The following is a 134,586-nucleotide window of genomic DNA, read 5'->3' on the forward strand; positions in this document are numbered from 1 at the left end:
TTATATGAAAAGTAAATTGTAAAACAAAGTCAAACTTGATTTTGTAATTCATTTTTTTTTTATTTCGTAAATCTATGCAATTTCTCAAATTTTATTCGAATTTGAATTCAGTATGTCATTTCCACTGGCACCGAATTTGAACCGAAATATTGAGACCATGTACGAATCAAATGAAACCGACCACAACAGAATAGGAACTGAATAAAAAAGAAACGATTCAGTTCAGTTTCAAAGTTATGAAAATTATTCAGTTTTTTAATTTCAGTTTATACATTTTGTATCTTGAATAAACCAGAACTAGAACCGAACCAATTGACACCGACCAATCCCCATCACTCGAGATATGGGAGAGAAGGAAAGACTTGCCATAATTTACTTGGGTAGAAAGCAAGACTAAAAAAGAACACAACATCAGACAGAGCAAATGAAAACAGCATATACAAGCTCACTACTCGACACTTGCCTACGAAAATCCAAAACCAAGTCACAAAGATATCAAAACCTTGGGAGTAACTGGAGTAGTTCAATTACTCTTAACCCTAACCCGAAGCCTAACTTGAACAGCTTGAGTTACAAAGTATATTTCATGTAATGTTAGACAATTGGGACAGACGTTCAAGGCATAATATGTAAACGTATGGTACAAATGACCAGGACATGATCCAACTCTACTTGAAATCTATGTTCTGATCTGCTACTTGCTAGTTGATAATGAGCTCTTAGATATTTTCCCGGTGGGACAAATCGTTGGTGGAATGTTACACATGCCTGAAAAGCTTCCAAGACAAATCCACTCAAGTTAAAATAAGGGTACGATGAATAACCAGTAAAATTAGTACCAGAAACTAGGGCAGTCACTCCAACTTCAGCAAAACCTTCCAGTATCGTAAACAGGATGGGTTCAAATGTATTGCTCGGAGAACCCATCTCTTCGGACTCTGATAGGACTCCACATTTGATGCAGAATCAGAACCATCTTTCAGTTGCCTTGCAAGCAAATACATTTGAAAATACAATTCTGCTGGTCTCATCTCTGCAGAAAAAAACAAAAAGAATCAGATAAGGCCAATAAACTAAAAACTGTGGGAGTGAAAAAGAGATCCTGACCATGTCCCATATTCTGTATTTTACATCATGTCCAGTTGAGTTCAACCCAAAACAGCAACAATCAAACAAACTCAACACTTCAACAAACACCCTCAATTTGATGATTAAATAGGTTTGGCCATAGCTAATTTTTAGGTTATGGGATTTCCATAGGGAAAATTAATTTAGTACAGATCAAATGGAAGTTGATGTCTCCATAATCCATCGAACTATATATTATATGTGCGTAAGTAAGATGAAATGAAACCTGGTGGCCAAGAAAACCATTCAAGACGGATGTTTTTCTCCCATTTTGCTTTGGAGCCAAGGCTTGCTTCTGCTTGAGCCAACACTGCAGATACAATAGGGAGAGGAATGACAGAGCACCCTTGAGCTTTTCTGAGACTGCTTGCTGCAACCGATAAGAACTGGAAACCGTACCCTTGCCTGGCAAGCTCCATACAAATGGCCCCTGTTGAAGCCGAACTCGAGTTTAGTAACAAAGGGGGAGAAAAAAGCTATTTGAGAAAGCAAATCATCTTTTTGTTACGAGATTCTCAAGGCAGGTGCCAACCCTGATATGTAAGTACCAAAAGAAAAAACAGCAATTAAGATCCGTAAGTGAAAAAAAAAAGTTGGAGAATATGAAAAGAATGGAATTATATAGTTTTTGTATTTGGGTACTTTCCACCTATCTGTAAACACATAGAAGAGTACATCTCTAAAATGGTGCTAAAAGTTGACGAGTACACCGGACAAAATTTACTGAAATGTTTCTATTTCCACAGATCAAAACAAGATTGTAAAGGAATATCATAATTACAATATTTTTGCAGAACAATGTCATAGTATTGCCATCATATAAATAGTTCACATTTCAGTCAGCACAAAGACGTTTTGAACAAAAAAATGAGAACCTACCAACAGACGATTGTCTTCCCCCCAAAAGATAAGTCAATATTATAAAAAGCGCAAGTGAGTGCAGATCCAACAGACTTGCATGTTAGTGCAGTTCTACCAAAACTTTATCTCCCACCTGGCATGTCAGGTGGGCCCCAAATTTTATTGGAGGCTCCACCTTCCCCAACTAATGTATCAAATTTTGAGTCCAACCTGGCTTTGCCCAGTTGCAAAATAAAGCAAAGAAAGATGGCAAAAAAAACACAATTCTTTTAAAAGTTCTAACCATTGAAAATACAAAGGAAAATGTGCAATATAGTGTGGGCCATATAATTAAATTGCGACCTCAAATTTGACATTTGACCAATATATATCCTCTTCCCATTCAACAGTCCAGATTTGTACAGTTGGCATTTCACATGGCAGAAATGGGGTGCAAGAACTGCAGTCCCCATCTATTCCGCTAGACTTATATCCCTTTTGTCTTTTAATAACAATATGATAATAATATAAAAATAAAAAATGCACCCTAGTTTACTTCATTTAGCAAGAATATCACCAATATAAAAATAAAAAATGCAACCTATTTAAGTGAAATATGTGCCAGATCTAAGTTTCTGATTTCTTTCTTTTTTATTTAAACCAACATTCTATATTTTTTAATTTCTTTTTAGTAAAAGCAAATTAAAAAAATATAGATTCTAATTAAACATAAGCAAGGAGTTTATTATTCAAAAAGTACATAGAAAATAAAATATAAAGCATCACCAATAACAGAAAATCCATGATTAGATACATACCATGACAAAGATGGACACAACTGTCTGCTCTTGCCAATGAACAAGCACGTGCAAAAGCCTCTTGAGCAGAAAGATAATCATGATCCCGTATGGAAATTTGACCTCTTACTAACTCAAAGATGGCCATCCACAGATTTGAGGTACTCTCGCTCTCTTTGAAGCACTCTTCGAAGTTCAAGTCTATGGCATTCGAATCAATCTGGAGTTTGTATCTAGATACTAGAAATTTAAGGCATACCCAACCAATTTGATAATCAGTCTTGAGCTGCAAGCATTTCGTATACTCATCCTGCAGTCTCGATAAATCCTCTTGAACTGCATAGGCACGGCACAGTAGCAGATGTGCAAAAAAGAGAATTCCATCAGGAAGCACAAGCCTTGATGCATTTGTAGCATGGTTGATGCATCCAAAGTGGTCCCCAGCTTGGAAACTGATCTCAGAAGCACAAAGGAGAAGTTGGAACTTTTGATATTGATGAGAGACATCTTTCTTTGAGTATACTTCATCCAAGAGAGCAGCTGACAGTAGCCGTTCAAGTGTACCACAAAGATGCTGAGGAAATCTCTCCTCACGAGCCTTCTGTAGAGCATTAAGTAGAAGCAAGAACCGTGCGTTATGGTTCCATGGTTCTTGATGTAACCATCTGCCCACCATAAAGGGTAAGAAAAGGGATTAGTTTTTTAACTGAAGAAGTGCAAGCAGACTAGCTTAGAACACAAACTGGAATCTTAGTTTTCGGCAGATTTTATAACCTAAATATTGGCTTTCCATAACAAATCTCACGAATATAGAAAATTGTCAAGGGTAAAAACTTGACAAAAATTGAAAGCACAAAGATTAGCTTATTGTTATTACACAAACACCTAGCATCATGAAATTATTATTTTTTTTAAATGAAGGAAGAACAAATATACATCATTTTCATTATTTATGCATAATTATGTGAAATTAAAGCAACAAGTACTGTTCAAGTTTTAATCAAATATCACAAGTAATTTTTCTAAGACACTTAATGAAGTAAGCTATAATACTTCTGCATTTGTTTGGTTGCCTGTCCTTCATGCATGAACTGGTCTTTACACGTAGGGAAGGAGAACTTTTGGTTGGTCGTACCACAGGCATAGCATGCAATTGCAGCAGCACCTAGAATCTTGTATGCCGAGTTTGAAGCCTCCACACTTGTGCGACCAGGAGGGTCTATGACGACACATCTAGTAACTGTATGCGTATCTTTCCATTTTTTACTGGATACCAAAAGATGACCAAGTTCATTCCTACAAGCAGAAAAATACAATTAGAAAAACAAAGGAATATATGATATATCCACTAAAGTAAACAAGAATATACCAAAGATAAATTACCAATTTTACATCCACCATTTGGAAGTAGGGATGTCCCATCATTGGGTCCATCAGCCAGTAACAAACAGATGACTGGTTTAATAACTATAGATGAACATACAAAAGCCTAAAAAGTAGCACAGAGTTGGCCTCCACAACGCATTCCCATTTCATAATGAATAGAATTTTGTAAAGGATGGAATTTCTGAGTAATTCTCAGCCTCTTTTTAAGGTCTTTGGATAGAGTCTTGATTAATATAACTCTTCATCCTACTTTGGATAGAGCTTTAGTCATGTGGGACAATTATTCCAACTAATTAGATAAGATAGAGTTTTACTAATGTGGGACACCTATTCCTACTTTGGATAGAGTTCCCTATGTTTGTTTTACTTTCTTCTTTCCTATTTCAGTTTCTACATAAACAACGTAAGGCCTAGAGCTGATGTAGTCCTAGGTAGGAGAAGTCCCACTAGGAACCAGGGGAATAGGGTTACCTAACAAGGCTGGCCGAATGGGACAGATTAGGCTAAATTAGGGCAGAATTAGGGTTAGGATTAGGGTTTCGAGTTAGGGTTTTATTGGGGAATAATGTGCAGGTTTTTAGGAGTCTATTGGTGTAGGTTTGGATTGAATTGGAAGAAGTTGGAAATCTAGGGTTTTGGGTTAGAGGCCTTGTAAAAATGGAGTGTTTTCAGGATCTAGGGTTTAGGAGTGGATTTTGGGAAAGAGACTTATAGGGTTTTAATATGCAGGTTTAGGAGGCCTTAATGACATAAAAGGGTTAGGGTTTGGAGGGGTTTTAAAATTCTGCAGTTGGGCAGAATCGGGTTGCAGGTTTAATAGAGAATTCGGTTTGATGGGAGAAATGACTGTAGATCAGGTCTATGTAGAAGAAGATTAAAGTAAAACAGGTTCAACTCACTGTAATGGCAGCAGCTTGAATGATTTGAAAGGACCTCCTGATCTTCACAATGCAAGGAGTCGCAGGAGTCCACCTACCCTTCACCACCTTGAGATCCACAAGGATGTAAGAGCTAGCGGAGGAGAAGAGGCAACAGCACAATGGCAGCAAACACAGCTTGAAAGCAGGAAGTTTTGATTGCAGAAAACAGTGGGGGGGCCTGCCCACGATAGTTGTATTTATAGTAATAAAAAGGGGCCAAAAGGCCTTACAGATATTCAGATCTGGATTAGGAATCCCAAATCTGAGTCCTACTTACAATCCTAGTCATAAAACAAGTCCACCCTCTTAAAATCGTGGAGGGGGAAGGTTAAAACAAAGTTTAAATAAAATTAAAAGAAGATGCTCCAAGAGCCAATAGGAAAGAGTCACTTAAATTGAACCACTGGTTGGACCGGTTCAATCTAAGAGCTCAAAAAAAACTAAGTATAGAAAAAAAAAAGAACCGGCTCCAACACAAAACAGCCAAGTCAAGGCTTCTTCTTTCTAATGCTTGGACCTGCATCAAGAGCGCCCCCCCCCCCCACCCACAGTTTTTACTAGTTGAATAAAGTTGGTCACTGTTTTCAACTCGTAAACCAGAAAATTGTTCCGTTGTTTAGAACTGACTTTTGCTCCTGCTGTTCTTAATCTACTTATTTCTGTATGTTGTTCTGAGTTCAGTCCATATTCTGTTATTGGTTCTTGGTTCTAGAACAGTCCAAATCCAACTAGGATTCTTCTATAACTTTGAATCTGACCGTTGGATTGGTTCCAGATTCTGTTATTCAGTTCAATTAATAGAGTAGAGTATTCCTTTAAATTCTGAAGTGCATTTGAAATTCTGTTCTATTAATAGAGTAGAGTATTCCTTTAAATTCTGAAGTGCATCTGAAATTCTGATCTTTGTTTACTGTTCATTCTTTAATTGAAGTCATTATCAAATCACTGCAATTCTTGTAATGCAAAGTCGACCTCGAACCAGGGGAAACCAGTGGGAGATCGATTGCAGTAGGATCAATACAATAAAAAGAACAAAATTAAATAACTAAAACTCTTTTATTGCTATTTTCTGTTTACATGTGAAAGAAGAAGAAAGGGACATAGAAGGGGGAATAGGATCAGCTATCTCAGCCCATCATCCTCTCACCCAGGGGTTCTCACCCACGGTATCTCACTGTTGCAGCATTTCACAGCTTCATCAATAGTTCTTTTCTCTTTAATCTGTCTCTTTTTCTGTTCAGCCATATACATGTATTTATAATAAAAACAACCCAGTCCTAATCTAAGTAAGAAACTAATTAATAAAACCTATAAAACAGAAACTAGACTCTAACTAATTTTCCTAACAGAACTAGGATTCCCAATTAGGATTACAACTCAAATAGGAAACTAAATAATTATCTAGTAATAAAAATAACACCAAAAATCAACTCCCCTAAGCCAGCAGTTCATATCAGCTCCCAAATCACTGTTCACATGAACAGTGTCGCTTTCGCTTGAACAGTAACTTTTTTTTGGGGGGTCTTTTTCATGCTTCGATCTACATCAACTAAATAATGCAAGACTAGAACCAGAATAGGTATAATCCCAGGTAGGGTCAAATAGAAAACCCTCCAATAAACAAGAAATCATATGAGGGAACCAAGAGAACAATGGAAACCCAAATGAGGGAACAATTTCCTTGGTTGAAATACCAAATAAAAACCCACAAATTTGTAACCTATTGAAGTAGCAATGATCTTGATGTGGTAATCTTCCAGAAATCGATGTGACAATCAGTTGAAAGAAATCCTAGCAGCTTGCAGCACTCTTGAAATCGATTTGTACAAAATTATGGTTTGGATTCAAGAACCAATGGAAGGGGATGGGGGAAGGTTGGGGTTGGCTATCTAAGCCTGGGCATCTCACCTTCCTATCTCAGGATTTTCACAAAGGCTTAAGCCAATATTTCATTAATCAAATTCGTGTACAATGCTTGCCTCCCTTACAAACTTGTATAGAAAACTCAAAAATAGACTTAGGCACTAAAAAGAAAAGGCCTAACTCAATCTTTAACTAATAAGGTATCCTAAATTGACTAGGAAAGTGAAATAATAAAGAAAATAGACTCAAAATAGGACTCTAACTAAACTAACGAAGTAAATCCCGTTTTCCTACTTTCTACCCATATTTTTGGCTCATTAAATTTGCCAATTACAAAATAAACCCATGGGATCAAAGTCCCAACACATATACAACCCAACCCAAGTTTTATTTCCACTAAAATAAGCCCTCCAAGTGACTTATCTACATCATCTTGTTTTAAATCAAGTTTCTGGACCTAATCCCGTTTTCCTACTTTCTACCCATATTTTTGGCTCATTAAATTTGCCAATTACAAAATAAACCCATGGGATCAAAGTCCCAACACATATACAACCCAACCCAAGTTTTATTTCCACTAAAATAAGCCCTCCAAGTGACTTATCTACATCATCTTGTTTTAAATCAAGTTTCTGGACCTAATCCCGTTTTCCTACTTTCTACCCATATTTTTGGCTCATTAAATTTGCCAATTACAAAATAAACCCATGGGATCAAAGTCCCAACACATATACAACCCAACCCAAGTTTTATTTCCACTAAAATAAGCCCTCCAAGTGACTTATCTACATCATCTTGTTTTAAATCAAGTTTCTGGACCTAATCCCTTAGGCTTCTAGAAACCCATCAGATACTTCTTGTCATAGGTAACAAAAGTAACAATAGGGGTAGACAATGAAACAATTTAGACCATAAGATGACATAGAAGACTGAATTCACAGAAAAACTTCAAATTAAGTTCTTATAAGCACAGGTTTGATACAAAAAAGTGAAGCAACCAGGATAACTGGCAGCAGGCAGTTTGAGTACATAATAACAACCAAACTGAAATTTGTACATTAAATTATATTGTTCCGGTTGGAAAATAAATTTACCTTATTAAACTGCTGTTAGGGTACATATGAAGAACTTTTTTGAGGTGATTGACTCTACTCTGATTATCCAGGTTCAGTTCTGATCCATGTTTGACCTACAAAACCCATAGTTGAAATAATATCCTCACACTCAATATTCCACGAATCCAACTTAAACCCACATAGGCACGAAATGATTTGGCATGAGAAGCATACTAGTTTGCTTAAGGCAATTAAAGAGTGCATTCCAGTAATCTCCTCATGAGATGTAACAAAACGTCGTGTAATTGAAACAGTTGACTCCAGTCTGCCACTATGGTCTAGAGCATGAATTGCAGAGACAATAAAACTGATTTTTGAACTCTGCAATAGTTCCCTTGGCATTTTCAGGATGCTTGTTACTGCAGATTCTATCCCCGAGATGTGGTAGAGCAATTTAAAGATCAAACTAATGGAGGTAGCACCAGCTGTACTTTCCATAGTAGAAACACTTGCAGCTAAGCTTCTCGCCATAGAAAGGGCCAGGTCATTCTTGCCAAGTTTCCATAAAGAGATGGCATACACCTGCAAGCCCCGGCTATCAAGCAAACCTAGAACATTGACAGAATACATAATGAGCATCAGCAAAATGAGGTACAGAGTGGTTTAGGAATTGTCCCATTTACTTAATCCCTCCATGTAATTAAACTAAAAAAGAGACCTTTTATGAGTGTGTGCATGCACATGCCTGCTTGCATAAATATATATATATTCACCAAACATAATGCAAACAAGCATGAAATATTATGGTTTGCAATCCACACCTTCTTTCTTCAGAAGCTCACATTCTTGAGCAGCGTCAAGAGCATTCCCTGCCTACACCAAACAGAAACAGTTCAATTGAATAAAGAATGCCCCAAAAACATGGATGTGATTAAATTTAACAAATTTGAGATTTTATAATCACTCTAATTGGAATCAAGAAGATCTAAGTTCATTGATCCCCTACGGACATCCAGAAACAGATAATGATAATGTTGAGCAAATTTGTTTACCAAAAACAGTGACCTAGCCAGATTAATGGAAATATCACAGAAGAGGGAGTCTGGTCCCATTCTGGTAGAAGTACTGATGGTTAATCGAGCTAGCCTATAAGCAGCAACAGCAGACTGATAATCCGACCTCGCCTCACAAACCAGCCCATTTAGATTATGTGACTCAGGACAGTGAGGTGCATGTTGCACAGCCTGGCAGATGGCTCCAAAAACCTGTAACAGCAATTACCTGCAGGTTTCAATCATACTTTCGGAGCAACCACAAATATCCCTTCAATTCAAAATTTGTTTCACAAGAGAAGATGGAAAAAAAGTTTAGCTTCTAATGAAAGAAAGAGGAAATTTGGCCCCAGATGTCCTAACTTCAGCACAAATTATATGAAAATAGACATACTAGGGGAGATGACAGGTGGCCTGAAAGAGCAGCAAGCTTTCCAAGACCAATCTGGAACTCTGCAAGCTGTTACAGAACACATTTGTAAGTACAACTCCACCAAAAATTCAAGAATATGTTGCATTCATTTGGAAATAGTTCCTGTGCCAATAAAACGTGTGTTTGTGTTTGTGTGTGTGTGTGTACATTTGTGTGTGTCAGAGAGAGAGAGAGAGAGAGATCTAATCATATCAATAACAGGCAACTCAGATTGTTTTTTCTTCCCATATTCCCCTCCCCCAAATCCGTTGTTAATTGATGAGTAGTTTTGTTTTCTCTTGAGGTACAGTCAACTACAATGAAACCAAGCATTTATGAACAACTGTTGTTATGAGACAGCAAGACCAATAGAACTCCTCCAGTGTGTAACTAAGAAACATCAACCCACTCCTAATCTACCAAATGATCAAGCTAACTCAAAGATCTAGGAGTGCAAACATACTTGAATACAGCAAATTTATGCATATCCACATTGGTCCAAATTATGTCACCAACAGTTACCCAATATTCGAGTAAATATTCGCAGCATACCACAAGACTGAATTCATAATTTCAAATACCTGAATATTCTATATCCAATAAGAAATTTATTAAAAATACCATACATGTTTCAAGGATTAAGTCTCAGAGCACCTATTTACACCAGCACTTAAAAATCCATAAACAAATACTGCAAATTATATAATTTCTACAAGTCAATCATATAAATACCTGAAAATTTGTTCTTTTTTGGTGCATTGATTTAGTTCAACACTCGCTCCAGTAATCTTATCTAAATGTAAAATGAACCCTCAACAGATGATAAAAGGGTAAACTAGTCATATTAAAGTGTATCCCCAATTCCCATATAATAGATACAGAAATACACATATACGATAGGATCAGGTGTATGTATATCAGTATATCAGTACTTGAGTGATTAATGATTGCATACTGAATAAAAGGAGAGATCCCAAGCGTATCTGACACTCTCATGTGGAAACTGGATACGAAAGCTGGTCAGTTGGCACTTGAAATCCCTACAAAGATCATAGTTGTCTATAGTTGACCATCCTACACCACTGAGTTATTATAAACTTACACCAACATTAAAAACTCCAGTAAAATGATTCATATATTGATGAAAATTAGAACACCTCCAAGATTAAAGCTTGGAGAGTCAAGATTGAAGCTTCAACATCAAGAGAGGGAGCTGCATTGCATCTCAAGAACATCAAGTTTCAACATCATCTAATCTATTTCACATTCCAAGTTTCTAACAATTATTAACAAACCGTCAAACCATCACCATGTATGATTATGAATATGATGCCTAATGTGTAAATGGTTTATGGTTTGAAGTTTTTTAATCCCTAGTGCTTAATTAAGTTGTTTTACACCTCTACTTTAATTATGTGTTCTAAATATTATGTGGAATAGCCTAGGGTAGAGCTCACCTACGTCGTAGACTACCAACCTAGGGTCCGAAGTCAAAGTACCATTTTGGGTCTGAATTTGTAAAAACGAATGTTTTCATTGTGTTTAGAAGGCCTAAAATAGGGTGGATGTCAAGTTTCAGGACCTATCTTGGCCATATGGACACCGAAACCCACCCCGAATCAAGACAGGAAAAAATACACCAACTTGCCGAGATCTCGGTTTCGTGGCCTGGAGAAACCAGGGGCAAAACCGAGACCTAAAACCTTGGGTGAGAGAGAGACCGTACGCCAACAGCAACTCAAACCACTCTTTCAATCCATTCAATTCCATTTATTCTATTCTGATTTCTTGACCGTATTACAGCAATATAACGAAAAACTCCCCCACGTAATAATAGAAACCCAACCAAAATGGAAACTAAATAATGTAGGGAATCATATCTAATATAGGAACTACCAACAATCTAGCCACCAAAATAAAATAAAAGATTGCATCCTATGTAAACTACCAACCCCCTTTAGATCAGAAAACCAGGTTGGGTCGGTTGTGTCTTGGCTTAAGCCTCCAAAAGAAGTCATTCCAATCCAGCCAAGGCAGAGCAACTGCATCATAGGATTGGTGAAAATCCAAACAGTGGACATCCCTAACTGGGAGGGAAAATAAAGAGGCCAACTATAGGACCAAAAACTGCTAGTGACTTTCAGACTGCCTGTCCTAAGCCTGGAAAGGAGGGTCGATGCATCAATCTGGCAGCCAGCATTGAAAAGTCTTTAAGAAATGAATTGTGAAAATCAATTGTCTCAACCTCATGCTAAGGGTTAATAAAGTGTAATGATGGAACACGACTGACATGTTCAACCCCAAGTGATTGGAAACTTGACACATGGATTGTTGACTAGAGTATAACAGAACAACAGATAAAATATAAGCATCAAGATAACATTCATGATACATGACTCCTTTCACTAAATATGTAATTCCCACATAATGAAAATAAGCAACGTAACAATAAATAAAAATAATAAGCAGAGCACACAGAAAGATATTTCATTATTAAGGTGACTAGTTAAAGCATAGAAAACTTACAGGCAATATCTGAACAGCCCGTAGACAGCTTTCATAAGCCTCATCTGGTGTGTAACCCCTAAAACATATTTCCAAATGGTTTTCAATGTATAAAAGTTTCCACTCCACGAAGCTTAATGAAACTATATATTTATTTGCAACATTGAAAGAAGCATTTACCCAGCATGAATATCCACAGACATGCCTGCCCATGGTAATGCAAGTGAGGGATCTATGCTTCTAGCACGATCAAATGCCTGTTTCGCCAGTTGTTTCTCACCCTCATTTCTGTAAATCTGTCACAAACACCAAGTCAGATACCTAGAGTTCAGGAAATGTCATATCTGCAATTACTATCAAAACTTCGTTGATATTTTCAAGGCTCTGAAGACAAGTAATTAAATAATCAGTTTCTTAAAAGGGAGCGTCTGAATGACAACTCTATAGGTGTATTTAGAACTTGACACCTTCTTTTAATTAACCTTTTTTTTTATTCCCAAAAGTTCTTTAAGCTAAGGGTATAAAAGGGTTTTTGAAAACTAATTTGAAAATGACAAATCATGATGTCATTATCAAAAGGTGTCATTGTCATGCACATTTTTCAAGTATACATGTGAAATAACAATTTTTACCCTCGTTGGAAAATTTATAGGTTATACTAAAAGGGCAAAAAAGTAAGGTTACAAATTATTTGACATCTTGAGGGGTGTCAATAACAAAACCCCTTCTTAAAATAAGTTAAGAGTTTACAAGTTGACTTCCTCATCAACTCAAAATTTTATTGTCCAGCTGCAATTCCACAAATATTTATGTCTTAGGTTTGGACACAAGGGCTCTTAAGCTTCCACCTAAACCTAGTAAACATAATAATGTCTTCTATATTCAATCGATTGAAGAAAAAAAAAGTCCTCTACATGTAAGGGTAATTAAGTCATTTTACAATGTGGTTGAAGAGGAGAATGTATTGAAAAATATACAGGTGACTAATTAGCAAAATTTTCAACAACTTCTTTTGTATCTGTTGATGACTTACAAACCAACAAAATTATCAGTCACTGCACTTATGAGGCTACAGTTTTAGTTCCTAGGAGCAGAATAAACAATGATTAAAGTTCATTATATAAGGTCACTGTATAGACAATAAACTCTTGAGAACAGAGAAGATGAGTAAAGATTATTCCAGACAGTACTTTTCCAAGGTATGCCCATGCAACAGCAAGAGATACATCCAACTGCAATCCCCGGACAAGAGCATGTTGTTTTAATGCATTGTTGTTGGATAAACAACCTAGAGCCACCCAGAAATCATTGTTGTCTCCTTCAAGTAGTAAACCACCAAGGCACATCTTCTCAGATAACTGCCTGGTGAATCAAAACAGTCAATTAAGGTAAGTTATGCCTGGAAATATGAAATAATCTACTGAAAATGGTGTGCACTGTGAAGCAAGATTTCATTTTACCAAGCATCTGGTTCAGGTTTAATCCTCTCCTCCAAAGAACAAATGAGATCAAGAGAGATTGCAATGTCAGTATAGATGTTAGCTTGCCATGGAGCCAAGTGCAAAGACCGCTGATAGGAATGACTCGCAGATATTGCAGCTGAAAGACACTTCCTTTTCCAAGAAAGGATGGAATTTCTGAAAGCCTCCTCATCAGTTTCAAAGTTCAATCCTTCTTCCATCCATGGGAAACATTTTGCATATGTAATCTGGCATGGAGAAAACACACCTTATTTCAAATGAAAGTTCTTCCAAAAAATAGCATTACTTAAACACTAAGATATTATATGGCACATTCCAGTAAATTAACAGGCACCGAAACCACTTTTTAGTGGCAATATATGTGATGAATAAAAGCAACAAGCAAGTCGCTGTATCATAGGAGTACTCCTGAAATGAGATCAAGGGATGGGAGGATCGCAAGAAAAAGGGCCATGCAAGTACTGAACAACATTCCACAAAAATGTGAGAATGATTGGAGGACAGATATGGAAACCACCTTCGATGACTATACCTGAATATCACCATGCAATTTCCAGGAAGAGGCATTATTTCCAGCCAAGGATGTACTTGTTTTCACAATCTCAGATGCTTCCTACAATCAAGGAAGTTTCAAAATTTACAAATTCATTGGTTTTTATTAATGGAATTCATAGAGAAAGGTGTATTTACAGCAACTACACTTAAAGGCTAACCTCCAATAATGCAGTTCCCCAACCAAATGCACCAGAATGAACACATTCCTTAGACAAACCAAGCAGCCCGGAAGCGAGCCCATAGAGTGCAGCAACATCATGAGGTGATATTTCTAAAGCCTGTCGAAACTGCTCAATTCCCTAGAGATGGAGAGAAATTTAGTTCAGAAAAGAAAAATGCAACTATAATGTAGCTTGATAACTCTTCAGTTTCCATGTAGCCCTCCCTAACTGAAGAATTTAGTCCATACAAAAAACAAAAGTTCATTCCATCTGCTCTACAGCTGGCTGACAGCTAGTAATAGTAAATAGTAATACACCCCAAAACAAACCAAAAAACAAGTCGACATTCAAGTCCCTAAATCAAAAAAGAACAATGATGAAAATAATCTTACTTTTCTGAAGGAGCCAAGCATCAATAAAATGTTTCCACCCTCAACCAATGCGAAGAATCTTGAGTCCTCCAATTCAATGGCTCGCCCATATGACTGCTCAGGAAACATTGTAAGCAACAATTACCCCTCCAGTGAGTCAGTTCATGATGGATTACAGTAATTAAAAAATTCTCCATCAATGAATCAATCAATTAGGAAGTTTCTTGGTGCTAAAACAAATTTAACAATTTTTAACTCCAAGTCCTCGATAATTATTTTGGATTCTATGTCAGGTTTTATCAGGTTTCGATAACTAAACCACCACACCTACAACCTCTGGAAGACTGTCCTATCTCTGAGTTTCATATCAAACTCAGGAGATAATACTGTCTCTCCCAATAACAAGAAACATGTCAAATACAGCTGGATCAGCTCAGTTGGTGTCTGAATATTGTGAACATATTGTCCCTATAACACCTACGCAAGAGGAATCTCAAATGCATTTCGCCACATGAATACTGAAATCTCAAAAAATGGTTGACAATCAACTCTGGACAAATTGATATAACAGCTGAAGAGTCCAAAACATTGTGAACCATTCGACCGAGGTCGACCATCGAACTTGACAAGTGATCATACCAGAGGGTATGCTTATCCATAGTTCCAACAGCCACAAGGCCCATATAATTCCATCATAAGAGTCAAATAAGGTGAAATTTGCCGACAAGGTTTCCTTGACAGACCTTGTAAAGCACATTTTCCTACATGATGATGAGGAAGATGAACTTACCTTTATAGCAGCTGTAAACATGCCCAGTCGCTGATATGCTAGGCCCAAAGCCTGGAATGGATGAAAAGCCAATGAAAATATGCCCATCAAACCAAAAGGAAACAACAGTATAAAAATGGAACAAAAAATTCCCCAATAAACACGCTACTTACTTCCCACAAATCTGCACAAGTGGGGTAGCCTCGTATGGCATGTTGAAGGCTCTGTACTGCTTCAGACCATTTCTTTTGATGCACCTGGGAGTTATCGGTGAATTACACAACAACTAAAGTGAATTTCCAATTTGTTATAACGGGAAGGGAAAATAATCTCAAGAATAAGAAATGGTCAATGTTTACAGAAGTATAATTTAGAAAGGGAGAAAAAAAAAGGTTATATAAGAAGAGGCAAAGATAAGAAACCTGCAGGTAACCTAATCTCCGGAAAGCCCAAAAAGCTCGGGGCGACTTCTCCGAAGCTTCTCGGCAGACAACAATCTCCAAGCTCTCTTTTCCTTCGTCATCCAACAAATCACATAGAGCCTCCTGTACGAGAAAATATGCAGTCAATATTCAAGAGCGATGGGAAAGAAAAACCGCACCCCCATTGAATTCAATCCGTAAAGGTACAAACCCCTGCTTCAAAATCATCAGGATTGAGAGTCACAGCTCTCTGGTAGCATTTTGAAGCTCTTTGGGAATCGACAGACACTCGGCTGTAGTAATGCCCTAAGAAGCGAAATGCAGCGCCATTGTTAGGGTTTAACTTGGCGGAGATAACAAAATGCTCCACTGCTTTTTCCTTAAATTCCTTCGACTCTTCCACCTTCTTCCATAAGAAAAGCCCCTGTGACAATAAACAAAGAAAATCGAAAACCAATCATTGAAAGAGAAAAGAGAAAGTACTTTTGAAATCAGAGCCATTGTTCATGACTAGAAAACCTTCCAATTCTATAAAAACGAAGTAGTGGAAAGCGTACGAGCTCGTAATGGTGAGAAGGGTTGTTCGGGTCGCAATCTACAGCCTCTTGCAGTTGTCTCAGGCGAGCATCGTCTTCCTGGAAAGAGAAAAGTGAGACCGAGAAATGAAATGAGAGAAGGAATAATGGTAGGAGTCGAAGAGAACGAAATTGAGATAAGAGTAATAAGGTGGGAAATAAGAATTCGAAAAATATGAGTTGAAGGAGTTGGAGATCGTAAGGGACCGTGTCTGTCATCTCGACTGATAAACCCCAAGAGTCCCAGACCGAAGACCGTTGCTGCGCGCTTTATTTAGACCAACGCCCAAGTCATGGAGGGAAACTGGGGACTGGGGAGTTCCAATAAGGCAATTCCTCTACACCCGCATAGATTTGGAAGAAAGAATGGAACTCCGGTCCCAAGTGCCAATTCCCAAATCCCAACTGATGCATTCTTCATTCAATAGCTTCCAGTGATTCCAATCATTCGATTCCCGTTACTTTCTTGCTCAAAAGCGAATTCCCTCGGGTCTCATATTATTTTTGGCTGTTTACAATCGGTTGCACTTTTAGTACCCAAAACAAAAAATAGAGGGTGTTCACCGGCGGGGATGGGAGAGGGCGGGGAGGACCTTTATCCCCTCAAGTAGAATAGATTGTCAAGTACACCAAAAAGGTACATCTGATGGTCCACATGAACTTGGGGGAGTGTTTTAAACAAAAGTACTTAAGTTGTATTGTCTATTGTATTTTTTGGTGTATTTGAGGTGTACTGTATTTGAGGTGCAACAAAATTTAAGACGAGAATGGTCTGGGGAGAGTATTTTGAAACATACAAAACCCTAGGATGGTTGGTGAATCGTCCTCTATGGGTGGAGGAAAACTTTGTACAAAAAAAAAAAATTAGTTGCAATTTGTCATTTCAAAGGTAGAACCTTTTTTTAGAGGGATAAATATATACTAGGTTGTTTCTACCATAAATGCGTTAGCCTTTCCCATAAAAATTAAAAAAAAAATGCAGGAGCCTTGTGCATTGGGTACGATCTTTTTTTTTCTTTGTTTCTACCATGAAAATTAAAAAATGCATACACTAGGGTATTGCATCACATAACCTAGAGAGGTAAAAAAAAAAAAGGTAAAGTACACGTACCCCCCTGTAATGCACCCAATATTCCTCGTACCCCCTAATGCACCCAATATTCCTCGTACCACTCCTCAATATTCCACGTACCACCCCTACTTTACCCCCTAATGTCATTTAAGTCCACACCAAGTATTAAATGCTAAAAAATAACCAAACTACCCTTTCTTCTATCCTTTCTAAAATTTGAAAAGACCTAATTGTCCTGACCTATTTGCTAAATTTTGAAAAGACTAAAATGCCCTCATCTTCCCCAAATCATGAATCTTCTTTTACATACCCACCACCCCACCATCACCACTTTGTACATCATCTTCTTGAGTGTGTGTGACAGAGAGACAGAGAGCAATGGCTGAAAGGAACAACAGCAGCAGGCACGGTCAAGGTCAAGGAAGGGAGAGGAGGTATTCTTCCCTCTTCTCCGTCTTCAAAGTGTTCAAGGCAGGTAAGGGGAGGAGGTCAGGGGACGGAGAATCCGAAGATATGTGAGACGAATCAGTAAATATGAGAAGGGTACGTCACAGCGACGAAGACAAAGATTGTTGGGTTGCTGAATCTGACATTGACAGGAAGGCCTCCACCTTCATTGCCAGATTCTACGAGTCTCGTGTTTCCGAATCCGGAATCCAAACTATTGCCCTATGAATTATGATCAGTTAATTATGTACATCTATGACACCATTGTAGATCGATTATTAAGATGGCATACACAGAGGAAACCAACTCTGTTTGAATATTAAAATCTCTACTTTTTGAAACGCTGAAAGCCTAAAATAATTCTAAACTGTATCCTTATGATCTTTTCTAGAGAAATCACAGCGAGGAGGTGAAATCATTTTTTTATTTCTCTCCTGTTCTTTTTCTAGGGCTTTCAATTTCTTCCACAAGCTCCTCTTGGACCTTAGGTTTCCGATCAATTATTCTATTTTTTCCCCAAGAATATTTGGAGGAGTTCTATGGCTTCCAGGTTTTGCTTGAGATTTAGATCTCATTTTTATAGCACTCTCTCGCAATTCTTTGTCCACCACGGCTACCCCTTTATCGCCTTTCCCGAATCTCTATTAATTACTTCTCCTTCTCCTAATCTCCCTTTATTCCTGTCGAATTTCCCTTCTCAAGTGCTGGAATCCGGTATCTATTGACCTTCAGTCCCCAACCAGTTCGTAAATGAACCGTTGACATCGGTGCCAGAGCTCGTCAACTTCATAACTGCCGCCTCTGGACTTACGCTCTGACCTTCAGTTGGTGGTGTAAAAGTAGAAGAAAGGGTAGTTTGGTCATTTTTTAGTATTTAATACTTAGTGTTAGAGACTGCAACAGGGTCAGGTTGGGCCGGGCTTTATAGAACCCTAGCCCAACCCTAAGTCCCCTTAGTTGGGCCCAAGCCCGACCGCACTCGACTCAGGGCCAGAAAAATCCAACCCTGACCCGCCCTTAGGGTCGGGTCGGGCCGACCCTAATTGGCCCTGATCATGGGGAGGGGAAAAGAAATGCATGGGTTGGAATTGACTGGTAAGAACTTATTAATTTTATATAAAATAACAATATAATAAATTATATTATAACACTTATTGTCTTCATATATAGTATATTATATAAAACGATGTGGGTGAAATTTAAAGTTCATAATGTATAATTTATATCAATATATATTTTATAGTATAATTTAAATCAGGATCGGGCCGGGCCAGGCCAAGCTTAGATCGAGGCCTCATCCCTAACCCGACCCGACACGACCCTAACTCAGGGCCAGAAGTTTCCAACCCTGACCCGCCCTCAGGGCCAAATATCTCAGCCCAAACCCTATTCGGGCTCAAGGTGGGCCAGGGCGGGTTCGGGCCGACAAGGCCAAACTTGCACCCCTACTTGGTGTGGACTTAAATGGCATTAGGGGGGTAAAGTAGGGGTGGTATGTGAAATATTGAGGGGTGGTACGTGGAATATTTGGTGCATTAGGGGGGTACGAGGAATATTGGGTGCATTACAGGGGTACGTGTACTTTACCCAAAAAATTTTTGGTATGACTAGAGAGGGAAAGTTTATTTCAATGGAAAGGGAAGGTAAAATAGAGGGTTCACAACATTAATGATGAGAGAGGACATATAAAAATCTCTTATGCTAAGTCAATGGGAATACAAGAGGGGACATCGGACGGTTCATATACAAGAGACCCACATGTCAACAAGAAGAATGTAAGAGGACGCATGATACCAGCAATATATTAATCATCTTCTTAAAATTATAAAAGCAGCAAAAAAGGTACAAAATAAAGAAAAAGAGGAGAAAATATAAAAATATATATATATATATATATATATATATATTTATTTTTTTTGAAAACAATTTTATGTCAATGAGAGAGATCGACACATGGGAGTGCTCGAATAGGACACATTCTCGACCCCCCCCTCTTTTTTTTTTAAATCACATACTTTTGGAGGGGAAAAATTTATATTGAGATTTAAAAGAGGAATCTTCTTTATTTTTTCTTGGCAAACAAGTAACTATAAAAGTAATGGGAAAACGATCCTCATGCAAATGACGTGGGGCTGCTTTCCATGCTTTTCGGTTTTCTGACTATGTGGATCTACACTGACACTCTTTCTCCTCTCCAACTATGTAGAAATTGTAGATCCCCTACTGACGAATCATTTCACGTGCCATGGAGATTCCCCTATACAAGTGGCATGGCAAACCATCCCCAAAAGGACCATATTCTATTTCTTTTCTTTTTTTTCATTCAACAAACTACTCTCTCTCTCTCTCTCTCTCTCTCATTCTCAAAATATATATTTTGAAAGATGGTTCTCTAAGCAAATGGCATAAAGGAGCACACCAATGAGGTGTGACAGAATGATTTCATACATAAGAGGGTAGTGGGGTCATTTCATTTGAGCAAGAGACAAATAGAGAAAGAAGATGTTAGCGTACCCTCCTCGACCAACCCAGATAACCATTTTCCATATATATTTTTTAGGGATTGAATTCTATGTCCGACTATGTAACGTATGCTAATGACTCCCTGTGTCTATCTTCTCCCTCCCTCATATATCATTTCAATATAAGAGGGAGGAGAGAGAGATACATAGAGAAGGCGCTAGCATATGCTATGCAGCCTGACATCATTCTTTTTCCTATTTTTAAATGCAAGTATGTACTTTTTGAACATAGATGTTTTTGGGTATAATATACTACAAGATAATTTACTTTGAAATGTCTAAAGACAATGTGAACCTAGATTTGATTATGGAGTTAATAATTGGGTTGTAGCTTTTAAAACTTTTTTTTCTTTTTTTTCTGGGGTAAGAAGCTTTTAAAAATGCACTAGCCGAAAAAATCTAACTATATTAGGTCGGAAATCGGATTCCCCTGCTTTTTGGTATGGTTTGGACTCTGGACATAGAATTGCTTGGAATAACAAAAAACTATCCAATTCAATCCAAAGAGGTACATATTTTTAAAGAACTATAATCATTTTGAAGTTATGTCTACAAAATAGTTCAATGTTAAGTCAAGAGGGAGATGAACTTAAACCAGTCCATTTTTTATTTTGAAAACTATGAAGATTTCTTTGTTGGTGGAGGTGGAGGTGGAGGCTGGGGTAAGATTAGGCTGTTTAGGTCTATGATCAATAATCATATTCTTAATAACTCTCATTCGTATCTAAACCTACTAGGATGCATCCTCCAATCGATAGAAATTGGTGTCTACATTGTTGTTTTTATTAAGTCTTCTATCATCAGCTCATTCTTCAATTGGTGCACGGTTATAGCCCTGGTCTCTTGTCATTGTTTGGGAGCCTATGCTTTCAAGTTCTATTTCAGATGGTGGTTCTTTTCACGCTTCCCTCATAGTAGTCACCCAAAATTATTTAGCCTTACTAGGTGGTCCTTGCTAATTCACTTGAGATTCCATATGCCCATTTTAGCGAATGCTTTTCAAGAAGCATTGAAACTAATCGTGTGGGTGATTTTGGTTTATTAGTAAGAATCCTTTTTTTTGGGGGGTAAATTATTAGTAAGAATCTTAGGTCTTTATTGGATAATGGGTAACTTTGACTTTTGGGATTTGTTCAATATATATATATATATATATATTTTTTGGTATAAAAGATATTTATTCAAAAAAGAAGCGGTTACAAGCCAAGGAATCCTTATCAATGAGACAAAAGAGCCAAAAGGAGTGGAGCTGAGCCAAGATGTCTTACACCACTCAGACAGGCCCCTCCTAGCCAAGGTGTCTGCTATGTGATTTGCAGCTCTTGGGATGTGGGAGAAAACATCACTAATAGGAGCACAGATTATTCTAATATCGTCAATGATTGGAGAGATCACTTGATTTATATTAATAGAGCCAATTCTTTATTTGTTATTTTATGTGCCGCATCATTCGTGAGTGCAATTGTTAAATCTGCACCGAGGCCCTTCCCTCATGTAATGAGTATTACTGGTAACTTGAACAGTTCATACCATTTTGAGTTCAAACAGGCCTGTCTGGGAAGTCTGCTGGATACCCAATTGATTAGTTTGATCATTTGCGTACCAGAAAAGTCCTGGGGCAGGGTGGATCCGGTTTATATTGGCATATGGCAGCAAGGGGGCTAACCCAATAATCCGTGTCTAACGATTCATGACGGAGACGAAGATCAGGGGTTGATGTTGCTGATGACGATGAGTCGATGACGATGACGACCCTGGCAATGAGTGGAAGGTTCACAATGTCCGTACAGAAATCGCCGCCTGCAAATGGACAAACTCCAGAAGCCCTAGCCCCAATCTATAAAAAATGCATCGCCTTCACGACGCCGCAAAACTACGCGGAGAGGTTATCTCACCTCCTGCAGCTCAGTGGTGCGGAGCCGATATGGTCTCCGACGGTTGTCGTCGAGCCCACCCCACGAACCAGAGCTTCCATCAGAAACTTTCTTCTCTCTTCACCGAGTCAAGGCGACAACGACGCATCCAGTCTCCAGGATTTCTCCGCTATCGCATTCACGTCCAGGACAGGAATCTTGGCGTTTGCAGAATCCTTAACTGAACTCGAAAATCCCCCATTAGCCCCAACCGACCGAGGCTTTACAGTCTCTGCTCTCGGGAAAGATGCCGAGCTTCTAACGGAAGGATTTCTCGCGATGCTCTGTGAGGACCCGAAGAGGAGAATTAGGGTTTTAGTACCACCGAAGGCAACACCGGCATCCATGGTTGAATCTCTTGGGACCGGACATGGACGGAGGATATTGTGCCCGGTTCCTCTTGTGGTTGGAATCAACGAACCGCCGGTGATCCCTGATTTTCTTCGAGCTCTATCTTCGAGGGACTGGATTCCGGTAAGGGTCTCGGCGTACGAAACGAGATGGGCTGGACCGAAGTCCGCGGAGGTTCTCTTGAGAAGGAAAGAGCGTCTGGATGCCATAGTGTTTACAAGTACGGGAGAAGTGGAGGGGATGTTGAAGAGTTGCAGAGACTTAGGGTTTGATGATTGGGGGACGGTAAGAAAAAGATGGCCGGGATTGGTTGTGGCAGCGCACGGGCCGGTTACTGCTTTAGGGGCAGAAAGATTGGGCGTCGGCGTTGATGTAGTGAGTTCGAGGTTTGATAGCTTTGAAGGAATTGTCGAAGCTCTTGCTCTGAAGTGGGGAGCTGAGTCAGCTCCGGTTCATGATTCTTAAAAGAGAATGTAACTAACTATAAATTGATTCATTAGGGCAACTGAAACTAGGAAAAGCTTTAGCAGTATTTCTTTTTCAGCTTTTCTTTTATTTTACCCGGCCCTCATACCCTCACAGACTACGAACACTTCAGAAATTCAAATGTTATAACCTTCGAAAGAAAGCTTGATAGTGCGAAACCCTCCTCTTCCAAATCTTTAATTAACTTAAGAAAAAAATGATATAGAAGTTCAAGGATTATTATCCTCTGTCAAGTGTTAATATCTCAACCTAGTGCTGCGACACTGCCACATTTTAAGGAATTGAAAAAGATAATTTTTCAAAGTTCAAAAGGATATAATCCGCAAAGGTTCTTGAGTTGCATTTAGCAGAAACTCTACAAACTGTAATTAAATAATCTTAAAATCTTTTGGCCTCCTCCAACACGTTGAAGACCCACTCTTACTAGTGTCAAGTCTAAACTCTACACTCAATGGAGGGGGTCATGATGAATTGAGGGATCCCTTATTTGAGTGAAAGAGCCAACATAAGTTGCTCCTTCTGAATGAATCGCGATGGAATCAATGTAAGATGGGTTATAGGATTGGCTGTATCTTTGCCAACATAAGTTATGAGATGAGGGCCAATTAGATGCTATGAGAAAGAGGGGGAGATCAGGCATTCATTGCCTTAGATACTACCAAAAAGAGAGGTGCCTAGTTAAGGTTGTGTTTGGTATGTGTTCTTGAAATGCATTCTATACCAAGAACACAGTTTAGATCATAAATGATGCTGTTTGGTACATTCCACACACTCTCTCTCTCTCTCTCTCCCCCCCATATATTCAGACCTCAAAGAGGTTGTTATTCATCTTCTTTTGTGGATAGCCTTGCTGGCTAATGTGTCATGACAACTTGACAACCTGAGCTACCAATAAATTTTTTTTCTTTTCTAAATGATCTTTTTTTTGGTAATCACATAAACCACACACAAATCTCAAAAGGTTAACCAACTTTTGGGACTGCAGAATGGTGGATATACACAATATACATCATACTCACACACCCAATGTGGGACTAAACCCATGCACCCAGTGCACATAACACAACGGTTTTTTTTTTTTTTTAGTTAATCACACAAAGCAAACGTCAATCCCAAGAGATTAATCAATGAAAGTGTCTAAATGATCTTTCTCTTATCATAAAAGAAAAATGTAAGTGTTGGAATGATGCCTCTATGGTTCTACATGTGTATTTATAACTCAACACCTTTTTTAGCTAACCCTTATTTTATTTTCAAAAGTTCTTTAAAATGAGGGTATAAAATGGTTTTTTAAAAAAAAATTGAAATTACATATCACTGTTGTCATATCAAAAGGTGTCATTATTGTGCATATCTTTTTAGTGTAAAATGAAACAACACTATTTACCTCAATTGAAATACAAATTGTGTTATATTAAAAGTACAAAAAAAGTAAGGTCACAAATTATTTGACAAATATTAAGAAAATCCCTTCAATCATGAGTTAAGGACTGCTACCTCATCTGTAAAAACGATGGACAAGGTAGCAACAACCAAAGAGAGATAACGTACAACGGATCCAGATCTCCTACGGCCCAGCTGCCCGTAGCAGCTTGTGCGATGTGATAGGACCACGCGTGCAATGACCGCCTTACCCCTGCTCGGGCAAGGCGCTGGGCAGAGGGTAAAGCTGTCATTGCGCGTGCGGCCTAGTCTGCGTCGCACAGGCTGCTACAGGCAGCTGGACCATAGACGATCTGCATTGACGACAAAAACACTTGAAAAAAGAAGAAGCACATCTCACAAGAAAACAGAGCCCACCACCCCTTTCACAAGAATCACGTCAATACAGAATCGTTTTGAGCCATACATACCTGATGGCCCCAAGTTCACATAGACACACCATGCAATTGGAATGAATGAACTATAAATAAGTCATCACTCAGAGAAGCCACAGCCCACAGGGACGTAAGGGGGTTGCCCATATATATTGGAAAGTCAATGAAGGATTTCTTCAGGTGTTCTTCTTGTGCCTTGCAATAGTTTTCTGCCATTTCACAAAGGTTTGAATGATTCAGAAGGATAGCTTCCTGCGCTTCTGCCTGCAAAGTTGAGATTTTAGATCAATTACTCCTTAGCTTAAAGAATGACAAAACTATGAATAACCAATACATTTTTATCAATTACTATATATGGATTTATGTATCCACATCAGTAGTGACCAATACCGATATAACACTCATACACATCGGCCGATACAGTCAAAAAATTGTTTTTTTTTTTTTTTAATTCGAATCAGCCGCCAATTCGTATCAGTATCGGCGATACCGTGAAATAAATAAAACCCTATAATTTACCCTTTAATACGATAACCAAGATAACGTAAATAATACAGAGACAGAGTCCAGAGGGGAAAGTTTCCAATTGTAGAAACTCTTCCAGTAAATAGAGAAACTAACGATCTTTGGCTTGACGTTGGGGGATTACAGGCTTCATTGCCGCCGTAGTAACAAGAACCTTCATGTTCATGGTCAGATGGGAGGGAATTTCCTTTTTCTTGGTAGAGCCGTTTCATCTCCTCATAAGCCCATTCGAGACCAGGGCAATAATAGAGAGGTGGATTGAATCTACAGTCGTCGATGTCTTGTGGCAAGAACGCTCCATTCTCAATCAAGAATTTGATGGCTGCCTTGCTTCGATTCTTAGCGGCATTGTGTAGAGGCGTCCACCCACATGCCCCTTTGGTTCTTGCATCGATGTTTGCTCCGCGTTCCAGCAACTCGTCCATGACTTGAAGGTGGTCACCTTGTGCAGCAAGGTGAAGAGGGGTCAGACCTCCTGAGTTGCTTCCCCATGCGCGCACGTTGACATCCATGCCTTCGTCGAGGAGTCGCTTCACCAACTTCAGATCACCTTTTCGAGCTCCGATGTGAAGCAGAGTCCACCCTCGGTCGTCCCTTTCAGTGGAAGACATTAACGAACAACTGGAAGGTTTTCCTTTTGGCATAATTTTTTGTTCGGCTAATGTAATTAAATGTTACCAACGGTAACCTCAAACAATCGACAATGGATTTCAACCAGATCAACCAACAGATATATAGAGAGAGAGAACAAGACCCTAATCCTAGTCGAGATATACAGACAGAACAACATTACAAGACCCTAATCCAAGTGTGATAAGGATTTTAGAGGTTCAACTAGCGGTTACATGGTTGTGCTCATAGCTTCTATTGTGCTTGCCACTTGGCAGTAGCGGTTACGTTGGGGGAAGATATGATTAATGATTGAAGGTCAAAATGTCAAATAGGTTCTAAAATAATTATATTAATGTATCTAGGAAGCTTTGTTGGATACCAACTCTATTGTTTGGAATTACATAGCTTTTATGGGGTTACTTTTTAAGCCCCTCTGACTTTGACTTGTTTGAAGCTGACCGTCCCACTGATTGTTCCGTTATCCACATTGATGGCGCATGATGTTATGTGTGCGAAGGGGATCACTCTAATGTATGGGCGCTAGTTAGATATGGTCAATCGAGAAGGATATGATGAATTTGGATCCTCTACTGTCGAGCTGCCTGACATGGGGTTGCACGCAATGTCCGCCTTACCCTCACTCGGGCAAGGCGTTTGGGCAGGGGTAAGGCAAACATTGCGCACAGCCTCGTGTCAGGGCAGCACGGTCCTATCGGGCATAGAGGATTTGGATCTGGATATGATGGGGCTCCTCTGTAGCACGACAGGCCATGTAACGCACATCCGATGGCCCACAATGTACGGGCACATAGCCCAACGCCCCACCCATGTGTTGGGCTATACGTGCCCTTGCACTGTGGGCTATCGGATTTGCTCTACACGCCTTGTCGCGCTACAGAGGATCCATATCACAGCCTAGTATGGGATAGGCTAAAGAGCTTGATTTAACATGTTCCATCAGCTCTGGAGCTTTTGGTGTATCGATTAAATAGCTAACATTTGGTATCAAAATCGAGCACAACGTCACGAGTTCACATCACGGAAAGGGTTATCTAGGAGAGGGTTACTTGGAGTATAGTGAAAATCGTCAAGAAATGGCTATTTACCGTCAGGCAAAAACCCTAGAGCAGAGTAGAACTGCTTAGAAAGGACTACCTACCGCTAAAGTGAAAACTACCTAGAGAAAAATTAAAAGGACATGATTTAATGCGTTCCATAATCTCTAGCGCTTTTGGCATATTGGTCAAATACCTAACACATGGTCCTCTTCTTCTTGTGGCAAGGAAGGGGCGTATTCATTTGAAATTTGGTGGGCTCTTTTATCTACCAAGTGCAAGTCCTGCTATTGTCTCCCTCCTCCATGGAGCCCGAGGCTCTCTGTGATGCTCTTGCTTGGTCATCGCCTTGACCTTCGTCAGCTTCTTATTTTCTTTAATTTCCTTGCAGTGGTGTTGGCAATCCAGAGCTCTTGCTTTGGGTTAGGGGTGTAAAAAAAAACCTGATCAGCCTGAACCCAAACAAGGCCAGGTCCAGCCTGAGGTTAACATAGGGTCGGGCTAGGTTTGCCATTTCCATGGCCTTGGTAGAGCAGGGCCTGACCTAGGTTGAGGCCTCAGAGCCCAACCCAGCCCAACCCTATATATATATAGTGAAGCAGTTTTCTGTATGGGAGTGTGGCCTACACAAACACTCCCATGTGTCTATCTCTCTCTTCCTTAAAACAAGGGGGCAGAGATGTCTTTTCACATGAGGAGGAGAGAGATAGACTCATGGGAGTGCTGGCGTAGGCCACACTCCCGGACAGAGAACTTTTACCCATATATATATTACAAACTTTTATTGGGCCCTCAATATTTTTACCCAATTATAATATTATATTCATTACCAAAAAAAAATATAATATTATATTACAAGGCTCATCAATTATATGTTACAATACCCAGCCCATCTATTATATATTACAATGCTCAACCCATCTAATGTAGATCATGTCTTACTGTGCATGAGAATTAATATTTATCATATATCCGTATGGCAGAATAGATGGCTTATGACATTAATTTGGAAATATAACAGACTTTTGTTATAATAGGATCTACTTTAGCCCATGAAGTGTTCAAGCTTAACCCTAGGCCTGAATGGGCTTTGTGAGACCCAGCTCTAGCCTGGCCATGTACTCCGCTAACCTGTAAACACCTAGAGAAAACCAATGCCATGACTGGTAGAACGTTTCATCAAACATTTGTGTGGCACCTACTGCTAACCTAAGTTTTTAATTTCAGTAAATTTTTTTAGAACACCACAAGCATTTAATGACTTACCAGTCCCAATCTCCAAGTCGTCCTTTTTCTCACTATATAAAACCATCCTATTGATTCATGAAGCTGTGCAAAAGAGATGGATCAAAAGCTTGAAATAAGAGGCAAAGTATGTGTGACAGGGGCTTCCGGGTATCTGGCTTCTTGGCTTGTCAAGCGACTCCTCTTGTCTGGCTATCATGTTATCGGAACCGTCAGAAACCCTGGTTCTCTCTCTCTCTCTCTCTCTCTCTCTCTCTCTCTTACTCTTATTACATTTGAATTAGAAGATTTAGAATCATACACATTCTTAATGAGTGAGGCAAATTATTCATATCCCTCCTCCACTGTCCTAAGAATCAAAATTGGATCGGCGGAATTGGCCATTCTGGACGATTGATTCTTACTGGATTTTAGGGTTCAGGTTGATTCTGACCGATTCCTGACCAACTATGATTGAATTAGAATCAAAATTGGCTGATATATACCGATCACATTACTTTCATAAAGGGGAAGTTGTTCCCCACGAGGTTACATCACCCAAATATTTATCATTAACTAGGCCATTGGAGTCCAAATTTCATGGATAGGTAGAGCTCGAAAAGTTATAGTAGGAATGTTCCTGCTACAAGGCTAGCAGCCAAGGAAATAGAATAATTCACTTCCCCTTTGGTTTCATAAATACCCTCCTAGGTTTTAGTATTTTCTAAAATACCCTTTAAGATATCGTTTCCTTGGCTACCAACCTTGTAGCAGGAACATTACTGCTATTAGTGTAGCAACGAAATTTCGTCCAAATGTCAAAGTCCTCGTTCAAATATCAAGTTTCAGTCCAAACTAAGATCTGACATGTGTCAAAATAATACTTTAAAAAGCTGGTACTACGAAAAAGATACATGGACGAGCACATAGGTGCATACAGAGTACATGATTGAATTAGGTTTCGAATTCTACCACAAAAAAAATATTCGAATACAAATTTTGACAGAAGACTTTATCAGACCATGCTCTATCTATCCAATGATTAGAATCATTATATCATCCTTTGGTGTGGGCAAACTGAAGAAGGTGAACTACATAGGAATTTCTTCCTAGGTTTTGTAAAAGCCATTTTTACAATTTGAAAGAAAGAAAAAAAACAGATAAGGAGAAAACACTGACGCATTTTTATTTTATGTTTGGTTTTGTTATATTTTGGGCAGGAAATGAAAAGTTGGCATTTCTGTGGGAATTGGAAGGAGCAAAACAGAGACTGGAATTGGTGAAAGCGGATCTGATGGAGGAAGGAAGCTTTGATGATGCCATCATGGGATGTGATGGTGTCTTCCACACTGCTTCTCCTGTTTCGACACCTACTTCTGATCCCAAGGCAGGCTTCCACAGGAGAAAAAAAAATTTCTCTGCAGTGCAGGTCTGGGAGCTTCACACGTGAAAGATGTGACATCCAATGGTGCCGAGCTCAAGATGAAAGAAAAGACAAAAAAAAAAAAAAAAAAAAAAACTGTCTTGCATCGAGCTTACACCATTGGATGAAGCTTCTTCCACGTGTTAAGCTCTCAGGGCTACATTGCAATGCACCGCCAGATGCCTGCACTGCGGAAGATTTTAATCTATTTCCTCATTGCTTCTCCATTTGTTTCAAGCAGAAATATTGCATACTTGCATCTTCCCCCTGTCTCCTAAAAATGTCTAGGGAAAAAAAACTTAGTCCTGGAGTGTGCACATTGCTACCAAACGCAAGGGGGGCAAAATGATCGCCCTGCCCCCGTGAAAGACAGAAATGTCACCCCTGTTTATGCTTTCGCTCACACTCTCGTTGACCTCGGTGCGGACACTGGGGCCACACTCCTAGATAGAGAATGTGTTCCAAAAAATATATTTAGAATCGTCTTGCTCCCGTGCGAGCTCTTATTTATGCTTTTTTCTGGCACAAATATGTCAAACCAGGAGAGTCGATACTTTGACCTCCTTGGGCATGCTTTCCAGCTGGAAAGCCACCAACCAACCAAGCAGTTGTTTACAAATATTTTTCAATTGAAACTAAAGAAAGGTCAGAGTTTAAAAGAAATTTTACATAAATATTTTTCTGTTGAAATTAATGGATGTTCAAAGTTTAAAACTGTGTTTGGTATGCATTCACTTGGTTTATAATGGAAATTTGATTTTTCTCTATTTTTTTCACTTCAGAATACGTTCTAAACCTAAAATCTATTCCAAACATACATACCAAGCACAGCCTAAAAGAAATTTCTTTTACTTGTTTGGCCATCCTTGAAAGTACCCTTTTTTAATTCTTTAGTGAATTAGTCCCCTTTAGCTTACCACCCAGCATGGATATCTGAATGGTTTACTTATTGTCTTCTCTGTAGGCTGAAATCTTGGACCCAGCAATTAAGGGCACCTTAAACGTGTTAAGTTCATGTAAGAAGAGTCCCAGCCTTAAGAGAGTTGTTCTGACATCGTCTTCAGCAGCTTTAAGAGCAAGAGATGATTTTGACTCTACAATTCCATTGGATGAATCATCTTGGAGCTCTGTTGAACTGTGCGAAAGCCTTCAGGTAATAAAATGAAAACTGTTTGAACCACACTAATTTATCTTTACAAATATGCCAAGAAAAGACTTCTAGTCTACTTTACTCGCTAAAGTTCTTGATTCAATTTGAATTTTTATCCTCTTAAGTCTTAAGTGCCCATACTTGACCATGAGATTGAGAAGATGAACTTTAAACGTGCATCGGGCAAAACGGTCAGATGCACAAGTGAGGTGCACTGCCCTCACCCACCATCCTAGGGTTCACAAACCCTTCCTAGGGTTTTACTATGTTCTTAAAATACCCTCCTGATACCCTTTCTTGCCTTCTCCCGCTCCATAGTGAATGAGATCCCATTCACCCTGAGTGGAAGAAAACTCGGTCCTTTTATTTTTTAAACATTTGATTTTCTTTTCATCTTCCATTATCTTTTAAACAACTAATATGTTTTCCCTTTTATATAAGCTTTGGTATGCATTATCAAAAACACTAGCTGAGAAGGCAGCGTGGGAGTTTGCCAAGGAGAACAAGATCGATCTAGTTACTGTCCTTCCCTCCTTCGTCATTGGACCCTGTCTACCATTCGACTTATGTTCTACTGCCATTGATGTCATTAATTTGTTAAAAGGTATCCTCTTGACTTAAGTTGTTTTTGGTATGTATTATCGGCATAGATTCTGGGTCTAGAATTGTATTTTGAAATTTTTTTTAAAAAAAAAATAGAGAAAAATCATTTTTTAAAAAACATTTTAAATCCAATTTCAATCTGTATCGGCATGAGTCGGGTTGACTTGAGAAAAATTTGTAAAAAGCCCGTTCCGGATCAGCTGAAATCGGGATCTGTCCGAATTGGCCGACCCCATCACGATTTCTCGAACCTGGCCAGATCAGATCATTGATGGATTTGACAGTTACTATCATGGATCGTGATTTTCTACGGTGTCCTGTCTGTAGTGGCCTGTGCGGTCCAGACAGAACGCCGCACACAATGTCCTCCTTACCCCTGCTCGAGCGCCTTGCCCGAGCAGAGATAAGGCGGACATTGCGCGTGGCGCTCTGTCTGGGTTGCACAGGCCGCTATGGGCAGGACGCCATAGAAGATCTGTATTGTACTATTAACATGGATTATGGGCTCATATCCATGAAATTTTTCCCCTTAACTGGTTCAGTTAACTTAACTAGCTGCATATCCATTGCTGATGCATGCGTAGGTGATTCTGTGACATTCTCGTGGCATGGAAGGATGGGTTATGTTCATATCGATGATGTAGCACTCACCCACATCCATGTTTATGAAGACAAAACTGCTACTGGAAGATACCTCTGTTGCTCCACGGTATTGGAAAACATTGAGCTGGCATCCTTGCTATCAAACCGATACCCATCACTTCCTATTCCAAAAAGGTTGGTTTGGTTCAGATAGTATGTATTTAATTTTGGATTAAATTTCTATTCTTCCACAGTACGTAAAGTGAGATTGGGCTGAGAAAGGGTATTTTGGGTTTTCCATGACAAGGGCGCGATTGAGATTTCCACCTTTACATTAGGGTAAGGCAGTAATTTTCAGACGCCCAAGGCGCTTTGTGTGTCTACTGTCTAGGCATGGAATTCACGCAAGGTGCACGACCCGATAGCTTTCTTTTCCCCTTAACAAATTTAGGGAGGGATTTATCTCACCTCAAACAGAGAGTAAAGCAAATGTTCCTTTTGAATAATAATTAAAGGGAGAATGTTTTCTGTGTCGCACGAAGTGCTCAAGCACATGGGCCAGCCACTGAAGGGGCAAGGTGGTCATTGTGCCCACCCCCATGTGCCTGGGCACAGCCTGTGCTGCGTCACAGAGAACAGCGCCCCTATATTAAATGTTTACGCTTAATCATAGTTCCTTTTTCGATTTGTTTTGACAATGTTGTTAATGCATGGAGTTTCAGGTTTAAGCCCACTCCGCAGTCTAGAGCCTATTATGAATTGAACACATCTAAGGTTAAGAGCTTGGGCTTCAATTTCAAAAGCATTGAAGAGATGTTTGATGATTGTATTGCGTCGCTCAAGGAACAAGGCCATATATAATCTCATTTTATAATCTCTGGAGGAGGCTTCTCTTATATATCTAAGTTACAATATACTAGTACTACCCTTATGATGAGATCTTTGCTTTCAGTTATTTTTATTTTATTTTCTTTAAGTATCAATTACTAATGTATGGGCGCACTCTAGAAAATAAATGTCACTTTTCTTAATCTTTTGCCAAGCTAAGTTTGTATCAAGGTTTGAAAGCAGATACAGTACACTACAGGATCAGTCACCATCGATTTCGATATGAATTGTCCATTATAGCCTGATACTAGACCTATACGGTCTTCGATACTCCCATAGGCCACCAGGGGTTGATGTCCCAACTCAAGGAAGCGGGGGCCAAGTGGTGGTGGTGGTGGTGGGGGTGGGGGAGAAGGGGGATGCAACCTCTCCTTGGACTTGGGCAAGCGTTCTATTACACTGGTACGTAGCTCCTACCACGCCAAGAGGCACTTCACGTTTCCATCTTCAATAAAACTTCTACCATGAAAAAAGGAAAGGAAATATTGTGAGGGGGACCCCCTATGCCTAGGTACACTTGGGTGAAATGATCGTCCTACCCGATAAAAGATGAAAATACCCCCATCTGATGCTTCTGTACACGTTCTCCTTGGTCCCTATGTATATGTAAGAGCCACGCTCCCCCACAAAGAAGTCTTCCTTAAAAAGAAAAAAAGAAATTTCTAAGATTTTCTTATCAATTTGCCTATTAATATAAAGGTTATCAGATATTCATGCATAGCACGTGAAGAACTACTAGTAGTTCTCCACAGAACAGAGTCCCATGCACGGGGAATATCCAAGTTGGCCTACCTAATACAGAGAAGGTTAGAATTTAAAAATATAGGCCCATCTTTGTGCTTATCCCCATCCAACTAGTCCAGCGTGGAGCCGTGGACTACTCACGAATATCTAATCAGAAGAGGTGCCCAACATTTGCCGGCTTCCCCATCTCCTACGCTGCCTCCATCTATTATATTCAATATATTCATGTATATATTGAAGTTTTTTTTGGTAAAAGGATTTATTGAAATTGAAGACTAGGATCTCCTTCTACAGTGGTTTATGCATCTTGAGTCTTAATAAATTCTCCAACACGGAGTCTTTGCACCTAAAAAAAAAAAAAAGCAAGGGAATTCAAGCGAATTTAGGGGAATTTAGCTTGGCCTTGCACCAATATCAATATGGTGTGAATATTGGTGCAAGAGTATCAATTAGGGGGATTTTTTATTTTGTAGTCGAGGGATGGTTATTTTAGGGGATTGTGTCTGAGCGCAGATTGCATACAACAAGCCTGGCAGCATTCTGTTTCTTTCAAAAAAAAAATTAAAAGTAAATTATACACTTGGTTACTTTTACCGAATAAAAAAATATAATAAATTTTAGATAAAGTTTTTCTCCACTCATAGAGGACAGTTCACTCACCATCTTAGGGTTCAGAAACCCTAATAGCAAGTGAGGAACGAGATTTAAGATAACTGGAGGCTTTTATTTAAAATTGATTAAACAAAAATCAGGGAGACTGACTGGAGGCTTTTATTTGAAATTTAATGTTTTCCGAGCAGAGGAGTTTCGGCGAAACAAATCAGAAATAGAAGTGAGTCAGCGGATATGCATGTGAAATTGAAACCTGCATCAATGGATGTACTCCATGAAGAGCAGATGAGGTTTCTATCATTGACTTCCTTTGTGGCTGGTGGCTGGTGGCTGGTGAGGAGCGAGATTTAAGATGTGATCTCAAACCCGTGAAAAACTTAAATTGGACAAGAAGATTGCCAGTGTTGCCTTTTAAATGCTACCTTTCAATTTCTTCCTAAGGTTTCCATCGACGCTTTGGATGCCATACCTTGCACGCTTTAGTTTTTAGATATCAATATCTGTAAGCTTAGAATTGATGTCAATTAAGCCCTTAATTTCTTCATAGCTAGCTAGTATTGTAGTCCGTCCCTGATACTAGTATATAATGGTGATATCGATATTAGAGAAGGTAAAATGGTAAAATATATATATATATATATATATATATATATTAAGGAGCAAAATAGTCCAATCCGACCTAATACATCCTATCCATATCAACTATTAATATTGGTGTCGACATTGGTCGAGACCAATACGGGTACTGATAATAATACCTAAGACCTTAGAATTTATACTTGCGTCGCTGCAGAAGGGAATTCAGACTAGTTCTTAATTAGCGCCTTAGTTTCAATTCCGTTCCTACTCTATGTTTCGATTCTCTGGTTTAAGAAATATATGGTACATTCTCTGTTTGGAAGCATGGCCTATGCCACAGCTCTCTTGTGAGTTGTGTCTATCACTCTTTATTTTTCTTATAAAATGACATATCTACCCTCTTTTGAAGGACAAAGAGAGAAAGAGACCCAGGGAAAGCTAACATAGGCCACGCTTTCGGACAAATTAGAACTTCATCCCATAACTCCCAGAGAGAGAAGCTCATCCCTTAACTTTTTAATCGTCAATAATCCAATCCATAATTTTTTAACCCTTTCATCCTAAAGGCGGGGTTTGATCCCAAAACCTTACTAGAACCACCTGAGGCCTTTTTATGCCCTTATATAATTACTTCCTCTTATCCATCATAGCATTCACCAAACTTAAAAGCCCACCTATACAGCCGTGCCAAATTACTAATCAACATAACATTAGTGAAGATTAAACAAATTAAGCAAGATCATATTTTGTAAACCCCAAGGGGTAATTCAATACTCAAGATCAACACCTCACTATAATTAAGGGATGTGAATTGTAAACCAAAAATTGTTACCTGAATTTGAATCGAACTATTTAAATTTTAAATAGGAACTGATAAATGGTTTTGATGTACATAAAAAATACCCCTAGCAGATGATCGACACGTGATAGAAGATTAATCAAACTCTCAACCGTCAAAGGATTTAAAGTTCTCTCATCACACTTCTGTTATTGAGAGAACGACCCATTAAAAGGAAATAGACAAATCTTAAGGTAAAGGGCTAGATAAAAAATCTAGATGACTGAAAAATGTTCTCTATGTATTCCAACACAAATGATTATATGTTGCTCGGGTCTGACTTAGACATTGGAAAGTCCCCCTCGGAGTCTGCTCCAGGTCTCTTCAATGTCCTTTACCATTTTGTAGGATGTCCACATCATTAGGTCAAATTTCATCTGCAACAGTTTTAAACATTTTGGTCTTGATTTCAAAGTGTTCAACAGTTTAATCAACTGTGTGATTTAGTTATGAACCGATAAATCATCGGTTTTGAACCGAATAAAACCGATTAGGAACCTCTATGATATTGAATCGTCAAACATACTGACCAATTATGTGTCATTTTCTCTACTCAAATTTTCTTTGCTTTTCTTGGTTTCCAAACATTATCTTAATTAAAATTATTTTTTATTTCTCAAATCACAATTTACGCTTAAATGGCACGGATCAAATTTTTTTTTTATGGAAAAAAGAAATATTATAAAAGAAACTGAACAACATTACAATATGTGAGGTTTGATATAGTTCTTATAATCAAACCAAGTAAAAGGGATACTAGTAAAGTTGGAAGTAACTTCCGCTAATTCTAAGAAAGATCCGAGAAGATTCCAAGGAATTTTAAAATAGTTTGTAGGAATAAAATGCCATGGTTCAAGTTCAACAGCATTAGATTTCTCTAATAGTCATGATGAAGATTTTCATTTTCACGAATTTTTTTTATCTTCAATGAACGAAAGACAGAAATAACTAGTGTCTGGGCTAACTATCGTGTTACACTCAGGTACTCAACCACATATGAAAGTGCTAACACAAAGTTGCATGCACAAGCCAAAGCTTTTATCCAATGTGAAAAACTGTTCTTTGTAAGGGAGTGTACTCTTTGCGCCCAGATATATATAGGGGTGGAATGACCATCTCGCCCCTTTGTTGATATAATGTCGTCATACTGCCATTGGCCTCCATACACGTGTAGGGGCCTCACTCCCCATCGAGAACTTTTACCCATACAATAAACGGGTGAGGATTACGTATTACGTACTTATAGTTAGGCGGATGTTCTTTGCTTGGAATGCACAGGGGCGCAAGTTGCACACAGACGCCTAGCACTGGGTGAGGAATCCATTTTTGTCAATCAGGGGTGGGTCAATCATTTCACCCACCCCCATGTGTTTGGGCGCATCCCGCAACCCCACTACAGACAACATTTTCCCTATATATATATATATATATATATATGATATTCATCACTCAGGAGACCATCACCTTGCGGATTCAATTATTACACGATTTTTTCTTACGTTAAAGGTACCAAATAAACTCAAACCAACACCTTTCCTTGTTCTCCAAACTTTTAGAACCCTACCCTTATGGGTACTGTCAACAACCATGAACCAATCTTGGTAAGTGGAACACCCCAAATAAGAGATCGAATCTTTAGTTGACAGAACCAACAACCATAAAAATACTTTACTAGACTTTCCGTGACTTCTCAGTCATCTCATCATCTCTAGTTCTCTACACTATGCTTTATCATTTTTCGCATTTCCTTGCATAGAAGCAAAAGCAAGGTGGTTGTGTGTCCGAATGAGCAAATTTAGGGGGTGTCACTTTATCCCTTCCCTACATGGTAAATATCAAGGATGTCAATTTCCAACCTAAATCGATTGGACCGTTTGGGAAAATCGGATTGAATCAAACTTTTATTGGTTTAAGCTTTCGTGAATTTGATAAAAAAAAAAAATCGAATCAAATCATACTTAAATCGAAAATGAACCATAATTGTCAAAGAATTGTTAAAAAAAAACCAATATAAACCTAAAAACATTAAAAATAAATATGAAAACCACGACCGCTCTAGTAGCGACCCAATAATGGATCAATAAGAACCCATAATCCAACCTTATAAAAGACCGAATTGAACCAAAAGGACCAAACCAAAATTTTGGGATAAAAGTCAAGTCTTATCATCTTTGAGTGTTTGTTACCTTTTTTTCTTGGGACCTACTTTGTTGACTTATAGTAAAAGAGGAACACTTTCTAAAGTTGTTGGAGTAGCATTTCTTTCTTTGTTTCACAACTGAATTGAAGTTATCATTCAGCTGGTGGGGTTGGAATCATATCCAGCTGAGAGTTCTACACCTTTTCTCATGACTGTCTTAAATGCCTCAGCTTTTTTTAAGCTTCCTCGTTAATTTTTTGTTGTACCGGCTTTGGCCTTTTATAATCAAATCTATCAGCAAATGCTCCGCCTTTCCCTTTTTCATTAACTCCTCATAAATGGGATATGGTTATGAAACTTGGAATCGGGATCAAGATCGATTCCAATTCAGATAGTTGGATCGATTAGGAATTGGCCGGAATCAACCATAATTGCCCTTATCCTAGATTTCATTTATGGAATATGGATTGGATCTATTTGAAATGGTGAGAATTAGGGTTGGCCTCAATCAATTCAACTAATCTGATTCTGATTTTTTTTTGTTAGCAAGATCGGATCATCACCATCTTGTGTGTAGAGTTTAATAACGCTAAATCAATATTCAGATCAGTCTTAGCCGATTTTGTATCAAAATGGGTCAAGGTTAGAGAGAAATAGACCGGAATCAACTTTCTTAGAAGGATCGAGTGAGTTGAATCGGATAGGCCAGAATCGTTTCGATCCTGCTGATCCGATCGTGAATCTTGAAATGCAAGCTGCGTCAGCCGTCATTTAAAAAAACAATTGAGTTGAAATTACGGAACTAACCCAGGGGCATTCCAGCAAAATCATAAATCCCAAAACTAGAGTTTAAATGCCGGCCATGACGGCCGGCAAAGAGTTGTGCAGTTGCATACTTGCATAGTTGCATGCATGAGCTTCACAAATTTACAAACAGAATCTGATAAGAAAGACGAAGTCCGTGTTTTAATATGGGTGCACAGCGCGTTCCAGAGGATTGGGAATTGAAAATCCAATCAGAAACGTCATACTTCGCTTTCGAGATTTATGATTCTGTAGGTCCCCCATTGAATGATGGGAAAATTACATGACTAGTCCTTTTAGGTTTTCATTTATAAATCTGTCTACTATATGTTTGAGTTAACAAAAATAGACAAAAATAAGTTAAGGTTTACAAAATTGGATAAAATAGTACCTCTCCCTCACAAAATTACCTTTTTAAACATTTTTACCTCTGCCATTGTCTTCTCGTCCAGGCATCTTTCGTTCCCTACAACCCACCCCTGTCCCTCCCACCGTCATTCTCTGCTATCCAAACCCGCCCCTCCCTTCCCTTCCCTGTGATTACCCAGGATGCCTGAGCGAGAAGGCAATGAAAGGGGTAAAAATGTCTAAAAAAGTAAGTGAGGGAGGGAGATACACTATTTTGTCCAGTTTTATAAACCTTAACTTGATTTTGTCTATTGTTGTTAACTCAAACATACAGTGGACAGTTTTGTAAATGAAAACCCAAAAGTAACTAATCATGTAATTTTCCCTTGAATGATTGATTCAAGTGATGGAATCATTGCAGTCTTAAACAAATTTAAGTGCTCTAGCATGCACTGGATCATCGGTATTAACAAAACAGAAAACATTTTGGCGTCTTAGCCATCATCCATGTTTCCCAATTCCCGTGTCCTTTGCTGCCCAGTGATGTTTATCTCATTTTCATGACCTTTGATGACGAATCATTGGGAGATTCAAGGGTTGTGATATTCTAGTATGGGATTTCTTATTTACAAATTCTCAAGGTATCAAATAATTTGTAACTTTGTTCTCTTTTGATATAATACATTGTTATTTTCCAAATAAAGTAATAGTGTCATTTCACATTTGTATTTAAAAAAAATATGCATGTAATGATATATCACTTTTGATGATAACACAATGATATGTCACTTTTAATTTATTTTTAAAAACCATTTTATGCTCTCAATCTAAAAACCCTTTGAGAATAAGATAATAAGCAATTAAAAGAAGATGTAAAGTAGTAAATAAACCTATAGATAAGACATTCAGACGCTCCTGATAGTATTTTGTAAGAGTTAACAATGAACAGGTAGGTCAAAATTCAAATGAAATAACAGCATACACGGAGATTTAAATATCAAAAATTACTTTTTGGGAAAAGGTTCTTTACAAGGCTGTCTATCTCTCTCTCTCTCATTCCATTCACATTTTTTTTTTCTAGTCACTTTGGACCCAATACAGCTTGATCCCCATCTGTGTCGTATCAATAACAATGGTGAGCAATACTAGTTTTAATACCATGCACTAAAATCCTGATTCTAGTGTACCTTATTTGGTGTGTTCCTCCATGCCGGTTGCTCAAACTACCCTCTCATTTGCGCATTATTTTTTTAACCAAAAAACCTTTATACAAATTTTTGGACTAGCATGGTTAATTTTACCATATAAAAATGTAATTTGACGATTCTAACTATTAGATATGTAGGAAATGGTTTTGTTTGACCGTGTGTAAAATCTAAGACCCCAAATCCAATTATTTACCCTTAATTGTTGTTGGAAAATTTTCATTCAAATCATACATGATAATACATGCAACAAGGGGAATATATTATTTATTTGAACCATAGACAAACTGAGTTTGATGATGCAATTTCAAGCACCATAAAACAGCATCATGTACCTTCAAGACCATGAGGAACCTTCAAGAATCAGTGGATTGAGTCATGCCAAATGGTCATTCTCCTCAGGGGTGTAGATGCCCCATGACGCAAATCGGGTTTTTGCGAATCAGTCTTTAAGATAAAATTACAATTATCTTTTTAAGACTAAACCGGTAGTATTGCACTCACTTATTGGGCCACTTCTCAACTGAACATAAATAATAAAAGAAAAGCTAAAAGAATAATAAATATGAGATTTTCTCCACAAGTGTTTGAGAAATGTACTAAACCACCAAGGGAAACACCACAAAGGATTTCTCCACAAGTTAGCCCGCCTTTCTATACATACGAGAGAAAGAAACACTACAAAGGGATTTCTCCAAAATTCATACAAAAAACACTGCATTTTCAATATGACATGTCTGTTGACCATTCAAATGTACCTTCCAATAGACATAGAAAAACAAATATGAGATTACCTCCAAAAGTTTCTTAGAAATAGGCGAAACCTTCTATCTATGTATATGAGATGAAGAAACATTACCAAGGGATTTCTCCAAAAGTCATACAAAAAACACTGTCATTTCTATCAGACATGTTTGTAGACCATTCACATATGATTTCCAATAGACATACCTATTGGTCACTTTAGGTGCCTAATAGGAAAAAATACAACCCTCTAATAAATCTTTGGGGCACTATTCTCCAGGCCGCAGCGCAACCTGCGCCAGGCACATGGGGTGGGTGCAATGACCACCCTTCCCCCTGCACAGGCTGTCCATGTGCCTGGGCGCAAGCTGCACTGGGCGCAGGCTGCACTGCAGCACAGAGAACATTCTCCCTAAAGCTTTTTATAAACTAAGATAAAAGACTCTTTGAGCCTAAGACGTATATTGTGTCTCTTCACATGAATTATTACATATTTATTTTAAAGAGAGAAAAAATGAAACCCCCCACCCCCACCCCCAATGTAAGAGGGCATAGAGTGTCCTACTTGCTCAGGAGTCCTTTCCCATAAATTAAATAATGACTTGAATTATCTATTGTAAAAATTCCAACTGTTACATTGGTATACCATCGTGTATGCCTATGCAACCCCACATTCTTAGGATGCATTTTAGGTCAATAAATTGTAATAATTTATACTAAACGCTGCCGTAGTCTTCCATCCATGGTCTTACACAGAACACCATTTATTTAACCTATAGTTGTCATTTAATATTCTCAACTTCACCATATAATGGGTTATATGGACACCCAATTTCTTGAAAATATCTACTCTACGTCGTGATTAAAGAGAATGAACTATAAAACTTTACTTTGAAAGCAATTGGAATCGTACAATGGACTTTTAGAAATCAAGGTTGTGTTTGGTATGCTTTTTTGAAATACATTAACGACCTAGAATGTACACCAAATCCAACATTTTTCAAAAATACACATTATATATATATTTTTTTCGTAAACCCATCATACTTTATTTTGCCACTTGAAAAAATCACTCAAACCTAAAGGAACATAAGAGTCTACCTTGCTACAAAATTTCAGCCCATCCCACTCAGCATTGTAGGTATCAATATTGTTAGAGTTTGATATTGATATGACATCGATATATGTTGCCAATACGACTAAAAAGTGTGTTTTTTTTTTCTTCTAAAAAATACAAACTGACTCTATTAATATATATTGATATGGTATCAATATCAAGATTAATAGTAGCGAGCTAAGATAGCTAAGTTATCTTGGGATCTTTATCCTCTCAATTTGCCTGCCCGTACTTGATGTCAAGTACATCTAACAGAGGGGGCAGAAATGACTATCCTACCCCCATTGGAGGTGAGGTCCACCTCCCTCTATTAGATGTACTTGACGTCAAATACGGGCAGACAAATTAAGAGTAATGTAACTGACTTTTATATTTGCTTAGTGTTGTATAGATTTTCTTCTCATTAAAAAAAGAAAAGATCGATTGAGACCTATATGGGTATCGATACTGTCCATTAAAACTATGGTTTTAGTGCATGGTATCGGAACAGGTATCGACAACACACAAAATTGATACAGTATCGGCTTTGATCGGTTGTATCAGACAAAATTACTCTTGAAATGTCTTAAAAAATGAGTTTTTTGACCATCTTAACCCTTGTCCATACCATGCTATCGATATGGTATCAGCACGGTATCGATATCGATGACTAGTAAAATCGATACATATCACCCGATACGATACCAATACTTAGAACCATGATTAAAACCATGGTCCCATTTTGTTTAGGGCAAGAAGAGGTGAGCACGTCCAATTCAGATCAACCCTTAACCCTTAACCCTTCACCCTTAACCCTTAACCCTTAACCCTTAACCCTTAACCCTCAACCCTTAACCCTCAACCCTCAACTGAAAACAGAAAAAGAAAGAAAAAAAAAATCTTACCACCTGCGTCCCGCCTCCGAGAGAGTATTTATAATTTTAAAATGTGAGTATTGGGTGAAGACTAATAGACGACTATCTTCCATCGATGATCGAGAGTGGATCATTATGGTCTAATAGGTTTGATATTTACGCAATAAAACAGAAACAGGAGCTGAGGAGCTGCAAGTCCTTTCGTTCTCTTTTGTTTTTTTCTTTCTAGAAAAATAAGTTTTTAAGTTTTTAATATACTCGTGAGCGAGCGCTCCTCAACTCTCCCTTCTGGCTTTTCTGTTTGATGAGAGATTGAGATCCCTTCCGCTATTTTCTCTTTCTTTGCTTTCTTCTTCCTCACTGGAATGTCTAACGAGTAGATCTGTTTTTTCGATGACACGGCTCACGAGAGGTGTTTTTTGAGGGGTACTGATTCTCTCTTTCCTGCGACATTGCGTCGATTGTAGCTCTGGTATGTACCTATTCTTTCCATTTTTTTCTTAACCTTTTTCGCTTCTAATGGTTTGTTTATGTTTGATCTCTTTTACGAGTCGGTTCTGTTTTCACCTTCAATGACTTGAGTCGATTCTGTTATTTCTTACTTCGACTACTCGTCTTCTCCTTTGAATGCAAAATGGTTTCCGAACGATTCTCTTTTACCTCCAGACGAGTTGTTACCAGTTTTGCAGGTGATACTTGTACTTGATTTCGGCTGCTATTTTCATATTGTGTTTGCAAATCTTCTGTCATTTTTCACTCATTGTCTGTTTCCCCCAAATTTTGTGGCTATTTATTTCCTGAAGTAGTTCTATTTTGAGGGCTGAAATTCTAATCCGTTACTGCTCTAGTATCTGGGTATTAGTCGTGTTCAGGGAGTGGATTCTACGGTGATGAGACCGATTACTTGGTGGAGCTATTCAATCAGTTACACTGTTGTTTGTATTGTTTACTTTTTAGCTTGATTTTTCCAATGACAGCTTCCCCTCGAATTGAAAGTGTTCCATTTTATTTGTGATTGAAGTCCTAGTTTCTCCTGAAGTGCTGTAATTTTCTCTCTCAAGTCAAGCAATTGAAGGTGACTGATTAAATTTATTTTTTCCTCCTGTTTCCTTCTAAAATGTAGGGACTAGATTCATCAGTTTTATTTGCTTATAATTTTCGTATTGCATTTTTGCGAGATCTGATTAAAGTGGTTAAAGTAGCTGAAACAGGAAAAAGCAGCGGAGGGGAGGAGATTGTAAGAAGCGGCTCTTACAGTTCCTTTCAAGTCTTTGATCCCAATGACTGTTGATACACCTCCTATTATGTCCCAAAGTGTCAGAATGAGTGGATCTTCCTTGAGCTCTGGCAATGGCAATGGAACCCCTCTGCATAACGCTGTTGCCTTCTACAATGGTGATGAATATGACAGTGATGGTTCCAATTTCGCTCCTCCGTAAGTTTCCATGCCTCAAACTATTCCAAGATGATATGATGGGTTTGTGTTATATAATAGAATGTTGTTGGTGCCACTTTTTTCAATATCAGTTAACTCTCGTCCAAGAATAATTTTCTTTCTTAATTTTTCAAGTAAGAATGAGAAGAACTATTTTTCTGTTCACCTGTTGTAAGCATATGTTAAAATGATTGCTTGAACGAAACTATGAAGGAATAAAGTGATTTGGCCAATAGGCAGAAGCATTTTATTTCCACAAACACTTACTGCCTTGATTTCAATTCCAATCGAACTACGTAACTTCAATTAATGCTTCCATCCATGCTATGTTGGTTTATTATGAGTGAGACATGGTATTTTTCACTTCTTTAGTTCTCTCCATTTATGCATTCTTTAACTAAGTGTTGGCTACCTAAACTCATAAAGGGTTTGAGTGCTTTTCCATGTAAACAAACAGTCTGAGATTGTCATTGATCCTTGTTTCTTGCAGTTCCCCAGTAACCTTGTCAACGGGTATTCCAACAGATTTAGTTGGAGCTATACCATTGATTAATAGATTCCAGGTAAGAAAAAACTGGCTAGTTAGTTTTGTTTCTTTTATTCTAGCCTAGGACATATATATGAAATCTAAATAGAGCGTTAAGGTTATGCATCTGCCTTTTGGTTTATATAGATTCTTGTTCAAACAACCTTCTTCCAGCATTGTTGTTTGTGGTATGAAGAGACTTATAATCGTTGAAAGGGTGGTATGGCTGATTTAGAGTGTTTTCTGTATGATTGTTGGAGTTTTGGCTACTCGAGTCTTTGTTGTCATAAATTTTATGCACTGTCAGGCATGTTTATTGATCAATGTGGTTTTTCTTTTCCTTTTGTACTAGGTAGAGGGATTTTTGAGGTCCATGCAGAAACAGATCCAGTCTGGTGGAAAACGTGGATTCTTTTCCAAAAGAACTGTGGGACTTCAAGTTCGTGAAAAATTTACATTTGAAGATATGCTATGCTTTCAGAAGGTAGTACTGTTACAGTCTGTTCTTAATAAATTTTGTCTTGCTTTAAAGCATCAAGTTGTTTGGAGGGGAAGACAAACAAAAACAAGAATAGTTTAATGGTCAACAAATTCCTTGTACTCATCTTCTGTTTTCCAAGCTTTTGTAACTTTGATATTTTTCTTACATGTAAGATATTTCACTCATTGCATGCAAATCATTTTATTATTTGACCAAACTCATGTGGCAGCATGCTGAACTTTTGACAGGACCCCATTCCAACTTCATTGCTCAAAATTAACAGTGACTTTGTAAGCCGGGCAATAAAATTGTTCCAGATAATTCTGAAGTATATGGGTATTGATTCATCAGATAGAACAACTCCTGTGAGCCTAGAAGAACAGATCGAGCTTGTTGCTAAACTGTACAAGCATACTTTGAAGCGATCTGAACTTCGTGATGAACTCTTTACACAGATATCAAAGCAAACACGGAATAACCCAGACTGGTATGGATCTTTTCCTGTCAAAGTGATATCACATAGTTTATTTGCCCCTATAAAATGCCCATGCATGCAATATCAGAGTCTGGTTCTTAATGTATCTACGGTTGTTTCTGAACCCACAGGCAATCCTTGATTAGAGCGTGGGAACTGATGTATCTATGTGCATCCTCCATGCCACCTAGCAAGGACATTGGGGCATATTTATCGGAGTATGTTCATCAAGTAGCTCATGGAGTGAATACTGATTCTCAAGTTCAAGTCCTTGCACTGAATACATTAAATGCTTTGAAGCGTTCTGGTAAGGCTGGGCCTAGGCATACAATACCTGGTCGTGAGGAGATTGAAGCTCTTTTGACCAGTAGAAAACTTACAACCATAGTGTTTTTCTTGGATGAGACTTTTGAAGAAATTACATATGACATGGCAACAACCGTTGCTGATGCTGTTGAGGTACTTTAAAATGCCCCCCCTTCTCTTTATGTTGATCTTTTCCCTTTACTTACCTTCTTACATACCATTCTTGCACCGTTCTCTATTTTGTTATTGATCCTTCTATTGGCTAAAATCTTTGTTAAAGGTGTCAAACGGGATGGTTCCTTACCGGCTCCGGTCCCAAGAGGGCCAATCTCAGAACTGTCTCGTTTACTTAACGGTCCCAAAACTAGGATCCGCTCCCGTTTAATAATGGAATGGTCTGGTTCCGGTTCTTTAATGGTTCTAAGCATTCAAAGTCTCAACTGTCAAATATGTACAATTCCTAAGTATACATATAGATTTCCCAAGCATACAAATAATTGAATATATATTCTAAGCATAAAATAATCAAGTACCAATTCTTAAGTATACACGTACTCAACCAAGCCCAAAATTTACAATTACAAATCACCAACACCAAATCAAATTCAAATATGTTATAACTATTAAGTATTAATTATCCCTAAATAAATAATTTAGACATGTTAAAAGGGTCCTAGAAGTTCTGGTTCTAGCTGGTTCATTATTGGGATTTCGGTTCAGGATCCGTTGGGCAACCTGTCACAGAACTGTCCCGTCCCATTTAGCAAGCGGTCCCAAAACCAACTCCTAGAACCATCCCATTTAGTAATGGGATGGGTCGGTTCCGGGTTTTAGTGGGATGGTTCTGGGACGGTTCCCGGTTCCGGCCCCAAATTGACACCCTTAATCATTGTGCTGAGTATTGTACAATGATTTTTTGCCATCAGTTTTTGGGATGAATAATTTAAATGGTGTTGCAAAGAGAAAGGTGAGTACGGCTGGTCATCAGCCTGATCCAAACAAGGAAAGTAAAAATGAAATGAAGCGTAAATTAGACAAGTCTCCCTAAGGAATTGATTACGGGCCAAATACAGACCCTCAGCAGTCAGCTATGAGCTAACTCATTCGTGATGTTGTTACAACTCCAAGAGAAGTGAGATGTTCCTATCAGCGACCAAGGCCCTAACCTGCTGCATGGATGACCTAGCTCCCACAGGCCACTGCTGCAGAGATGTGATCCACCATATTAGTTTTGTTGAATCTCCTTTGACCTCCACATGCTGAACATACCAAGAAGAGGGCATATTAAGTCGAAGTAGTACTACTACAAGCTCTGCAAACACCAAGTCAGCTAAACCGTTTGGTGCTGAAAAAACATGAATAACTTTCACCCTCGATATATTGAAAAGCTTCTCCAGTTTTCTGCCATCTTTAGCTGTCCTTTGGCTGGTCCATTTATTGAATAATATAGAGAAATTATTCTAGTGAATAATTATGCGGGCCTTGGTGCAATGGTAAAGTTTGCTCCATTGTGACCAAGTGGTCAAGGGTTCGTGTCTGGAAACAGCCTATCTGCAAAAGCAGGGGTAAGGCTGTGTACATTATGACCCTCCCCAGACCCCGCAGTGGCGGGAGCCTTGTGCATTGGGTACGCCCTTTTTTTTTTTTTATTCTGGCGAATATTCACTATGTTTATATGTTCTTTTATGTTTCATAAGGAGCTTTTACATATTTATCTTTTCAATGGAAGATGACTTGTTTCCTATTTGCACCTTCTGTTGCTCAATCCCGGTGATGTTGATTTATGATGCTTGTGCTTCAGGAACTTGCAGGGGTCATTAAACTTTCTGCGTATTCTAGTTTCAGCTTGTTTGAATGCCGTAAAGTTGTCAATGGTTCCAAGTCACCTGATCCGGGAAATGGTAATCTTGTTGAAGCCAAATTTCAAATTTTTTATGCTGGCATTAATTCACTGTTAGAAATGTGGAGATTAGGAAATGTAGTAAATTTTTAATAATTAGAAGACCATAGACAAGAAGAATGAGGAAATTTGAAATTCTGTAATATTAAACTCTAGAACTGTTAAAATAGGCATAATTACTTAAAAAGAATAGGGAGAAAATTTATGCATAACAAGAGATGAGTCACTTGCTTATGCATTGGTATGCTTGTGGGAAGATGAGATTAATTATCATAAAATAAAATGTCATAAAAAGACAAGATGTTGCTTTACCTTATAATGATGATATACAGATATAGTGCTGGTAATAATTATGACTGGTGGACATTACTGGGGATTGCAATGGTTGGTTTGCAGATTAGGGGTTGATTTAGCAATTTGGACAAGAAAACTATGTCCCTTTCACTTTGCCTGTTGCCCCTCCCCTTTGGTCACCTGTAAATCTGGTAGGTATCATTGGGGATAGTTTACGTGGTGGTTTGGATTTGGTTTCACACTTTGTTTACTTTATTTTATGGGGAAGAGATAGTTGCCTGGTCGTGTAGCCCCTGACTAGCACGGGGCCAATGAGAGCGTGTGCAGGGGCATCAACATGGATGGGATTTTTGATTTTACAGGAGGCAGGATGGTAATTTCGAGCGCTCCTGTGTCTGGCCGCAGAATCCACGTTACCAGGCAGCGTTCTTTTTCCCTTATTTTATATAGGTTTTACAATACGATTTTAGGTGAATTGATCCATTGCCCTTCCTGAGTTGTGCACAGACACAACCATATACACAAAGATCGTATGGCTATTGTGTGGATGTTGCCTTGCATTTCTATAACTTTCTTTTGAATTTTTGGATGATCCCCATACATTACTATATGACTATCCATCCACATGACTCTTACTTTTGATGTTTAGTTTGTTTTTTAAAATTTATTATGTATCTCATTAGTAGTATTTGAAATTAATCTCATAAAAAGAAAGAATACCATAAAAAAATTAACTTATGATCGCATCACTCTATATTTATCCTGAAGTTATATATTTTTTTATTTTTGTTCAATATTTTATTGATTAAAATTACTAAAATGTTTTTTTATGTTGTACTAAAGAAATGATATAGTTTACACATACATATCTCTAAGTTTTCTATAGTACTTATTTTCAAAAAAAAAAAAAGGGTATAGGATTCTGCCTTTTTGGCAGCAACAGTGCCAGAAGTCATTCCAGCACCAAGACTGTTTTCTGCATCTTGGTTTATTGATAAGTGCTGAAATGGATTAGATAATTTTTCCCACATTATTATCTAGTCATAGATTAGTTTTAAGCTCAATCTGACTTCACCTTTTAATATGATGCTTTCAAAATTGTTTGAAAAAATTGAATCTGTTTGAAGAATTTGGACAGTTGGAGAAACGATGAGAATAGCTAATGATGGAATAATTCCTCTACCTGGAATGAATTACTATTGGTGCTAGAAATCCTCTCCTCTTTTCATCTTTTCGAAAGTAATCTTTTACCACAAAGGATTTGAGTATAGTTACCGAAATTTTTTCATTTGACACTTGAAAGTGTTGGTATTAACATAATTCTTAGTGCAAACAAGACCTGATATTTGTGAAATTATGGGTGTTCCTTCATATTAACCCCATTAAAAGTAGTAGCATACCTTTTTGAAAATTGCTGAAATTATAAACCCTGCTTGAGTCTACCCATGTAGGTTGTATGTACTGTGATTATACGCTAATATGATATTTTTTTTGTGTTACCTAGAGGAATACATTGGATTGGATGATAATAAATATATTGGAGATTTGTTGGCGGAATTCAAGGCAGCCAAGGACCGTAGCAAAGGGGAAATTTTGCACTGCAAACTTTGTTTCAAAAAGAAGTTATTTCGGGAGTCAGATGAAGCTGTAATAGACACAATGTTTGTGCAATTGTCCTATGTGCAGGTATATAATCTTTAGTTTGAGGCAATGCTTTAAAATGTGGATCAGATTACGTGGTTGAAACTGTTTAAGTTGCATTGAACCAGGTTGGTTTGATCCAATACTAGGAGCTACAACCAATCCTGGTTTAGTGGAGGCCATGTCATTTATTATTTCTTTATTTTTGTGTTTACATTCATTCATTTGTTTATGACACCATATGGCATCGATAGGTTTGTTTGATCCAATACTAGGAGCCAGTGTACATGTTTTAATGAATTTACCTTTCCCCTTTACCTGCTCAATCTCATTTTGGAACATTGGTTTTGGGCAGTGTTAACTGCTTTTATAATGACTTGAATTCCTTCAACCGAAATTTGATCATAATTTTATGTTTCAGGCGTGGTACTGATTACCAATTTTTGTTTCAGTTGCAACATGACTATATCTTGGGGAATTATCCTGTTGGACGAGATGATGCTGCACAGCTTTCTGCACTGCAAATCTTAGTTGAAATAGGATGGGTTGGCAGTCCAGAGTCTTGCACGTTAGTGGTCATATCACCTTAACTTTTTGCGTATTTCCTTTAGTTGTTATTATGTTGATTTTAATTGTCTTGTTGGGGAATTTAAAAAAAAAGAAAAGAAAAGAGAAAAGGTAAGAGAGACAAGTGCCTGGTGAATTCTTCCTTCTAAAATTTCTGTTTTCTTTCAGTGACTGGACATCACTTCTTGAAAGGTTCTTACCTAGACAAATTGCAATTACGCGAGCTAGGCGAGACTGGGAGCTAGACATTCTATCTCGTTATCATTCCATGGTAAGAGGCTCAAGGAATAAATTTTCTAGAAGTTGTACATCAAGGAAAATTAATTGTATATCCTTCAACAGTTAGTTTGAAATTATGAGTTTGGTTTTAATTTTCTGAAATTATCTTGCAAGCCTTTTAGAAAGACACCTACAACTTTGATGCAAAGTTTATTTATGTAAACCTTTCTTTTTTCATTCTTTCCATGCAGAGCCTTGACGAATATTTTTCTTGTCCATTATAATTAGCTCGGTTTGATAACATCTTTAGTATTGGATTAGATTTCAGTCTAGTAGAACATTTTGCTATTTATTTTTTTTGCATATTAATTATACAATGCCTGACTGACAGTTTGATTCATGAGCATGCTGTTCTTTCTTTTTCCTTGTTTATTTTCAGGGTTAAAGTAATGTCAAAGACCTAATGTTATGATTAGTTTGCCATTCTTTGCTTTAAATTTTCTTCTATTGTAGGAACATTTGTCAAAGGATGATGCGAGACAGCAATTTCTTCGGATTGTGAGGACACTTCCTTATGGAAACTCAGTTTTCTTTAGTGTTCGGAAGATTGATGATCCCATAGGGCTTTTGCCTGGTCGGATTATCTTGGGCATCAACAAGCGAGGGGTTAGAAATTTATAATTCTTAAATTGTTCTTTATATATATTTATTTAATATCTTAATTAGAAATATAGCAAATACAGAATATGAGTTTGATTATTTACTCTTTCAGGTTCATTTTTTCCGTCCAGTTCCAAAAGAATATCTACATTCTGCTGAGTTACGAGACATTATGCAGTTTGGTAGCAGCAATACTGCTGTATTTTTTAAGATGAGAGTAGCGGGTATTCTTCACATATTTCAGTTTGAAACTAAGCAGGTTCAATTCATTTTTCTTTATTTCTTGTTTTTATTCTGATTGGGTTTGTTTTATGATTTTTTAGCTGTGCATTTTCTTTTTTGAAAATGTCTGTGGTACTACAGTATGGTTTTTGTCAAAACTTAGCAATTCCTCAATCTTTTGTAGGGGGAGGAAATTTGTGTTGCCTTGCAAACACATATAAATGATGTAATGTTGCGTAGATACTCCAAAGCTCGGTCAGCTGCTAGTGCTTCCACCAATGGAGAACTGTCACAGAACCTTAAGCCACCTAGTTTGGATATTTATGAGAGACGTATCCAGGAGTTGTCTAAAGCCATTGAGGAATCTCAAAAAAATGCTGAGCATGTGAGAAATCTGATCATAAACTATAGTCTCTTTGAGTATTTTGAGAGCTTGATGGCCTCGGTTGTGTGCTGATGTATTTCTATTCAAATAAATAAATAATAACTGTGTTGATATTTTATTATCCTTCCAAACTGTTCTCTGAAATCTAGCATGATGGTGTAAGGACGTTGACCGTTGTTCAACCCTTAATCTTTAATGGAGTTTGTTTCTTTGCATCTTACTGTATCAAATTTTTAGATGATTGATTAGGAGGCCTGAAATGTTGGGTGCCATTGGTGCTCCCCTATTAGTTTTTGCTTTGCTTGAAGAAGCATGAAAAAGGTCATTAATATAGTGAAACAGAAGAAGTGATATATATGGCATTATGTATTTGTGTGTGACATAATATGGTAATATAGTCTACAACTCTTGTATGGTAAAATATCTTTGATTTCACTTAGGGTGAAAGTCAAAACCTTTCACTTTCCTTACAAGTTTATTAATCTACTAGGGTATGAATCCTTTGCGCCACCTGAATGGTACAACTATTACTATAATTTGCACTTTACATCTCATCAAAAGCATTTGTTACTTCTTCTCATGGACTTTATGTAGATTAATCAATTAGGTATTGTTTTGTAGTTAATGGAAGAATTACGTGGAGAACAAAAGAAAGAAACTGAAATCCAGGATGAGTTGGAGTTTGTAAAGCAGTCACTGAGATCTGAGAAGCAAATTGTAGCTGAAGTTACATCTGAGTGTGACAGACTCAGGTCACTATGTGAAGAAAAGGAAAATGCCCTTCAGGTGATTAATTGTGGTCTAATTTTCTTGGATGTGACTCAATATTCTATTTGGAAATGTTTTTCTCTGGTGTATATTTTATTTTATTTTTTGCTATTTTTTCAGGTCGCACTATTAGAGAAGAGAAGTCTGGAAGCTAGATCGTCAAAGCTTGGAAATCTAGGGGGTTCCTCTTCAGAGAATAGTGCTAAAAAGGATTTAATTGGATCTAGTAGCCAGGTAAATGGTTGAATCTGTTAAGAGTTGTACCGTGGGTGTGTGTTATATTTGTAGCTAACCACGATAGGGGATTGTTCCTATCATGGCATGTTTTTAGTTTTATTTATCTGTTATTCTTGTTTTCCTAGTTAGACTCTAGTTAGACTGTTTCTACCGCAAGGACTAAGGAGGCTTCTAGTCATTGCCTTGGCCATTGTAATTGCTGATAATGCCGATAAATCAATTAAATGGGTTTATTTTATAAGAAATAGACTTTGGATTGGGTTATGTATGTGTTGAGCCTTTTATCCCATGGGTTTTCATTGCAATGAACCATTTTAATGAGCCTAAAATATGGGTAAAGGCTAGGCATACGGTATTAGTTAGTTAAGTGACTTTAGTTCTTTATTTTAATTGTTATTAAGTGTTTAGTTAGGTTGGATTGGGATTCTATAAGTTTAGTCCTGTTTTGAGTTAGTTTCTTTCATTATTTTAGTTTCCTAGTCAAATTAGGTTACTTTATTAATTAAGGATTGGGTTATGCCTTTCCTTTTTGATATTTGAGTCTTTTTTTGAGTCATCTATATAATTTGTAATGGGGACCAGCATTGTACACTAATTTTGATTTATGAATAGCTTTTGCTGCTCTTCATTTCCATTAAGATCTCTTGTGTTTGATCAAGAAACCCCTTATGGCCTTATGTATGATCAAGGAAAATGATTGGTGTTTGATCCAATTGATACCTTGCAGTGAGAAGCTGATGCAGGTTCATCATAGATATTGGTTTATTTCTTTAGAAATAGGCTTAGGGTTGGGTTATATACATGTTGGGCCTTTGTTCTCAAGAGTTTTCTATGTATTAGGCCACTTTAATCAGCCTAAACTAGGGGTACATAGGTTGCATACGGGATTAGCCCAATACTTAGTTTATTTTTATGTTTTCTAATTGAACCGGTTCAAATTGGTTGAATCCAATTGGTTCAATTTAAGTGATCATGTGACTTGGTTAAGTGGTCATGTGATGTAAGTTGGGCTGGATTAGGACTCTATAAGTCCAGCCATGTTTTGAGTCTATTTCCTTTAGTATTTTAGTTTCGTAGTCAATTTAAATTACCTAATAGGTTAGAGATAGGATTAGGCCATTCCTTTTTAGTGTCTAAGTCTATTTTTGAGTCTTCTATATAAGTTTGTATGGGAGGCCAGCATTGGACACGAATTTGATTAATGAAAAAAGCTTTTGCTTGTTGGCTGCCATTGTTGCTGCTCTTGTGCTCCTTGTGAGTGTGCATCTTTGTGGTTCTATCAAGGTGGAAAGGGACTGGTGGAATCCGGTTGGCGCTTTCCGCCGTGACGGCTGGGAGAATCTTCTTCAAATTCGAAGGTGGTTTTATCCTTCACAACTGTCGAAGCTTGCTGCCAGTGGAATCTCCAGTAAGTTTGATGCCAAAATTCTTCTTCTAATCCTCTAATCCTTTTCCCTAATTGATCTCCTTTATTTTTTGTTTGAATCCCATAAACCCTAACTCCATTAAAGCCCAAAACCTGCAACTCAATGCTGTTCAGAATTGCAGAATTTCAAAACTCATCCAAACCCTAACTTTTTTATACCATATTGACCCCCTAGACCTGCCCATTAATACCCTATAAACCCCTTTCCCAATATCCAACCCAAACCCTAGGAATTGACCTAAATCCTAATGCTGTCCATTCGAACCAGCAGCCCCTTTTGTTATTTGATCCGGTTGTTTGGCTCCTAGTAGGTCTCCTACCTATCTAGGACTACATTAATTGGTATCAAAGCTATGGCGGAGGGAAGCTCCAACCAAGCCTCGAAAGACTCACCTCCATTCGTTTTTAAGACCCGAGTTCGTCTACCCAATGGGAGCACAACCATATTAATTGTTGATGAGAGGCGACGTAACAACATTATTTCACAATCCGTGGTGGATATGTTGTCCCAATCAGGAGAGATTTGCATCATGCCTACAGGTAAAGTCTGTGTTGAATTTGGGTGTTCTTCATACCATGATGGTGTTTGGTGTCAGCCGGTACCACGTTCAAAGAGTTTTATTGCAGTAGGTGGTGATTGGTTGGACGAGCGATAAGGTTGGATTGAACCTGAAAACAACTCGTGTGTCCTACCTGATCGACACCTTCTATACCATTTATATACTCTAAAAGGGTTACAACCAAAGGTGACCACATAGACTGTACAGCCACAGGGACTGCCGTACATGTCAACTCAAACGCAAGTGGCATCGACTGCGTTTGAAGTTTCACCAATGGCAGATGCACCAACAGAAGATCCTACTGAAGTGATCTATGTTGAAGAAACCAATATAGATAAGGTTGAACCAATAGAAGATGAAAAGCTGATTGAGAGCATTCCAAAGGAAAACAATGACCTTCAAGATGCTGCTCTTGAAGAGGTGGAGCTTGTGTCTCATGCATTAGATGAGAAGGTTGTTAACACTGAAGGCTCTACGGACGAGACATTGACAGTTGCTGCTGATTCACACATAGTTGTCACGGCGTCACGGCGATCCAAGTCGGTGGAGGGGTGTCACGTCGATATATCGACATGTTGCCCGCCATGGCGGTGCCATGGCAAGCATGTCGACCATGTTTTATTTTTTATTTTCTCTATTTTTAATGTCATTTAGTATGCTATAATATATGTCCTATAACATCAAAAATCAACATGAAAGTGTACTACTAATATACTATGGTTTAATTCATGAAAGTGTAATATCCATTAGTGTATATGAAAGTATGAAAATATAGATTAGCCTATCAAATAATTGAAAGCAATAGTAAAAATCAAATGATAGGCTATGTCCCTGTCTCTGTGACTGTACAAGCAAAGAAGAAAAAAAAAAAAAAAAAAAAAAAACCGAGAGGACTATGGTTACAGCACTGACTGGAATAAATCCCTCCCCCCCTCTGTCTCTCGACTATGTCCCTGTCTCTGTGACTGTACAAGCAAAGAAGAAGAAAAAAAAAAAAACCGAGAGGAGTCGAGGACTACTAACTGAAATAAATCCCCCCGCCTCTGTCTCTTGACTCTCTCCCTGTCTCTGTGTGTGTAAATGTGGCTGTGCAAGGCAAGAGAAAAAAAAAAAAAAAAAGAAAAAAAAAAAAAGGATACTACTGGCTGTAATCACTACCAGAGGCTGGGAGGAGAAGAACTGAAGAAAAAGAAGAGGTCTGCCTGGGAGGAGGAAGCAAGGCAAGAGAAAAAAAAAAAGAAGAAGTGATACTACTGGTTGTAATCACTACTGGAGGCTCAGAGGAGAAGAATTGAAGAAGAAGTTAAGAAGAAGAAGAAGAGGTCTGCCTGGGAGGAGGAAGAAGATCCAAATTAAAAAAAAAATAAAAATTTACTTACTTGGAGAGTTGGAGTCCTGGAGATTGCCGGAGTTCGAACTTCGAACTTGTTCGAAGGCTGCCGAGACTCGAGAGTTGCAGGAAGCGAGGAAGTTACCGTTGTCGGAGTCGCGATCCCTCTCCTCTCGATTTCCCCTTTTGCGATTTCTATTTCCCCCCTTTAGGTATAAGTTATTATGTTTAATATTTTTAAGTTTTATGATAATGTGTATTGCAGGTGTAACTTGAAAAGTTACACCTCCGATACACATTAACGAAAAAGCATCTAAGTTATTAAATCGTTTTTAAAAAAATATATATATATAAACCTGACTTTTATACATTAAATGTTCAAATATCGGTCGACATACCCATATATCGTGGTATGGCGTCCATGGCGACGCCATGGAAGCCATATCGCTCGATATTTATACATATCTCATGGCGGACCTCGATATGCCCTTTCCCCTAGCGCCAGGACGCCATGATAACTATGGATTCACAGGCAGAACACATAGAGTTTGTTATGCCACCATGGTTCTTCGAAGAGAAAGGTCCACGCATTGAAGACTTTATCCCCAATGTTCTTGCCTCATCGGAATTTTGTTTGGCGATGGTCAAAGCTGCTGATCACATGTTGATTCCCCATCATCACTGCAAAATTTGAGGACGAATTTTTTCAAGTTGGGGAGAGTTGATGCAGGTTCATCATAGATATTGGCTTATTTCTTTAGAAATAGGCCTAGGGTTGGGTTATATACATGTTGGGCCTTTGTTCCCAAGGGTTTTCTATGTATTAGGCCACTTTAATCAGCCTAAACTAGGGGTACATAGGTTGCATACGAGATTAGCCCAATACTTAGTTTATTTTTATGTTTTCTAATTGAACCGGTTCAAATTGGTTGCATCCAATTGGTTCAATTTAAGTGATCATGTGACTTGGTTAAGTGGTCATGTGATGTAAGTTGGGCTGGATTAGGACTCTATAAGTCCAGCCATGTTTTGAGTCTATTTCCTTTAGTATTTTAGTTTTCTAGTCAATTTAAATTACTTAATTGGTTAGGGATAGGATTAGGCCATTCCTTTTTAGTGTCTAAGTCTATTTTTGAGTCTTCTATATAAGTTTGTAAGGGAGGCCAGCATTGTACACGAATTTGATTAATGAAAAAAGCTTTTGCTTGTTGACTACCATTGTTGCTGCTCCTTGTGAGTGTGCATCATTGTGGTTCTATCAAGGTGGAAAGGGACTGGTGGAATCCGGTTGACTTCTTACGCCGTGACGGCTGGGAGGATCTTCTTCAAATTCGAAGGTGGCTTTATCCTTCACAATTGTCGAAGCTTGCTGCCAGTGGAATCTCCAGTAAGTTTGACGCCAAAATTCTTCTTCTAATCCTCTAATCCTTTTCCCCAATTGATCCCCTTTATTTTTGGTTTGAATCCCATAAACCCTAACTCCATTAAAGCCCAAAACCTGCAACTCAATTCTGTCCAGAATTGCAGAATTTCAAAACTCATCCAAACCCTAACTTTTTAAAACCATATTGACCCCTTAGACCTGCCCATTAATACCCTATAAACCCCTTTCCCAATATCCAACCCAAACCCTAGGAATTGACCTAAATCCTAGTGCTGTCCATTCGAACCAGCAGCCCCTTTTGTTATTTGATCCGGTTGTATGGCTCCTAGTAGGTTTCCTACCTATCTAGGACTACATTAGAAGCTCAGGTGGATTATCCTTCTCTTCATGTTCTTTTGCTTCCATTGTTCTACCGGATTTATTGTTCTTTTTCATTCACTGCCATTTACGAGTAAGTTAATCTGGAAATTCCTGCAATTAGAATCCCCGTGTTAAAAGATTACAATGCTACATGTTTTTTGAGATTAAGTAATACAACTGTTAGAATCTTGCAACTTTTGACCTAATGTTTGTTGAACCTAATTCTTGAACTCGATTTTAATTTCAGCATATTCTGACCTACTGATTTCGAATTATTAGAGTTTTCCCATTCTTCCTTTTTTCTCCATTGAAGTTCTGATTCATGCTTGAATCGATTCTGGATTTCTGCATTCTGTTTTATTCTTATTACCTAAGATTAATAAAGAGTTGAATGTTTGATCTTAACCTAATTTCTGTTTGTTGAAATTACCTGGTTAATAACTATTTTACCCCTGATCTAGGTTATTGTTTTAGTTGTTAATTCTGGTTTTGTTTCATACCTATTTCAGAATCTGTTAACTCATATTTCAGACCTGATTTGGTATAAATCGATTTCTCCTATTGCTGTTTTGAAGTTCCATTTTCTGATGTAAATATCCTTAGTCCTATTTAGAAAGGGCGTACCCTTAGTCCTATTTGCTATCCTGAATTATTCTTTGATTTAAGATCTTGTTTTGGCTACTGTTTGAGTCTTTCAAATTCAGAACTACATAGCTGATCTATATATACACGATGGAGGGGGTCTGTCAATCTACCAACTGTTATTCTCTGTGGCAGTCTCTTCTCTCTTCTATCTGATTGTGATTGCTGGTTTTTAGTTTCTGCTGTTATTACAGAATTAATTAGAGGTTATACTAGTTTGGCAGTTCTGTTAAATACTTTGTTTCTTGATCTTTCTTAGTTAGCTATGGGATGTTTGGTTTCTAATTGTTTTGTTGGTTATATCCAGGCCGGGAGTAAGGTCCAAGAAGAGTTAAAAGCACGAAAGGATGAGCTGCATACAGCTGAAGAAACTATAAAAAGGCTTGCTAATGAGAAGCTATCATTGGAACAGAAGATTCAAAGGTTTGAAAAGAAGAAGTCTGATGAGGTACAAGAATTGTTTGTGCCCCCATTGTTTGTCCATTTAACTTATTCCAACTAACTTGCATGAGCATTTGTGGAACACAGTACTGATCCTCTTTGGCTATGAAAGTGCAGATGGAAATTCTTGAGAGAAAGTTTGAACAACAACGCAAGGCCTTTAAGATGCAGGCTTCAGAACTTGAAAAGAAGCTGGAAGGGGTTACACAAGATTTGGCTGTTGCTGAGTCCACCCTTACAGCTAAAAATACAGAATTGTATACATTGCAAAATAATTTGAAGGAATTAGAGGAATTAAGAGGAATGAAGGAGGTAACAATTTTAAAGTGTTATGTTCATAACTCATCTCATGAATATGTGTCAAGTAACTGAATTGTAGCATTTTTACTTAGTATTAACTTTTTATGTTTAGTGAATTTCCACTTCGTCTTGGTTAAATAAATTATGAAACTGTTGTGTCTAAATTTTACTACTCATTTCAGGATATTGATAGAAGGAATGAGCAGACTGCTGCTATTTTAAAGAAGCAAGGAGCTCAATTGGTAGAGTTAGAAGCTCTTTATAAGGAAGAACAAGTCTTAAGGAAGCGATATTTTAATATCATAGAAGGTTGATATTTAGTATCTACTCTTAGATATACCAATAGGAGCTAACACTTCTTCTTGCTTAGCAAAATATATTTTGTTAAATCATAGGAAATATATATATTTTTGGCTTTCACGTTTAAACACATGTATTTTTTTAAAAGTAACACTAGATATTTGCTTCTTTCTTACTTTGCAGATATGAAAGGTAAAATCAGAGTGTACTGTAGGTTACGTCCTCTTAGTGAAAAAGAGATTGTTGAGAAAGAAAGCAACGTTGTTACAAGCCCTGATGAGTTCACCATAGAGCATATTTGGAAAGATGATAAGATGAAGCAACATCTTTATGATCGTGTCTTTGATGCAACTGCTTCCCAAGAAGACATTTTTGAAGATACGAAGGTATGTGCAAAAGAATTTGAAATCTAGTAGCCAGGCTGTCAATGAGTCTGATCTTTATTAAGATTTGATTGTGAAAATCAATTAAGCTTTGATCCATTTCAATTGACAGTCGCATCAAAATTTGATTGCCCTGTTTTGATCCAAGTTGATTGATATCACATATCCTTATGAAAATCTAAATTAACATTACATATATAATATTAAAATTTGTTAAGTTTTTAATTTTTGTGACTTGTTTCTTTATCAGGTTGGTTGGAGATTACTTTTTAATCAGTTTTGCTTTTGCTTTTGTCAAAGAATTATATTATCGTATGTACAACTCAACTGTGCTTTATCCCAACTAAATGGGGTCGGCTACAATGATCCTTTTTGTCTAATCAGCTCTATTCAAATCCATGCAAGATTCAAGTCCTAAGCAATACATCTTTCCTCATCACTTCTCCTATGGTTATCTTAGATCTATTTCTAGCTCTTTTAGCATCTTCAATTTGAAATAAATAATTTCTCCATACCGGAGCATTCAAAAGCATTTGATGCACATGCCCATGCCACCTTAGATGAGTTTCTCACAATTTATCATGAATAGGGATAACTCCTAGGTTTGCTCTAAGTTGTGCATTCTTTATTTCTTCTCTTCTAGTTTTACCATTCATCCACCGCAACATCCTCATTTCAGCCCCATTAAGTTTGTTTAATTGTTTTTTCTTTATTGCCCAATGTTAAGCTCCATACGTAATTGCTGGTCATATAATTGTTCCATAAAATTTTTCTTTGATCCAATTATATTATCTTTTGTATTTTTCTATAAAAAGTAGGCCAATTGTAAGATATTACATAATTGGATGGATTGAAGCAGATACTCAAAACATTTATAGAATTCAAATTTGGATTGCTATGTAAATGATTTGTCGAGTTACAGATCAGAACAGATTGGCTCATTTACTTATTGGATGAGTGGTGATCCAACTTAAATCTTATCCATTTACAGATCTATTTGGTAGCTATTCACATAATTATATCTAACTTTGTTATTGCAATGCAGTATCTTGTGCAGTCAGCAGTAGATGGTTATAATGTCTGCATATTCGCTTATGGGCAAACTGGTTCAGGAAAGACATTTACAATATATGGTTCTGAGAGCAATCCAGGTCTAACCCCTAGAGCTACTGCTGAACTTTTTAAAATTTTGAAGCATGACAGCAACAAATTCTCTTTCTCATTAAAGGTAAGTCAGTGTCAGACATTGAAATATAAACTACATTTGGATGATTCAATGTTTCCCAAGAGGTCCTTTGAGCTGTTAGTTGTATTAATTGTGACTTCTAAGGTTAAGTAAACTACCTTCATCTGGCTACAGCTCTTATATGTAGATTCTTTTAATTAATCAGTTTGAATTTTAACTTTGTTTAAACGACTAAAGTTTTATTCATTGTAAAATTGACTTGAAATAAAACAAAGTTCAAGTTTATTGTCATTTAACATATTTTCTAATGACACCCCTCAATGGATAAAATAATTTATAACTTTATTTTTTTTTCCCTTTTAATATAACATACAATTCTTTTCCAATGAGGAAAAATATTGTCATTTCACACGTATACTCGAAAAATATGCCTGACGATGACACCTTTGATAATGACATAATGATATGTCACTTTCAAATTATTTTTGAAAACCCTTTTATACTCTTAACTTAAAGAACTTTTGGGAATAATACAATGGACAATTAAAAGGTGTCAAGTTCTAAATACACCTATATAGGTGTCATTCAGACACTCCCATATATATATATATATATATATATATATATAGTAGGGATTAAATAGTTTTGTTTTCTGGATACTAGGGATTAAATATATTTTGTTGAGTTTTTTTCTAGAACTCTTTACCCTTTTACAATGCTAGGTTATATCGTTGATACTTAATCTTATATTAACCTTGTTGATTAAATGACATAGGCTTATATGGTGGAATTATATCAAGACACTCTCGTGGATCTTCTATTGCCAAAGAATGCAAAGCGTATGAAATTAGATATCAAGAAAGATTCTAAGGTGATTGATTACCGTTAGGATAAATTTATACTTTTTCATTCCTATTAAGATAAATATGAAAATTGATTCCATGCTTGGTAAGAATGAGGTTTGATAGCTTTTACTCAATTTTTAGTCCAACTTTTAGGAGATATTTTTTTTATTTGGGTAAATTACACGTGAGGTGTCCAATCTTTGTAAAAAAGTCATTTGGGATGCCATTTGGATTAATCCTACTGTGAAATGATTAAATTTTCAGATTTACCCCGTTCAAACTCCCCTAACCCATCTTCACCTCCAATTTCATACGTGACCCCAACCACCACAATCCCTGCCATCACTACCGCCTCACCGCTGCAGCCCCACCCCACCTTCGTAGCCACTTCATCCCACCCACCATGCTCCGTGTCCCCGCCCAACCCCATCTCTTCCTTGTGCGACCCTCTCCACTCCACCCACCATGCTCCCTGCCCCCGCCCTGCCCCATCTCTTCCTCACCACTGCTTCCCGCCCCATCCTCTTCCCTGTGGAGCTTTTGTATTGTTGACCCTCTGTATTGTATTGGAAAAAGAATATCAAAATGGGGAAAAAAAGTTACAGGAGTTACTCTTGCTATTCATTCTAAGGCATTGTACTTTGGTTGTTTTCATTTTCCCAATTAATTGATTCACAGCATGTAAAAATTACAGCAGTAATTGATACCCATTAAATGTTATGAATCAAACTGTATTCCCTTGTATCCTCTGAACTCTTTCATAAAAAAAGGCAGGACATTACCATGATTTGTACAACAATTTCATTCCCATTTTTCCCTTTCAATTTCTTTTCCTATTTTATGCATGAAATTGGTTGGACATTCCAGGTATGGGTGAAATGCAAATATGAGTTGATGATTATTGAAAACCTCTTTATTCTTTCCAAAACTTTGCTTCACACTAAGTTATTGTGTCTAAAAGTTTATTGAATCCAAGCAGGGACTTGAATCTGCATATTTTCCATCATTACAATGGTGTATTTGTATCCACTATGAATGCTTTAGATGATCCTCTTTGAGCTACAAGATTGACGATGGTGATAAGGACCAAATCCCAGCATTTTTCACTTCAATAACTCGGCATCTGCATAATGGTTCTAGTGTAGAACACAACACCAAGGGTGACATGAAGACCAAGTCATTTCAAGTTGAACCATAAAAAATAGGCCGAGAGGACACTTTGAGTTGTTATACGTTTATGTATAATACTAAACTGAATGAGAGGACAAAGACTAGATGATGTTTGAGAAGAATAAAATTCTTGCTGAACAGAACTTCAGCTTCGTGTCTTGCACTGTAGCAACTACGAGAGAGAGAGAGTGAAAGAATAAAAAAAGAAATAAAAAATATTTGCATGTTATAAGAGGAATGAAATTAAAAAGCGGAATGGAAGAAGTGCCTTTGTGTTTTTGTGGGGATCACTAACTCTCTTTTTTATTCTTATAATTTTCTAAAAAATTTGAAAAAGAGGATAACACTAACTTCCCATTCAGTCAAATTTTGGACACATGTCGATATGCCAGCGTACATTAATTGAGAGTCCACTTCACATAAGTGGAGATTCACGAGTCTCCGGATGGGGATGGGGTTGCAGGGGGTGAGGCTGTTGACGATGACAGTGGTGGTTGGGGTCAGGATTGGTTGGAAGTGGAGGTGGAGTTAAGAGTTGAGACTTGAGAGGGGTAAATTTGGAAATTTAATCATTTAAGAGAAGGATTAATCCAAAAGGCACCTCAAACATTACTTTTTACAGATTGGGCACCCAAAATGATTTTTTTTATAAAGTTTGGGCACCTCTAGTGTAATTTGCCCTTTTTATTTTTATATTTTTGACCATTCTCTTGATCATTTTATATTTTTTTGATTGATGAATTTTATTCTCTTCTTAGGGAATGGTATCTGTTGAGAATGTAACTGTCATACCAATTTCAACCTTTGAGGATTTGAGAAACATCATTTTAAGAGGTTCAGAGCAGCGACATACTTCTGGGACACAAATGAATGAGGAAAGTTCAAGATCTCACTTGATACTTTCAATTGTTATTGAGAGCACTAACCTTCAAACTCAGTCTTTTGCCAGAGGAAAGGTATATATGCACACAATCAAGCTTACTAGTTCTTTCATTGGAGTTCAAAGAAGCATGGGTACACTATTGTCTTGTGCAATGCCTTATTTGCATGGACTCAGTTCTCTCATAGGTTTTTCAGTCTTAATTCTTTTAAACTAATTGCCATAAAATGTTTGTTTGCAGTTGAGTTTTGTGGATCTAGCAGGTTCAGAGAGAGTTAAAAAATCAGGTTCTTCGGGGAGCCAACTAAAAGAAGCCCAGAGTATCAACAAATCACTTTCAGCTCTTGGGGATGTGATAAGTGCTTTATCTTCTGACAGTCAACATATACCATATAGGAACCACAAGTTGACAATGCTCATGAGTGATTCACTTGGTGGAAATGCCAAGACTCTAATGTTTGTTAATGTCTCCCCAGCAGAATCAAACTTGGATGAGAGTTATAACTCTTTGACGTATGTTTTTCCTTCAACTTGAAAGGATTTATGTGTCTGTTTTTTTCCTCTTTATTTAGTATTGGTCTTTTATGAAATATCCAAATTCTTGGGACAAGGTTTTGTGTGCTTTTACAATGGAAGTATTTCTATTTTTACTAAAGTTGTTTCTCATGTTGATTCAGGTATGCTTCAAGAGTTCGGTCAATTGTGAATGATCCTAGCAAAAATGTTTCATCTAAAGAAGTTGCACGTTTAAAGAAGTTGGTTACTTACTGGAAGGAGCAAGCAGGGAAGAAGATCGATGATGAAGAACTCGAAGAAATCCAAGAAGAGCGGCTAGTAAAAGAGAGGACTGATGGGCGACATTCTACTTGAGCATATGATATATTGATATTTTCAAATGGCTTGATAGTTTTTAAGGAGGGAACACATGGTTGCCAACGTTTCTGGAGGATTCTCTAGTCGCAGTGGAGCTCGTTATCCCGCCTGCTGTTCTCAATTTGTAAGTATGTAGCCTGTTTAAGATCTTAAAGCGGTATGAATATCAAGGCCTTGCTCTGAACGCTTTGTTGGGGGCTCAAGGATCATATTGCAACAAAAAAATCAACTCGATATTGTATAGTAGGAAGAGGGTTTATATTCTGCTGCCTCTTGTAAATTATTGCCTTCATGTAAACCCTACAGCTCTGAATGTGAATTTACCATTCTTTTCTCGGTGGGGTTTTTTTCCCGGTTCTTTTATCTTAAATGATTGAAGTGTCAGGCTTTTCCCCTTACTAATCATGCTGCTGGGGCTAAATACAAATTAGTTGATCAAGCAGAAATGCCTTTTGAACAGTTCTCCCTTTCTTTGAAATTATTGTAACCTGATGGTGTTGAGTTTCTTCCTATTTGTTTAGCTTCTTTTTGTTGGGGAATGCTAGAGAATTAGTCAGTCCCAACTCACATGAGCTCTTTGGTTGAATGGCGAATTCAAACAAAAACACAATGGGATATTTCCAACTGGTCACAACGATACCAACGAAAGTAGTTTTTTTGGTAGTGTTCTGCCCAATAATTTGCTTGTTCTTCCCTTGAGACTAGAAAAGAAGGGAAGGGTAGGATACTCCACCATGGATCGGGCTGCTGTCCAACGAGCACTCTGCCCAGTGAGGCATCCAACAGCGGGGCTGCTCTGCGCGGGCTGAGGCCAGAGACACATCCCAGCTGATCAGGTCACAGGTACACCAATAAAGGCCAACATACGCACAAGCCTTCACATGGTTTTGTTTATATCCTTTTCTGTATGATTCACTCTCAGTGATCCATATTCCATATAGAGGAGTCTTTGTGGGATTCTGCGATCCACATGGACCAGAAAAAAACCAAAGAAATGAAAGACGTCTTTAGGTTATTCATTATGTATTGCACCATTACTAATTTACAATGAGTTGTTGCTCAAGTCGTGCCACGTGTTGATCGTATGTCCGAATCATGTCCAGCTCATAAAGGACATTGGTTCCTGTCTAGGGCGTTGTCAGCCATTGGGTTGTGCCGCACACATCTCTAGGCATGCACCGAGATGTATGCGGCACAGCTCAACCGTTGGATGCCCCCTGGCAGCACCCTGGGCGCATGTCTCCTTGGAGACGAGCTAAATTCGTCCAAATACGCATCTGACAACTAGATATGCACTGGGACATATGCCTAGCCATCGGATGTGTGTTGTAGAGGATCTAGTTCCCCACTTTTATGTGCCAGGTTGAGACAAGTGGGGGACGGTCCGCTCAAATCGACCCATCAAATTCTTTTGTTTTTTGTTTTTATTATATGATAATACAATGAATAATTTATTTGTCTCTCTTTCTTCAAATTTATTTATTTATTTTAAAATTTTCTTTCCTTTTATTTTCCTTTCTTGACTTCCAAACATATTCTAACGGAACACTTGGGCTATATTTGGAAGATAATAAATAATAATAAGGATAGAATCTCCCTTCACCCATGGTGAAAGAAAAAATTCATTATTTCGTAACTCTCATACTAACAAAATGCAAGATTAATTTAAGCAGATACTATTCGACAGACCATATTCTTAATTAACAATAGAACCTAGCATAAACCATCCCAAATAAAAAGAACCATTCTTCTCCATCAAAATATTTTTGGTGGGATTCTCCATCACATTATTACCAAACAAGAAAGAATTATAAAAATGCTTAGCCCTAAAAACTTTAGCCCATAAATCATGAGAATTATTTAAAACCCTTTAAACAATTTTTAGCACTTTACATAGACATGTGACAATGTTGGATGGGTTAAAAAACACTCACAAGTAGATGGCAATGATGTGCACACCATGTACATTTAATTGAAGTACAAATCAACATGTGACATGGCTATAAATGACATACAAATTGGCATGATTCCAGCTCCTAGGTTTTAGGAATGTATCGAGTCTATCTTCAGAGTCAACTCGGGGGTAGCAAAAGCCCATCCCAGGAACAACCCTAGCAAATAACATAGAGGTGCACACCATGACGTGTGATAAAACGGTATCAATGTATCATGCATTAGAGGACAGTAAGGTTATTTTATGTGACAAAGAGAAAGATAGACATAGAGGTGCTTGTGTACCCTATTCCAACGAGTTAGAAAACTTTTCCCTTACTCTTCTGGATATTTCCATTTATACATTTCGAGAAGTTGGACAAACGAGGCTGAATAAAATGAACCAACCAACAAACCTAAGGTTTAAAATCCCAAAATTAGACATAGGGTCCCGTCGATCTCTATCAATTCAATCAAAATCATATTGGAATTATTTGAAAGGTTAAGAAATAGATTTGAAAAAGAAGCAAAGATTTCCATACATTTGTTTTTTTTTTTTTGGTTGAGTTTTTGTGTAAGTTTAATCGATTTTCTACTATTTTACTTACTAAAAAAAAAGAAAAAGAATTAGTGCATTAAAGTTCATTAAAAAAACAGTTCAGACATTAAGCATAATCTAGACAACAAAACACATATTCTTAATGAGGATAAGAAATGGTACGGGTGGGGTTTGTTCAAGCCAGCAGAGTCGGCCAATTCGATTAAACCTTAGAACAAACCTGTACCGTATATTATCTATATCAAGATACGTGCTGTGCTTTAGGGCCTCAGGGTCTAACTAACCTCAATTAGTACTCAATTATTATCATAAAGTGAAGGAAAGTATGACCATAGAGGGAGAAAACGGACAACGGAAATTAAGTGTTGGCAAAGAAATCTAATTGGACTGTTGCGAGTTGTGCGGTGATTGTCTGCTTTTATAAAACATATTTGTGATAAAATAAAAGGACCAAATTTTCGTTAAGCTACGATGAAGGACGAATATTTTCGTGGATAGTCATCATTGCATTTGGATGGGCATAAAGGAATAGTGAATGACATGTTCTTCAAAAATGTCATTCACTATTCCTTTATGCCCATCCAAATGCAATGATGGCTATTCGTGAAACTATTTCTCCATCATCGTAACATATATATAGGAAGAATAATGATGCACCTACTTTTATAGGTGAACCTTTCACTTGGGGGATACGGCCCCTCTCCGGCAAGTCCAGTGCCCAGAGAGTGTTTGGTGAGCATCCAACGGTGCTAGCCTATTGGGCACATTGGGATGCATGTCGAGTCCCACACAGACGCCTACATATCCCCATGCAGCCCAAAAGACTAGCATCATTGGATGTCTCACCAGACACTTCCTGGACACTAGGCTCGCAGGAGAGGAGCCCCGATCCTCACTTGAGAGTCAGATTTTTCCATAAATGGCCGTGTTGGGAATGATAGCTCAATTCTTTGTCTTTGTATCCATAACTGTCTAGGTGAAAGAAAACTTCAATAAAAAATGAACCAAAAAAAAAAATAAAAATAGAGAAATATTTTTCTTCACCTACTAATCAAAGGTCATTATTACTCTTCATATATGTTAAAGGTCAAAAATGCCCTTCACTATTGCTTTAACACCTATCCAAGCACAATGGTGGTTATCAATCATTCACCATGGTTTAAGAAACGCTCATAAACCAAAAAAAAAACCATCTCATGTATTTTCCTATAATCCCATGCTCAAAGAAAGATTGAAGGGGCATCAGCAATACGTCAAATTAAGAGGGCTTTTGGTCATTTCGATGGCTAAATGTCGCTTCGTGCATGTTGACGTGTAACAACTGAGGACCACGACTTGGTTTCATCCTTTCATGGTGACAGTTGAATGTCTATTTCGTCTGAAGAACATTTTCTCTTCTCCACTTGTTTTTCTTTCTTTACACACAAAATTCGAAAATTTATATTAGTTAAAAAATAATAATAATATATATTTTTTTATAAAACCACTGAGCAAGACCCGAAAGCTTCAAGACAATCTAAGGATCGAGGCAGTAAGAGCAGCAAAAGCTCTTCTGCTTGAAGAAGTGCAGTGACTCTGTTTCATACGAACCATCGTGAATGCAAGTGAAGTGAGTTCATACGAACGATTTTGAACTCTGAAAGCTGTAAGGATTCATTCACTTTTGATCATCTTTCATATGAAATTCTCAAACAATCTTGTTACTTCTGTACCAACCGTTAACGATTTCATGTTTCTGAGATTTTCTTTTCTCACTGTAGCGGAAATTTGAACTTTTCAGTATATTGGTGAAGATTGCGTTTCTACTGTGGAGCTCTGTTATCGTCACCGTCGTCTCTTTTCCTTTTTTCCTTTATTTTTAATATGATCGGGGAAAAAAAATAAAATTCCAATAGAATATTTTTCTAGCAATTTGAATAGTTATCAATGAATATTAAAAAAAAAGAAAATCTTGTCACTAGATTCTTTGGTGAAAACTCTCAGTAGTAGTTTTGATTTGGAAGGATTCTTTGAATGTTTACAAAGCATGCTTAATATGATTTGAGCAGAATCGATTGTTTTTAACGAAGATTCCTATAGATTTTGATAGTGATGATGAGAGAATTTTCATGATTTTCTGATTCAATGCAGGCAGGTTTAAGGGCTTCTCTTTTCTGTACACGAACAGTTTGAAATTGGAAGCTCAAGATCGGTACTTCTGAGTCCAATTGAAGTCTTTGAACTTGTGAATATGTTGGGAAGCCAGGTCAAAACCATGGACGTGGGAGTCGATAGTTCAGATCAGGAGCACAAGGGAGCAGAAAGGGTTTCCTCTTTCACGGAACCAGTTCATAAGTGGATGGCATTTGAAAGAGATATGATAACAGAGGATGTTGAAGCAGAGACTAGTAGAAGTTCAATGACAGATAATGATATTTCGGAGTTGACTGAAGCAAGTAGACCGCCTTCGGGTGATCAGTCTAATCAGATTCTAACAGATGCTTCAATGGCCGAAAGGGCTGCAGAATGGGGGTGGATAGTCAAGTCAAAGTTAGGAACAGGCAATCCCAAAGCAGTAGGACTAAGGTCGTCTGAAGATAAAATAAAAAATTCAGCAGGCAAATCCATAGAAATTGTAACGTCATCTGAAGAATTTGGATCTGATTCGGAGTTCCCGAGAGTCTCACAAGAGCTGAAGGATGCATTGGCTACACTACAGCAGACATTTGTTGTATCAGATGCCACCAAACCAGACTGCCCTATAGTGTATGCAAGTGCTGGGTTTTTCACTATGACCGGTTATTCAACAAAGGAAGTCATTGGAAGGAACTGGTAAGTATTGCTTTACAGTGCAGAAAAGCCATAACTTATGTACAACTTCTCTGTGTAATTAATCTATCCGAGGGAAACATATATGGGCAGTTCTCTGCAACTTCTACTGTCCTATTTGTGCATGGCAAACATATATGATTGGGGTTAAAATTCTTGGATTCAGTGAAGATCTCCCAGACCAAACTTGGTCCCATTGCTTCAGTTAGTCCTTCCTTCTTCCAAAATTTTCTGATAGATGAATTCCTTGAGCATAACATGACTACTGTTAATTTTAAGATCAAGTGGAAATCCCTTTTGTATTCCAATCTGTTACTGTAATTGGAGTAAGGGAATTTCTGAGGTAGTCTATTCCAATTGGTTAAGTTGATCAATTTTTAAACTCTTCCTTTTCCTTGCAGCCGCTTTCTTCAGGGACCTGATACTAATCAAAACGAAGTTGTAAAAATAAGAGAAGCTGTAAGAACTGGGAAAAGCTATAGTGGCAGACTCTTGAATTACAAGAAGAATGGGACACCTTTCTGGAATCTTCTCACCATCACACCAATAAAAGATGACACTGGGAAGGTTATCAAATTTATAGGGTGAGCCATTTTGATATATTCAGTCTTATGCTATCCTTCTGTTCTGTTTTAAACTCTACAGTTAAATCATGTCATGATGTGAATAGAACCATACCCTTTAGAATTGCTAGCTTTGTTTAGCTTTCTGAAGTCTAAATTGGTATCTTTAATCAAGCATGCAGTACTTGGAGGAAACTTTTGTTGTAAAAAATGACTCCAATCTGGCATGTCTTGCCCCTGTAGCTTTTGACTCCTCTCCTTGGAGGGCATCCCCCAATGAGACATCCGATGGTTGGACTGTGCTGCACCTATCCCGACGTATTCCTAGTCAGCCATCAGGATGTGTGCGGCACAGCTCAGCCATTGGATGCCTCATTGGGTGATGCCCTCCAAGGAGAGGAGCCCAGGCCTATGAAAGCTGGAAACTTCTTTTAACTGTTAATTTTTTGTTTTTTGGATTTTTATAGATCTTTCAAATGTTGTTATTAGTAATTTAGATGAGCAGATAATGAAACATGTAGGGACTAGAATACATGTGTTTTTTAAATTGAAAACTCATAGTTATATGCTTATGGAACTATGCTTATGGACTCAATTTCTCTTAACTCACGGTGAAGAAAGAAACTCTTCATCCACAGGATCTTACCCGCTCTATCTCTTTTTTTATTTATTTGATAGAAAGAGCTGAAATATTATTAGGAAAACTAAAAACATTGGTTATTTTTCGCTAAACATAATTTCCCTGCAAAATATCCATCTATTTTGAGGAGCATCCTGGTACGTTACAAATTTTCTTTGCATGCAAGTTACAAGACGGTTTTTTTATTTATTTTGGGTAATGAGTTACAAGATGGTTATGAATGAAAATGACATTGATATAAAATAATTCGATCCCCAACTCCAATGACAAAATTTTCACTATTTTTTTTTAGGTTACAATTTACATCAAATTATAACATTGGTAAACATGAGTGGTTATATGTGACGAGAATCTCACATCCATCTTATTGTGAATTATTTGCTCAAAACAAGTAAAGGAAGTGTTGTTAAAATTGAATTCAAGTGATAAAAACAATTATAAAATGCTACTAAATTCTTTATGGTAAAATATCATCCTTCTAATGGGAAAAAATCTCTACTTGGTGGTGTTTCCTAAGTCCTCTCATAGGACACCATGAGATGATGCCACTGCCCCCCTAAGTAGATACCCAAGCGTGCTCCCCTATTGATCCAAATGCTTGTGTAGAGACCATACAACCAAGTAGAGATCTCTTGCCACCTTGTAATTTATGAATTTTTTAACTTTTTTCTATGCTTATTTTAGATTGAAGATGAAATGGACATGAAATCATTTATATGTTTTACTTGGTTTAATCATGATTGGTTATCTTAAGCCTAACACCATTGAACCACTAAAGGCATTTTAGGTGATCAAATGTTAGTCTCGATTATAATGTTTCGCTTTAGGAAAAAGATCGTTGCTTATCACATGGCTCCTTAAGAAATAAAAAATCTCACCCCAATTGATGTCCCAACGATCTCTAGCTCTTTTTGTTTAATGTATAAAAAGGTTTTGTTTTTCCTATATCATCTAATATATCTACAATTTCTTAATTTTTTTGGTATTGAGAAAAAGAACGATGTAGGTTTCGTTGTGTCCATGCCTATTGGAGGCGCTATTGTACGCTACACAGACACACATTGGGATGGGGACTGAATTTCTTTTTTGCCCTTGAACCACCCCCACGTGAGGCCGGGATTCGACCCCAACACTAACTAACACCTTCCGGCAGCGCTGGAAATTAAAAAAAAAAAAGAAAAAAGTAAAAGAATAAGGCTGCGCTAGTATTTTGATATCGAATCCCGCTTCCCGCCAGGTTTAGGGTTTTAGGCTTTTTAGCTGCAATAAAGCATTAAAGCTTGGCACAGATCTTGATTTTATTTGTGCGAACGAGCTGGGGCTGGGAGATGAAATTAGAACTCCCGAATACCAACCTGGGGATAAGGGTCTCTCTCGTGAGTCTTGGATCTATCACTCATTCACTCTCTTGCCAACTGCAATATCTATCTTAAAGAAGAGAAGGGGAGGGAAGAAAAATATGCAGAAAAGATCACTTGCGAGCTATTGTTGATTGCCACGGTTTCCTCCTAAAGTCGTAACAAGGAATCGTGGAAAACTCTGGCCTTATATTTCTTCTTGACACCCGATGATGGCTCATGGCCGGGAGCAGAGTGCTTCTGAGAACCCACAAATTGTATTCAGAATAATTAATGGCAGTTCAGAGTTCAGAAATATAAACCAATTTGTCCTCCGAGGAATAGGGTTTCGAATGCATGTAGTGCCGATAATGGTGGCTCCATGTGGGAAATGAACTGTCGTTCAAACTGACACCAAACATGGCTGGAGAGAAAGATAAATTCTGCATTGCGGAGTTCGTAAGGTGGCATCTATTGTATATCTGAGTGACTACAGAGGTATCATTAGATGTTCTAATTTATAGCGATTAGGAAATAGATGCCTTCACATGCCTTCACATGCCTTCATTGCTTTGATGTCGTTTCTCTACGACTTATCAGGCCCTATTCTTTAATTGGGTTCGGTATTTTCACCACTTGCTTGATCCAACTCGACTAAGGGCTGGGGATGAATTCCTAACTTGTCTTATTGAGTGCATCTTTCTGGTGCTCCGGTTAATCGTCATTAAGACAACAACCCTACCATGTTCAACACTTTCTGCGTTGCCAGAACTATATTTCGACTCTCTGGTCTGAATTCCTCCCCCCTCTCTTTTTCTGTGACCAGTCTGTAACTATCATTTAGTTCAGATACTTTGATGCCTATCTAGAAATTATCTTTTCAGTAAGTGGCGTGTTTTAGAATTTACCTTAGTTGGTCATCTCTCACTGCATTTCTACAGTTATGTTTTGAATTAGTCTATATGCAATTAATGTAGATTTCGTTCATAAGGCATAACGACTCCTCCTTTTTTCTCCTGAAATGCTAAAAACACTTGAATTATTACGGCAGGATGCAGGTTGAGGTTAGCAAATACACTGAAGGCCTAAATGACAAGGCTTTGCGACCAAATGGCTTGCCCAAGTCACTGATCCGCTATGATGGTTAGAACACATATCTAATGTAGTCTTTTGACAATGACCACATACACTTATCTTTGTCTATAATCTGGATCTTTGATTTGTTTTGGCATGTCAGCACGCCAGAAGGAGAAGGCCTTAGGTTCCATCACAGAGGTTGTACAAACTGTGAAGCACCCGCTAGCTCATATTAAAGCCACAGATCATGAGACACTTGCAAAGCGTGAGGAGCCAGAGAAATTTAACCTTGATTATGTACTTCCAAAATCTTTAGAAGCTGAGAACCTAGGCACAACGGATATACAAACTCCTCAAATGAATGTCAGAAGTGATGTGTCTAGAAAGAATTCTTGTCAAGATGCTGGAAAGAGCTCTAGAAAATCAGGGCGCATTTCCTTGATGGGGTGAGTTCTTATTCAAAATTTTCTTATAATTATGGAAGACTAAACAAGTAAATTATGGACGAGAAAGAAATGACATTTCCCTTTTCCTGTTCGATGTATGCCAACCATGATACTTTCTCTGTAGCTCTTTTAGTTGATATTCTGCTTTAAAAGTTTGATCAGATAGATCTTGTTTTGATACCATACTAAGTGATGCTTATTGTTGTAATTGCAATTCTTGTTCTCCTTTGATTTGGCTTCTTGTGGTCTTTGAGTTGTCTGGACTTTTTTTTTGGTTACAGCTTTTGTGAAAGATATTTTTAAGCTTTTGTAATCAACTGTGAAAAAGTTTCTATGTTGACTCTTATAATTAATGCTATTATTTAAAACTTTTATTAGTTCTGAACTTTTGTAGCCCACAGAGTAAGAATTTTTACATTAGAGAACTGTATAAAACTGATATGGACAGAAATGGACCATTACAGACTGATATGGTATTGATGCACTCGATACATAGGCTGCCAAGACCAAAAACTCCCAGTTTTTGAAAGAAAGCTTCTTTCTACTCTGATTCTTTTGGCTGAACCTAAGAGGATCCTAATTACACTGAAAAACAACTTAGAAGAAGTGACTAAACAAGAAAAAATTTGCACTTGCCAAGGAGATTTGAACCACGTAGATTTTTATTTTCAAACCTTCTTGCTTAATTGCTTCTTATTACTTATTAGTAGATTTGATATTGCACTTGCCAATGGAGATTTGAGTCACACAGATGCGGCGAAGACATGGATAATCTGACATTGGTTGGATATCATTATTTTTTGCTTATTTATGGTGCACACTGCTTAAAAAACACTAGTTTTGCATTATCATAAGCGTATCCATGCGTATCAAAGCATATCTAGCGTCTCTCCAATCTTAAAACCAGCTTTTCGATACGCTACTTGGTACCGATTCTTTACACCTTGACTACTAATCTTAACCATCTACATTAGAATCATGGTCGTACTAGTCTACAACCTGATAGAATTTTACTAATCCTTTTAGCTGCCTTTGTCAAGATGATTTGATGCAAGATCTGAACCCATCATTGCAGGTTTAAAGGTAGGTCTCTAAGCTTGGCAGAAAGGCCTGAGCCCATGACTGATCCAGAGGTGTTGATGACCAAAGATGTGCAACGGACTGATAGTTGGGATCGTGTGGAAAGAGAAAGGGATATACGCCAAGGAATTGACTTAGCTACAACATTGGAACGCATTGAAAAAAATTTTGTGATCACAGATCCTAGACTTCCTGATAACCCAATTGTAAGATTTGAGTTTAGAGAAAATATTTTGGCTGGCTTTTCCCAGATTACTTTTTTGACATGTCATTTTGTATGTAAATGTATAGTTCTTTAGTTCTATACTTTCTATACAAAATTCAATATTTCAGCGTAGTTGTCAAGGTGGCTAGGCATTCAGGAGCCCTTTGCTGGAAGGGCACCTTGGTCGCCTAGGTGATACCTTGACCCCTTGTTGGTGTCACCTTGATTTTATCCCTCATCCAACACCTAGGATCGCCTAGACGCTGTGACAACTATGTTTGTCAGAGTGTTTGAAGGTCATATTTTGTATTTATTTTCAAAATTATTAATCTTTTCTGCCTTTATTTTTTTTTCTTAATTTTCATTGAACTTCCCCCATATCCTGTACTGTGGATCAGGGTTACATTCAAGGGTTGGTAGCAGGTTTACTAGACCCTGAATTGGACCTGAGCCGTTATCATTCCTATCTGTGCCCCCTTTGTCCGCAAGCATTCAATAATCTAGTGCATCTGTCTTTCAAAGTGCTACTTCCACATAAGGGTGCAAGATCTGCTTGAACCGTTGAGTAGAAATTAAAATGGTTTTATTCGTTAAAGGATCTAAATATTATATAGTTACTTTTCATGTGGACACTTACATCCATATGAACTTCACTTGAGTTGTTGGATGTTAGTGTCTCAATATATCATGAATTACAGTTTTGATTGTGATACATTTGACATGCAGTTAAAACTTTTGTGTTTTCCCTATTGTTTCCAAAAGAATGGCTCAATCTGGTGCAATGTTTTGTAGATATTCGCATCTGATAGCTTTCTTGAGCTGACGGAATATACTCGGGAAGAAATATTGGGAAGAAATTGCCGGTATGAGATTCTCCACAGTTGGCTATTATATAATTTTTTAAAAACTATTTAACTTGCATGCACACACATGCTCGGAGACATATAAATAAATACATGTTCTGGAAGACGAAGACGTTGGGTATTGTAGGTTGAAGGTTGACACCTATGTCTGGTATATGTACACTGCCATCTGTTCTGGTGTAATGGATAGGTAGGTATGGGTTATATTGAGTTATTTAATGTTAGTCCTAGAGTTGTGCTGGTTTCTGTGAGGCCCTACATTCACTTTAGTTTAGTCTGGTATCTCCAACCGGCATATCAATAGCATTATATAGTTGTATGCTCTTTGTATCTTGAGTCTCTTTTTATAGGACAATATTTTTCTTTTTAAGCTTCATTGGTCATCTAGGTTTCTTCAAGGACCTGAAACAGATCAAGGAACTGTCTGCAAAATAAGAGATGCTATAAGCGAGCAGAGAGAAATTACTGTTCAGTTGATTAACTACACCAAGAGTGGTAAGCAAAGCAATGCACTTCTCCATTTAAATGACATTGCTCACATGCATGATTGACAGATTGATGGGAATATTTTATTCTCCTTGTGAATTTTTTTTGAGCCATTAGTTTTGTCATACTTAGTCTTAACATTTATTTTTTTTGTTGTGCTCTATTCTGTGAAACTTGGGATTTGCAGGGAAAAAATTTTGGAATCTGTTCCACCTGCAACCCATGCGTGACCAAAATGTAACTATGAGATCTGTATTCTTGATTCTTGTCTTATTCCATGATTTCCACTGCCTCACTTATGATGCAACTTTTCTTTATACTTTGCTGATTGCTGTAGAATTTTTATTAGGGTGAGCTTCAATACTTCATTGGCGTGCAATTAGATGGAAGTGATCATGTCGAACCCCTTCGAAATCGCCTTTCGGAGAAGAGAGAACAGAAAAATGCTAAGTTGGTATGCAATTTTGTTTGTCTCATCCTACTACTGCTCTCTCCTCCCCCCCCCCTCTCCCCCGGACACGTTCTTTGCAATGTTTTCAATTGGTAACCAAATGAAACTTCTATTCATATAGCAAGGATTGTAAAGTTGTACATAGACAAGTGGTTAGTATTTCTTTTACACTTCTGTACAAAGCAAAAGGAAAAGAGAGTGGTTTTTTGATGTTCATGATTGGTGGGGGCCAGGATGAACCCTAGGCTCAGGCTAAACACCTCCCTTACAAGATCCCAAGTAAACCCAAATCAAAAGCTTAACAAAAGTCAACCTTCTCAGATGAAGGTCAAACTCTAGCAGTTGCTCATAAACAGATACAACAATGATCCGATGGTCAGATTAAGAGTAATTAGAGAATGAGTAAATCTGAAACAGAAATTAAATGGGTAAATTACACGTCACCCCCTGGTTTTCAAACGAAACTTAAATCACCCCTGGTTTTTGAAAATACTCATATCACCACCTGTATTAGACCCCAATATGACAAATTAGTCCTTACCGTTAGTTTTATGCTGTTAAGTGATGATGTCAGCCAGTTAAATAAATTTAAATCCCTAAACTACCCTTGACCAGTGTTGATTTACGATTTTACCCTTGAAACTAAAAACCCCAAAATCAGTCATCTTCCTCACAAACAGTCCCCCCAATGAATCTGGTTTCCCTCTCTTCTATTCTTCTTCTTCTTGCTGTTATTTTCTGTTTCCCTTGAGTTCCCCACCCCCTGTTTTGCGCACAAACAGTCCCCCCCCCCCCCAATGAAATCCGTCAAAGACCGCTGGAATCGCCGCAGAAAGAAGTCACCCCTAAAGAATATTTCCAACGCCTCCTCCATCATCGTTGCTTCCATCAACAAATCCTTCTTCTCATGTCAGTCGTCAAGATCTTCACCAAATTAGCCAAGATCAGCACCCCAATTCACCGAAAAAGGGTTCCAAATCTTGAAGAAATGCAAAATCGAAGACGAAGAAGAAGCAGCAGCAGCAGAGATTGCAAAGAATCAGATCTGCCGATCTCTGTTTCACAGTAATGGGCTCCCGCCTTTAGCTTTCCTGAGAAAAAGACTGTCTTTTTGGACCTTGATGGGACTCTGATTTATTCCAAACCAGACCCTCCGCCAGAGAGGTACGATTTCGTGGTTCGGCCGAGGATCGAAGGGGAATTCATCGACGATTACCAAGAAAAAAAAAACTCATTACAGATATCTGTAACCTAAACAAAGCTCGAAAACATTTTCAATTAACGCGGAAAAATTCAGATTCATAATAGAGAACAGTGAAATTGAGAGATGACTCACCGAGAATCTGACGCAGATTCGAAACGTCTCGAGGAGGAGGAATCGTGCCAGGGCCTTTGAACACATCTGTACAGCAATTGATGGCAAATCGTCTTCCTACATTTCTTCTTCTTCTTCTTCTTAATTTTACGCAGAGTCCCAACGTCGTCTTTCTTATTCTTCTTCTTCTCGATCAAACCAGCCTCCATCGTCATCTGGAATGACAAAACCACTTCCAAAATCTCTCCTAGCCGCAGATCAAGCGATCAAAATCTCCTTCCCTACCACCTGACCATGAATCCTAAAACTGCGAATTCTGCTATGAAGACGGATATATCTGTTAGAATGGGGAAGAAGACACAGTAGAGTCGGATTTTGTTGAAAGGCGCATAGGTAGTAGAGGAGGACTAATTGATGGTGAAGTGAACTGAGAATCATTTGTTTTTTTTTTAAATCTAAAGGGTAAATATGTCATTTCACTTTTTGGTTAGATTTTAGTTAACACCGTAACTGTAGAGGGGGACGGATGAGTATTTTCAAAAACCAGGGAGTGATTTGAGTTTCGTTTGAAAACCAGGGGGTGACGTGTAATTTACCCAAATTAAATTACTCAAAATAAGAGATTCAAATTAACTTCAAAGCCTGGTTGAGTTTCGCTCTTGGATGGCTTATTCAAATCCCAAATTCTGATTTAAATCTAATGGCTGGATTTAAAGTAATCAAACAATATTCAGATCTGATTCAGAAAACAGGCAGAATCAGGAGAAATTTAATTAAATCAGATCTGTGAATCAGATCAGCACCAATCCTTGGTTGAAGGTACCTCTTGAGAGGGGCTTTGAAAACGCAAAAGTAGGGAGGAATGTGATGGACAGATTCCTCACTATAAGGAATCTCGAATCTGATAAAAAGAATTAAAAAACAGAGTAGCCACTAGGTCAATTTGAGAGGGTTTTGACTGTGATGATTATCAGTATGAACAATAGTGATGCAGATCCAAGCATCCGCAAGAAGAAGAAGAAGAAGCTCTAAGATTAGGGCCAAGTGTTAGTAGCCTTAGTTATACTTAGTTTATTTTACATTCCATACTTAGTTTATTTTCAGTTAATTGTAAACTTAAATTGAGCCGGTTCAGACCATGGTCCAATTTAAGTGATTAATTCCTATTGGTTGTTAGGTTCTTATTTCCTATTGGTAGATAGAGAATCTTTTAAGTTTTAGCTTTAAATTAAAATGCCCCTCCCCCTCCACGATTTAAGAAGGGGAGTGATTCATATTTGTAATAGGATTTGGGCCTTAGGCCATATTATAAGTTAATAAAATCGTGGGAGGCTCCCTCACAGTTCAGATTTCAGAAATTAAACTTTGTTTTGCTTGCTGCCTTTGCTGCTGCTGCTGCTGCTGCTGCCTTGCTCCTTTGAGAGTGTTGCCTTGTGAGTAATATCAAGGTGAAGGGATTCGTGGACCTCCAATCGACTCCTTGCGTCTTGTGGACCGGGAGGATCTTCTTCTCATCTCCTTGCATCTTGTAGATCGGGAGACCCTATCTTCTTCAAGCTGCTGCCATTGAAGATATTCAATTACAATTAATTTACTGTTTCAGCGTTCACATTCTTCTTCTAATCCTCTAACCTAAATCCCATTAATCCCCAATCGATCCACTAAACCCTAGTTCAATCTACATCCTGTCCAGCTCAATCCCACTATCCTATTTCATCCAAATTTCAACCACAGCTCCATTAGATCTTCCCCTCCACTCGACCTTAGTTTCAGATCCATCCTAACACTTAAACCCTAAAATCCCCTCAACCTCTATTAAACCCAAAACCCTAGAATTTACAGATCCATCACTTCTAGCCATCAACTCAGCCCCAAGCCTTGGCCGAGTACTCTCCTCTATCATTAGAAAACTTAACCTGAACCCCTTCCCTGAATTTCCATCCTAAACCCTAAAACTTATCTCTCTTACCTCCCCCAAAATCCAAAACCCAAAACCCTAATTTTCTAATTTTGAAAATCTCACTCAAACATCATCAATCCTAGTTCATTAAACTTCTAAAAACCTTCGTAGCTTTACCAAATAAGGTCCAACTCTATTACTTTAAACCAAATAATGTAGCCTAGGTAGGACAAAGCCCACTAGGAACCAGGGGAACAAGGTTATGTAGTAGGGTTGGCCAAATGGACAGTTTTAGGTAATTAGGTCACAAACTAGGGTTAGGGTTAGGGTTTCGAACTAGGGTTTATTTGGTATTGAAATGCAGGTTTTTATGAGTCTAATGGTATAAGTTGGATCGAATTTGGTTGAGGTTGGAAATCTAGGGTTTCGGGTAGGATGCCTTATGAAAATGGACTGTTTGTGAGATCTAGGGTTTAGGGGCAGATTTTAGGAAATGGGCTTATAGGGTTTTAATATGCAGGTTTAGGGGATCCTAATGATGTAAAGAAGTTAGGGTTTGTATAGGTTTTCAAATTCTGCTATAGGGGGCAGAATTAAGTTGCAGGTTTAATGGAGGTCGAATGTGATGGGTGAAGAGAAATAGATCAGGTTTGTATAAAGGAAAACAAAGGGCAGCAGGTTCACTTACTGTAATGCAGAAATAAGGCAGCAGCTTGAAGATTGATAGAACCTCCTGACCTTCACAGTGCAAGGAGTCGCAGGAGTCCACCCACCCTTCACCACCTTGAGTCCACAAGGATGCAAGCTCGCAGAGGAGCAGAGGCAGCAGCACGCAGGCAGCAGTTTCAGATTGAAACAAGAGTTTTTTTTTATGCAAAAATTAGTGGGGGAGCCTGCCCACGATAGATATATTTATACTGAAAATTAGGGGCCAAAAGGCCTTACACATAATCAGATTTGAACTGGGAATTCCAGTTCTAAATTCTAGAAGCAATCCTAGTCAGATTAGGAGTAATGACTCTTAACCTGAATCCTAATAACAACACAGCAGACTCATACTCTAACTGGGAGTACAAGCTTAAACAAACAAATAAACAAATAAGTCATCCCTCTAAAATCGTGGAGGGGAACAAAAGACTATTTTAACCCTATTAACTAAAACATTTAAAAACTAATTATGGAAAATAGAAGGCTCCAACGAAACAGGCCCAGTTAAGGGCTTTTCTTCTTCTTTCGCAGGCTTGGACCTGCATCACCTAACCCTAATTCTAACCTAAATCCTCAATTCTGCCCCAATTGGCCAGCAGATTGAAAGGTCCTGGTTACTTGGCTCCTAGTAGACCCTTTGTCTATCTAGGACTACATTAAATAGGTAATCAGGAAATAAAAGAGATGATAATCTTACCCAAACTCAGATTAAATAGTTAACAGCAAGTTTGAATAAGAAGTTAAGAACAGATGCAGAAAAGCTTACTTGAATAAGAGAAAACAGAGTAAAGGAGGAGGACAAATAATTATGGCTTCCCACCAAGAACAAGGAACAGAGTCTCACTGCCCTCCAAGGATCTCTTACCCTCTACTGAATCGCACAACTCTCCATTGAAGCAAAATCTCAAGCCAAGGACCATTATAAGTATTTATAGAAAACCGAATAACATTCCTAATCTAACTAGGAAAGAAAAATATTATTGCTAATAGAAACATACTACTAGAAGGAAAATTTATCATGCAAGGTGAGGGAATTCTAAATTAAATAGACAAATTCTCCTTGCCTGCATTAATGATCCCTCAAAATGGACTCATACTTGCTGTCTAAAGCTGCTGTATCCACCTTTGGAGTTCTTTCAAAGTATGGGAATCTGCATGTATTCTTCAATGCCTGTGCAATTGAGAGCCATCATTGAAGGTTCTTCTATTATGTTCCTTCCAAATGCCCTAACGAATGGGATCAGAATCCGGACAATGCTTTCACAAAATGCACATGATTTATAGGTGTTACGCACAAGTCCACACCATCCCAAGAAAACATAGAACTTTCAACTCCAATCTGTCCATTCCACATCACATTGGTTAAATAGTTGACTCATATTTTTAATTTTCATCCTATCACATTTTGCCTATATTGGCAAATCAGAATTGGCACTATTTATGTGGTCCTTCATAAGCATTATTATGAATAGATCAATCTTTCATTCCAGATTATGTTAAACCTTCCAATATGTCCTGGTTTGCCACAGTTTGAGTCATGTATATTTTAATTTGGAGAACCCTGAAGGTTATGACCCGCCTCACACATCTGAGTCCGTCATGTCTTTGTAAGACCTATCATTTTTTTCTTTCTAGGTTTCCCAGGAAATGAAGAAAGGTGTTAACATTTTCAGCACCTTCAGGCTTGACTCGCTATTTCACCTACTCCACCAGCTGAAAATTCTTCAGGAGAACATCAACTTTATGTAATCCTAGTACCATATAAAGATGAGATCCAGCTCCACGTTTCAGTGGGTAGATGAGTAGATCAGTTTAAGTTTCTGTATTCAGTCTCATTGTGTAAGTTTAATATTTTGAAACTTCAAATATTTGCAGTGTCTTTTCTTCTCCTGTATTTTTTTTCACAACTTGCAATATTTGATTTGTTTTTAATTAATGGAACATAATTTGTATATTCACCAAAAATATGAAATGGTCAGTAAGATGGCCAATAATACAACTGGTAACACTAGTGTACATGGATGTCCTTGTCACATGTCAGTATTATATAGAGTTGACATGGTAACCTAAGTTAGTGGACTCCAAGTACTGTTGATTTCATCAATGGGAGAAATAGCAAATTATCATAAAGCTTTTACTTAGTTTTCTTTTATGGTCTTTTGCCTACAAAATCATTAGAATTTCAGCCTAAATGGCATTCATTGTGCTCTAAATTTTTCATCACTTTGGCATTTGTTTTTTTCCTTTCCAGGTAAAAGTGACTGCAGAAAATGTTGATGAAGCTGTTCGAGAGCTCCCAGATGCCAACTTGGTAAGGTACACTTTTGCCACTGTGTTGTGTTTGTACAGACTGCAGAGACATAAGTGATCTCATTATCATTGTTTAAAAAACCTCCATTATGCTCATGCTGTATCCTTGTAGGTGTTTGGACTTTCCATAACCAATATTTTATGGTATGATTTTTCTAAACTGTTACATACAAATGAAACTTGTGCCAATACCAAGATGAAAGAAGATGCTCGTTAAGCTTGTGCCTAACAATCTGAAAGATTATGCCGATTAAGCTACCTACTATGTAATCTTTCCCTCTCTTAGTTGAAACTGAAAAATAATCACAATGTTTGAGGAAGGTACTTTATTTTGTGTTTATGTGTACAAATTTGTGTGCACCTGGCACACATATAGAAGAAAACAATACCGGTCCATTGTCAGTTTCCGGACATAGAAGTATAGAACTACTTGTGAATTGAAGAGAAGAATTTTTCAGGGTCATATCTGATTATGAATTGAGAAGTTTAGGAGATTATGGAGAGGGAAAAGCAAATTCTAAATTCAAATTGGTCCTATTACCTACCTCCTAGATATACTTTTCCCAGAATCGATACAACTCCATGTTCTTGAAGGTATACACTAAAGATTTTTGAAATCCTTGAGGGATCAATTAAAGCTGTGAGGATGTCTATTAAACGGGTTGCTGGGCTGTTCTGCTATAGGCTTGATGAAGTCAATGTGCGGGTCCAGTGGAGGACAAGTTTGAGCTCAATTTTTGGTCCATTTTAATGCATAATGAAAGGCTCACACAGGCCAATGAAGCTGAAATAGTGCTGAAAAAGAGTGTTGATCTACTTTCTTTCATGACCTTTGCGTTCTGATAATTGTTGTAGTCATTTTTTATTATTGTAATGGAATTAATTTCTTACACTTAAAACCATGAGAAAACCTTAGCTTCATAGTTTGTTAAATGCACATCTATACTCAAAATTTTACATTTAGATAGAGGTCAGTACATTAGTTAAATATATACATTTTGCACATTTGTGATGTGGGGGTTCTGACATTGATGGCACCAAGCCCCAGTGAGCTAAAACTTATTTCTAGAAGGGTTTGGATATCTTTTTCTATGACTTTATAGAGTTCTCTCTGACGTTGGTCCTTTCTTCAGTTTTCTATGCTGCCATTTGTTATGTGCTTTCATTAGGTTATCAAATCTTCCCCCGCCCTCAAAGAATATGTTACTTAAAAATTGAAGTTTTTAAATCATTGATGCCTCTGTTTGTTGTTTTGCCATAATTGCCGCCTATCCTTTATTGTAACTGATTTACTTTTACTATTGTGTAATTATTTCAGAGGCCAGAAGATCTGTGGGCAATCCATTCTCAGCCTGTCTTTCCAAGGCCTCACAAAAAGAACAGTCCTTCTTGGGTAGCAATACAGATGGTAAGTGTTTGAGTTAAAAAAAAACATTGCATTGTTTCATCCTGCTGATCCATACTCAATGTCTTCTGGTATGTATGTGCTTTCAAGATAAAACTGCTTTTGATCATGTACAGTGCTGTATGTCAAGTTTCTGTGTCATCTTGTGGAAGTCTGTTGTCTATTGAAATTTGAATTCTTTTAATGCTGGTCCTCAGATTAATCTGCAATGAGAATTTATCTGATCAGACATTTGTTGTCGGCATGCTAATACCCTGCTCAATTATTGGGTGATTTTCTGGAAACTGGAGAGTTTGCTTTAATAATATGGAATCCAAATCCTTTCATGCTGGATGTCTAATGGCTAATGCTAATTTGAAACTTGGAGTTGTTTATGAGGTGGAACAAGACCAGGGGTCCAAGTTCTGAAGAATACTGATACTATCAAGGTTTAAAGTATCGGTATCGGGTATCGTATCGCTTGGGTGATTTTAAGAGACGTATTGTATCATATCGTATCATATCGGAGAAACGTATTGAATACTACATATATGCATAGAAATGGTCAAGATACATATGGAAATACACTTTTGGAACAAAAAACAACATATATAAGCAATATATAACAAGTATCATGCATAAACACTAAAATGGAGAATAATGTATAACCAAACAAGTGCATTAAATTGAAATTGTTATAAAAGATGAGGTTTCTTACATGTTGTAATTGTTTATAGCCATGAAGAGTATTAGATGATGCAAAGGATGATGTTGTAGCACTCCTTGATTCGTTTTTGAGTCCAAACGTGTTAAAAACCAAGATTAAATGCAAGATTTTAGACTCTTGGTTATGAGTTTTCCTTCATTTTTCCATTAGAATAGGAGTTGTATCGAGGTTTTGAGTGAAAAGGGCTTTTTTACGGATTGTATTGATGGTATTGGTATATATCGAGCCGTATTGGCCGATACGTATTAAACAACTCACAAAACCCTTTACCGGATGTATCGATGGTATCGATATGTATTGGTTGTATCGTATCATATCGGCTCGTATCGGCCGATACATTTCGATACAATCCGACAGTTCATTTTTTATTATAAAAAGAGATGTATCGGTATGTATCGTATCGGTATTGACCGATACCAATACGTATCGGCTGATATGATATGATACGTACCGAGACTTCAAACCATGGATACTGTTGGTCAAATGGAATGTTGTTGTCAGTATTGGCAACGTGTTTGGTCATACTGAAGTAGTGGCAGTGCACTTTGGTGATTTGGTAGAGCTGGATTGGTCAAATGGGCTTCTATACAGTGTCAAGGGCAGTTTAGTCATTTGGTAGGGTTACAGCGGCATCTGAGCATGGATGATGACTTTAGGCAGTATATTGGGTCCTTAAGCAGTGTTTGGCAAAGGCCCGAAGAAGCAAGTGAAGGCTTCGTACATCAAAAGTTGCGATTTCATAGGATTGCGCAGTGGGGGTCCAATTTGAAGCTATTTTTGGAAGTCTTAGTGACAGAACTGGGCGAAGCTCTCTTCACAAGAAATGTAATTCGTCAAATCGTGGTTACAACACATATGGTTTCGTGTCGTTTCAATGTTGGACGAGGAAGTTACAGATGTTTTCGTGTCGTTACGTGAAAACGGAGCGAATCTGGAGGATGTTTTTCCCATACTTAGCCAAAATTTTGGCTTAAATTTAAAAAGCAATTTTGTGGACAATCGATTGTCATTGTTTTGTTAAAGTCACAGATTCTTTTGGACCGTTGGATTGGATTCTAGTGGCTAAATTCCGTTTAGAGGATGCGGAATGACCAAGGCGAACTTGATGCTGGCGCTAGCACTCCTATTGGTTGGGTGCACCAAGGATTTGTGTACTAGTGCACCAAATTATCAAGCCTTTGTTGGTATTATGCAGGAAGTGTTTGGGTGTAAAGTGCTTACGCTGAATCCACTTGAGAGATTCCATTTCATTTAGTTTTGGTGGGGAAGCGTATAGAGCACGCTTTGGACAAGAGAATGTTCTCGGGAATAATCCTTTCAGAAGGCGCTTTAATGTTTTGAGTAAAAAAAGAAGAAAACTGACGATTATGCTACCTATCAGTGTGTCGTTACATGCGCCGCATCACGAGACTTCAATTTAATTATGATTCTGCCCTTGGTTACCAGTTTTGGAGCATTCAACTTTGGAAGGCCATATCTTGGCCATCCGGAATCAGAATTGAGTTCTGCAAAGTGCTGCGCGTTCACAGAGACGAGACCTATCTTTTTGAAGAATAAAAAAAGTGAAAACCTTCTGCAAAACACGGTTTTGCACAAAACTTATTTTGCTGGTTTTCTCGATTTGCGTGCACATAGGGATGCATGTAGCGTACTGACCGTGCGTCAGAGATACAGTGGAGCGTGGGAATACCTAGGGAGAGGTATTTCAGAGTTGAAAAACCATTGTCTCATAGTGTTGAGGGTTTGTCGTTTTTGAGGAGATTGAATACATTATTTGAGCACGTTCAAGGTTGTAAGTGCACGTCTAGTAATTGGTCATTAGTGGGAATACACGGGTAGAGGTATTCCGCAATTGAAAAATCCCTTTTTTATTTTTTTATAGAGTTTGTTGAATATTGTGAAACCCTAGGTTGTTGATGTAATGGGAGGGATTTAATCTTTGAATTTATATTGTATTTCCTAGCAAGTTGGGGCTTGTCTAGGGTTTGGGGTTATTGCCCTTGTTTGAGTTGCACCTCTGATTGAAGCAGGGATTGGAGTTCCTGGGCTGTTGTTGCAGTTAAAAAATTTGAGTAGTGTATTGAGCAATATACGAAACCCTGGGTAGGGTATTGCTCTGTAGACGTAGGTAGTCTGGCCGAACCATGTAATTTGGTGTCTTGTCTGCTTTACTTTCCATTGCATATATTGGAGTGTGTTTGATCTGCAGAGTGGGGTCGCACTGTCTGGTAGACTTAGCCACACAGTGGTTGCAAGGTGGACGTTCATGTGTTGTGGGATTGGTAATTACGGGATTGCCTCAGCCAATTAGGTTTGCTTGAAGTCTTCTCCATCGACGTCAACATAGGGTTGGAATTTAGGGATTATTTTTGAAGAATTTTGAAGAACACTCAAGGAACTAAATCTCGTGAGATCTCAAATTTTCTAGAGGTCGAGACTAGATGGCCTACGAGTTTAAAAACTACAATATCTCGTTTAGATCTCGGGTCGACTTAGATCTCGACCCAACTTACGTTATAAAAGTGCCAAATCTCGAGATAACTCGAGCTATCTCGAAATAACTCGAGCTATCTCGACCGAGAGGCTGCTCCACTGCTGCTGCCACTGGTTTTTCCCCATTTTGAGCTGGATTTCGTCGGAGAAGCTGCTACTCGCGTCATTCAGCTATACTAAAGCAAGATTAGTGCATGTTTTGTGGTTCTTTATATCAATTTTGAAGGGTCACAAAATAGTCACAGGCTCAGGATGATGATATGAGTATGAACACCATGCTTGCAAGTTTCGGAAGCATGAGTATAGATACTTCTAGTGAGTCGTGGCATTCATCTCAGCCTCATCATGATTATGATTATGGCCAGGAGAACACCGGTTCCGAATATAGTGGCTACAATCAGTTTGGGCAGTCAACACTTGAGTTCAACAATCAAAGCACATGGTTAGGTTTTGGGCCCATATTCCCAGTCCCAAACAAGCCACACCCATGCATGCCTCAATATGACAGTAGCAGTGGATCTCACGCCTCATGGCAACCGCCTCTTCTATACCCTAGGATAGGGGACTTGGTATATGTTGATGACACTCTTATATGACTGCTATGGCAAACTATGTGTAATACTACAACAACACTATGACATGGGAAGACTATGTGGCACTAGTGGGGACTGAATGCGTGATTCAATCACATTTTATGAGATGATAGTTGTAACATTGTTAAACAGATTGATTTATTGTACACTTTAACATTTTTAATGCTTATTTATGTTGTTTTACATTAATTGAATGTTTTGATTGCTTTCTATTACTAAATTATGTGTAGAGTAGGGTATTTTTGTACATCGTCGCCTACCAACCTAAGGTCCGAAGTGAAACTCCTATTGGACTTTGTTTTTGCAAAATCTGATAGTGTCAATGTGTTTAAATGGCCTAAAATAGGCTGAGTACCAAGTTTCAGACCCAAACTAGGTCTAAAACCCACCGAAACCAGATTTTGAGTTGAAAAAAAAAAAATGCACAAACTTGATCGAGAACTCGAGATATCTTGAGTCAACTCGGTTTTTCCCAAGGTCAAAACCTGTTCGAGTTTCGAGTTTTAGTTCCTTGAGAACATTGATTCACCCGCCCTCTCAGTGTCAACCTAGGATCAACAAGTGGTATTAGAGCACCAGGTTACCCAGGTAGAAAAGTTTAACCACTTTGGGATTGTGAACTGAGAGACTTTCAGATGGCTAGAAAGAACAAGAAGAAGTCTCAACCTGTGTTGAGTGATGATTCAGCTTCAGATTCAGTTGTCAAAAGATCAGAAATGTGGACTTGCAGTCAGTCAGATACAGAGGTTAATAAACCTATATTCATTGTTCCTGATGGGTTAGAGCGTCAAATTTTAGATGGTTCTTCAGAGTCTGAGGAGGAGCTTGAAGCAGTAGTTGACTTGGAGGCAGAATTGCTTAGTGCATTAGAAGACCTCAAGAATGAGAGGAGAAAGAATAAAAAGATCACCAAGCAACTTGAGGGCCTTGATCAGAAAAATCTTCAATTGCAGTCGCAGTTGGATGATCAGGAATCAGAGAAACAAAGGTGCAGTAAATTAGAAAAAGAAAATTCTGTTATGAGGGCACTTGTGTCAGAACTGAGGAAGACAAGCACACCACCTGAAGCTGAAAAGTCAAAGAACTCAAGTTCATAGTGGAAGTAACTAGATTCCCCTAACTGCCTAATTACCAGGGTAACCAATCATTGTCATTTGTCAGTGTCATCTATCTTTTACAATGTTTAATCAACTTCTCAATTTAGTAAGGGTGGTTTAACACAATTCTAAATGTTCATTTTCCCCCCATTTTTGGGATCTTCTTTCTGCCTTGATGACTATTTCTCTAAGTTTAGTTCAACTATAACTTGTTTTTTTGATTGAATTTTTAAAATTTCATGTTCATTATTAGGCTTTGCATCTATTGGAATTTTATTTTTTTGATAAATTGTATCTTTGGCATGTTAAATATCTATTCTATACTGACAACTTAATTTTTGGCTTCTGTTGGTTTGATAGATCATTTCAAATGGTGAAAAAATTGGGCTGAAGCATTTCAAGCCCATAAGACCTTTGGGTTGTGGTGACACCGGCAGGTAATGATATTTTCCAAGTGACTATCCACTGCTCTACTTCATAAGGATGCCTTGCATACTATCAACCTTATCATGATAATTTTTATCCGGAATTCCTGGCCACATTTATATGATTTGTTTTGAAATTGTTTGTTTACTTTTGCAGATTAAAGTATATCATTGTTGCAATGATTTACTTTCCACTGCATCTTCTATGAAGAATAAAATTCTTCTGTTGATATTTGGGTTGGGTGGGTTCTTGGAAGGCCTGGGCCTTTGCCTTCATAGAACTTGGAATCCACCACATACAGTTTGCACAAGCCTTAGTCCGACTCTCAGGCCTTCTAGAATATGTCTAGAATCAAAAAGAGGAGGAAAAAAAGAATATTTTCAGAAGGATTAAGAATTTTTTTTTCCTAATGGAAACTTGAGTCCACTGATCTAGTAAGGATCCAATTAGTACTTGTTAAGAAAAGTTGATTAAAATTAAATTGCAGAGAGAGTTAACTGCTAGACTCTGGTTGAAACAAAAGATTGAAAAAAGCCTTAAAATTCATTTGAAATTTTAAAATTAAAAGTTGATTTCCAGTAACACATCCCTAATCCAATTTTGGGATACCTTTAAAATCCTAATTGGCTGCTTTTGCTACTCAAAACATGAACTATACCTAAAGAGTACTGAATGAGGAGGACTAATGACTAGACTACTAGAACCCCATTACATCTTTTGTTGGAACTTTGGAAGGTTCATGTATATTCTTTAGAGTATAAAAAAAAGAAAAGGAAAAGAAAAAAGAAGCTGGCCTGGGTTGGTTGATTGGTTCAGGCACTTGACATCTCAATTGTCCGGTTTGAGCTCTTTACTATGTCAATGGTTCTTGAGTAGATAGAAGTTCAAGGTCTCTTATTACAAATTAGAAACCTGAATGGTTACTGGAAAGGTCAGAACTTGTCCAGTTTGGCCTTGAAGTGGATGAGGAAAGCATCCATTATCAACTGGTGTGTAGCACCCCAAAAAAAGTTTTAAGGGTTGTTTCCTTGACAAAGTTAATTTGTTTAGTACATATGGTACTGATATTTATTTACTGAAACACACTTTTTTATGTGAGTTGCCCTGGATGCATGAGTTCTACCTCATGTTACATACCAATTAAACACTTAGCTGGCCAAATTTCATATGGGAAACATAAATATGTGTTCCGGGGGATGTTATATCAGTTGGTACATATATCTTTTTCTATATAAATCCTATAGCCTTGGTTCAATAATTTCTAGCAGTTTGGCAGTTTCTGGTCATGAGGTCTCACTAGGTTACCTAAATGAGCAAGTAGTTATTCAAAGTGGAGCACATTAAATTCTTTATTGCTTAGGATTACCAGTTACTTGATCAATTATACCCTGAAGCAAGCTCTAAAGCTTCCATATGTGTCTAAAGATAAGGATTCAACTTTGAGCCTATCAATAGTTCAATTTGGTTTCAACATTCTAACAGGAATACCAAGACTTCCATTAGATAGATGGTACAGAAGATACTGGTAATAAACAACCAATATATAAATGATTGAAACAATGCAATAACATTTCTATTTATGCATAATAATATCTACTTGAGAGGGCTTTAAGAACATATTTCCCCCTTACTCTCCTTGTTCCTTTTGCAGCTTTATTGTTTTTGTTTTTTTATTCATCTGAACTTGGGTAGCTGTTGACTCAAACAGCTTTTCTATCAGTTTTGGACCTTTTGGTAATATCTTCTTCACCCCCCTTCCATCTTGCAGTGTAGGATCGAAGGCATATGATTTTCTGGCTTAGTAGTTTAAATTGTTGGCAGAATCGTGGGCTAGAAAAGAGGGAATGAGAGAATAATTGCTTTAATTAATTGATTGGTAAGCCCCTCTATTTATAATAGAGGGGAAAGTTTCAAGAAACTAAAATAGGCAATGTGGGACTAAAACCCACATAGCCGACTTACACTTAATAACATAAAAACTACCCCAAAAGGACCAGAATACCCCCATGGTATTCTAGAGTACATATTCCAACATTCCCCCTCAAGCTGGATTATATAAAGAATTAAAGAAAGAAAACCCAGCTTGAACTAAAGAAAAAAAGAACATAATAATGCTAATACTCCCCCTCAAGTTGGCGCATACAAGGTACTAATGCCCAACTTGAATGAAATGGGAAAAAATAAGTTGTAGCAGAATCCAGCTTCAAGACGAATGCAGCTCCCAAATAAACCTTCAAGAACTTGAAAAAATAGATATTCAAAACTTGGGCAGACTTGATCAGCAAACCGGGACTGGAATGTCTTCCAAAAAAGGCAGCTTTCACCAATCTTCTATTACTGTCCAGGGATGAATCTTTGAATGATAATCTTGAAGATAAGTAACTAGAGTAGCGAGTAGATGAATCAAGCAGCAGAAAAGATCAAGCAGCGGAAAAAATCAACCCAACTGTAGAACCTCATATAGGTAGGCAATAACCAAACATCTTCAATACTTTAATACCAATCTCTCCCTTACGGCAAACTCACCCCAATAACAAAGTAGATACCTGTTGGCAATGGTGAAAACTTTGATCTTCTATGTTTTGCACCAAGTGTTCCTGCAAGTTCTGCTTTTTGCAATGGTTGCAGTATACTGTACATAATCCCCCCCTCACGTGTAGTACATGTGGACATAACAAAGATGATGTAAGTGATAGGGCAAAAACATAATATTCCAGAATTTTCCAAAAGGTGCCAAGGGTAATGGAAAGAGAAGAAATGGCAATTTAGAGAATACCATAAACTTCCAAGGTGGTTATGGGTATATGCCAAAGGTATGGTTTGGGAGGTGGTGAAGTGAAAAGAAGCAGTGGGATAATGAACCATGGACAAAGCAACACAGTAATTTACAACCTTCTTTCAATCGATCAAACTAATTCCAAAACACCAATCTCCAATGATCAGATCTGAATTATAAAAAAAAGTTCTAATTTGTAGAAGGAGAAGGTACCATTCTACAAAAACTTGATCGATCTTCACACAAGGAAATACTAGTGTGCAAAATTCCAAACTATAAGCTCTCACATGCTAAATAGAACTGACGAAGATATTTGGACAGCAATGGATGTAAGAAGCTTCAACAAAAAACTTGGATCAGATCTGAATTTGTGAACAATGCTAGGATAAAGCTCTCAAAGTGAGCCGGATATGAACCAGAAAAGCTTCACATAACTGAATAGGTTCGTAGTTGCAACCAATAACCTTGGAACACACTGTTGTAATCCCAAATAAGCTGATCTCCAGGGTAGTAGATTCGAGTTTTCAATAATGAAAGAAATTCAATCTCCAATAGTAGGATACTCAGTCGAAATAATAGGGCAGCAGTAGTCCACATAAAGGCAGCAGTAACATGTCAACCGGTCATGCTTACAGAAGCCAATCAATAAAACCAGCAATATATGTAGTAAAGCTCAATAGAACTAGCAAATATAAGATAAAGAACCCGACAGATCCATAGGTAGTTGAAGCAGCCAGCCACATAGGAACAAGTAAAAAAAAAGGTTGATAATTGGAGAAACCGAGCCATAAGAATGAACCTGAATGTTTGCCAAAAAGAACTGATGAATGTTGCTGAAATATAGGTTGAATACTCCTTCGATGGTTATTAAACTCTCCTAAAAAAATCAGCAAGAGTGGACTGCCCTAACCCTTAGATCGATTATAGTCAGGGTTTTGTAAAAAAACCCTGAAAGTGAAGATCGATTGTAGGGAAGGGGGCTTCAACAAAAGTAATGATGACTTGTCAAAGTTGATGTCTTCTGGTAATAGATGCTGACCAAAACTGCGGGAATGGATCTCCAGCTCGAATAACCAATTTCCTTGGTGATTGAGACTTGATCTTCAAGTGGGAGAAACCCCAAAAATTGCAGAAACAATAGGGCAGCAGCTATCTTGTGTAATATAACTTCTTCAAGCCATGAATAATTGAAGTAGAATGTCCCTCTTGATGGTAGAAACATCTCCAAAAAACTCCAACAACAGCAATCAACCTTAACCCTAAAATCGATATGTGTCAGGGTTTTGTAAAACCCTGAAAAAGAGGATCGATTGGGGTTAGGGGTCTTCAAACACTTGGAAAGAGGCTAAGACTGAGGTCGAGTGGTCCTTGTAGTTGGAGTAATCATCCCTCAAAAAATCAGCAAAACTGAAACTTGTAACCCTAATGTCGATTTGAGTCAGGGTTTTAATAGGTACCCAAAAATAGCAGGTTGAGAAAGTTTTGCTGTAAAACAAATCCGGCCATCAGAAAGTGTCCAAACTTAGGTCCATTAAGGCTTGTAGTAGTAGGGAATCACCCCAAAAAAATCAGCTGCATCTGAAAAGGGAAACCCCAAAATCGATTGGAGTCAGGGTTTTGAAAAAAACCCTGACATGTTGAGATCGATTTGGGTATGGAGGCTGGAAAAGTTAATCAAAGATGGAGAGAAAGAAAGAAAGGGAAGGAAGACTATGGAATAGGGTAGAAGAGTGCTGGAAAAGGCTGCATAGGGGGGCTCCAACAATGGAGGATTAGTCTTCATTAGGTAGAAATCAGATCTCCAAAAATTCTGGACAGCTTCAATATCGCAGGTATGGCTCCAGCAGATTTCGAACAGAATTTTTTTAATAAAAAAAAGTAGAAAGGGAGGGGGGCAGCAACTAAATCATTGAAATGCTGTGTTTACCTCATTAGTGTTGCCCCTTTGCAAGGTTGAGAGGAAGAAGAACAGAAGAAGGAGAAGCCGAGAAAGGGAGAAGTCGATTGAAGGGATGGATTTGGGTTTTCTTTCTCTTTTTCTAACCTAGATCAGACTAGCTCTGATACCATGTTGGCAGAATCGTGGGCTAGAAAAGAGAGAATGAGAGAATAATTGCTTTAATTAATTGATAAGTAAGCCCCTCTATTTATAATAGAGGTGAAAGTTACAAGAGACTAAAATAGGCGATGTGGGACTAAAACCCACATAGCCGACTTACACTTAATAACATAAAAACTACCCCAAAAGGACCAGAATACCCCCACGGTATTCTGGAGTACATATTCCAACAATCGTTGAGTGCTAATATTTTCTTTAGATCTGAGCACTGATCCGGAAATAGGTTATCTAGGTTGCTATAGTGCAACTAGTTGCCTATTATTCAAAAGTTGAGTGTGGTTACATGACCATTTCATTTCTTTAAAATTTCTTCATCAAACACCCCATGTCGTTGTTGGACGGTTACCAATTCTTCTATTTCTTTATAATCGTATATTTTTTTCACAGCAGGTGCTGTCTTGGACAATGTAGTATAGATTACAAAGTTATCTGAATCATCCAAGAGTACATGTAAATATGCTTCTTCAAATTTGTAGAATTTCATTCTTTGGTGTCTGATTAAACTATTGGGGTTATTTTTGCAGTGTTCATTTGGTGGAATTGGATGGTACAGGTGAATTGTATGCTATGAAGGCTATGGACAAATCTGTGATGATGAACCGTAACAAGGTATGTATATTGACAGAAGACATGAATTCGTTCTTCATGATAGCAATTGTACATTTTTTGCTGGAGATTATATAACATTGTTTTGCACTACAACTTTATTATACCTGATGATCTGCAATTAATGTATGATGTTTCTTGGCTATGGTTTTAATGCTGCTTGTTGTGGTCATATATTGTCCTTGAGCCATGTGGATCTAAGCTATGATATTAACAAGGTTGATGTAGTAAAGCTTGGCTGGTCGGATCTTTTTTCCACCATATGGACACTGATCTGACCATTCCAACCATTCAACAGATAGGTGACCCTCGGGATTAGCCACATTTCAGGTTTAGTAGTCCAACTAAATCATATGGCCCACTTATATTGGGTTTCCCCCCTTGCATTATCAGCTGCACAACTTTCTTTTAAAATATTTACAAATGAATAGGTGGTGATAGGAGGATGTGTTTACAAAGTTTGGCTGCCAACTAAGCTGCCATGTGATCTGTAATATATTTTCTCTAAGCTGGGTGGTTCTTCCACTTCCACAGAAAAGGATCCACATTCGTGCGATATTGGGTGTCTTCAAGAATATTTAAACATACCATTATTTTAGTCACTACTATTATCCTCTGCTGGATTTTAGATATGGAGTCTCTCTGAGGTTCTAAAACTCTTTACTTGATATGAATTATGATAATGCGATGGGTTTCGACCCTGGGTTTTGTCTTGGTCAGGCTCAAAACCAAAACAACTCGGAGATTTCAGTCAGTTTTGGCCGAGATTTAGTTCCATGCATACGATTTTAGATGAATGAAAGTTTGAAGTGTTCTTCAGTGGATGCTGTGCGATTCAGTTGGGGGTGAGATATCCTTGGAGGGCAGTGAGATTCTTTTCCTTGTTCTTGTTGGGAAGCCATAGTTATCTACAAGGTTCTATAAATCTCGGTTTCAAGGCCGGTCGAAACCGAGATTTCCCAGGTTTCGGTCGAAACCTGATCAAAACCTGGTATTTTTGGGGCAAAACTTAACATGTCATGGGCTGGTTGAAATTTGTTAAAATTGGTTGAAACTTGGTATTTTTTGGTCGAAATTATCGAAATTTCCGACATATTGTCGAAATATGTCGAAACCTGGTCAATACAGTGTTACATATAGGTTTCGTCTCAGAAACTTGGGAAACTGAGATATCTTGGTCAAAACTTCCAGTTGTGAAGTTTTGACCGAGACCTTGGACTATAGGTACCTATCTTCTTTCTATACTCCGTTTTCTCTTCTTCAATTAAGTGTTGTTGCAGCTGTTTCTATTCAAGCTTGATGTTGCTTATTTAATCAGAGTATGGGTAGCATTATTATCCTGTATTATTTCTGATTATATACTGTTCTTGCTGAGAACCAAATCACAGAAAGAACAATCTCAGTTTGGGCTGCCGGATACCTTGTTTTGACCCCTTTTCAGCAAAAACGAGTTTCACCATTGAGGAGCATCTATCTTTCAGATTAGGGAGGTCTTTTGGGACATTCAAGTACTGCCCTAAAGTGACCTTCGACTTGGGTATTTAAGGGATCAGAATCTCTGATCTGGAGATATAAAAAATCTCCCAATTCTGTCCTGTTTCATATTTCTGACCGGATGTTTCCCTAACTACTTTCAATCTAGCCATTAAATTTGAATCAGGTTTTGGAGTTTGAATTAGCCAGCCAAGAACAGAACTCGACCAGCTTTTTAGGCTGATCTAACTTCCAGATTTTGATTAATTAGAAATCTCCTATTTCCTGGATTTTCAATTTCAGATTTGACTATTCTTCAAATTTTTTTTTTTTATGACCTTTAGATCACTGCTGTCTTTTGAAGATCTCATCTTTTCTTTATTTGTGAGTGGTTGTCAAAGTTTGACCTTCATCTGAGAAGGTTGGCTGTTGTTGAGTTTACTGATTTGGGTGACTTGGGATCCTGTAAAAGGGGTGTTTTGCCTGAACCTAGGTTCATCCTACCTACCCCCCACCAGTGGCCCATGTCTCTTCTGCATCAGTACTCTGCTCATAAATGGACCACGTTAGCGATCCAAGGCATGGGGTATTCAATGAGGATGCACACGAACCTCTCTGATTACTAGGGGTATTAATTGAATTTCAGAACCAACTCTAGTAGTACAACCTTCTGCAAGTATACAAGTCTGGGGTCTTAAACAGCATCATTCATAAAGTCCTCTCCGGAGCCAATAATGAGAGTATTATCTTGTAAACCATGTTAATTGGTGTTCTCTGAGTTTTTTAATCATAAATGATCTTTATTCTTACGATCAATCTATCTCCTTTGATATGAATATCACTGCAACTGTTCTTGTTTTAGAGACGGGCATACCATGTATGCTCTCGCATGTTTATATGGTTTCTTTATGCCAGTAAATTTGGATTTTTAATGTTTATCATACTGTCAAAAATTTACTGCAGGTTCATCGAGCATGCATTGAAAGAGAGATTGTTTCGCTACTGGATCATCCTTTTCTTCCAACATTGTACACTTCTTTTCAGGTCTAGTCATTTTCTTACAGTGTTTAATGTATGTTTGCTGTAACTGCAGAGAGTAATGTACAACAACAACAACAACTCAGCCTTCCCTACTAAATGGGGTCGGCTACATGGATCCTTGCAAAGACAAACAATTGAACATGCTAATAAAATAAAAGAGCACAACATCATCGACAATACTCGGGGATATCCCACCTAAAAGGGGTCGGCTACATGGATCGTTGGCCTCCAATCAGCTTTATTCGAGGCCATACTTAAGACAAGGCCAAAACTATGCATGTCTTTCCTCACAACTTCTCCTAGGGTCATTTTAGGTCTGCTCCTAGCCCTTTTAAACCCTTCAATCTGAATCAAATCACTCCGTACTGGTGCATCCCAAGGCCTCCATTGAACATGACCATGCCACCTCAAACGACTCTCCCGTAGCTTCTCATGAATAGGGGCTACTCCCAACTCAGCACCAATATAGTCATTCCTTACTTTATCCTCCTAGTTTTGCCACACATCCATCTTAAACATCCTCATCTCTGCCACACTTGGTTTTTCTACGTGCCGCTTCTGAACTGCCCTTGCACCTTACATCATAGCCGGTCATATGACATTGCTGTAAAATTTTCCTTTTAAAAGAGTTTTAAAGGGATACGTCAATCACACAGTACGCTGGTTGCACATTTTTCACTTCATCCATCCTATTTTAATTCTTTGGGAGACATTATCTTCTATATCTTGTTCTTTTTTTTTTTATGAATTACGATAGAGCCTAGCTATCTAAAATAATCGCTTTGAGTTATCTCTATATCATCAATACTGACCACCTCATTAACTGTTATAGTATGGCTAAAGTTGCACGCCATGTACTCCGTCTTTGTTCTACTTATCTTAAGACTTTTTGATTCCAGAGTAGATCTCCATAACTCCAACTTAGCGTTAATCCTTGCTTTTGTCTCATCCACCAACACAATGTCATTAGAAAGAAGCATACACCAAGGGATCTCATTTTATATGTCTATAGTTAAATTATCCAAGGTAAGCGCAAACAAATAAGGGCTTGTGATTGATCCTTGATGTAGCCCAGCATAATTTGGAACTCACTACATTGACACCCCAGAGATCTTACGCTAGTGGCCATGCCATCATACATATCTTTAATTATGTCCACGTATTTACATTGCACCCGTCTCTTCTTTGGAATGTGCCAGATTAGCTCCCTAGCTCTATCATAGGCTTTTTCTAGGTCAATAAAGACCATATGAAGATCCTTCTTTCCTTCTCTGTACCTTTCCATACTAAGTAAGTATATAAGCTTCCATCATGGATCTACCTGGCATAAAGCCAAATTGGTTCTCCGAAATGGTGGTTTCCTTTCTCAGGTGGGTATAAATAATCCTCTCCCATAACTTCATTGTATGGCTGAATAGCTTTATGCCTTTATAGTTGTTGCAGCTCTGAATATCACCTTTATTTTTGTAAATCAAGACCACAATGCTTTTCCTCCATTCATTCAGCATTTTCTTGGTTCTCAAAATCTTGTTAAACAACTTTGTTAGCCAAACTAAACCACATATTCCTAGGCTCTTCCACACTCGATTGGGACTTTGTCTGGGCCTGTTGTCTTGCCTACTTTCATCCTTCTTAAAGCTTCTTGACTTCAGACATCCTAATTTTGCATCTATATCTACAAGAAGTGGTGTCAAGATGAGTAATACCACCCTCAAGGGCATTGTTACTCAAAAAATTTTCATTTTGGAGACATCCTATTTTTGCATCTATGTCTTCATCCCTTATTAAAACTTCACCATCTTCACTTTTAATACATCTAACACGGTCTACATCTCTACTCATCCTTTCTCTTGCTTTAGCTATCCTATAGATATCTTTTCCCCCTTCCTTTGTGTTGGAATTGTTATAAATCTTCATATTTCTTGCCCTTGCATTCCCCATTATCTTCTTAGCTTCATTTTTGACAGATTTATACCTTTTTGGACCCTCTACCTCCTTAGTCTTTTGCCATGTCTTAAAACTAGCTTTCTTAGTCTTGATGGCTGCTTGGACCTCATCATCCCACCACCAAGACTCCTTATGGGCATGACGTTTGCCTTTTGATTCCCATATTACCTCCTTAGCAACCTTCTTAATACAAGCCGTCATCTCGTTCCACATCGAATTAGTGTCAACTTCATCTTTATCTGTAAATGAAAACAAGGGATCTCCTTTTAATCTCCACCATTTAATCTTAGGGCAAATAGGCTCCCCTTTGCAGTGAGTCATGTGCCTACTGTGATATGATTTTAACTTAAGGCTTGTAGAATGTGAAAGCATAGGCAAGTGGTAACACCTCATGTTTGTAACTTATATAAGCAGAAAATTGAACTTGGAGTAGAGCTGTGGAAAATTGTTACCACAGATTGTTCTATTTTACTGACATAACTTAGCCCAGCTAAGCCTTTTCTCAACAAAATGAGGTTGGCTACTCGAAGTCTATTCCACCCTTCAACTCTATTTAAGCAAATTCGTAATGTATGCTACCATCTAGATTTTATTCTTCCCCTTCTTTGTCAGTGTTATCTTGTTAATGGTTACACAGTTTCTAGGCTTACAAGACTGTTAATCAGACACATTTCCTTCATGATAGTTTCGTGGGAGATTGTACATAAGATGTTCATCAGATTGGGAAATCCACACCATTCCAACTTAGCCTGGAACTGACTATGGTCAACCCTGGGATGCCATCTAAATCTTCCAGTGATGAATATATGTGTTTCTCAATGCAATTAATGGCTCTCGTACATAGCTCTGGAGCCTGGATCAGACTTTTTTAACGAGAATTGCTTTCCTCATCCATAAGTTGTTCTTTTTCCCCTTCATAGTCCCTTTTGGCATCAATTTCCAGTACTAATTTTGAACCCTAGCACTTAGGATTTCAGCTGTTGCATTTCTTACAGCAAGATTTTCTACCTCCAAAATTTTCTTGCTATTTGCCTAATCAGATATTCCTTTCCAGACAAGATTAGGACCTAAGCATGTTATTGGACCACAGGGAACCTGTGTTCTTGTCTTTCTGTTAACTTGTTGCAACCATAGTTTTCATGGCACCAAGGCAAATGCCAAAGCATGCTGATGCCTAGGCGATGCCAAGGTGCCCAAGCTTATTCCAGGTGTGTTTCCATGTTCCAGTTATGTTTCCATTTTCTTCTGGGTCTGGGCACCTTGATACATGAGGACTGGTCACCTTGGGCATGAAAGTTCGTCTTATTGCTAGGTGGCGCCTTGACAACTATAGTTGCAGCTTCATAATTTTCGCATCTTCAATGGATCATGTGGACAGAAATGACCTGAGATTTGAGTCCCACAGAAGCTTGTGTTAGAGAAGGTGATGTGGGGACACTCATGAGCTGTCAGATTCAGACCATGGTAACAGTTCTTTATGACATTCTTGACTAAAAGATTACCATTTGGTTGGTTTTTCCGGCTACCAATGGCCCGGGATATAGACATTGCTTAGACTGATAATCATTATTTCTTATCCAAGCCCTGCCTGGCTGGTGAGCCAAAGCATGCTTTCTGATGGCAGCCTGCCATTAGGTTTCAATGGGCATATTATTTTTCTGAATATTCATATGTATATTTCCTGTAGATGGCTTGAAGAAGATGATTAACTTTTAGAATCAAAATGCCGTGGCTATTGATTCCCCTCCCCACTCCACCTTTTTTTAAAAATCAAAATGAGGTATAACTGGTCTTGGAAGGTTGGAATTCTGTGATTAATGTAGTGTTTGATTTATGCTTCATTTAAGTTCTTGTTTCTAACTCTGATTTGCTCAACAACCTCGTTGAGTATTTACTGTAGCCACTCTATTCATTCTGGGAGAATTTTCTCTTTATCAATGAAGTGTACCAATTACCAATGCTTCTTTTATTCCTCAGACTGATACACATGTTTGCTTGATTACGGACTTTTTCCCTGGTGGGGAGTTATTTGGCTTACTAGACAAGCAGCCATTGAAGATATTTAAAGAAGAATCTGCGAGGTATCCTCTTTGAGATTCCATTCCCTGTATATGCTACAAATCTATCTAGTTGTCACCGACTCACTGGTTGATTTCCTGATTGTTGTTTTTTTTTTTTTTAAATTTTTTTTTTTTAACCCGAATCTTCCTGATTGTTGTTAGATTTCATGATTAAATCAAATTATGTGGACTGTTGTGTAGGCTAATATACCTAAATGAGTTCTTGATCGTTTTATGTACTATTGGAAAATAGCATGCTTTATTTCCCAACTGGATGTTTTCTCCCATGGCATGGCTGCATGGGAACTTTTTATTCATCTGAACTTGAGAAGTTTTCCTTTACTCATCAATGGCTTACTTGGGATAATTTAATCAGGTTGATTTCATTTGGGCTGGGGACATGAATATGAAAATATTATATTGAACAGAAGCTGCAACTAAATTAGTTTGACATGTTCTATGTAATTGTTATTATTATTAGTAGTACTATTATTAGTATATGCGTATTGTTATTATTAGATTCGTAGAACTTATTTCCTGTATTTGTATACTGACGTCAACTTTAATGATGTTACTTAACCAGGTTCTATGCTGCAGAAGTAGTAGTTGGGTTGGAATATCTTCACTGTTTGGGTACTCTTCTAACTTAGGGACTTATTGTGCATTAATTTTATCAGATGTCTATTTATGTTACTTGTGTTTAATTGCTTCGATTTTTTCCTGGACAGCAATTGTAGTTTAAACATAAGAGGTGCTTTTAATGCATGTCCAAGATATAATATGGAAGGAGAAGAATGATAGGACCTTTGATGGAAGTGCTAACCCTGCTTTTAGAGTTGCAAAAGGTTGTAACATAAAATCCAGATGTGGGAATCCATTTATAAGAGTTATAGAAAATCTATATGAAAGAAAGACGTAACTGTTGGAATAAAGGTATCCATTGTTATTTGATTTGATACATTGCCCAATGGCTTAACTGCTGCTAAAATCTAGAGTGCATGGTGGCCTTCTTTGGTTAATCACTTTTTCGTGTATGTTTTTGCAAGGTCTTGCGCTGTATAGGACTCCTTTTCTTGTTTCTTTTTATCATTAAAATCTGACTTAACAAAAGTGATTAAAAAAAAGAAAAGAAAAGAAACTCATATACCACCATTTTATAATGTTGTTTATATATATATATATACATATATAGGGAGAGGGTTCTCTGAGCAAGCAGGGTACTCTAAATTATTTTAATCATTCTTTCTCTTTCTTAAAAAAAAAATAATAATAATACACGTGAGAAGGTGCAGTGTATGCCTTAGGTGAGAGAACAAACACAACCAGCCTCCTAGAAACTAACTCAGCTGAATGAGAAACAACAAAACAACACCACATCTGGCACGGGTGTTAATGATCATATAAAGTGGAAAGACAAAATAAGAAAACAAGGTGGGAGGAAATGAACTTAGTTGCTCCCCTTTTTGAACCCTGAAAAGTATCTTGCTTGGAGATATAGTTTAACTGCGAGAGCAGAAGGTGTTAATAAAGGGAACAATTTTCTAGATCTACTAGATAAGAAAAAATATTACAACATAACTAGGTTAACAAGAAAAGTAAGTGTAAAACAAAGCCAACCCTACTTGTTTTGAAATACTTTTTATTATCTAGTGGATCTAGGTAATTTTCCAGTTCAGAAAGTGATGGTTTTATTTAATGGGAGCAACTACTGAGTTTATAACTTATAACTGGAGGCTGAGCAAAATTTTACTGTAGTATAATAGCTTGTTCTCCAAAAGACTACTTTGTTGTTATTTCTTCGATGAATTTATATGTGGCTACTATGATTTAGAAGCTTTAACTAATCCCATTTACTTATATATTCCATGATTAATACATTATTTTAATTATTTGTGATATTTACTTCTTTTTCTTGTTTCTGCCCAATACAGGAATTCTCTACCGAGACCTAAAGCCTGAAAACTTGTTACTCCAAAAGGATGGGCATATTGTATTGACTGACTTTGATTTATCATTTTTGACTTCTTGTCAACCCCAAGTATGTTGTCCCATTTTCATTTGAAATTGTTATTTACTTTATTAGACATACATGCACTATATAGAGTACTCCTGGTTTATATTTCCTAATGTAGATTATTTGTACTGCTAGTTCTAGGATACTTTTTGGTAAGCCTCCTGTATTATTCTATATTTGATTTCTCTTTTGATGGGAAAACCCTGCTATGTGAAGACCAGTGTTCATGGCTACTGAGTTTTTTGTAGGTAGATCCTTTCAAGATGTGTTAGTTACATGTGAAGCTTCAGGTGTGATTTCAAAAGTGATTGAACTAAAGTTGGGTGAGGGTTCCATCAAATATGTTGGTTGGGAAGAGTTGGTGGTTTAGTTACCTTTTGAGGATAATAGCTAGTCTGGTATATGTTAGGTTCATGTACAATTGATGCATGAAGCAACATGATGAGTTCCAGTGTATTAAATGTACCTATAATCATAGAGATGTGTTTTGAGACATTTTCTGTGTCCCAAATTGGTGTAGTTCTGCATCTTCATTAATGTTGCATTTTTAATATCAACATAAATTTAGATATCATTCTTTTGTATACAAGTTACTCTGTGTGTGTGTGTGAAAGCCTCACAGGCCCGCATTGGAGGCGCTACTTGTACTAGAGGTGAAGATGGGGCTCAACTCTGGCTTTTGGATATGATGCCTGAATTCTTTAATTATGACTTCATCGTTTGGCATGCAATATTTTATTTTAGAAATGCCTAAAAGTTCTTCATGTGGATACCTATGTGCTGGCAAAAAATCCCCACTCAAAATGCTTGTATAGCATATAATGCATGTGGTGGTTCCCGACAGTAAGAAGCATTTTTTGAAGGATGAAAAGGTTAGAAATAAGGAAATGATGAACATTGTGTTGGAATCCTTCTAAGGACTTTACTCATTTTTAGTGGACTGCCATTAGTTTCAACTTTCCAACCTTGTACTTAGAAATAAGGAAATGATGGACATTGTCTGCATTGGAATCCTTCCAAGGACTTTGCTCATTTTAGTGGACTGCCATTAGTTTCAACTTTCCAACCTTGTACTTTTTCATTTTATTTTTTCAACTACAGCCTGCGTTTTGAAAGCTTTTATGTTCCTATCCTTCAAACTAATGAATTTTTTTTATATATATTTTTTTAATTTTTTAAAAAATTTTGAACAGTGGACTGATGGTGTACCAACTCTAAAGATTTTTTAATTATAGGTTTTATTTTTGAACTGCTTTCACATGTCATATATGGGCGTGCAGTTGTTTCTTAGTAAGTATATTTGTTGCTCTTTTTAAGTTTAATCTTGTGTATATATGTTTCGTTTTGTTAAAGTCATAGTGGTGAAGCTAATGGCATGGTCTTAGGAATCGGATCGGCCAATTTTGGCCAAGCATTACACTTTTTTTTTGGTTGGGCTGTGAATCGGTCAAAAAAATTATAAAAAAAATAAAAGTTTTCCTCTCTCTATACGCCTCTCTCTCTCCTCCTCTCTGCAACTCCATTTCCAGGCCACCAACAACCTCGTGGTCACAATACACAAGCTCCCCTATTCTCTGCAACTTGGGTGAGCCCCTGCTCTTTATCCATCTCTCCCCTGTACTTTGTAACCCGACCATGGCCGGAGAGAAGTCCATGCATCAACTGTCATTGACAGCCCTTCTCTTTCTCTCTGTCACAATCCTCTTTCCCCTCTGATCCCTTTCTCTCTCCAGTTTCTTGCCTCTTCAACTCCCCTCTGCAACCTATCTGATTTTAAATTCTTTATACTCTCACCTTAAAATCAATACCCTTTCCCCTTTCTTGCCAGGGCTTTCCTTCTCCCTCGGTTGTTCCTCCTCCTCCACTGCTTCTCACTCCTTTGCCCCTCCTAGCCTCCACTGTCCTCCCTGTCGTCCCCTCTACCGCTGTCTTCCTGGGTGGAGATGATTTCTAATTATTTAACTTACACTGCTACCAAGTAGATGGGCTCGTAAGTAATAGATGCAAACCGATCACGTAATCTGGATTGGTGTGGAAACTGGTATTGGGGACTGCCGACCGACCCACGTCACGTAATCTGAATTGGTGTGGAATTGGGATTGGGGACTGCCGATTTCATTCAAATTGGGCTATTCCACTGATCTGATTCCGATTCCTTGAACCATGGCTTATAGTTTTAATAGTAATCTAGTCAGTTGGCTCTAATTAGGTTTTGTTGAAGTCTGACTCATGGTTGGGTTAAGTGGATCTCTTAAAATTTGGGTTTTCTAATGCAAGCCAAATGCTTGGAAACCCTAGGATTTTCGTAGTGGGCTGTTTTCTTTCGTATTTTCTCATTTGTTCCTTCTCCAAATACCTTATTCTTTTTATCATTATGTTCTTGTGGTTTACTTAATGATGAAGTTTGGAATTTTTTGATACAAATTTCTTTCCACCACTGAATCTTCAAGTCCCTTTTGTTGTTACACTTTAAGCAGTACCTTGTGAAACTGCACCACCTTGGGCTTGAGAGTAGACCTCACCACTGGCTATATTATGCATTATGAATTTGATATCAAACCTCAACCAAATCTTATAACCTCTTGACCTCACATAATTTTAAAATTTTTTGGTTGTTGATCTTTGTCGGTGATGGTCTGGGTATTTGATCATACATCAATTATGGTTGAGACTAGCTACACTTTGGTTTATGTTTTTGAACAAAAAACATTAAGCGTCTCTTCGTCAACATTCAATTTGTGAACAGCCTTTTGGTTATCTTTTTAACCCCAATCTCCTTGAATCACATATAACTCTTTGCATCCATTCCCTTCGCTTCCATTCTTCTGCTTGACCATCTGAAAGCTTACAGAAACTTGAGACTTCAATTGATTTTTCAATTTCTAGTAGAGGCTAAAAAAATGGATTGATGCGTGTGTGTATGATTTATGGCTTTAAAAATTTTATTACTTGTGGCAGCTTATACAAAATCCATTGCCTACAAAGAGAAGAAAATCTAGGAGCCAGCCACATCCAACATTTGTTGCAGAACCTGTTACTCTATCAAATTCATTTGTTGGAACTGAAGAGTACATTGCTCCGGTATGACAACTTTCTTTCACTCTGAATGTTCGCAGAAATTTTGTTTCTTGTTTAACCTGTATATCCAGTTAGAAACTTAGAAGAACATATTTCAGTTTCTACGATGTTCTTGCAGAAATGCCTATAGAGAATCCAGAAGCAATTCTTGTTTTATTCATTATGTTTTTTGTTTGTCCGATGCTGGTACTACTTTAATATTTTAAAATGGCAAAACTAAAAAAGAAAAAGGAAAAGTTAGAGGAGTAAGAACATGACATTACCTTTGAGCCTGAGTTACTGTATTATAGATCACATTTCAGTTTATGTTTATGAGAACTGCATCTGACTCTGTTTAAATTCAAATATTTTGGAGAAAGTTACAAATTACACAATATCTACCTGTGAAATGTGGATCAGGTTTTCCTCTGAGCATAATGGTAGCTTTACAACCCTTGCTGTATAGACACCTACCATCGGAGACTTTTGGTGGGTACGAAAGGGTTATTAATGATCACATTGAGGCTTAGAAATGTACTTCCTAGTTCATCGTTGTTAGAGTTGGTGCTGGTACATCATATCATTTTTGCTGATGTACTGCATCATATTGCAGGGGTAGTTTGGTCATGTAACGTATGTATTGATTAATAAATACAGGTCATTTAATGCCTTTTTTCCTTATGTGATTCTAATCACCTCTCCTACTCTTTTTGAGCACTATGTTATTTATTGAGTGTTTATCAGCTTGCTCTATCTTACAATATGTTCTGCTCTTGATATTTTAATCAAAGTTCTACATTTGTTCATGGCTGAAATAATTTCATGTGTGATGGTAAATATATTTGTGCTTAAGAACATGCCTGTTATGATTAGAAGTTTGCAAGCTGCATGATGCAGTTAAATCACCTAAATAGGTTTCTTTTATTGGAAATAAGCTTTGGGTTGGGGTATGCATGTGTTGGGCTTTCGATCCTATGTGTTCTCATTATGATGGGCCTATAATATGGGTAGAGTTTAGGCATACGGGATTAGTTAAGTGTCTTTATTTCTCTATTTTAAATGTGTAACAATATCAAAGCTTGGAAGACCAGCAATGGAAGAAGAAGTGAAGAGAGGAGAAACTGAGAGAGGGGGGGTGGGGTTGAGCTAGAACATGATGGAGTGATTACGTCCATCGTGGACTAGCACTTTCCTTTATAGTAACTAGAAACCAACTCTTATTAAGAATCCTACTAAGAACCTGAGCCTGATTACAGTACAAGAGTATAGCCACCTAAGTCTAATTACAATAGGAAATAACTAAGGAGACTAAAGAGACATAACAAATTAAACTCTATCCCACGGTACAGTCCATGGAACATAACCCCCGATACACACTCTAACACACCCCTCAAGCTGGAATGTATATATATATATATATATATATATATATATATATATATATATATATATATATATATATATACTAGTAAATATGCACGTGCTATTTGCACGTGTAAGCATGTGTCAAGTGTTGGAGAACAAATTATTTTGGTTTTATAAGGTAACGAGACTTTCTCTATGTGCAATATAGTATCAAGTACTTGGCTCTTTTCAATACATATTGATGTATATAATAAAATAGTATAGAAAAATGAGAGACAATATAGTAGAAACGAATACAATTAAATACAAATTGAAGGAGCAGTGGTAAATAGCTTTGTAGTTTGTAGCAATTGAAACTAAAGCAAGACATGAACTTTGGAGAGAAACTAAAATTAAAAAATAAGTAACGATCTATGACAAGATGATGGGTCTACATTGGAATGCATAGAGCTTATCTTGTTTCATCATATCAAAACTTCGACCAGGCACTTAGATTAGCAAATCCGGCAATAACAACACGAATAGGCGAAATGAAATAACAAACTGGCCATCAAATATAAACTTGGAGTCCCTAAAAAGAAATCACTTATTTATATCCAATGAATGCAGTGTCATAATAATTGTTTCACAATTCACATATGCTAAGCAGAAACTTGTAAAATTGATTCATAATATGAAAACATGTTCTAAAGAAATAAAAATGAAGGTACTAAATTATACAAGGAACTTACGTTCTGTACAACCGAAGAGGTAAACTTTCTTCCCATGAAGCTCTCCATTATATTCTAATGCATTCTGATAAGAAATTGAGAAAAACTTTCAGCAGTATACAAATTCTAAATTTCTTTTTTCATATTAAAAAAGAATTATCCTTCCTAGACGCCCAGGATTATTGGCTACATCTTTATATTTATCTGCGAGAAGGGAGGAAAGTAAAGTTGAACTAAACATTATCCAAAAATATGAAAATTCCACTTGAACTGATATACCGAGTTCAGTTGATCCCACTGCAATAAATATAACAAAATTTTCAGTTTTTTTTTTTTTTATGTTAAATAACATTAGGAAATGATTCAAAATTTCCAACTTCATGCTAAGACCATAAAATTGAAAGGGGAAAAAATAGAGAAAAACAAAGAGACAAATTGATGTCATATACTTATTGAATTTGAGACTAATTTACTAATAGTAATATAAGAAGATGAATAAAGTTCCAGTCAAACCTCTGTACCTACAGGAAATGCATCTTTCCACAAATCTTCCTAAAATATAGAAACCAACATTCAGATCAAAGAAAGAGAAAACAAAGTAAATGCCCAACTAACTTGATTACAACATGGATAACATCTCAAGATTACATTCAATTTTCACTAACTCTAAAGTGTTTCTACCTCAACAAAACATTGGATGGTCAGTAGAATAAACACTCAATTGAGCTTTAGAGATTTTCAAATACAAAAAAAAAAAAAAAAAAAAGAACAAATCAATCTTAGAAGATAATAGGTGGTCTTCAAAATATTATAGCCTAAAAAAAAAATCCAATCACAACACAACTCCACAACCAATGAACTCAATATAGAAAATCAACAAAAAAAGTTGTTTCGCTAAAATCACAACATCGCGTCTCCACTAAAAGTTTGAAACATAACTCCTGCACATGACATAGCTATTGAAGAAGCAAAAACTCAGTAGCACGAAGCAAAACCCTAAGAATTTCAATCTGAGGACTCATTGCTTATCAGATCAAAGAGAATGGACACAAGTATAGAAACAAAAAATGACTCAAAGAAGGTGATGCAGAAGCCGAAACAATGATTAATTTGGCTGTTCTTTGATTTTTCGTTGGAGCCTTTTTATTTGTTTGTTCTTTTAGCCTAGGGTTAAAACAGTCTTTTTCATGGTTTATCTTCTTAGTTCCCCTCCACGATTTTAGAGGGATTAGTATTTTATTTTATTTGTTTTAGTTGTTTACACTTATACTCCTATTTAGAGTATAAGTCTATTCTATGTTTTATAATTAGGATTCAGATTAGGAATCCCAACTCCTAATCTGATTAGGATTGCTTTAGATTGATTATTTGTAAGGCCTTTAGGGCCCCCCTTATTATTATAAATAGTAGAATCGTGGGAGGCTCCCCCACCTATTATGTTTGAAATTTTGTTTCTTCTTGCTGCTGCCGCCATGACTGCTGCTGCTTCTCTGTCTTGTGTGTCATATCAAGACCCCTTGTGAGTAATATCAAGGGCTAGGGCTGGAGTAATCCGGCGACTCCTTGCATCTTGCAGATCGGGAGGTTCGTTTTCTTCTTCCTTCAAGTTCTTCAAGGTTGCTGCTGCTGAAATTCTGCAATTCCAGTAAGAGTTACAATTTCCTGCAACTTTATCATCTCTTCTTCTTATTTCCATCTAACCTAATCGACTTCCCCAAACCCTAGCTTCATCTACATTCATCACAGCCCTATTCCCTCATCAGATTACACTCAAAACCTAACCACAGGTCCATCACAGTAACCCTCCCACTCGATCTCAGTTGCAGCCTCACCTATCCACTACAAACCCTAAATCCCTCCCTCAACATAAAAACCCAGAAACCCTAAGATCTGCCTAGACCTAACCAGCCATCAAAACCCCACCAAAGTCCAGCCGAACCACCCCCTCCCTGCTAGGAAAACTCGACCTAAAGTCCAGCCCCTAAATCTGCTCCTAAACCCTAGTTTCAGCTTAGATCCTAAATCTGAAAACCCAAAACCCTAACCCTAATATTTCTGAAATTCTATTTCTTATTCAAACCTCATTAAAACCTATTCTAATAGACTCCTAAAATTCTGCAGACCATTACCCAATAAAACCCTAACTCAATCTCCCATTCCTAACCCTAATTTTGCCCTAGTTACCCTAAACTGCCCATTCGGCCAACCCTAAAACAGAACCTGGTCCTAAGTGAGATTTATTTCACCTAGGCTACATTAGAAGGGGGGAGGGGGAAAGACTAACCAGATTGTGCTTATCAGGAACGTATCCAGGCTCAGATTTAGGTATACGAGCAACGAAACTTCCCGGATGATGGTTGTAACCATGAATATTCTTCGTGTGAGAGAGAGAAGGTGGGAGAACGGGAGAGAGAGGAGGGGGAGGACGGGGGAGAGAGAGAATATAGAAAGGAGATATCTCATTAAGGAAAACAATTATGGGGAGAGAATTTAGAAAGATATAGAATTTTTTTTTGGTAATGAATTTAGAAAGATATAGATTGGGGCAAGGAAGATAGAGGGATAAGGAATTACTAGAGAAATATATCATAAAAAATAGGGAGAGGTTTTTTCATGCATGGCCGTATGAGGGGGGGATATTTTAGAAAGAGAAAGGGAGTGGGGCAAAGAGTTTCGAATGGAAAAGGGGAGAGAGAGAGAGAGAGAGAGAGAAGAAAGGATATTGAAGATTGAGAGGACAGATAAGGATTTTTTTTTTTGGTAGAAAGGATAGGTAAGGAATGAAACGTGAAAGATTGAGGGGAATAAGGAGATTAATTTTTTCGTATCTAAGTTTTCAAAAAAATAGAAAAAAGGAAAAGGAAAATGGGAGAGAGAGAAGAGAAAAAAGGAGAGAAAGAAGGAAATGTTAGAGATTGAGAGGAGAGAGAAAGAGAGGGAGATCTTAATGAGGGTTTTATTTTTTTTTTTAAGGAAAGTGGGAGAGAGAGAAGAGAAAAAGGAGAGAAAGAAGGAAACATGAGAGATTGAGAGGAGAGAGATGTTAATGAGGGGTTTATTTATTATTTATTATAAAAAGTTAAGAGTCAGGGTACCATGAATCAATAAAAAATAGAAAGGAAAGAGAAAAAGTATAATAAGAGAGAAAGGATATTTAAATAAACAAGAAGGGGAAAGTAGTCAAGGAAAAGTTTTGCCTCGAAACATGCATTCGTGCTTTTATATAATAGTATGATATATATATTATTCCATACCCAGCTTGGAACAACCACTAAGAAATGCAGATCTGAACGATGCCTTAGTGAACATTTCGCCAAGTTGATCACCTGAGTTGACAAACGGAGTCAAAATCAGCCTTTGCATAATTGCATTCCTCACAAAATGACAGTCGACCTCAATATACTTATTCCTCTCAGAGAAAACTGGATTACTGGCAATATAAATTGCAGCTTGATTATCACAATACGTCTTCCTATATTTTGGGAACCTTAGTTGCTAATTCTGGAAACACCTACAATTTACAATCTAACTGTTAGAACGTCGCAGTATTTTGGGTTTGGTTAGTCTATTGGTGTGTGAACCATGGTCAAAATCTGACCTTCATTAGAAAAGGTTGATGTTGACTATACTGTTGACTTAAATTCTGTTTTAGTGTTTAATTGTGATCCTGTTACGGGTGTGTGTAATTTTGAACCCAGGGTTCATCCTACCTATCCCCCAATCACTGCATCTTTTGGAGTATTCATATACATGATTCTGCGACTTAATACACTCATATTACTCTAATAGTAGTTTGCACTAGCTTGTCTTGAGAATTCTAATGGGGAATTTTGATTTCAGGAAATTATTACAGGTGCAGGCCATGGTAGTGCTATTGATTGGTGGGCTCTTGGTAAGCATATTGTGATTTCATAATATCATGTTGAAGATTACATTGATTGGCTTTTAGAAGTCCATTGACCAGTCAATGGTTCATGGCCTTGGACTGTCTTGACCTAGTACTTGATTGTTTGGTTCAATGGTTGATGGTCCATTAGCAATCCAATGGCCTTATATCTTTTATAGAGGTCGCATTTTCCAGTGAGTTGGAATGGGTTTGAACTCCTGTTGATGCATTACCCATACACGTGACACCAGAGGCAGTAGCTTGAAATGGGTTCACCTGTTTATGCATGTTACACTTATTTATGTAAGAAATCTAAGAAAATCCAAGATAAATCAATGGCTAGTATTTGCAAATGGAAAATCACAATACACATGGTGGCGTGCTACCACCTCAGACAAGGGCACCATACACATCATCAGGGTTTCCTACGCAGATAGACAGTTTGAATCTGCCATTTTCTTCCATATACTTGGCAAAATACCTCTGTTCTGAATACCTTTTGCCCTGTGTCTTTCTCTTCTAACTTAGCCATTCAACGTTTGGTGGGTCTTACCGTTCAGTTGCATTTAAAATGTAGGTATTTTGTTGTATGAGATGCTTTATGGCCGCACACCTTTCAGGGGAAAGAATAGGCAAAAAACATTTGCCAACATCCTGCACAAAGATCTCACGTTTCCCAGGAGCATTCCGGTAATAAACAAGCATCCCATTTGATCATATTCCTTACATTTGAGTAAAGCTAGTTCCATAAATTATTTAAAAAATCTGCATATGACCAGTATGATTTATTGAATAAACAATTAGGCTTGAAATTATCATGGTTGAAATTAGCTCTTATCATTTTATGATTTTACTGTATATTGGAGTTTCTAAGCTGATAATTTTGCACTCTGGTTTTTTAGAATAGGATGTGTTTTTATGTCTCAGTTCCTTGATTGAACTTTATGCTTCTGTAGGTCAGCCTTGCAGCTAGGCAATTGATACATGGATTATTGCATAGGGACCCTGCAAAACGTTTAGGATCAACAAATGGTGCCAATGAAATCAAACAGCATCCTTTCTTCCATGGAATTAATTGGCCCCTTATCCGCTGCATGGTACCTTTCACATCTTTTTCCAAAACTGATTTGTACTCATTTTACCTTTCAAGAAGGTTCTGGTTGCTTTCATCCTATTTCTGGGGCCTGCAAAGTAAATTTGGTATCACTAGGTCTCGATTAAGCTGGTTTTATAACACACTTGTATAAGACTGTCTTCTAACATATACCCACTTCATGCAGAGCCCACCGCCTTTAGATGCGCCTCTTCAAATAATTGGAAAAGAATCCAAGGCGAAGGATTTACATTGGGACGATGGAGTTCTTATTCAGTCCATGGACTTTTTTTAGAGGTAGAAATTAATAGCTTTCTATCAATCTAATAAACTCTTTCCAATAACTGAAATTTTCTGTAGTCTTGTTTTACATCATTGCCTACATGCAGCTCTAAGCATCCCAGAACTTTTATCCACTTAACATGGTTACATTGGATTTCGATTGCCTACATGCACCGCAAAGATCTGTACATCTACTGCTGTTTTTTATGTGCACAATATGATATTGATAGCATTCTCTTCTATTTGTCTTCTTATTTTTCTTCACTTCACAGGTTTTACCCATAATTTAGACAGGAGACTTTGGTGAATCATTCCACAAGTTTTGGCCCTGCCTCTTTCTCACAGGATCTCAACAAGGAAATTCAGATAGCAGACCATGTAGAGTGTAGAAAAGCAACCAATAATGGTGCAGGGCTTTGGAGGTATCAAACCAGACAAAAGTCAGCACTTCAAGGATAGTTAGGGAAAACCTTGTTTGTAGCTTTTCCCACAATATGCTATGCCATATGGTTCCAGTAGTCATGCATGAGTGAATAAATAGCAAAGTACCCTTAAAATGCATTTTAACCGGCCAAATGGTGTAAATATAGTACCCCTTAACTGCATTTTAACCGGCCAAATAGCAAATGACCCCTTAAATGCATTTTAATCAGTAGCAAGTGGTGTTTCATAACGACATCTAGATTTTCCTTTACATGCCACAAACTTCTTGTGTGTGCGTACAGAGAATTTCCTTTTTATTTATTTATTTTGTGGCAGAACTGAGAAGTGGGGCCTCGGGGGTTAAAGAAGTTGTTCTGGGAAGTGGGAAGCTTAAAAAAAGAAAGGATCAAGTTTTCTTTCAGCCACTGAATTCACTCTCACCGTGGCGCGCTTCAGATATGTATGGGGTATTGAGAGGGTATTTTGGGGAAAATACTAAATCCTATAAGGGTTTATGAACCCTAGGATGGTAGTTTCTGGTAATTAAGGATTTCTGGGTTTTAAGGCGTAGGCTGAAACATAAGATTTTTAATTAAATTGGGAGCAGGGTTCCAGAATCCCACTACTTTAATCCCATTCTATCAAAGCTCTTGCCATTGGGTAACAAATTGCATCATTTATCCAATGATCAAAACTTCACATTTCATACAAATTTAACATCTCCATTTGCTTAGAGGTTTAGATTTTTTTTTTTTAAAAAGAAAAATCCTAACAAATGAATACAAACCATATTTGATAAAGGGCGATGACCTATTTGGATTTTGGAGTGTTACACATATATGTAAGGATCAGACTCCCATACGACATGAATTGTGAGAGCGGAGCACGATGGACCCCTTCAATAATTGAATTGAATTTGTAAAGGTCGGTGATATGACATGACTTGTGAGAGCAGAGCACGACGGTCCCTTGAATAATTGTGACTCATTTCTAGTTTTCCCAAATTATGGTATGGTTGACATTCTACCGTTTCTTTTCTTCTTGTTTGAACTTTGAAGCAGTGCATCTTCATGGTTACATCCGTACAGTGAATATCACGGCTGTTTGAGGCTGATCAGGTTCTTTTATGAGGACCATTCTCGTATGTCAGATACCACACAGATGGAATCCATTAACTCTCTTGGATATTAGTTGCGCAACATCTGATGACAAGAGTGGTTCTCGTTCCAGTCTGTTGCGTCAAGAAATCGTCGAGCGGTCCTACGAGTGCCGTTACCTGCAAGTGGACCAAGGGGTCAACAGAGAAAATCGGTGTGATTTCGACCTAGGGCTCTCCGATGTTAAAGTTAGATCTCCTGAGCAAATAGATGAATAGTGATTATTCAATATGAGTTTAGATGTCCCTTGATGGGGTTGTGTACCTTGCCTTTTATAGTAGTGTATGGCAGTGTGGAGAGTCCTAGTTTGATGGCGAATGTGCCGTTGAGTGGATAGAGGCCCTGGGTAGTAGGGCTCTATCCTGATTGGCCATCTCTCCGCGGGAGGGAGTGTCCTGGTGGTTTCAAGATCCTTGGCGGATAGATACCTATGTGTGGTGATAACGTTATTGGTGCTTGAATCCGTCTGGCTGACGTGACTTCTAAGCGGTGGTTTAGACTCCTGTAGTAACACGATTGGGTCATAGCCGAGTGGCCCCGGTGTTCGTGTACATCACGTCTGCGTCCACGATGTGGCGCTTGGGTGCAGGCCGCTCCTGGGTGAGGCTGTGCCTGGGTGTGGCCGCGCCTGGGTGAGGCCGCGCCCAGGTAGGACCCCTGGTTGGTTCTCCTTGGTTCTAGAGCGGGTATCCTTGGTTCCCTGTCCAATGACCACCTTACCCCTGCTTGAACACTCTATCGGGTGGAGTCCAACTCCCTTCAGTAGAGGCACTGAGAACTGGACCGGACAAGGAACTGGATGAGATATTTTCCTGTTTGATAATATCATGTTTATGACATTTAAAAATAAAAATAAAAATGCAAGATTATTCAAAATTAGGTTGAATTTGCCAAACTCCATACACAATGTTGAAATTTATTGTAATACCCAAAAGAAAGATGTCTATTTCAAACTATCCAAATCACTAGATCTTCCTCGTATTTATAATATTTTGTATATTTTTATCCCAATATTTATTTTAGTCTTGAACCCTCTCTTATTTTATTCCCTCCCACGTCTTTTTTCCTTCGAACATGAACATGCCCTTATTTCTTCTTCTACAATCCCGCCCAATTCCCTGTAGTGACTTTTGAAAACTTCACCTTCCATTGTTACATGCATGGATAACTATAAAAAAAAGAAGAAAATGTTGATCCTAAGTTGACACTGAGAGGGGAGGTGAATCAGTGTTCGTAAAAAATACTCCCTAAATTCCAACCCTATGTTGACGTCGATGCAAAAGATTTTAAGCAAAACTGATTGGCCGGGGTAATCCCGTAATTATCAATTTCAGAACACATGTACGTCCATCTCGCAACCACTGTGTGACCAGGTCTACCAGACAGTGCACCCCACTTTGCAGATCAAACACACTCTAATATATGCAATGGAAAGTAAAGTAGACAAGACACCAAATTTACGTGGTTCGGCCAAACTGCCTATGTCCACGGAGCAATACCCTACCCAGGGTTTCGTATATTGCTCAATACGCTACTCAAATTTTTGACTGCAACAACAGCCCATGAATTACAATCCCTGCTTTGGTTTGTGCAACAACACAAACGAGGGCAACTACCCCAATCTCTGTACAAACCCCCACTTGACAGAGTTACAATAATTAATTACAAATAACATAACCAAATCCCCCAATACACTGACCAATATTGGCTTACAATCAAACTAGGTTTTTTTTCAATTAAACATGCAACCTAGAAACTCACAATGGGGATTTACAATTGGGGATTACCTCTTGTAGAGTAATCCAACAATCATGAAGCCTCTGACGTATAGAAATCGTGTCTATGTACGCTCCACTACTCAAACCATCTTCAATATGGAGTCATCGAGCATAAAATAGTAATATCATTGACTTTCTGTGCTCAAACGACTCTACAACTCCCTCCAATGGCTTTCTCTCAAAAAAATACCTAATTTCAAAAAAAATTTCGTCCCATTTAGACATCGGATGGCCAAGATATGGCCTTCTAAAGTTGGATGCTCCAAAATTGGTAACCAGTGGCAGAATCGTAAATAACTAGATTCTTCATGACAAAACAATGTGTAACGATGACACATGTCAAAGAAATTCACACTGTCATATTCGTTAGAAATAGGATGTGATGTCATGCTGATGTCACACTCCACTACCAAATCCCTTATTTCCTTTCTCTCTTCCTTCTTTTTTAAAAAGGGTCTTGCATCAATCCACGACGTCCAAGAGGAATCTTGCACTAGATGCCGATCCGATGCTCATAGTGATTCTGGAACTTTAACAAAACAATGGGAAACCTCTGTCTCCAGTAGCACTTAAAAAAAACGGCCAAAAAATTGGCTAAGTATAAAACTTTTTGCCTATCCCAGATTTGCTCCGTTTTTACGCATCAATACGGAAACAACTGTAACTTTCTCGTACGACACTGAATCGATGAGAGACCAGCTGCGTTGGAACCATGACTCGACAAAATTTATTTCTCATGAAGACCACTTCACCTAGAAATGCCATTAAACCTTCCAAAAATGATCTTAAAGTCACTGTCATTGCATAAACTTATGAAATCACAACTTTATCAGTATGAAACCTTCACCTGCTACTTCGCACCTTTGCCAAACACTATATAAGGACTTAATATGCTATTAAATGGTGTTTTTCAAGTGCGGGTACCCTTGTAACCCTGCCAAATAACCAAAATACCCTTATAGCTGTGTAGGTGACTGTTTGACCATTTCAGCTCTTCCAAACCACCAATAGCTACTGCCACAACACCACTATGACCAAATACGTTGCCAACAATGATAACAATTCCACATACTCCAATGGACTAACAATCTCCCCCTTTGGAATTGTTGGCAACTCACTGCACAAAATCATCTTGACTGTGTGATGCACTTCTCTCCCCCTACTCCCCCTGCACATGTATCATCATCTATTGTGCTTGTGGAGTAATAACTTCAGGTTTGTCTTTGAGTGCTTCAAGGTTGTCGTCGAGAAGTACCCCTTTCTTGCCTTTCATGCACATTTCTTCAAGACCTTCAGAAAGTGCATAGAGATTACGAGCTGTCCTTGATCCTTGTGCCACAATCTTCCCATTCTTTGTCTTCTTGATCACACACCCATCTTTGGTGAATAGAACTTCATTGCCACTATCACATATCTGACTGACACTCAAGCTGTTGTGTTTCAATTCACTAACATACAAGGCATTATTAGAAGAAATATGTCCATTGTATAATCTGATTTTGCCTTTTCCTTTAACTCTAGCGCCATCATTATTTCCAAATCTAACTGAGCCTTTTCCAACATGTTCTAGATTCAGAAATTTATCCTTATCACCTGTCATATGAGTAGAGCATCCGCTATCAAGAATCCATGGTGATGGTTTACTGTGTGGCTGGAAAGCATTTTGAACAATAAGTGAACTGTCACTGTCCCCTTTCTTCTTTTTCTCAACCCAAACTGCCTTCTTTGCCACTGTGATGTGTTTCCTTCTTTTCTCTTCAACATCCACTTTTTGTTTTTGACCTTCCTTCTTTGGAGGATTCTTCTTCAGGTTTCTTCTAGACTGCCTCTGTGAGGGAAGTATGGTTTTACAGTTCCTTGCCATGTGTCCTAACCTGTAACACCTGTAGCATTCCACACTCTCCTCTCTAAGTGGAGCATACTTGTTCCTGCTTATGAAATTTTTAGGCTTGACTTGTCTTTTGCATTCTGCCAACCTGTGCCCATAAACATTACACCCATAGTAGTAACCATTAAAGTAGCTCTATCCCTGTCTTGAATATCTCCCAAAGTTCTTGGGCTTCTGATGATTGATTGTGGTGAATACATCTCTGTCAACTTTCTTCTTAGTAAATTTTTCAACATTAGAGTTCTTTGGTTTTTCACTAACGAATCTCGCCGGATTCCCTGTAGTGCCCTTACCTTTAGTCTTCTCACTTCCAGATGAACTTCCTTCAAAACCAAGACCAAACTTTAGCTGTGGTGACCTTTGAAAGCTAAGGATCTCATCAAGTATATTATCCTATCCTTTGTTAGATGGTGGATGGTCTATCTCAATCACCTGTGTGCTCACTTCCTTGTTTTTTCTCTTCAATATAGTAACTGATGGGGTTGTAGGAGTTGGATCATCATTCTTCATTAGCTTCTCAATCTCTGTCCTCAACATAACAATCTGTTCCTCCAATTTGTTGCATTCTTCTATCTTCAACGACAGACTGCTATTAATATCATCACTTATCTTCTCTGTCTCCATAATGCTAAGTTTTAGTTGACTGATCAATTCATCTTGCTCTTCAAGCTGTTTTTCAAACTTCTTGCTCTTCTTTCTCTCTACTCTAAGTTCTTTTAATGTAGAGTATAATTCAGCTTCAAGGTCATATTCACCCTCAGACTCTTCCTCTTCATCAGATTTTTCAACTGTTTTATTTTGACTTTTGCTTCCAAATGCCATGAAAAGTGTTTCATATTCTTCATTATCTGAATTTTCACCTTCTGATGTTTCTTCTGAAGAGGTGTTGCTCCTTTTTGAAATTAAGCTTCTTTTCCTGTAGTTGCCTTTTCTAGGAACAACCTTCTCCTTACCTTTCTTGGTTTTACTTTCATGGATATCTTCATCTGAATCATCTGCCTTACCTTTCTCTGGACACTTCGATGCAAAATGACCAATGCCTCCATAGTTGAAGCATTTTAAGGGAAGTTTTCCCTTGTATTTTCCTCTTCCTTTCTTGAACTTCCTTGCAAGATAAGCTATCAACTCATCGTTAGAATCATCTGAGTTATTTTCTTGCTTAATTTTTAGCTTCTTCATGGCTTTGAATGCAGCTTCCTTTTCGGTAGGTTTTACCTTCACCATCCTCATCTCATATGCTGTCAGTGTGTCGTGCAATTCATCTAAACTCATGGAATTCAAATCTTTTGATTCTTCTATTGCAGACACTTTGGGGTTGTAGAGATCTGGTAAAGACCTTCAAATTTTCTTCACCACCACTGCATCAGTGACTCGCTCACCTAACCCTCTGATAGAGTTAATAATTTCATTTACTCTGTTCATACAAAATTCAACTGTCTCTTCTTCTGACATTTTTAGACTTTCAAATTGATTTCTGAAATGCTGGAGCTTGGCCTCTTTAATCTTTTCATCTCCCTCATGGATTCCTTTCAATTTGTCCCAAACTTGTTTAGCTATCTCACATCCAGACACTCTTGCCAATTCCTGATTTGTCAAGGCACTCAACAGTGCACTTCTGGCCTTATTCTCATGTTCATACTTTTTTAACTCTGTCGCATCTGTAATGTCCTCTGTAGAAATGATGTAACCTGTTTGCATAGTCTTCCACATGGTATCCCTGTGATTTCAAGTACGCCTCCATTCGAATTTTCCAAAAGCTATAATTGGAGCCATAAAAAATTGGAATCTTCCCTTACATGCTTTTTCCTTCACTAGTGTTTGCCATCACTATCAAATCTCAATGTCCAACCCACAACTGTTAAGTTTTCTTCCTTGGGAACCTAGCTCTAATACCACTTGTTGATCCCAGGTTGACACTGAGAGGGGAGGCGAATCAGTGTTTGTAAAAAATAATCTCTAAATTCCAACCCTGTGTTTACATCGATGCAGAAGACTTCAAGCAAAACTGATTGGCCGGGGTAATCCCGTAATTATCAATTCCAGAACACACATGCACTTCCACTTCACAACCACTGTGTGGCCAGGTCTACCAGACAGTGCACCCCACTCTGCAGATCAAACACACTCCAATATATGCAATGGAAAGTAAAGTAGACAAGAAACCAAATTTACGTGGTTCGGCCAAACTGCCTACGTCTACGGAGCAATACCCTACCCAGGGTTTCGTATATTGCTCAATACGCTACTCAAATTTTTTACTGCAACAACAGCCCAGGAACTACAATCCCTGCTTCGATTTGTGCAACAACACAAACAGGGGCAACTATCCCAATCTCTGTACAAGCCCCCCACTTGACAGAGTTACAATAATTAATTGCAAATAACATAACCAAATCCCCCAATACACTGACCAATATTGGCTTACAATCAAACTAGGTTTTTTTCAACTAAACATGCAACCTAGAAACTCACAATATGGATTTACAATTGGGGATTACCTCTTGTAGAGTAATCCAACAATCATGAAGCCTCTGACGCATAGAAATCGTGTCTATGTACGCTCCACTACTCAAACCATCTTCAATACGGAGTCATTGAGCATAAAATAGTAATATCGTCGACTTTCTGTGCTCAAACGATGCTACAACTCCCTCCAATGGCTTCCTCTCGAAAAATGCCCAATTTAAAAAAAAATTCGTCCCATTTGGACATCGGATGGCCAAGATATGGCCTTCTAAAGTTGGATGCTCCAAAATTGGTAACCAGTGGCAGAATCATAAATAACTAGATTTTTCGTGACAAAACCATGTGTAACGAGGACACATGTCAAAGAAATTCACACTGCCATATTCGTTAGAAATAGGATGTGATGTCATGCTGATGTCACACTCTACTACCAAATCCCTTATTTCCTTTCTTTCTTCCTTCTTTTTTAAAAAGGGTCTTGCATCAATCCACGACGTCCAAGAGGAATCTTGCACTAGATGCCGATCCGACGGCCGTAGTGATTTTGGAACTTTAAGAAAACAATGGGAAACTTCTGTCTCTAGTAGCACTTAAAAAAAAGGACAAAAAAATTGGTTAAGTATAAAACTTTTTGCCTATTTCAAATTTGATCTGTTTTTACGTGTCAATACGGAAACAACTGTAACTTTCTCGTCCGACACTGAAATGATAAGAGACCAGTTGCGTTGGAACCATGACTCGACGAACTTCATTTTCATGAAGTCCCTTCACCTAGAAATGCCATTAAACCTTTCAAAAATGACCTTAATGGCACTGCCATTGCATGAACTTATGAAATCACAACTTTATCAGTATGAAACCTTCACCTGTTGCTTCGCACCTTTGCCAAACACTATAGAAGGACTTAATATGCTGTTAAATGGTGTTCTTCAAGTGCGGGTACCCTTATAAACCTGCCAAATGACCAAAATAACTTTATAACTGTGTAGGTGACTGTTTGACCATTTCAACTCTTCCAAACCACCAATAGCTACTGTCACAACACCACTATGACCAAATACGTTGCCAACAATGACAACAACATTCCACACACTCCAATGGACTAACAGAAAAAAACCGTGATAATAATCCATCCTCCACAACCTTTTGAAACTACATATAAAATAAACAATTCTTTTATTTTCTACCAAAAAATGGATTTAATAAGATCGTTTGATTGCAGGTAGAGTGGATTAATTGGGATTTGTCAACTATCCAAGGAATTTCTCTCTCTCGCTCTCGCTCTCTCTCTCATCTATTAAATGAATCTTTCTGAAAATTGTCAACTACTCAGACTTAATAATAAAAATCAGGTCCGCCACTCAAGCAATGAAAACAAAATGTCAAATTTGCAAATTTGATTGCTCTAATCCAAAGTCCAAATTAATACATTAACAAATCATATACAAATATTAACTGAAGAAAGGAAGCATAGAGAAGCCCAGGATGCGAATATACGTACAGATTCGATCTTCTTGTTGGCTGTTGCACACATATATTCGATCTCTACATTTTCTTTCCTCGTTAAAATATATCCCTCTCCTGCCTCCCACAAACATTAATATTATAAATTTCTGGTAATTTACATGAGGATCGAATTTCTCCACTTAATTTCCCAACTCACAAATTAACATCCTAGCAGCTAGTAGAATAGAAAGGAGCGACAGAGTGGGCAAGTGAAGCGATTCCGGTGGATCCAGGTCTTGATACAAGAGGGATGGAACACGTGTCGACACCTGGAGAGCTGGCTCACTTCATCTTCCCTCTGGAACTCCACCAGGCAAACTGAACACACTTCCCTGCTGCTTTCATCCTCATCCTCGTCCTCGTCGTCTACCCTTCCTCCTCCTCCTCCTCTTACCTCCATTTCCCCGAATCTCACCACTTCAATTGGAAGATCTTCCAAGTTCTGGTTGTGCTGCTGCTGGTGGCTGCTCGTCAAGTCCAAGAAGAAGGGCTCCTGGGCCTGCATCGTTAATATAATTGGCTGCTCTTCTTGGTCACAGGATGATGAGCTACGCATCATCAAATTTAAGATGCTTAGCAGATTCTCTTTCAGTTGACGCAGTGGGATCAATATGCATGTGTATAAGATGATAACAGCAACATTGAATGGCGATTGAGACACCCACAAACATATCATCTCTCTTTCTTCTTCTTCTTCTTCTTCTTAATTTCTTCTCTGCAGGTCTTGGTAGATTGAGTCCCCTGATTAATATTGAGGAAACTGAAAGAAAGTAACTCAAAATGAGAGCCGATGAAATGAGATGGTCCTCTGAGGTATGGAAATTGCAAACTCTACTATGCCTTTCTCTTTATATAACGTTTCCAACTCAACCTCCTCGTCGTAAAGTAGTAGTGTTTCTGACTTTTGAGAGAGAGAGAGAGAGAGAGAGAGAGAAAAATAGGAAATATTTTATTTTTAAGGGTTATATTAACTGAGAGGGAAAAAAATATATATATATATTCTATAGAAATCCCTAGCTAATTTAATTGAATTCTCTCAATTGGACCTTCAAGTACTAATCTTACTCCTAATTCTGAATCTTCGATCGGCTTCGACCCCAGCCACACACCATTACTAAATAAATTTTGACATTTTATTAATTTAACAAAGTAAATGCTTACAAAGTCAAAAAGGAATTTAAAAAGATAATCTCCTCCTCCCTCTTGACTCTCTTTTATTTTTTTTAATTCGCTAATATTCTAACGGTCATAACGGTACAGAAACCAAAACCGTTATTGACCGTTACAGTTATTATATCCGGTGGCCAAGTCCTTTTTTTAAATATTTGCCAACCGCAGATGAAAGTTTTGGGATATATCAAGATTATAAAGGGTAAACACACAAGGATGCTTTTTGTTGTCACCAAAGTGATTAATATTCTTTGTCCTCCGCTGCAAGAGACTATGGAGAGTTGAGATTTGAGATTTGAGAATATTAACGGATAAGAATTCGAGGCAAGTATTTTTTTTTTTGGGTCTATCCTACTCAAGGGCCCAAAAGCCAACTACAAGTTAAGGGGAATGTTAAGACAAGTCCACAATCTACAATTAAGGAGAGAAGGGGGGAGGGGGAGAAAGATGCCTTTTTTTGGCACAATATGCAATCCAAGAGAGTCGAACCCTTGACCTCCTGGGGGGCATGCACCAACTTGCAATGCCTCCTGTCAACCGAGCTAGTGGTTGTTTGCGAGACAAGTATTTGATTGTATACCTACACCAACGAAAAAAAGCATGAGGTGACAATGAAAACCACAACTTAATGTGAGTAGAAACAGTAACTTTCACTTATAAGCGTCATGAGGCCATGCCAAAACTTCAATGAGAAGTTGTCACCTTGCTTTTATTGTCCCTTTGTCTTATTCTCAAAATAATTTGAAAGTGATTTATCATAATATAATTATCAAAGCTCCCATTGTCTAACATATTTTTTGAGTACTTGACATGATTCACTCATTGAAAAAAGAAAAATAGAATGTCCTATAGTAGGGGGGGGGGGGGGGGGAGGGGTTTGAAAGTATTATATCATAACTCATAAGTCCCAAGTAGATTCTAATTTTGATTCCTAATTGAGATATTGGGAATTATAGAGGTATAATATGGTTTTCTGAAACCCTCGATGCGTCTTAATATACCCTTACTCATCTTTACCTAATGCTTTAAGGTATTGAATTAGATCCCAAATGATATTTTGGGGATTTTTCATTTTTTTAACAAATTTCAATTTCGATTCAATCCAATCAAACTATTAACACCGTATTTGCTTTCGATGATAAGGATGAATAAAAAATCCTTTAAAACTTAACCTAATCAAATTGTCCAAATTTTGGGAAATCATTTGGTTTCCAAAATTTGTCGTTCGGAGGTTTCTCAATTTTCAATTGTTTTTTTTTAATTTTATTAATATTATTTTTAAAATCCATGGCTTGATAAGTCAAAACCGGTTAAATTGGGAATGAGGTCTGTTCAGTTCAATGCCTAATCTGGTTTCAATGACTAAGGCTATATCTTCCACCCACCCCACCCAAAACAGAAAAAAAAAACAAAAAACCCTTACCCAAAATGTAGGTGTAATTAGTAGGGGTAGGATCAGGATCGTTCCCAGGGAGCCCAGGGGGCATCCAACGGTTGACCTGTGCTGTACACATCTCGGTGCATGCCTAGGGATGTGTGCGATACAACCCAACAGCTCGATGCACCCTAGACGTGTTGGGCTCCCTGGAGACGAGCTAAATTCGTAGGGGAAAGGGTTTCTACAAGAGCAGTGTAAAAAAGAATATGTGCACTACAACCAATGAAGGGTTGAACAATGGTATCATCCATATGGGTCTACATGGTTAGAGTAGAAGATAGAAATATCAGTATAGATCCCGCTGTTTATTAGTGATGAGAGTATAAAAAGAATGAGAAAAAGTTGTGTACAACGCCAGCTCAAAAGTGAAATTACACACCCACTCACATATCACTGTTCATACGAGATACAAGGGGATGGTAAATCATTAATGCCCCTCCCCCTTTTATCAAATTCCAAAGGGGATTCCCTTATTCACCCGAAACTACACTCGGGCAGCATAGGGAACCCTTCTCCCTAAAAAAAATTTACAAAGGCAGTGTAGGAATCTTTTTTCCAATTAGTATTTAGTAGTCACTTGTATGTTGTTTTTTTTGGTGAAAAAAAGAAAACATTAGATTAATATAAAGGAGCATACATCGGTTTGTTCAGGTCTCCGGTGCCTTTATATACTTGAGGAATTGCCTCCATTTAATGCTTTCAAGAGAGATCCAGTCACATTTTTTTTCCGTTTGTATTAAACAATTGGTCACCAGGTTTACGTTAACGTTTACGTTATTTCTACCAACTCTATTTGATGATCACATGGTTATTCTGTATTACAGCCCTTTTAGTACCACACATGGTTGTCATTTAAGGAGCAGTCTAGCTATTTTGCACTGCCTCCAAAGGAACTAATCAAGGAAGCATTCCCCCCTGCAAAGCACAACTGCAGCCCAGAGCCTTTTTGCACTGGATATGTGTATATATACGGGGCGGATGAATCCTTCAAGCTTGTACAGAAATTCCAAAAATCTTTAGCCAACCTACTTTGGAGCATGAGTTATGAGAATTTGTTGGTTCCATAGGCTAAGATGCATCAAGGTGTTTATTGGAAGGGAGAAATAGAGTACTACAACATAAGCAGGTTCTGGTGAGAAGCTTTAAGTGTGCATGGTTCTGTATGTTCATCGTTTCAATAAGTTCAAACTAAATCATTAAATCATTAGCCCTTTTAAGTTAAATCTAGGCCGTGAGACCTACCCAGAATTCCAGCTGGAACTGTAGAAAGCAAGCTAAAACTGTAGAAAGGCTTTTGTCTCTCAATAGGCTAGTAAGCCAACTTCCACTATTGCTAATACACTAAGCTGCAACAGAAAGCAACACTATACAGATACTTCAGTAACACACATTGCCCAACTTGAATCTACAACAACCCTGCACCATGTAGTCTATTCAACAAAATAACTTCATGACACTGGTGACAAAAAAAAAATTGTAAGATCTATATTGCTAAAGTAGTAGACTTGTTTGTGTGTGTGTGTGTTTCCAGCCAAGTTTAATTCAAATCTAAACATCATGTTCATATCCGCTGGTGACAAGTCATAGCAAGATCCAGTTCACTAACCAGCTAGTTATTGAGTGTGTTGCAATCCATATTTTTGAGAATCTTCCAATCCATTTAGAAACTTTTCCTACCTGACAAGGGAGCTGAATAACAAACTCAGCCTTATCCCTACTTAATGGGGTCGGCTACATGGATACAAACAAAGGAAAACTGAGGCCAAAACAAAAATGGGGAATGAAGAGATGGGAAAAGAAGGATGAGAAATGAAAAATAGAAAATGCCAAATAAAAGACGGAAAATAAAAGGAAAAAGGAAAGAGGCTCAGCCCAGCATGTCAGGAGAATCTCAGCTAAATGGGGTCTACTAGATGGCTCCTTGCCCTCCAATAAGGCTCTATCCGAGGTCATACTTGGTACAAGGCCTAGACAAGGGAACTGAATCCCAGGTTTAATTCAAATCTAAACATCATGTCTCTCCCTACTGGTGAAGCAAGTCCTGCTCACTAACCATCATTTTAGAGATTGTCTATACATTTAAAACCTTTGCCTGGTTGGCAAGGGAATTGAATTGCAAACAGGTCAGTTACAAGGTCTGACATCAACCAACAGCTCCAAAAGGCAAAATCGAATTTGCCTGCTTGATCACAAGTTTTTTAAGCTCAGAAGCTTCTAATGATGAAAAGGTTGAGGTAGAACCTGATTTATCAGACACAAAATAACCCCCAAAGGATAAAACAACAATAAGCTAGTTAAATACAATGTTAAGATAAAGATATATTTCACACACTTATAACTGGTGATTGAATCACATCCATTTTCCATCTATGTTGGAGGTAGAAATTGAGGGATTGTCATCCACGAATAATGTTATAGTTAAATGATGAGATGAGGTCCCAGTGAAAGACACAATTTTTATGCCCCCACCCCGACCTATCATGGAGTGAATAAAAAGAATCCTCTTATCTGTGTCACCCTAGACTTCACCTATGACCTGATTGTTATGCCCTGCTCATGGATCAATGCAGCAACAAAAATGTTTTGCATGTATAGATCCACAGAAGTTGTGAGAAAAAAAAATACAAGAACACTGAATCAATACTGAAAGTGAATTCACTCACTGAGATAGCAGAAAAGAACCATAAGGCATTGACATATAACAGTCATGGCAATTCAATCAAATATTTTTGTATCTACAAAGCTAGATAAGGAACATAATATAGCCGAACAGTTTAAAGACAGGCAAGGAACAAAAAGAGTAAAAGATGAACTTGCAATTTTTCACTTAACCATAAGAAAATTTAGAATGCCCCCAGCGAATCTTTCTTCCCCAAGACAGCTTCCCATACCATCGGTAAGAAAGGTCCCTTCTTCTCCAAATGCTCTCTAACAGCCTTCTCATCAACAAAGAACCCTTTCTCCCTTAACCTCCCAATAACGTTCGTGGCTTCTTCCAGTCCCTTTCCCTTACAAATCCCATCAACCAAGCCCACAAAGGTTGCCACATTTGGGAAATAACCAGCCTCCAACATCTCCACACAGAACTCGACAGCATCCTCCAACCTCCTCCCTTTACATAAACCCTGAACCAAGACACCGTAACTGAATGGGTTTGGAGAAACACCTTTATTCTGCATCTTTCTGAAAATCCTCTTAGCATCATCAAACTTATGGGCCTTGCAGAACCCCTCGACCACAGCCGTGTAAGTTACAACTTCTGGGATGTTACGTTTCTCACGCATCAACCCAAAGAGCTTCCTGGATTCTTCTACTAGCCCATCCTTGCAGAGGCCGTCAAGCATGGCCACAGCGTTTGGCATGAGACCAGTTCCCTTCATTTTCTTAAAAATCTCATCAGCATCTTCTGGTTGTTCGTCGGATGCTGCTTTGTCTTCAGTCACGTCAGAGGTTACGCTGGTAGCATTTTGGTGCGGTTTTTCCCTCTTCTCTTCGCTAATGGTGAACTGAACAGGAGAATTTTCATTGGATTGGTTCATCTTTTTGTCATTATCTAGGTTGCTGCCAAAGTTGAGTTTGTGGGTGAAAGGATCAGTATAGGACCTCTCATCTCTGTGTCCTCCTGTCAATGGTCTATTGTAAATTGGCTCTGGAGGATTTTGGGGGTTTTGGTTCCTTGTTTCGTCCTCATCGAAGCCAGACTCGAATTTTTGGAGGAGAAGATCTGGTGCATCGTTTATTCTTTCTCCTCTCATGGGTTCATCACGAATCGTGCTAAAATGTTGAAATAAAGGTATGGCTGAATGGTTGATCGAAACCTTTTCACAACTATGGGGGAGAGGTTTGAACAGATTGGAGAAAATGAGCCTAGAAACCTTACCTGCTGACATGACTGAGGTGCTTCTGGGTAGCTTCTGCTCTACTTCTTCCGCAGAGGAAGATCGAGTGTGAGAGTAGTGCGAGTAGTGAGAGAGAGATAACAAGGGTTTAGGGTTTTCAGCTTTTGGGTAAATTGAGTTGAGGACAATAAAGCAATATCGTTGCAGTTAGGGGTATTTTCGACATTAGGTGAAATTAAGAAGGTAACAACTCTTAGGGGCGTCAGGCCCTTTGTATGGTCTCTGGTCTCTCTGCTTCGGTGCTCCTCTTCAATCGGATAAGGCTAATGTTCAAACTTCAAAACTGTTTCTCCATCGCTACGGCAAGTGCTGAAGGTTGCTCAAGTTCTGCAATGCTTTGAAGCTTCGCCTGAACTCTCTCATCCCAAAAAGGTGAGCATACCCTTGAGGAACTAAGAAACTTCTCCGTATTCTTTTATTAATTTAAACTGATGAGGAATTCGAACTTCAAACCAGGTTTTACCTGACGATAGCATTTAATTAGCCTGTAAACTTAAATAAACAGAAATATTTTCAATTTTTATCTGAAAATTTAGCCCTTTGAGCCTTCTCCATTACTTTCTCCTTTACTGTCTCTCATGACTTGCGAATATCCAATATTCTAAAGGTTAACAAACAGGGGTTTATATCGTTGGTAGATGATAAACCATCTTCATTAACTTTCAGTAGATTGCAGGCCCTTTGTACTGGATTCAGAAAACAAATTTCAGATAAGAAGATACCAGTTCCGTGAAAATGTTTTGTTTGGCTTCTTTTTCCCGTCAATGTGGATTTGATGTATTCTAATGGCACCAGCCAATGCTTGCTTAGAATTTATAACTTCTCCATTTCGGCGTCTTGGAAACTTCTTGTTCATCTTAAACTAAGGCTATGTTTGATATGCTTTCGCATTCTCAGAACCCAGAAAGCATTCTTAACTGAGAATGAGAATATTATTTGGTTAAAATGCATACTTGATTTTAGAATGCTTAAGCATTTGATCGAACATCTCATAGGAAGATTTTGTTTTGATTTGAATATGCTTGCATCATTGTGGATTGTTCTGGTCTTCTACATTTGAGTCAGAAATTTAAAAGATCCAAATTTCAAGGAGCACTTACAAGGATCTCCATGAGAATGAATGATGCACATTCTCAACCCCATTCATAACGGAAACATATCCCAAACAACATTTTGTACCTCCAAAACGCATTATAGTAGTCCTAGAATACATTCTGAGAACACATACCAAATGCAGCCTTAGTAATAATTAACCGCCAGAACGTAATTGCTAGAAACTGGTTTCAAGAAGCAAAATTGATCCTAGTTTGGAACCATGAAAGATTTTCCATTTTTTTTGGTTTGACCCATCTTACATCACATTCTTCCTTTTTTTTTTTTTCTTTTTTCATTCACTTATTCTACTTGCATGTGCATATACTTTCATGATTTATTTCACTTCGCCTTTTTGAAGGCTTAGTCATTCAATCTTCCAGAGTTCTTGCTTTTAGTCACTTCCAATTATAAAAAAACGCCTATTTAAGGGACATTACACTTGTCTTCGATTTTCCTATCAGAAGGAAAAAGAAAGCCGATGTATGCTTTCTTTTCTCTTTTAATTCCTATCAGTTGAGTCTCCAACGACATTATTCTGCTCAAACTGTCTTCTCAGGAAACATGGAAATCAGCAGCAGTCAAAGGGACAGCATTGTGGGTTTCTTCAGGGAAAGAGGCTTTGATGATAAAAACATCCATGAACTGTTCAAAAGATGCAGGCACTTAGAGGGCATGGAGAAAGAGAGAGCCTGTGAGAACTGGGCTTACTTGAAAAGCATTGGGATTGAAGAAAGGTGCCTTCTGTTGTTTCTAAGTGCCCCAAGATCCTCACCCTTGGCTTGAATGAGAAGCTTGTGCCAATGGTTCAGTGCCTTGCCACCCTGGGAACAAAACAGAGTGAGGTGACTTCTGCCATAACAAAGTTTCCACACTTACTCTCTGATAGTGTGGAAGAGAAGCTTTGTCCTCTACTAGCTTTCTTTCAGGCATTAGGGATTCCGGTAAAGCAAGTGGGTAAGTTGCTGCTGCTTAATCCAAGACTCATCAGCTACAGCATTGAATCAAAACTAACTCAAATTGTGGATTTTCTTTCTAGCCTCAGGATGATTGGCAAGGTTCTAGTGAAGAATCCATTTATTATGGGTTACAGTGTTGAGAAAAGGCTCCATCCTAGTACACTGTTTCTGAAGTCCATAGGTCTGACAGAGCTTGACCTCCAAAGAGTGGCAATGAATTTCCCTGAAGTTTTGTGTAGAGATGTTGAGAAGATTCTCAACCCCAATCTCACTTTTCTGAAGAGGTGTGGGTTTGGAGATGGACAGATAGCAGTTTTGGTTGCTGGGTATCCCCCTGTTTTGATCAAGAGTATTAAGAATTCTTTAGAGCCAAGAATTAAATTTTTAGTAGAAATGATGGGAAGTGGAATTGATGAAGTGGTAGATTACCCTGACTTCTTTGGACACGGTCTGAAAAAGAGACTGGAATTGAGGCAGAGGCTTTTGAAACGGAGGAACATAGATTGCAGTTTGAGTGAATTGCTGGAATGTAATCAAAAGAAGTTTGTTTTGAAGTTTGGCTTGATAGAAGGACTTAGTTGAGGTATTATGGTCAGTCCGGATTTTATTCTTTGATATTTAGCTCATTCGAAAGTGTCATGGTTCTGGTAGTTTCCTGCTTGCGAAGTGGAGTGTATTTAACCAGTTTACCTGCAATTGGTTCAGGATTCGTATATGTGACCATCGAACTGTATGTTTCCAGGGCTAGTTTTAACAACTTGTGACTTCTCTAAATATGAATTGTAGTACTAATGACAAAATCTCCAATCTTGCTTCTCTAATTCAACTTGAAAATGCCATTATTTCATGGGATTTTCTTGTTGACACTAGAGGGGTAGACAAGACTGGACCAACTAATTGAAAAAGCTTCCATGAAAGTCATAAATCAAGGTGCAAAATATCTACAAATCTCTTCAGTCTCATGGGTTATGAATTATGATGCTTTTCCAGCTGTTCTTGACAAGAAATGGATTAAAAGAAAAAAGGATAAATTACACATCACCCCTTGAGCGCTAGAGCACCAGAACCAAGCAACGGCTAGCACACTAGAACAACAAAGACAAGGCTTGTGTTCTGCCCCAATAAAAAAAAAGCCTACCGCGATATAAACGGGCTAACGCCCATGCAACCAAACAACGGCTAAGAAGATACATGGGTTTATGATAGCAAGAACAAGAAGAGACGTTGGGTTACTCTCAGAGTGCTTACCCCTAATAGGGATAGGCACAAGACTCAAGTCTCTACCTGCGCCAGCCCGCCCCCTTTAGTGATAGTGATAAAGAGCACACACACACCTCCCCTGACCCACCAATCATTATCTCATTTGGCACGAAGCAAAAAGTGGGTATAGTACGCCCCGCCAAAACGATTTCGAAACAAACAAAAAGGTGTGTGCCACACTCACGAGGGACTGCTAGTGATATACTGGAGGAAGGTGGGGATGACGTCAAGTCCTTATCCCATTTCAACTAAAAATACAACCTTGTCAAAGGTATCTAACCTTCTTTCCTTATAAGTGGTAATCCAATCCCGTTTTGTCTTTTTTTTTGCATCAAAACCAGCCAGTCGGAAATCGAATTGAAACCCAGTGCATTTCTTCCGACCATTTTTGAAAAGCGCATTCTTTCTCCTCAAATCAAAAAATGACCTGGGGAACGCAAGAAAAAAATATTGAAAGGGGTAGCGATTTTGCTCATCTTACTTTTGTCTCGTTCATCGTTCCTTTTGTTATTTATTTATGGGAAGCAGTTTTTTGAACGGGAGTGTGGCCTACGCCAGCACTCCCATGTGTCTATCTC

The 134,586-nt window shown here is 37.9% G+C and overlaps 7 protein-coding genes and 1 pseudogene across 10 annotated transcripts; 5 read left to right on the plus strand and 3 right to left on the minus strand.

Moving 5' to 3' along the window:
- Positions 1-347: 347 nt before the first annotated feature.
- Positions 348-16,418, minus strand: LOC122660234 (tetratricopeptide repeat protein SKI3-like). Its single transcript, XM_043855454.1, is given in 22 exon segments — positions 348-862; positions 864-1,033; positions 1,355-1,558; positions 2,787-3,430; positions 3,819-4,061; positions 8,029-8,123; positions 8,224-8,597; positions 8,811-8,862; positions 9,042-9,254; positions 9,436-9,501; positions 11,980-12,037; positions 12,139-12,254; positions 13,149-13,320; positions 13,419-13,666; positions 13,972-14,052; positions 14,153-14,293; positions 14,548-14,640; positions 15,317-15,367; positions 15,469-15,552; positions 15,718-15,840; positions 15,929-16,141; positions 16,275-16,418. Coding segments are annotated over 18 exon segments (3,021 nt in total). The 5' UTR covers positions 15,338-15,367; positions 15,469-15,552; positions 15,718-15,840; positions 15,929-16,141; positions 16,275-16,418; the 3' UTR covers positions 348-832.
- A 5,660-nt stretch (positions 16,419-22,078) lies between these two features.
- Positions 22,079-23,062, plus strand: LOC122658220. The gene has a single exon (XM_043853134.1). The coding sequence runs from the start codon at positions 22,079-22,081 to the stop codon at positions 23,060-23,062; it is 984 nt and encodes a 327-aa protein (XP_043709069.1).
- Positions 23,063-25,415: 2,353 nt separating this feature from the next.
- On the minus strand, positions 25,416-26,069 carry LOC122658221 (phytochrome-interacting ankyrin-repeat protein 2-like). The gene has a single exon (XM_043853135.1). The coding sequence runs from the start codon at positions 26,067-26,069 to the stop codon at positions 25,416-25,418; it is 654 nt and encodes a 217-aa protein (XP_043709070.1).
- Positions 26,070-28,392: 2,323 nt separating this feature from the next.
- On the plus strand, positions 28,393-32,991 carry LOC122660236 (tetraketide alpha-pyrone reductase 1). Its single transcript, XM_043855456.1, has 6 exons — positions 28,393-28,561; positions 29,537-29,703; positions 30,704-30,892; positions 31,331-31,493; positions 32,077-32,269; positions 32,797-32,991. The coding sequence occupies exons 1-6, from the start codon at positions 28,435-28,437 to the stop codon at positions 32,933-32,935; spliced, it is 978 nt and encodes a 325-aa protein (XP_043711391.1). The 5' UTR covers positions 28,393-28,434; the 3' UTR covers positions 32,936-32,991.
- An 11,158-nt stretch (positions 32,992-44,149) lies between these two features.
- Positions 44,150-65,479, plus strand: LOC122658820 (kinesin-like protein KIN-14I). 2 transcript variants are annotated; one of them, XM_043853944.1, is made up of 23 exons: positions 44,150-44,382; positions 44,873-44,945; positions 45,261-45,392; positions 45,638-45,876; positions 45,996-46,323; positions 47,972-48,071; positions 49,869-50,050; positions 50,458-50,573; positions 50,741-50,843; positions 51,305-51,457; positions 51,564-51,710; positions 51,858-52,058; positions 52,680-52,844; positions 52,947-53,060; positions 59,073-59,213; positions 59,324-59,518; positions 59,689-59,815; positions 59,990-60,192; positions 61,235-61,417; positions 62,151-62,246; positions 64,149-64,346; positions 64,512-64,783; positions 64,948-65,479. In XM_043853944.1, exons 1-23 carry the CDS (start codon positions 44,228-44,230, stop codon positions 65,138-65,140), a joined length of 3,816 nt encoding a protein of 1,271 aa, XP_043709879.1. In that variant the 5' UTR covers positions 44,150-44,227; the 3' UTR covers positions 65,141-65,479. The 2 variants fall into 2 exon arrangements, with proteins under 2 accessions (XP_043709879.1, XP_043709880.1); XM_043853945.1 differs by having other exon boundaries at positions 49,872-50,050.
- Positions 65,480-69,844: 4,365 nt separating this feature from the next.
- Positions 69,845-115,668, plus strand: LOC122658573 (phototropin-2-like). 3 transcript variants are annotated; one of them, XR_006332462.1, is made up of 23 exons: positions 69,845-70,445; positions 70,844-71,026; positions 74,034-74,125; positions 74,220-74,505; positions 75,581-75,791; positions 76,583-76,653; positions 77,042-77,148; positions 77,327-77,376; positions 77,489-77,593; positions 83,765-83,824; positions 85,142-85,231; positions 90,478-90,554; positions 95,963-96,047; positions 98,481-98,561; positions 102,483-102,586; positions 103,149-103,198; positions 104,497-104,603; positions 107,538-107,660; positions 113,552-113,603; positions 114,175-114,287; positions 114,554-114,807; positions 114,878-114,987; positions 115,245-115,668. XR_006332462.1 is itself a non-coding variant. In XM_043853587.1 (23 exons), the coding sequence occupies exons 1-22, from the start codon at positions 69,865-69,867 to the stop codon at positions 114,983-114,985; spliced, it is 2,877 nt and encodes a 958-aa protein (XP_043709522.1). In that variant the 5' UTR covers positions 69,845-69,864; the 3' UTR covers positions 114,986-114,987; positions 115,245-115,668. The 3 variants fall into 3 exon arrangements, 2 of the variants coding, with proteins under 2 accessions (XP_043709522.1, XP_043709523.1); XM_043853587.1 differs by having other exon boundaries at positions 114,554-114,694; XM_043853588.1 differs by having other exon boundaries at positions 114,554-114,694; positions 114,878-114,984; positions 115,241-115,668.
- A 13,888-nt stretch (positions 115,669-129,556) lies between these two features.
- On the minus strand, positions 129,557-130,553 carry LOC122658222 (pentatricopeptide repeat-containing protein At4g38150). Its single transcript, XM_043853136.1, has one exon. It carries the CDS (start codon positions 130,551-130,553, stop codon positions 129,642-129,644), a length of 912 nt encoding a protein of 303 aa, XP_043709071.1. The 3' UTR covers positions 129,557-129,641.
- Positions 130,554-132,337: 1,784 nt separating this feature from the next.
- Positions 132,338-133,343, plus strand: LOC122660012 (annotated as a pseudogene).
- The last annotated feature ends 1,243 nt before the right edge of the window (positions 133,344-134,586 follow it).

The sequence above is a fragment of the Telopea speciosissima genome, chromosome 4 (assembly GCF_018873765.1).
Source record: "Telopea speciosissima isolate NSW1024214 ecotype Mountain lineage chromosome 4, Tspe_v1, whole genome shotgun sequence".
Classification (NCBI taxonomy): Eukaryota; Viridiplantae; Streptophyta; class Magnoliopsida; order Proteales; family Proteaceae; genus Telopea; species Telopea speciosissima.

Bases quoted from the DNA above. Each gene is read 5' to 3' on its own strand.
- LOC122658220 (XM_043853134.1), top strand. From the start codon at position 22,079: ATGACGACCCTGGCAATGAGTGGAAGGTTCACAATGTCCGTACAGAAA.
- LOC122658221 (XM_043853135.1), bottom strand. From the start codon at position 26,069: ATGCCAAAAGGAAAACCTTCCAGTTGTTCGTTAATGTCTTCCACTGAA.
- LOC122660236 (XM_043855456.1), top strand. From the start codon at position 28,435: ATGGATCAAAAGCTTGAAATAAGAGGCAAAGTATGTGTGACAGGGGCT. The intron at 29,704-30,703 runs GCAGGCTTCCAC...TCTTCTCTGTAG, and splicing joins CACCTACTTCTGATCCCAAG to GCTGAAATCTTGGACCCAGC. The intron at 31,494-32,076 runs GTATCCTCTTGA...ATGCATGCGTAG, and splicing joins TGTCATTAATTTGTTAAAAG to GTGATTCTGTGACATTCTCG.
- LOC122658820 (XM_043853944.1), top strand. From the start codon at position 44,228: ATGACTGTTGATACACCTCCTATTATGTCCCAAAGTGTCAGAATGAGT. The intron at 45,877-45,995 runs GTATGGATCTTT...CTGAACCCACAG, and splicing joins ACACGGAATAACCCAGACTG to GCAATCCTTGATTAGAGCGT. The intron at 62,247-64,148 runs GTGATTGATTAC...TTCTCTTCTTAG, and splicing joins ATATCAAGAAAGATTCTAAG to GGAATGGTATCTGTTGAGAA.
- LOC122658573 (XM_043853587.1), top strand. From the start codon at position 69,865: ATGTTGGGAAGCCAGGTCAAAACCATGGACGTGGGAGTCGATAGTTCA. The intron at 83,825-85,141 runs GTAAGGTACACT...TAATTATTTCAG, and splicing joins AGCTCCCAGATGCCAACTTG to AGGCCAGAAGATCTGTGGGC. The intron at 104,604-107,537 runs GTATGTTGTCCC...TACTTGTGGCAG, and splicing joins TGACTTCTTGTCAACCCCAA to CTTATACAAAATCCATTGCC.
- LOC122658222 (XM_043853136.1), bottom strand. From the start codon at position 130,553: ATGAGAGGAGAAAGAATAAACGATGCACCAGATCTTCTCCTCCAAAAA.